The 120903-nt window shown below is 36.5% G+C and overlaps 5 protein-coding genes across 8 annotated transcripts; 3 read left to right on the forward strand and 2 right to left on the reverse strand.

Moving 5' to 3' along the window:
• Positions 1 to 14457: 14457 nt before the first annotated feature.
• LOC120414760 (growth hormone-regulated TBC protein 1-A) lies at positions 14458 to 25613 on the reverse strand. Of its 2 annotated transcripts, XM_039576083.2 has the most exons (6): positions 25039 to 25613; positions 24695 to 24978; positions 20216 to 20514; positions 20008 to 20154; positions 19749 to 19931; positions 14458 to 15671 (listed from the first exon to the last, which is right to left on the reverse strand). In XM_039576083.2, the coding sequence occupies exons 2-6, from the start codon at positions 24712 to 24714 to the stop codon at positions 15313 to 15315; spliced, it is 1008 nt and encodes a 335-aa protein (XP_039432017.1). In that variant the 5' UTR covers positions 24715 to 24978; positions 25039 to 25613; the 3' UTR covers positions 14458 to 15312. The 2 variants fall into 2 exon arrangements, with proteins under 2 accessions (XP_039432017.1, XP_039432010.1); XM_039576076.2 differs by having other exon boundaries at positions 24695 to 25613.
• LOC128093650 (uncharacterized) lies at positions 16015 to 16677 on the forward strand. Its single transcript, XM_052711228.1, has 3 exons — positions 16015 to 16031; positions 16226 to 16310; positions 16374 to 16677. The coding sequence occupies exons 2-3, from the start codon at positions 16264 to 16266 to the stop codon at positions 16657 to 16659; spliced, it is 333 nt and encodes a 110-aa protein (XP_052567188.1). The 5' UTR covers positions 16015 to 16031; positions 16226 to 16263; the 3' UTR covers positions 16660 to 16677.
• A 2788-nt stretch (positions 25614 to 28401) lies between the features above and the next one.
• LOC120414465 (microtubule-associated protein futsch) lies at positions 28402 to 48451 on the reverse strand. Of its 3 annotated transcripts, none has more exons than XM_052711227.1 (6): positions 48104 to 48451; positions 46864 to 48044; positions 36268 to 36400; positions 34058 to 36202; positions 29424 to 30105; positions 28402 to 29279 (listed from the first exon to the last, which is right to left on the reverse strand). In XM_052711227.1, exons 1-6 carry the CDS (start codon positions 48221 to 48223, stop codon positions 28825 to 28827), a joined length of 4716 nt encoding a protein of 1571 aa, XP_052567187.1. In that variant the 5' UTR covers positions 48224 to 48451; the 3' UTR covers positions 28402 to 28824. The 3 variants fall into 3 exon arrangements, with proteins under 3 accessions (XP_052567187.1, XP_052567186.1, XP_039431594.1); XM_052711226.1 differs by having other exon boundaries at positions 29361 to 30105; XM_039575660.2 differs by having other exon boundaries at positions 28402 to 30105; positions 48104 to 48443.
• A 6735-nt stretch (positions 48452 to 55186) lies between these two features.
• Positions 55187 to 117457, forward strand: LOC120413975 (R3H and coiled-coil domain-containing protein 1; the record flags this gene model as incomplete). Its single annotated transcript, XM_039574986.2, has 8 exons — positions 55187 to 55380; positions 66542 to 66733; positions 72828 to 73201; positions 103123 to 103435; positions 103500 to 104430; positions 116399 to 116588; positions 116654 to 116890; positions 116949 to 117457. Coding segments are annotated over 8 exons (2481 nt in total), but the record flags the coding sequence as incomplete, so codon positions are not given.
• LOC120413825 (uncharacterized) lies at positions 105629 to 107047 on the forward strand. Its single transcript, XM_039574783.2, has 2 exons — positions 105629 to 105879; positions 105946 to 107047. The coding sequence occupies exons 1-2, from the start codon at positions 105768 to 105770 to the stop codon at positions 106905 to 106907; spliced, it is 1074 nt and encodes a 357-aa protein (XP_039430717.1). The 5' UTR covers positions 105629 to 105767; the 3' UTR covers positions 106908 to 107047.
• Positions 117458 to 120903: the final 3446 nt, after the last annotated feature.

The raw sequence follows: 120903 nt of genomic DNA on the forward strand, positions 1-120903 counted from the left end.
TATTTTCAGTTCAGTTTCCGGTGACAGACAGCTCATTATTGTTTCAAGAAACATTTAAAAATTTGGGCACAGTATACCTATCGGCGGCCGGGAACCGTGGTGTAGGGGTAAGCGTGATTGCCTCTCACCCGGTCGGCCTGGGTTCGATCCCAGAAAGTCCCGGTGGCATTTTTCGAGACGAGATTTGTCTGATCACGCCTTCCGTCGGACGGGAAGTAAATGTTGGCCCCGGACTAATCTGAAGGTTAAACGTCAAAAAGTCAGTTTTGTTACATCCTACTGTATATGCATCTATTTTCATATGCTTCAAAATTAAATCTTGAATTTCTAGATTTGTTTGGCTTAAAAAAAAACAAGAAACAAATAAAAAAACACAGCAGTTTCCACTATAACTCTACATTTGAAAGAAAAAATAGCACACAAGTGAGCAATTTGTATCCGATGTTTAAACAACATATTATACTGTGATTTCCTTCTAAAACCACAATGAAATTAAAATTCCGTCCAAAATTAAAATTCCGGCAATCCACGACAGCACGATACCGGTTTCATTATCAAATGACCTTCCCAGGGGGGGTAAGTTTTCCCTTCTCGCGTGAGCCTCCTTAGAATTCCAACCTGCTGACGTTCACGATGACGGTTTACTATACTATACCTATACCTGACGGACTACGGTGTAAAGGTTAAACGGGGTTTGGTTACAGGCGGTGGAGGGCGCCCCCTTGTGTGTGGTCAATCGTCGTGCCACACGGCACCCAGCGGTCCGACCACGTTGCGTGCAGACTGAACCACGCCACGCCAGCCCAGATCCCCGGAGTTTTGAGCGGCAAATTGATACCTAGTTTCAAGACAAAACATCAGCGTGTTTTTGATAATTTTGCAGTTGTTGTTGAAAGGGAGGTTAATTAAGGGGGGTTAAGGTATGGTGCGTCTCCGCCGAATGTTGCGTCAAATGCTGTGAATTTTACTTTTTTCGTTTTTTTCTCTTCATCGAATTGATTCGAATATCCCACTCGATCCCACTGATTCATTCTTAGAAAAAGAAAAATCCCCTTTTAGAAAAGTACCATTCCATCGAGCGACCCCATCACTAGTGTTTAGATCACCGCTGATTATAGGGTAAAACACTCCGTTGCACAACAATACGCACGAAAAAGTAACACAATGTCCCACTGATTCCAAAGTAATACCTTTTAATGAAAACTGTTTGTACATTTGTTTGAAAATCTCATCCCCACAAAAGAAATCAAATCCATAATTAGTTTGCTGCTTTTGAGTGGATTCTTTATTGGAAATAAACTAATAAAAAAACATACAAAATTGGCCTTAGATAATTGAATAAAACCAAATTTAACAATTGGAAACCAAAACGTGTATATTATTAGTACTTTAGAACAACAATTAACAAGTAAAAAAACAACCATTTGGCCGCCAAATTGCGTAGGCACGTCGTTTATAGGGAGCATTGTTTTTCGTTCGTTTGGACATTTGTTGAATCTGATCGCGCATTTAGTTCGTCGAACGATGATAATAACGGTTAAAATATTAAATTCTAGTTCTTACCAAGCGAATACGGGGTGCAAAAGTGAGAATAATACGAGAGAACATGAAAAAACAATTTGTATACACAACAAAAAAAACACACAGTTTAGGGTTAGCGAGCATTGTTAGATGAAACTAAAGTAAAACACAAGCACAGCGAATTGAATTTGTATTAAACACATTTGGAAAGGATACAACAAAAAGAAAACTTCCCCCTCACCACACCCTGTTACACACACAGACACACATCCCCAATTCATGAACCTTTTTCTCAAAACAACCAAAAGCGAACGGGTTGCGTAGGAGGTGCAAACGAAATTTTCCAAAAAAGTAAGAAAAATAAGGGGAAACATCAAACGCAAATACTGCTGGCACAGACAAACAGACGTTAATGATTGAAATTTTTATCAAAAATCCATGAATCACGCCTCACGAAATGCTTGGTAGTGTGCGAGCATTTCAAGAAACTGTCAAACGCGTGTAAATAAAATGTGGTGAATTCAGTTTTACCGTGGTGAGTTTCCTATAGTTCAAATTGACAGTTAAATTTTACATCTGTTTGTCTGTGCAGCTGTGTTAGAACAAATTGACGCACAAAACTGGTCTGTGTTCATTCCGAAACACTCACAGAGAGAAACAGTCAGCCTAATTGATGAAATCCCAATTGTTACAACACAAAAAAAAATACACACACAATTGTAAACGATGGCATTTTGAATTGAACGTTAAAGTTTTGACGAGCAAAATTTGCGCGCGGTTCTAGATGAATTGTGGTCCAAAAAAGCGAGAAAGGGGCAGCGGCATTGTTGAAAGTAATAAATCAACAGTAGAAGAAAAAAAAACACAATTTTATGTGTAGTTAAACTGAAAACCGAACAAAAACACGCTTGAAGTGGTTGCAACTGCGTGTGTTAGTAATAATTTTGTTATCGAATGGTGATGGTTTGTTGACGAGAAAAAAAAACACTCAAAACGGTACTCATTAAAACTAGGAAATTCCAACCGAACAATTGTATAACACTAGTAGGAAGAAAGAAACAAAAAAAAAAAACGCGTCAAAAGAACAATACTCAGAAAACTGTTACGAATCTGTGTTACTCCTGCGAGAGTTAAAATCAAACACCGTTTGTAAATTTATCCACACAAACAAAAAAACAGTAAAATCCAACCACTAGCTAACGACAAACGGAATACACACAAAAAAAACTACCAACCGAAAATCGAGAAAACTACCATAATGAAGTTAATGGCAGTTATGAACTCCCTCCTCCCAAAAAAAAAAGCAAGTATGAATACCAAACGTTAATCCTCCCCACACGCAAACACACATACACACACACAACCAGAGAGGAAAACCATAATACCCCCCGCAAAAAAAAATATATAGAGAGAGAAATACCAGAAGAAGAAGAAACGTAGGGCATAAAAGTGGGGCAGAAGCAGTCGTTATTTTTCATAAGTTTATTTTTTGTAAAGGTAATAAAACAAAACAAAAAAGTATATATTAAATTGTAACTAATGCGAAAAAACAGAAAACAGAGAAACAAACAGTCAAACAGGCGAGAAAATGAAAAAATAGAAAATAAATTAATTATGAAAATTTACAGTTTTGCTGTGTTGATTGCGGTTTTATTTTGATGAAAGAAAGTTCCAAATTTTAACTGATTTCGAGATAGCAGGTAAGTATTTAGGGGAGAGTGGGGAGACTTGATCCCCTTTTTTTGTATCGCACATAACTCTGTCAATTTCTCACAAAACTATGAACTTTTTGCATGAATTGAAAGTGTTGTAATACAAACAAGTACGGGACACGACGTAATTATACATTTATTACAACAAACTACAAATAACAATTTAAAACGAAACTAATGATAACGACCAGACACTGACGGTGTGCCTCGGTCGGTGCACGACAATAGAATAAAACACAACACAAATGACGACCACAATTTCTCCTCTTCCTTGCGCGCGGCTGGCATCGATCTTGTGTTGACGATCATCACAATGAGCCACCGCGCGTGATGATGTTGTGTCGTCAGGGTGGTCCTCCCAACAGAAAGCTTAAACATTGAACTATGTTTGGCTGATAAGGGTATTTCATCAGATAAACTCTTCGAATCATGCCAAGCGTTTTAAAAAAAAAAATAAACCGGCATTTTCAAAATGTTGGGGGTAATTTGATCCCCCTTTCAACATTTTGAAGAAATCTTAAGGAAAATGTTTCTTATTCATCCAAACTTTCAATTTTCTATAAGTTACAGCAATTTCACATTAAACCTGTACGTTTGTGTTCAAAATATAACAAGTTTAGCATGCAAAATATTTAAAAACATAAAATTTTCTTTTTTAGACCAAAATTGAACATGTTTACAAAAGCTGGTAATTTTTATTTACAAAACATTTGAAAAATGGTTCAAACTGCAGTAAGTTATGTACAACTATACTAAAGGAAACTATGTACGAAACTCTAGCCCAATTATTTAATCTTGAGGCTGATTCCAGTGACTGTTAAAATGCAGGGATCAAGTCTCCCTAGACGCACTTTTTAAACAATTGATTGTAAAAATAGTATGACGATAAATTTAACGTCAAATGCGTAAGGGTTTTGGAGTTGATATGTTTATCAAACAATTCATATATAAAAAATATTTTTTTGAATAATTTTTGTGTGTTTTCTATACTTATTAAAACAAAGAGATTTTTTGGAAGTTTTTTGCAGCACTTTCTAAAAAAATGTGTGTAACTCAATCTAAACATTTTTTAATTTTTTTATTTGTTTTCTACAATGAGTTTTAGTCAATTTCGCACAACTTTCTAGAACAAAGCTAATTGTTTTACCCACATGCTGACGAGATATAGGCTTGGGATCAAGTGTCCCCGGGGATCAAGTCTCCCCACTCTCCCCTACTATTGTTGAAAAACACGTGAGCAATTCTCTACGAAATCGGCCGATTTCGACTATTTTTTGTGTTTTTGATTTGGTTCAAACTTTGTGGGGACCTTCCCTATTACCAAAAAAGCCATTTTATGTCATTGGTTCACCTATACAAATCTTCATACAATTTTGGCAGCTGTTCATACAAAAATGGTACGTAAATATTCGAAAATCTGTAACTTTGCAAGGAATTTTTTGATTGATTTGGTGTCTTCGGCAAAGTTGTAGGTATTGATGAGGACTATTCAGAAAAAAACAGGCACACGGAAAAAAATTTGGTGAGTTTTTAATTAACTTTTTTTCACAAAAAAAAACAATTTCCCAAAATCCGTATTTTTTTTCAACATTTCGCCGACGATGATTAAAAAAAAAGTGATTTTTGTAAAAAAAAATCTCGTACTTAAATTTTTTGACATAATTTTTTATGTAAAATCGAACTTAATCGAAAAGTACTTTGAAATTTTTTGATTAAGTGCACCGTTTTCATAATATAGCCATTTAAAATTCAATTTTCTCCGATAAATTCCGTTTTTATTCATATTAAAAAGTGTAAATGATTGTCCAGTTCATTCATAAAATTTCCTACAATTTCGTCTAAGAAACATTGGAGATTGGACCTCTGGTTGCTGAGATACAGCGGCCTAAAGAAAAAGAAACGGGAAAATTGAAGTGAAATGACCGTAAATTTGCCATAGTAACCCGATTTTTAGAATCAGGGTTGAAAAACATACCTCGTTGTGCCTCGAATAGCAACGTCCAGCAAACAAAAACAAAGAAATTTCAAACATCCTTAAAATCTTCGATTCGCAAATAAATCTGGAGTTTTCTTTTTTTTTTTTTTTTGAAAAGGTCCAATAAACCAAATTTTAAATTTTTGCTTTTTGGGTGTTTAATACCCCTGACTCAAGACGGTTTCAAAAACACCCAAAAAGCAAAAACTGGAAATTTGGTTAATTGGACATTTTCAAAAATACTCCAGAAATGTCTTGTAAGCAATGAAAAAGTGAAATTATTGACTACCGGAAGAGATTTTCAAAGCAAAAAGATTCCAAGGGACTGTCGAGGAAAAGATCCTTCAAGCCTTCAAGCTTCAAGTTTGAAGTGAAGTTGATCTCCCCTTTTGAATGGTACAGTCATCCCACATGTTCGGAACACCCACAAATTCGGAACACTTTTGTGATAATTTGTCAATAGCATGTCAAATGCAGCTTTTTGTCGACCCTACTATTTTTAGGACCATAATTTGGACATTCTCTTGCTATTTCACGAGTAAAAGTAGTACTTTTTGAACAAAACACTGCATTTCAAGACTATTTTATCCAGAGTAGCAAAGCACTGCCTCCAAATTGCCTGTTCCATAATTGTGGGATGTTATTGTGCCTCCCTCAATTGTGGAACACCTGCATTTAACTGATATTTTCACAAATAATGTTATCAGACCATTCATAAAACATAACTAAGCTTGAGTTTCGTTGGTTTCAGTGTGTGAAGTCATTATTTTGTAAAAAATATGTACTCTGGGAAAGAACCAAAGTTTGTTTACATCCGTAAGAAAAAAGTGTTCCGAATTTGAGGATTTCAAGGGTCAATGTTTTTCTTTAAAAAAATTATATATAACGCAAAAAATTACCGTCGGTCAATACATCAATCGAAAGATCACAAGGAAAGCTTTCACATGAAGCTAAAAGCAAATCATTATGTTCAATTATCGATTTTATATGATTTTTTGAACATCGGCCGATCTGTAAATCGTTCCTAATATGTGGGAAGGCTGTACCTGGCGCTTAAATTGGGCTTGCGTTATATTTCAGTTTTAAAATTGCATCTTTTTCTCTTGAACCCTAAATTGCCAAATAAAAACTGATTTTTGAGGTTTTGCTTTGATGCTATTGAAAAAATTTGTCATAGAAGGCGTAGATTATGAGATGAACTTTTGGTGTCCTTGCCTTAGTTAATTAGACTGGCGTGCTCAACGACTTACTAGAAAAGAAAAAAATCCCAAAAATATTTCTGAAAAGGCAGATTTTATGAAACACCTCAATCGTGAACCATTAGGGTGTAATATGGTTGTATGGAAAAAAAATAAAGTTGTCCAAATTTAGCGAGCACAGCAATTTTCAGTTTCTGTTGGGTTCCTAAACAACTTCTTAAAGTTTGGGAACGATTGGTTTAGTCTTCACTTTGCGCAAAGCGATTCAATTTTCTATGGGAATTAGTATGGGAAAACCCTATTTTTTGGATTTTGGTATTTATAAAATCCACATTTTACGCTATATTAAAACCGTATTCATATTTGGATGCTTTGGAAGGTGCTCTACAACTTTCCCGAAGAGAATATGGTGCCAACTTTCTCCTAAAAAAAAGATACAACGTGATGATAGTTAAGTTATTCGAAATCCGGAATGTCACTAAATGAATTGAATATTCACGCTGACTCCATACCTAAAACGGCACGCAAAGGGACTTTGTTCCATCGCATCAACTAATCAAACGAAAATTAAACTGCACTTTTCCAAGTTTCAACCCAGAATACCATCTGTCACCGTGAAGTAAACTATCGTGTCTGAAAGCACCGTGAATTAAACTATCGTGTCTGAAAGCACAAAACCCCCGAAAAAAAAAACTGCTTCATAATAACTCAACAACCAAAAAGCTCTCCCAGCAACTGCCGCCGCTTCTGGCTCCTCGGTTCTGGCCGTGACACTCCGCAGCCGCGGAGTGGCCGAAAAGTTACGTGCAACCGTTTACTTAATCCAAACACCCATTAAACCGAGTAACTTCCTACCTCTCACGCTACTACTGCTAGCACTATATAGGACTCCGCAGTTAATTAATGAGGCTAAAAGTTATTTGCCGTTCTTATGGCTCGTCGTGACGTTCGTCCCCATGAGGTCAAGTTCTGCCGGCCACGAAACCATCAACCATACGGAACGCCAAACCACCCGCCGCCGCTGGTCATTCTGGGTCGATGCAAGCCTTAGCGCTGACTCACGACACGGTTTGGCCACGTGTGGTGCCGAAAGTCCGCAAGTCACTGCATCGTGAAAGCTTCCTGGGCCGGCTTCAAAGCTCGGGCCGCGTGGGGACAGTCTGTGACGTGGAAAATTTCAACCCGCATGGGATTACCACTTTGGCGTGGTTTTTCCAAACCGTTCATTTTGACTGCGTACCAGGGTGACCACTCAAATCCCATTTTCAAATTCCCGACTTTTTCCAGACTTTTCCAGAAAGCTTAAATAATAGGCATTTCTTATCTAAATTTCAAACAAAAAACTCTCTATAAGAAAAGTCACTTTGTGGTCGTACAAAGGGAGGACCCCGTGGCGCGGTGGTTAGTGGCTTCGGCAGCCGATCCCTCAGGTGTGCTAAGGGGCCCGGGTTCGATTCCCGCCCATCTCCTCTGGGTGTTCTGTGTTTGTCCCGTTTAGTTAGTAAACTTGCCATCCAAAACAGCGTTCAAAAGTATCACATAGTTCGACAAAAGCACTTCTTCACAGGCCATTGATAAGACCCGGATCCAGATCTTTTCGATTCTTCTTGTTTCACAAAACTACGGCCGCTTTGCCGAATTTCACAATCGCAACTGTAGCATTAATCAAAACACCGGAAACGTTCACGAAACCGGGAAGACTCGGCCACGGTAACAGAATACAGCCCGGGAACCCGGCGCGACGCGACTGAGTGGCCAAACAGTTTGTTGTGATCTGTTAGCGAAAAAAAAAAAAGTCCCGAAACGTCATCACTGCTTAGCGTTGTGGTCGATATTTCTAACACACGAAACGGCGCCGACGCCGAAATGTAGGCAACAAAGTCGCAGATTTCGTCGACATTGTTAACATAATCGAGAAATTTGTTTTCAAAATCGACAACATTCAATGTTTTCGATTCTATCGACGAATGTTTTTAAACACACACAAAAAGGCCCGGAAGAAATTAAATTATTAGTTAATTAAACAAGAAAATGTAACTAATCGGAGATTTATACACAGGAAACCTCAAATTTAAAGGAAATTTACAAAAAATACTGGCAATCGAATGATGCAAACTAACTTGTCTAGGGAATAATCATATACGGAAAACTAACTTGAATCAACAACCTAAACTAAACTATCTGAAAGTAACTTGAATCTCAAATCCCCGAAATTTTAATTGCAAAGGCAAACATTCCTATACCTTGTTTTTAAATCTGCTTCCAAAACCAATAAACATAAATTAACAGTTCATACTTTACAAGTTGAACACTCTTCGTTAAGAAGACTATTTCGTGCCTTCCATTTCATTAGGGTACAGAAGCTCTGCAAACAAGAGTGAATCCCTATCATACTTTATGTAAACTGTCATTTGAGTGAAAGAGATACACTCCTGTTTACAAAACCCGTGTGTCCCTTTGAAATGTTAGGCTCTATTTTATTGTAAAAACTCCAGTAGATCCTCGATTCGCAACAATGGTCGATACAACCATAATCCGAATATCGTTAGTTCAACAGATTAACGAATTTTGTCCGATATCATTTCATTATTGATTGATCGAGACTCTATGGATTTTTTGACAATTCTGAATGGTTAGTATTAGACTACATAAATTGTAATCAGAGATTCTGATTGCATTACTTAACTCGCTTACACAAAGATGGAGTCTGGAACTATTAAACAACCTAAAGTTACAAAAAAAAAAAACTAACTACACCCAAAGGAAGCATATATCTCAAAATCTGCAACAGTGGATTTGCTGCAGAAAATGTCACATTTTATAACATTGTTGCAGCAAGGCCGTAGATCATTTTTGCCAGCGTGTAAACATTTCAGCGATCTGCAGTTCTCACCAACACATATAATGCTGGCGCAACACTTCAAAGAGAAGAATATGTTGGTGCTTCTTCCCTCTCGATTCATCAAGCATCCATAGGGACGTGGCGTTACATCGTGCTGCCATCTGGTTTTTTTAAGTGCAAGAGTGTAAAAGTGCTGAGTCATCGTCTAAAAATAGACGGCGTCCTATCTCGCCCAGCAAAATGAAGTCGATAAAGTAGTCGGTTTCGATGAGAAAAAGTGGAAAACGTGGTCTAAAAATAGCGACGCCATCCCCCTATGGCGCGGTGGTAGAGTGTCGGATCAATAACCAAGAAGTTGGTGGTCCAATCCCCGTTCTGTTAAGGGTTTTTTTTTTGCGAAATACAACCAAAAGCCGTCGGTAATGTCGATAATTGTCGGTAACGGGCAAAAATGTCATACCCCTATATCGCAAAAAATGCATGAGGACAGTTTTCATGCAGATTCTGATAGATCATGCGACCGCCGTTTGGGTGTATTCTGAGTGCCTCGCAAAAAAATCTCATTTTATCAAAATACCAAATCCTAACCTAACACCCACTTTAAAAAAAGAAAAAAATCTCAATACATAGAAGAAGGCCTCTTTTACTGTTGTGCGTGAGCGTTGCTTTGCTTTATGAATTTCTACCTAAGCTAACGATGTATCAAAAAGATTTAAACCTGTTCCTACCAGATTTTACAAACAAGAGTATTGAGATGCAAATAAAAAAAATCAATATCTTGCAATTTTACATAGTATAAAAGTTGTGATTTCTATCAACACAAGTATATAAATATAAAATAAATGTGTGATATATATCAACATCGGAAACCATCTTGGCAAATAGCCCTGAAACGACGGCAACGTGTGGCTCCATCTCCAGGGAGAATTTTCGGTTCTTTTTGAAAAGAAAACTTAAAATACCAAATTTTTCTAAAAGTCAAAAAAATCACTAGGGTAGAGTAGTCATCAATGAGACACGGGGAACAATGATAAAATGGCTCTCACAAGTCGTTGTTTCAACCAATCAAGCTCATATTTGGGGGAAAGGTGTGTCTACTTGATACACGTCTGCCATAATAGTGGCTTTGGTTATGGACGCTCCCTTGCAAAGTTATTCATAAATGTTTGATTCTGGATGTAAAAGTAAATTATGGACAAAAATTACATTTTCGCTCATAGGCTGCCATTAACACAAAAACTAATTTTTCTTCAGATTTCTTTCGACTATTCATAGGGAATGAGTTGGGCTACAATGTCCTTTCATCAGTTTTGACCAAAATTAAGAAGATACCCAGAATCCAGGGCTGTCTCATTGTTCCCCACTCTTTTCAGCCCATTGGTATTAATGAGACACTTTGATTTTTCTTCATTAAACTTTTCAAAATCTTTGGAAATCTTTCAAAACATGAATTTAAAGTGATTTTTGGCATATTTATTGAGTTTAAACTTCATTTAACCAAAAATATAAAGTTATTTGGTATGAATATATGGATTTTACGAAATTTAGATACTTTTTAGTAAAACTTTTGTTAATTAAAGTTTCAAGTTGGCAAAATTGCTTTAAAATGTTCAAGCCAAGTCACCTGTAATGATACAACACAAAAACATGATGTTTAGCTCAAAAAGTTTTGATTTTTATAGAGTGTCTCATTGTTCCCCACCTGTCTCATTGTTCCTGCCAAGTGCGTCTACAATGAGACAGTTGAATAACTCTGGCTGTAGACATCAGATCGATCTCATATTTTGGTCAATGCTAGAACACTTTAATAGAAAGAAAATATAACAAAAAGCTCATTAAAAAAAATTGAAAGTTGAAAATCAAAAGCGTCTCATTGATGACTACGCTACCCTATTACGCAATTTTATTATTTATTGCTTCATGTTCCAAATAAGATTGCTCATTTGCACCCAAACCAATATGCTCTGCATTAGAACAGAGTTGATTTTAAAACAATTCAGTTTTTATTGCTTTCCTGGGACCGAACTAGTGCGTCGTCGCCGTCATCGTCCTTTGGCCAGATGGCATTTGTTCTACATTCCGACAGACCGTATGTCGTCTTTGTTGTAGAATCCAAAAAGGGTGGGGGTGATGGGGGAATGGGGTGGAACTAATTGGAAACATATGATGCTTGTGGAACGTTTTTCACTCACGTGTGTCTTTCCTGACCCCAAGGTTCACCCCCACCATTCCTCTCGGAACACCAACTCTGAGTCGCTGTGTGTTTAGTAATGCATGCCAAATGGTCATTATCAGATTCTGATGTGTTTGTGTGTGCATATTTGTGTCCGATTCCGTTCGTAGACGACTCCCTGGAGCGATGGAGAACCGGCCAAGCTGGATCGACTAGCCGGACCGAAGCAAATTCACACTGGAAAGGTAAAGTGTCAGATTTGTGGTCAAAACACAAAAATCAAAATTATGCACAGTAATTTCGGTGGTAGCTCTAAACTGAATTGTCTATGTTATACTCAAACTAAACACTGTTAAAAAAAATTGAAAAAAATCTTGATTCCCACTGTTCAGTCACTTCCAATCGTCCACCAAACGAGAAAACGATGACTTTGTCCGCCGCATAACAAACGGGTCGAGAGATGTACACCATCATTAGAGAAGTGGCTTCGTTCTCCCAAGTGAGAGGTCCCGACATCGTGCTTGAACAGATGTAGAACATTTTAACATTCCAACGCCCAAGGCTCCAAAAAAGTTGGAACGGTAACTTCAACTCGCTGGTTCTCGGGCATAACTCACCCAATCAAGATGATTATTTTTTCCAGTGATTTGTTAGGATGTCTAGATGATCCTAGAACTTTGCAGAACTCAATTTGATCAAATCTGTAATTTTTGCGATCAAAAACATCGTTCCAACTTTTTTTTTCGCGTGTAAAAAAAAAATCGCCAAAAATTCCGCGGAGGCAGTTTTTTTGAAAAAGTTGGAACGATGTTTTTGGTCGCAAAAATTACAGATTTGATCAAATTGAGTTCTGCAAAGTTCTAGGATCATCTAGACATCCTAACAAATCACTGGAAAAAAGAATCATCTTGATTGGGTGAGTTATGCCCGAGAACCAGCGAGTTGAAGTTACCGTTCCAACTTTTTTGGGAGGCTTGGGCGTCCGTGTAAGTTGGACATGCGTTGGGCGTTCCAGTGTTAATTGTCGAAATTATGATGGCTTTATTGGAGCCCCTCGGAGGACCGCCGGTTAAGGGTCGACTTGATGCGGTGATGACCCTCCCAGCCCCGAATGACAATTGTGACAGTCAGTCAGTGTAGTGGACCTGATTCGCAATCCCCTCCCCGCCCGTTCCATTAATGACGGTCCCTTTGGGACTCAACTTTTGGCCTCGACCTGGAATTGTTTGGCAGCGTATAGTAGGAGACCTACCTGAAGGGCGAAAATGGACATGTGTTGCTCACTTCAATAATTGAGATGATCTCGTTATTGTCCGTTGAGAATGGGGTGTCCTTGGAACGAGTTTTTGTTAGTCAACTCCTAAAGTAGGGATTTGCACGAGCAATTGAGTCGTTGTTGTCACGATCGTTGTTAGTCATGATTGAGAAATTTTGACAATAATTGTCAAATTAGTCAAATTATTTGAATTGGGATAACCTGTACAAGTTTTACAATGATTAATTTTCTTTCCAAAAAAAAAAAATGTTTATTCAAAATTCTGCAAAATTATCAAATCTTGAAATCTTTAAATCTTGAAATCTTGAAATCTTTAAATCTTGAAATCTTTAAATCTTTAAATCTTTAAATCTTTAAATCTTTAAATCTTTAAATCTTTAAATCTTTAAATCTTTAAATCTTTAAATCTTTAAATCTTTAAATCTTTAAATCTTTAAATCTTTAAATCTTTAAATCTTTAAATCAAATCATTTTGTTGAGCAGTAATACCGTCCTGACTCGATTATCCGAAGCCTTGATTATCCGAAGTTCGATTATCCGAAGGTTTGTATGGGACTTCGGATAATCGAATCATGACAAAAAAAAATGTTAGGCGTATTTTTTATTATCTCACTTTTAACATCAAATGCGAGTTCTGCGACCCCATTTTAGTCAAATTTGAATATTTGATTGCCTTTTTAATAAGAGAATGCATTATTTCAATATGTAATCACAGCCATTTTGGATTTAAAAATTCTAAATCATTTTAGAGTAATGGGCATACTTAATCTCGAATATATAAAAAAGACAACAAAAAATCGTGATTTGATTATCCGAAGTGATTTTTTTCCGAGGTCTTCGAAAAACCGAGTCTGGACTGTGTTAATAATCTTTGAACTAATCTAATCTGAAAATCTTAATATCTAAAAATTAACAGCATTAAATCTAAAATAATTAAAATCTAAAAATATTAGAAGCTGAAAATATAAAACTCTGTAAAAAACAAAAATCAAAACAATCTCAAAAATTAATGTATCTAAAAAATTTGACACCTAAAGATTTATAAAATATAAAAAATTAAGGTCATTTTTCATTCCGAAAATTATAAAAATCAAAAACATATATACAACCTATATATACAATCCTAAAGTCTTGAAATCCATAACTCACCGGCAGTCGCACTTTGGTTAAACAGTAAAATCTTTTCAAAAATCAAAAAATTTAAAAATTTATATATTGAAATATTTATTTTTTTAAAGTGTAATATTAGTAATAATTTGATACTAAAAAATCTAAATATCCTAATACCGAAAATTAACAGCATTAAATCTAAAATGCCTAAAATCTTTAAATTTAAGAATCTAAAAATATAAAACAAAAAATCTTTAAATTTAAAAATCTAAAAAGTTGAAAATTTATGGATCTAAATATTAAATTCATTAAGTTTGACAATCCGAAAATTATAATAATTTTAAAAAATATAGAGATTTGAAATATTTGTACAAAAATGTTATCATTTAAAAATATTAAAACTTACAAATTTGATAATTAAGAAAAATCAATAGTTTAAAATCGTGAAAACTAATTATTTAAAATATCTTGAAAATTTTCAAAGCCTAAAACTAAAATAATCAAAAAAATAAATCTAAAACAAATCACAATCGATTATCCGAAGCCTCAATTATGTTCTTATTTTACACTGCAATATAATGAATTAATGTGTTGATTAGAGGCATTTCGAATAATATCCACAAAAAAAAAGACAGCACAGGCATTCGCATTATCACCCATCTGGTATTTATTTCTGAAGTTACCTATTCCTACATTAGTTTCCATAATCATAATTAGTCGAGTAGCAAAGCTCCGCGCCTCTATCAATGCTACGTACTATCAAACGCGTCATAACTTTCGAGTATTGTCCTAATTGTTCCAGCAAACGCTTCAAATATTATTGTTTAATTGGATTTTACTAAATGTATCACTTTGCTTTGGAGCGAAACTCCACTCGAAACGAACGAACCCCCGGCGCCAGTGCCCCACCTCGTACCTCTCGGAACAACCTGTGCAGCGTACGTAAAAGTTTGACATTTGCGTTACCAATTAAAATCGTCTCCCACCTCCGCCCCCCATCGTATGTTAACTGGGAAGGTGGTAGTGTCGGTGGCAACCACATGTTGTGTGCGACCCACCGAATCGACAAGATAACAAAACTCATTTCGGATGCTAATCTTTTCCAGCTCAAGTACTTATTTCGTTTGCTGCCAAAAATTTGTGTGTGGCGGCCGCGCGCGCGGAAACCGGAGGTGGTTGCACGAGTGCAGAGGGCGAGCGCGGAGGGGGCGTTCGCTACTAATTAATGCTATACTTCTTCATCCTGCTGCGTAAAGGATGCGTGACGACGACGATGCCGACGGAATACCTATTTGCATAACTCTACACGTTCGTCGGAGGCTAAATGGGCATTGTTGAAATTGAGAAGTCACTGATGAAGAGCTTAAAAGTTTGTGTGAAATTGAAAACAACTAGATTTCGGGAAACTGTCTTCCTGGAAGGTAAGAAGACCGTCCGAAAACTAGTCGCACCCAACTTACACGATGTTCAGCCTATATCTCTTCTGGATATAGTCCTCCAAACCCTAGGAGGAGCCTTTCCGCTTGTCGGCCTTGCGCTGCTCGTAAATCTGCCGCCTCAGAGCGTCAATCTGGGACCGCTTCAACGTGCCCGGCACCTTAAACACACTCTCCACGAACCGGTGGCAGTCCATCAGCGTGGGGTTCTTCTCCAGCGCCCGAAACAGGCCAATCAGCTCCGATATGTCGTCGGTGGCGAGGATTTCCTGCCGCAGCCCTACCACGATGCTTATGCCGACCCGCAGCAAAATTTTGTTTCCCTCGAGAAAAACGCAGTCCCATATCCGGAGTGCCGTCTCGATTGGGACCACTTCCGCGTACAAGCAGATGAGCCACTTGGTGGCTATCACAGGCCAGGGCAGTCCTGTGGAAGAAAAAATAAAATAAATAAATATTTAAAAAGGGCAAACAACACAAATCCACAAAAATAGAAAAAAGGGACTGTACCTTCTCCCCAGAATTACGACAATTTTGGATTATTTTAGGGGGTGCAAAGGTTTTCCCGGGCAGAACCCGAGCAGACGGAAATTGCTTGGGAACAACATTTTTTGATATTTTAAAATACTAGGCCAATAACATTTTATGTTATTTATAACAATATTTGTTATTCGGCGTTATGATTTTTTTTTTGTTATTGGATTGTTATTGTAATTTGTTCGGGTGGTCGGTAAATAAAACCCCAATTTTTTGTTCAGCAGCTCTTCGAGCAGCTACAAAACTGCAAGTAAGTATTTATTTTAGTTTTTAAGTTTACATTTTTGGTCCCTTTAACTTACTTAATTGGTCTCCTTTCCTACGTTAACTTTTCCTCTTTCCTTCACAACTCCTCCACTTCCTCTTCCTTTCCCTCCTTCTTGCTCTCTTCCTGTTTCAGAAGGTGTAATTTATTAATTAACTATTTTTCTTCTTTATTTTTAGGTTTACTCACGGATCACCAAAGTACAGTTTCGCCCCAAATGACGGTACAACGGCAGAGCAGCTCGCTGGACTTCTTCGCTGTTGGGTAAGTATCTGGTGTTTAATTCGTCTGTAACTGCACTAATTTCGTTTTCTTCTCTACTTACAGGTCTCCTACGCAGCACAGTTTCAATAAATTTAATAATCAAACTACTGCACTACTTTTTTCCTCAACAAATCCGCAAAATAATCTCCTCCAAACCTTGTTCCACGTCCGTTCTTCGCTAGGTGAAAATGGTGAACAAACCGCGCGCGTGTTTACGCTGGTGGCCACACACACACTTTTTCCGTCCTCTTTGCGCGCGTTGACAGCTGTGACGGTATCGGCTGATTACACCGCCGGCGCTGCACCGTCGGCCAGTGTGCCCATCCCAGCGGTGGCAACAACAGACTAATCACATTTCTAGTTTTCTTCGAACAAATCTTTGTTATTATTTTCTGTTATTTTAACAACTAATCCGATCATCCCAATAACAGTTGCATAACAAAAAATGTTATTCAAATTTTGTTTTGGATTTCAACCAGTATTCAACCAATTACAAATTTTGTTATGATAACATTAACTGTTATTAAATACTGTTATAATAACAGAAAGTGTTATGGGATATTCTTGAAAAATCAATTTTTGCATAGGGGTTTAATAACAGTTTATGTTATCATTACTAAATTTGTTATTGGGATGATCGGATTAGTTGTTAAAATAGCAAAAAATAATAACAGAGATTTGTTCAAAGAATAACTAAAAATTTTATTGGCCAAGTATTTTCAAATATAAAAAAAATCTTATTTCCCAGGTTCCCAGGATTCCTTCTAAGATTGGCTGTGCTAAAAAAAGACATCTTTTGCGCTAAAGTAGAGCGTCCAATTTCCAGGGGTTACAAAATTCCCGGTAAATTTTCAACCCGGGAATTCCCGGGAAAAATGTATTGGAAATTGTTCTGATCTTGGCACTGAAAAAAATTTGCAACAAAACTGTATAGGACAGCATTTTACATGGTGAAAATAAGTGTGGAAATCAATTAAATAGCTCGACTGTAAGTAAAAAATCATACAACTACAAGTAAATGTATATTTTTTTCTAATTTTATAAGCTCAAATCGTGCAATATATCAAAAAATGAAAATGTTGAGAAGTATTTTTACAGTTTGAGAGAGTGTGGTTTCACACATAAGTTGAAATGAAAATTATTCTTTAAAAAGCTTACCTAAATTGGAATAGTTTATTTTCATAAGGCTTAATCTATTTCCAGAAGCTTCAGAAATAAATTTTATCAGAAATAAAACTTGATATCAAATTTTCTGATCATCTAATTATTTTTATATGAATTTAACAATAAATGGAATCAAACAAAATTATGCTGGGTTTCTTCGTGTATTTTTTTCAGAGCATTTGCAAAAAATTGGTTCCGCTTCAATTTCGGAAATCCCGGGATTTTTTTTCCCGGGACGGGAAATTGGACGCTCTACGCTAATGTTTAGGATGGTACAAAACCGGTGATATTTATTTGACATAGTATGATTTTCGGAAACAAAAACTAAAACATTGTCAAACTAAATTTCAAAAAAAAAATAGATGCCAAATCAAATTTGCAATTGAAAATGAAAGTCATTTTCCATTTTTTTGATGAAGTGGACCCTTTTCAAGTTGTTTAAGACAAGATTTTTCAAAAAAACGTTCAGTATTTTTGCAATTTAAAAATATTTTTGATGGAAATAAAACCTTGCAAAAAGTATTTTCACTTTTAATGGACTACTGATTGTTGAGATACAGCCTCTTAACGTTAACATTTTTTGAAACAAAATTGTGTTTCTTAGTGTCATCCAATTAGCCCTCATATTTCAACTAGCGATATTTGGAAGCAATTGGTTCGATTTTCAACGCCAAAAATTTGATTTTTTTAAATTATCTGCACATCTATTTTGTTTTGAAATTTTACCATATGATGAGGGATGATTTTCCTTCGTAAAGTATTTTTATTTTTTATAGTAATTTTGTCTGAAAAAGACATTTTCCGATTTCTAACAACTGCAGATTTTTCGGCTCTTTCGTGGCAGCCATTTGAGGTTATGTTTAAAATCACCCTTTTGTAGTTCTCTAAAAAGTTAGTTTATCATAGCTTTTGAACAACTTAATGAAACTTAACTTTTTTCAAATGCATATTTGAAATACTCACAGACATCTGTTCAGAGTTTGATTCTGAGTTGATATGTATACGTGAAGGTGGGTATAGGAGGTCAAATTAAAAAGGTAATTTTTTGAGTGATTTTATAGCCTCTCCTCAGTGAGGAAAGCAGAAAATGTGTAAACTCATTTTCAATTGCAAATTTGAATTTCTAAACTTAATTTTTGTATTTTGTTCGACAAAATTTTAGATTTTTCCCAAAAATCTTTCTACCAAAAATGCATAGCTCCGGTACCATATTTTGCACCATCCTAAATTCTTGCTCAAAAGATGCCTTTTTAGTCCTATATCATATATAAACATATCCATTTTTTTTCCAAAAATTGTGGAATAAGTATTTTGGAAATTCAATTTTAAGATTTTTTTACGTGTTCTTATTTTTTCAACAAGATTCCAATCATAACCTTTAGCTAAGTCGAAGTCACTAAATCGATCAGAAAATCCCTTTTGAAGCGTTGTATGGAAAAACTAATGATGCAAAATGGCTTCTTTTGACATAGGGAATGCATGCAAAGTTTCATTCGTATTCTACGGTTTTTTTTTAATTATCTATATTGCCCTAAATTTGAAAAAAAAACGCAAGCTACGTTTTAAAATATATTTTTCTATAAATTTCAAGCCGGGAACCGTGGTGTAGAGGTAAGCGTGATTGCCTCTCACCCAGTCGGCCTGGGTTCGATCCCAGACGGTCCCGGTGGCATTTTTCGAGACGAGATTTGTCTGATCACGCCTTCCGTCGGACGGGAAGTAAATGTTGGCCCCGGACTAACCTAAAAAGTTTAGGTCGTTAGCTCAGTGCAGGTGTAGGAGTCGTCTCCCTGGGTCCTGCTTCGGTGGAGTCGCTGGTAGGCAGTTGGACTAACAATCCAAAGGTCGTCAGTTCGAATCCCGGGGTGGATGGAAGCTAAGGTGTAAAAAGAGGTTTGCAATTGCCTCAACAATCAAGCCTTCGGACACCTAGTTTCGAGTAGGAATCTCGCAATCGAGAACGCCAAGGCAATGCTGTAGAGAGAATAATTTGATTCGATAAATTTCAAATAGAATTTTCAAAATATGGACTACTCAGCAATCCCTAAAATATTTTGTTTTAAAAACGAAAACAGTTCTAGAATTTAAAAGAGCTTTTTATTGTTTTTTTTTGCGGGAAAGTTATTTTATCGTGACAAAAAATATGCCCCGAAACTTTCATAGAAATCAAACATCATAAGTTTCAAAGGTTCTAATCAAAAATTTAATGTTTATGTTAATCTTTGAATTTCCAAGTTCAGTGACCACCCTGTCCAAAAACCATTGCAAACTTACCTAAATCGGAAATGTGTTTATGCACATCAGGTATGCGTATTCTAATGAGCTCGCTGAGCACATCGATATCCGTAATCAAATTATCCATCTTCTTAGTGTGATACAGCGGAACGATGTCCTCCACGAGCACTTTGAGCAGCCAAAATGTCGACTCTTCATTCTTGGTCACCAACAGTATTAGGCCTGTACACGGGGGAAAGCAGAAGCCAAGAAATCAAACAATCAATATCATTATAAACTTTTTGAACCGAACCCTTACCGGCAATGTAATTCAATCCCTGGCAGTAACCGACCGCCGTATTGTGATGTGCATACGTTATGAGCACGTTATACAGCCCGAGCTGGTACTGCTCAAAGTGGATGTTGTCCGGGAATGTTCGCGGCAGGTCGATTTTTATTTGATCCGCTGAAAAATACGCAACATAAATTACTCAAATTTTCTTGCAAATTTCAACTCTCTGACTTACAAATCTCCTGATCGTACTCGTACCGCAGCAGCGTCTGGTACAGCGTGGGTTCCTTCTGTTGCATCGCGTAAGCTCCGGAAGATTTCATCCAGACTTCCTCGCGCAACGGGCCCGGAACGCCTTTCCGAATAAAACGCTTCAGCTTGCGTGGGTTGCCCAGAATGTCGGCGTTGTTTTTGGAGAACTTTTGCCACTTGATGCTGCGAGTCGTGAGGACTGTGTAGTAGCTGGACATGATGTTCTCGTACGACTGGTAGTCAAAGTCGGGCTCCCGTTTGAAGCCATACTCGTCGACGTCGCTGAAATGGGAAAGAAAGTATGTATATGAGGTTTGGATTATTCATCTAGCGAAGATCTTTGTAAAAAAAAATCTGTTGCAAAACGATATTTTGTTGTGAATTCCAAAATATTCTTTTCTACAGTAATTCGCAAAAGCAATATGAAAAAGTGGAACTTTCTTTATGACACATTTTAAAGTTAATCAAAAGACCATCAAAATGCAACAAAGAGATTTGAATTTTATTTGATAAGTTTTACAAAAATGCTATTTTTCTTTTGAAACAAATCACAACCACCAAATATCAATGAATTTACAAAAATATTTTTTGTCCTAAGCTTTTACGTTTTGTACCGATCTGTGGTCCCAAAATTCAAAATTTGAAAAAAAAAAAAAGATAAAATAAAGTCTGGTTTTGATAACAAAAAACTGCATACATGAGCGTTAAACACTGTTTTCTCAAGAATTTACAATCTATTTTACAAGTTTTTTCATCGAAAATTTAAATTTTTTGTCAATGTTTTTTTCCCTCCTGATTTTTGGAGCAAATTTTGAGGGGTGGTGACGTAATATTTGCAATGGCCTAATTTAAAAAAAGCGTAATATTATAATGCCATGCTTAAAAAGTGTTAATAGTTATACGAAAGGAAGGGATAGGATAGAAAAGTCCTATTAAACATATAAATGCTTTGATATCAATGATTTTATGAAAATTTTTTGTTTCCTAAAGTTTGACGTTTTTTCTTGTGGTCTCAAAACAAAAAAAAAGAGACTAAAAGTATTTTAAATAGCAATTTTTCCGCGCAATTTTTTCTCGAATTTTGTACTATGCATCCCCAATTGTCAAAAGTAGCCATTTTGCATTATTAGTTTTTTTGTGATCGATTTGGTGTCTTCGGCAAAGTTTTAGTGGTTTTAGGTTATGATTGGGACCTTTCGGAAAAATACACTAATAAATCGATTTGTTTGAAATTTAACTCCCAAAATTTGTTGAGTCCCATATGCATTTTCATCACTTTTAAGCAGTGTTGGGATTCTCGCGCTTTCGCGAGAAATATTTCTCCCTCCCTCGCGTTCTTGCCGCGAGACTCGAGCTGTCGAGAGCAACTGCCCACAAGCGAGAAGTAAAACGACAAAACGATTGAAATTGCAACTTTTTACCATCGCGTCGTTGGCATTCATAAGCCTGATAAACAAATTGCTATCTTGGAAGGAATAGGTAGCACGAGGCGCTGGCGAGCGCTCGCGAGCGAGAGCACGAATGAGAAGGCAAGCGAGAGCGAGGAGAGGAAAGGACTTCAAGTTCTCTCGCTCGCTCGCGAGTGAGAAAAGCTTTCCTTCTTCTCGCTCGAATTCCAACACTGCTTTTGAGTTAACGATGGAGTTTGGTTTAAAATCGTGTGCTCTTTCAGATAACCCCTTAATTTCCTGAACATCAAAGTTGGCCCGAAAAACCAGGGTGCAAATAAAATATTTGTTCAGAAAACTTCAAAATTTCAATTAAAATTTAAGTACAATCAGCTGAAATCAATTTAAAATGCATTCCCCTGCGTTTAAAATCATTTTTAGCATGTTTGGGTTGATTTGAAAATCTCTTGAATTTTTTGAAATTTTCGATGTTTATTATCACAAAAAGTTTTTTTTCGCTAAAATTTTTGTTTTCGTCAAATCTTATTTTTTTTGAAAATTAATGATTGCAAAAACAACTGAACTAGTGTAAAATGCATTTTAAAACACTTTTCCATGCAAATGTTGAAACTATGGCTTGTTGTTTCAATATTTATAATTTTTTTTCTGCTCACCACCCCCTCCCCTCGGCCACGACCAGAGCCGAGAGACATAAACTTTGAAAAATATTTGCATTGGCCTTAATAAAAATTATTTAAAATCGTTTTTTAAAGCAAACTGGAATTTACATTTTTTTGGATTATTATTTCAAAAAACCAAAAATATTTAAAATCCTTTTTTAAAGCAAGCTAGAATTTGCAATCGAAAAGTACTTTACTTTTTTTTATAAAATTTACCGATTTCAAGTTATAGCTTGTTTTAGGTATACATTTTCGATTTCTGTTCGTTTTTTTTTCACTTTAAAATTATTTCTTGAAAGAAAAGCAACCAAAAAAAAATTAAAATCTGAAACAATTTCCTACAATTTTCTCTTTGGAACACCTCTTTAGCATGTAATTATCAAATGACGACATCTCGGAAATTATTAGTCAAATTTTCCATGTTTAAAAATGAAACTTTTACGAAATTTTCAATATTTCAGAAAAAATGCTTTATTTTATTTTTTATTTGAAAAGGGATAATTAATAAATATCTAACTTCGTGTCTGAATTTTAAAGAAAAACAATGAAATAGCTCAAATCAGGAATTTTTCTTGTACTTTTGTACCCGACCCTCTCCGATTTCAATGAAACTTTTTAGACATGTTATCCTAGACCTATATAAGCAATTTTTGTGTATACGGAGCCAATTGTACTCAAAAGTGATATTTGAGAAGGGCGTTAGTCATTTAAGGGGTTACATACATGTAGAAAATCCCAAAATTTCATATTGCAGGAAATTAATTAAATCTACTAATAAGATGATTTTCAATCACTCTTGAAAGTTTCACGAAGATATTTCGTGACTAAACTTAGTAAGAGACGATTTAAGTTCAACATTTTGCCATACGCAAAGCGGACTGTCAAACTTTCTGAGCGTTTTTCTCTAAACACCGAGTTGATTTACGGGTGCCACGATATCTCGAGATGGGATGGACCAAATTGGCTGAAATTCGGGGTGAAGACTTCCAAGACGTATCCCGTGTGCATGACGAAGACCGATTTTGAAATTTTGCTTTTTAAAAAAATACAAAAATCAACGACGATTTTTTATATGAAAAACAAAAAAATATTTTTATCTTTTTTTAAAATAAACTTTTTGAAAATCGGCCTTCGTCATGCACACGGGACCGGTTTAACGAGTCTTCACCAAAATTTTGAGCCGATTTGGTCAAAGCAGTGTTGAGATATCGTGGCACCCGTTTTTTGAAACGGCTAACTTCAAATAGCTATATCTCGGCAATGATACAACCAAATGTCTTCAAATTTGTTTTGATAGTAGATGAAAATGTATATTTCAATGCCCTGAAAACAGATTCAAAAAAAAGTAATAATGTGTGCGCATACCAACCTTTGACATTTTTTACGATTTATATGTATGTAACCCCTTAAGTATTTTTGTATTTTATAATTTAAACATTAGTGTATCTCGAAGCCGTTGCATCGTATCAAAAAGTAGTCAAAGACAAACTTGTAGAAAATTGGACGAGCTTTTTGAAAAAATACACTGAAAAAAATTACACACCACTTCTACGAGATTTTTAAATTTTGAAGTTTAAAAGTTAAATTTTAAGATGACGTCACGATTTTTTTCGTTCAGATTTTTTGAGGAAACAGCCTAAAATGTTACAAAAAGACTCACGAAAAATACATAATGATATGTATCTCATTTACTAAAACTGTTTTTTTAAAGTGGTCTAAACGTCAAAATTTTTAAAAACCGATAGTGAGAATCGATTCCCTAGATAACTTTACATAAAAGTCTCCATATTGACCATTGCCTTATGTCCAATCATAGTGAAGATACAGCGATTTTAAAAATAAAAATGCTGAAAAAAAGGTTTTTTTTGTAGTTTTTGGCAATTTCTATATGACAGACTTGATTTTTCAGTCGTATAAATATTTTTACCGGAATGCCTTATGGTAAATTATCGATTTGAGCTGGAATTGCTCAATAATGTTTTAAAACCATTATTTTATTTGCCCTTAGATTTATTGAAAAATTTCTCAAAAACTAAAAAAAAAATAACTTTATTAACTTATACCCCAGCATACACCCCATGCAGTGTAGATAACACATTAATTTACCATTCAAACAAGTAAAATTGCACCTGGTGAAGTCACCAGCAAATCATCAAAACGACAAATAAAAGTTTAACCCTCTCCACCTTGATTTCCACCCTATCTCATAAAAAAAACATTCCTCTCCCGATGATGACTCTATGTCACACCATGCGCTCAGCCATGCGCAACGCGGAACCTTTATTCTAATCACTTAAACCGCGCACACACAAGGGTTCAAGCCACAATTTTGCAATCCCATAATCCACAACAACAACACACAGTGCGGTGCTTCAACAACGATGGATGACTCACCTGAATTTCGAAACTGCCATCTCTGGTCCAACTCTACTCCGCGGTGCCGGGCGCCTCAACCGCCTGGGCCACCAGCTCCACCACTTGTTTGTTGTTTCGCCAATGACGCCCTATAGATGTGATTCTGCGGCGTCGCGACGCGGCACGTTTTACCCACGGTAATTCACTCAAGTGGCGATGATTTTCACACTGATGCAACTCTCGGTGATCTCCGCGCTGTGTGAGTCACAGTTTGTTTGTTCTTATTACTTTGCCGTGACACACTTGGGTTTAATTTTAAATATCTGGAAAAAGGGCGATCGTTCGGGCGTGACACGATGCGAGGTAGACTAGACTAACTGTACCGTACTGTAGCTGCAGTGTGTGGTTCGTTGGTTCTGCCAACTTTTACTCTCACGTACAACACCTCTTCCACCAACCTCTTCGCACTTCTTTGCCGTGCAGTAGCTAATCGAACCACGTTCCATATGCCTATCTCTCCTCACACTCCTTCTCTCTATAGCTGCTGCTGCCTATCTGCACTTCATTATAATTGTTATTGTTGCCGAGAGATTAGAATAGCTGTATCACAGATGGTTTTGTGCCATTAGAGACGGCTTCGCCGTCCGTCCGCACCTCGCCGAGTTCTTCAGGTATACTGCTGACCGACGAAACGTTTAGCTTTCTGCGGAAATTGAACTTCCTTCTTCAGCAGCTATCCATAATAGGCAGACCACACTCACCGATTTCTTTTTGCAACTTTTGCAGAACTCCACGATCAGGTCGTCGGTGAAGCGTTGTGGGCGTTCTGTTCTTACGCTATACGCAAAACCCCTGTAGACGGACGGTCGTACAGCTCAGGTTGTAAACACATGATCGCTGAATAGTGGTTTGATGCAGAGAAAATGAGCAGGATAGCTGGTAAAGGGGACTTGTGCTTGTGCCAGAGAGGGACGCCGGTTTGTTTTGGTTGTAGTTGGCTGTCAGTTGTGGTTCGTCGATACGCGCTAGAAGTGGTCATGCGCGTGGAGTTGTTGAATGAGTTTCTGAAGGGTAACTGGCAACGTGATTTGAAGCTTTTGGTAGATAACGGAAATCTTATCTTTGTTTAGATTTCTGTCGTGTCATGTCTTGTAGAATCATTTAGTTTTGGACATCCTCTGGGATCTGATTTCCCTTCGATACACGATGAGCTCTTGTTTGAACTGCTTTCTTCATAATCTGGATAAACTTCCAATCAGAATTCTAATGTTGAATCTTAAAGACGCATCCATCTATACAATTAATTGACGGTTACCTGCATTTTCCTTCACTTGTCATAAGCTTTATGTTGCGTCTACAGCACTGATTTCTTGGTGGAGGCAGAACCTCTAGATTTGTCTCAACCACGTTGTTCTTGCAAGTTCCTGTCCTGAACTCATGTGTATGGGTCAAAGGGCTCAAGAAACAGCTTACGAACAGCAGAACAAAGAAGAGGGAGCGATTTCTTGGGGCTTTCTTCACCCTCTCTGGGAGAATTAGGGCGGTTCGCCGTTGACGCATACAAGAAAAAATTACATGCAATATGTGGGCGTAGCGAACAGCACTTATTCTCCACAAAGTTGATATAAAAAACAAGCAAAACCCGACAAAATTCGTTTTGTCTTCTTTTTTTCGTTTCTTTACGTTTTTAGCTTATTTGCTTATGCAGCTTCCTGTGATCTAAATTTGATTTCACGTAACTTTTCCCATACAATCTGCAGATTTTCCAGAATCGAACCCAACCCTCATACAAACCCAACGCAACAAAGAGCAACTCGATCCGACGCTCCGTATTGTACAAAACCGTCGAAATTTTTTATATATGAGCAATTCTCTCAGATTTCGGTCATTCGATTTTTTTTGTATTTTTTAATCTGGCTGAAACTGTTTTTGTGCCTTTAATAAAACAAAGAAGCCATTTTGCATCATTGGTTTGTCCATATAATTTCCCATACAAATTTGACTGCTGTCCATACAAAAATGATATATGAAAATTCAAACATCTGTATCTTTTGAAGGAATTTTTTGATCGATTTGGTGTCTTCGGCAAAGTTTTAGGTAAGAGGATAAGGACTACACTGGAAAAAAAATGATACACGGTAAAAAAATTTTTGGCGATTTTTAATTTCACTTTTTGTCACTAAAACTTGATTTGCAAAAAAAAAAATACTATTTTTATTTTTTCCATTTTTTGATATGTTTTAGGGGATATAAAATGCCAGCTTTTCAGAAATTTCCAGAACAAGCAAAAAATCTTTGACCGAGGGGAACAGCATCTAATTCCAGCGTGCCTCTAATGTTGCCATATCAGCACTTTGACATTCAATTACAGCTAATTAAAAACGTTTTCAACTGAAATCGAGTGATAAATAGCTCAATGAGAAGTGAGCAAGTAAGTTTCTACCAAAAGTTTTGCAAAATTAGTTGTTTAAATAGTGAAAATCAGCAAATTGGATGGAGTTAGGAGCGAGCGCTTAACCTGCCAAACTTACAAGAATTTCCCCGAGTTATGAATTTTTTAATCAATACTGATTTTTTTCAAAAAATTTAAATATTGGTCGCAATAATTTTTAAACTTAATTTTTCGATGTAAAATCTAGTACTTTAGTGAAATTTTTATAAAGTGCATAGTTTTCAAGTTGTAGCCGTTTTTAGGTAACTTTTTTGGAAAAAAGTCGCAGTTATCCATTTTTTTAAATTAGTGCCCATGTTTGCCCACACTAAAAAAATATTTTTGAAAAGCTGAGAAAATTCTCTATGTTTTGCTTTTTTGAGCATTTTTTGAGCTTAGTTGCTGAGATATTGCCATGCAAAGATTTAAAAACAGGAAAATTGATGTTTTCTAAGTCTCACCCAAACAACCCACCGATCCGATTTTCAATGTTAATATATGAAACATTCGTGAAATTTTTCGATCTTTTCGAAAAGAATATTTTCATTTTAACATTTTTTATTTAACATTTCAAAAGGGCCAAACATTCAACATTACACCTTTTTGAAGTATTAGTCTTGATTTAAAAAAAGTAGAAGTTGAAAAATTTTTGCGACCAATATTTTTTTTTAAATCAGTATTGATTCAAAAATTTATAACTCGGTCAAAGATTTTTTGCCCGTTCTGGGAATTTCTGAAAAGTTGACATTTTATGTACCCTAAAAAATATCAAAAAATAAAAATAGTATTTTTTTTGCAAATCAAGTTTTGGTGACAAAAAGTTAAATAAAAAATCAACACATTTTTTTAACCGTGTATGATTTTTTCAGTACAACTTTACCGAAGACACCAAATCGATCAAAAAATTCCTTCCTTCAGATTTTTGAATTTTCATACATCATTTTTGTATGGACTGCTGCCAAATTTGTATGGAATTTTTTTTGATCAAACTAATAATGCAAAATGGCTTTTTTGGGCATACCGAAGGCTCCAAAAAAGTTTCAGCCGGATTAAAAACTACAAAATTTAAAAACAAAGGCCGATTTCGTAGAGAATTGCTCAGCTGGGTTCGATTGTTCTTTTTGTGTATTTGTAGTTCCAACTCTCAATACCCGATAAATACGCAAACATACCAGTTGTTGACGTAATGGACGATTTCTTCTGTAGTAGAACTCTACGGCTGCTCTACGTAGTTTCTCAGACACATCCTTAGCATGAACTTTAATACGTGTTGGGATGTCATCCATGACCGCCGTGTGAAGAAGTCCTGCAAAACATTGAATAGAATTGATTTATTAGATTGATGATTCCATGCCTAAATTCAACAGTGCTTAATGCTACGTTGCTTGAACGGTGAACCTAAATGCATTTGTAAACAGTTGGTAAATTTAACGTAATTTTCGGTTGAAACTTAATACTATTGATAAAACAAGTTTAAAACCAAAACAAAACTGCTAAGCTAACGTTTAAAAAAAGTCGTTGTTACTTTGATTGCATGAGCGTCTCAGTAAATGCTAGATTTTCCCTACAGCTAGTTATGGTTTTAAAAAATAGTCCAATTTGAGCACATAAACTTTGTGAATTCTATAAGTGAACAGTTTATTCGTAAGGCACGCGCATGCAAGGCGCTAAACACTTTCAACGTCATTATTCTTTCGATAACGATAAAACTTGAGCTAAAAAATAAAATGCATTCCTACTACTCCTTCCGATACTTCTCCACATTCAGCCGCAACGTCGGCACCGAAAGCCTATTCTCCCCACCAGAGGACGAGCTCTGGTGCACCGACGAAATGCGCGATTCACCGGAAAACAGTCCCGCCGTCAGGTTTGCCAGACTGCCTTCGGCAGTCCCATTGTTAATTTCCCGCGGCGTCCCCGACGAGGACTTGCTCGCCGCGACGGGTGTCGACGTCCGCTGGACGTTCTTGTCGGTTGTCGTTTGCGTGAGCAGTTCCGGCGTCGAGGTGTTGATGTGGCTAATGTCCAGGAGGGATTTGAGCAGCAGACTGCACGGGCTGGACGAGTCCGAGAGCGAGTTGAGATCGGAGTGGGTGCGGATCATCAGTTCGCGCGCGATGAACTCTTTCAGGTTGAGGGGTTTTCCGGAGGCTGCTTCGTTTGAGGAGGGTTTCTTCCGGAGGAGGTCTTCCGCTAGGGATAACGAGGAACTGCTAGAGTGATCGTTGAGCACTTCCTGGTTCTTTCGAAGCATCGACGAAGCCCACTTCATACCGAGTTGGTTGAGATCACGCCCAAGCGATTCGGTGGCTTCGTCTTGCTTTTTGGAAAGCTTACGCTTCGACGGAGATTTCTCAACTTGCGGCACCGGTTGGACAATCTCAACGACTTCCGAATCTTCCGACGTCGATCGGTTCGAATCGTCCAGCGAGTTGTTGAACGACTTATCGATGATGTTGCGTAGCTTCAGCTCCGCGACCACGTCCGGAAGGGACGCACTCGAGCTCGAATTGCTTCCCCCAGGATCCGTCCCGGACTGCTTCTCACCGCTCTTCAGCGTGTCTTCGGTGACGTTCATCTCCGGCGCCGGCAGGGGATACTTTTGATAGCGCAGCTGGTCACTTTTCCCCGTAACCTCGAGCAGTTCGTTCAACCGCGACAAGCTGGTCTTCTCCGGATCGAATCGGGTTCCGTCCAAATTCTCCCGCCGCAGATACTCCTCATAATTCGGAAATCCTTCATAGCCCAGAGCGCGCGCATGTTCCAGCAGTTTGTCGCGAGCTTCCACGAGCAGCTGCTCGGCCGGATCCAGCCGGAGTTCGCTGGCCGGAATGGAAATGTTCGTTTTTGAGGCGAGTGGCGTCTCCACCTCCAGAATGGTGGACAGCTCGTGGGCGGCGTTGGCCTCCTCCAGCTGGGGGCTGAAACGGCGGATGGCCACCGGAGGTTTGGCGCGCTGGGTAGACTCGCTGGTTGTAGGCTGAGGTTCGTTGGTCTCGGAGAGGACACGTGCAGTGACCTGTTAAATAAGAGAAAGAAAAAAAATTAGCTTTCGTGATAATAAGCTAGCAAGACTCCAAATGTGAAACAATAGCAACTGACTCAAGTTTATACAGGACGAAGTAAAATGAAACTTTTCACGTTTTTGCTACAGTGGACTCTCTGGTTGTCGATATTGAAGGGACCGTCGAGAGCGGGAGTTATCAAATTATAGAATGGAAAATCAAAGCAATCTATTTGAAGGGACTGAAAAATTTATTGACAGCTGGAGCAATATTGATATCGAGAAGATCGACAGCCAGAGAGTCCACTGTATAACCGTTGCTCGTTTGGCATGTCGACGAATTAATCGTAATGACCAATTCTCAGCGAAGCTACACAAAAAAAAATAAAAATAATTGTTTAAAGGATCGGTCTTTTTTTTTAGAATACAGTCCAATCTGCATTATCCGAACTCCTCGCATAAATTTTATCTAGCAAAATCGCATCTTCTGATAATTGAAAAGAGAAAAAAAAAAATTTGATTTTGGATTTTTAGTCATCGAACTCCAATATAACCAAAAATGCCCCAATGTGAACTGAAAATATGTAATTCAAGATGGCGACCACTTTTGAAACCACTTTAAGGTAAAACGGGAAGGCACCGCCATTTTGAAAATCGTTTTTTAATACTCAAAGTTTCATAATATGGGGAAGGGGGGTTGAGGGGACTATTTGAATGAAAAAAAAATGAATGCGTGTTACACAAGTCTAGTTGTTTTGCAATCAGTAGTTTCTAAAATATCTAAGTAATAGAATATTTTTTTGTGAGAAAAAGTTTTTTTTACAAATTTTTTTTTTTGAGCTTAAATTTTTCGGATTTTTGCAATTGCCTTGTTAACCCTCTACAACCCAACCCCGCCTCTAGACGGGCTTCAATTGAAAAAATCGCCAAAAATCATTTTTTCAACCAATTTTTGATCTTCAAAAAGCATTCGAAAGAAGAACTTTTAAAATTTTGGAAAATTTTATGGTTGGAAGTTTGACTTGTTTTATGTAACTTTGCCAATGTTTTTAAAAATGTATTTTTTTAGGGGTCAACTTTGGCTGTGTTTTTTACTAACATTGCCTATATTTTAAGTAAAAAGAAGTATGCAGTAATTTTTCTAGTGCCCCAGACTATGCCTGTACGCATTTATTTACAATTTAAATGATAATGGTTCCATTTTACAGCAGAAAATGTGAAAAACATGCAAAAAATTGAAAAAGTTACTGTAAAAACATGAAAAAATTAGATAGGCAAAATGTAATGATAGGAGGTGGTAGAGTAGGCCAAATACTACCAAAAACAAACATAAACTAAACAAGATAAATGCAAATTAAAATACTAAAAATGAAACAAGAAAAACATAAAACAAGAGAAGTAAAGTTTTTCGTAGAACAAACGTTGCTCAAAATGACCTCCTTAACACGGGAAAAATAAAAATTTTCGAAAAAAAAATTTGGGCAGTAGAGGGTTAAATAGATAAATATTTATTTTTATTTATTCTATTAACTTAATTTTTATTATTTCTTAAAATTATATTTAAAAAAATCAAGCGAAAAGCAAAAATTTTTGGTTTTTTTTTGTTTAGCTCGAAGTTTTAAATCTTGACTTTTTTTTGATAAGGTCCTATAAACAAATGTAAACATTGAGTGTATCCCTTTCACACCTTATGTCAAAGTCCATCGGAGTAAGCGGGATACACTCAATGTTTGCATTTGTTTATAGGACCTTATCAAAAAAAAGTCAAGAAATCAAGTATTTTAATTATTATAATTTTTAATTATAATTTTCACAATATACCGTTTTTGAATACTGAAATAAATGTCATTATTCGCAAAATGGTTATTTAACGATCCAAGAAGATTTTACAAAGATTTTCAAAACAAAAGAGATTTAGTAATATAAATATTATTTTTGAAAATACTCGATTTTTTTTTGCAATATGGATGTCAATTTTTGAGTTTTAAATGTTACATTCTATTTTTTTCTGTAAAACTCCGTATTTTCAAAAAACTAAAATATTCACAAAATATCATATATTTTTTGAAAACTTCAAATTTTCATAATCGACAATCAAACGACGCTAGATTTTATGATTTTTCGAAACATAAGAAATTTTCGTAAAAAAGATAGATTTTTTTCAAAATACCGTGTTTTTTGAAAATACTCAAATTGTGATATTTTTCAAAACGGGCGTTAAACCAAGCAAAATTATGAATGAATTTACACAACACAAGAGTTTTAGCTCAATCCTCAATTTTTCGAATTTTCCGTTAATGTTTACATAATACCAAATTTAAAAATACTCTAAATTTTGATTTATTTTCAAAAAAAGATTGTGATTTAAAGCAATGATTTTTTTTAATGTTTAAGTAAAAATAAAATAAATTGCAGATTTTGCAATATGCATGTTCAACGATGCCAAAATTTGCAAAGATTAAAACATCCTTAAAGCTTTGTTGTTAAATCACAAATTTTCACAAAATATTGTATTTTTTGAAAATCCTCTTTTTTTATAATTTGCAGCATCAATATCAAACAGTGCAAAATTTAGAATGGATTTTAACATAACTTAGTATTAATTGAAAAACTCGCATTCTCAATTGTTTATAGTTTACAGTAAAGCAGGGGTGACCAAAGTATGGCCCGCGGGCCAAACGTGGCCCGCGAGATGATTTTTTGTGGCCCGCGGACCCATTTTGAATGATCATGTAAAATGGCCCGTTGGCCACTTCTAAAGTGATTTTAAACTTTTTCAAAATTAAGGTTTTTTAAAACTTTCTTTATGCTAACCTTTTTAATTTTTGTTAATAAAAAACTATTGATTTATTTTTAATTTGATCCCCATTTTAGGACTAGAAATGTTCAAAAATCTTGATAATTAAAACAACTTCACACGATTCAATATGCATAAAACTAGTCAATATCGCCAGTACTTTCATCAAACATTTTTGAAACCATTTATAAAACGTTCAAATTTGACTTAGGAAGGCATACAAAATGTCGAAATCGGAGAAATAAGGCTGCTGCAGTGCACTGAGTGTTGCACCATCCCTTCCCCCCCATTATTAAAAATTGGCTCAAAAAATCAGGGACCAAATATTTTTCAAAAAAACTTTAAAATTTCAATGGAATTTGAAGTGTTATCAGCTAAAATTAATTAAAAATGCATTCCTCTGCGTTGATTTTGAGCATGTTTGGGTTTATTAAAAAAAATATTAGAAATTTAGTTAATTTTATTTTGTTTTTTTTTTCGCTAGAATGTTTTTTCGTCCAATTTTATATTTTTAGAAAATAATGATTGCAATTCAACTTTACGGGTGCTTAAAACATTTGCTAACATTTTTTTTTATTAAATCGTCGCTTGTGTGCTATCTTGTGACACGTCCTATCTTGTTACAGCAGACATGTCACAAGATAGCACACAAGCGACAAAATGTTGAATTTCTGGTTATCAACTAATTTTCTTTAGTCCTACTTAATTTAATGATGAAATTACGCCGTTACATAAATTGTTCAGATTACTAAATAAAATCAACAATACTGATGGAAAACTGCCATTTTGTGTTTTCTATTATTTTTAACTAACGAAATAGTTCACAAAATTACGAAAATTTCAAATAACACCAGCTGATAGATGTATTTTCTTGTCCTTTAAATTAAAGTAACGTTATTTAATTTTTTTGAATAGCCTATTTGGTTAATTTGGCCCGCAAGCTCATTTGAGCTTAAAATTTGGCCCGGCCATCAAAAACTTTGAGCACCCCTGCAGTAAAGGTATTAAACGAGGATTTTTTTAATGGTTTTTTTTTAAATAAAAAAAAACTTTGGTAATTTGTACATTGAATATTAAAAAAAATCAGGGCTAGTATAACTTTCTCGTCATCAATCCTCGATTGTATATCGTTACCAAACCTGACAAACAAAAATTTGGTCTCAAACTCACCTTCGGAATGTCCTTCAACAGCGGCTCAAACTGCTCCTGTTGCTGCTGCTGCGGCACTGCCGCCTCCCGCGAGCTCAAATCCTCCGACGACTCAAACTGGGGCGCACCGGCATTCGGCGGCCGAACCACCTCCGGACTGTCCCGATAATCGGACGACGTCACCGGCCGTGACATCGCGATTCCGCTGTCCTTGCTGAGGCCAATGTGGCGCGTGGCGGCCGCTGCCGTCGCCGACAGGATTCGGTTGATTTCCTCGCTGACGGGGTCGTCCTTGGAGCGGGTTGAGCGGGGGCTGGTTTCGACGCTGCTTTTTGAGGGGGGTTTTGGTGGGAGTGGGGGGAGGTCCATGTACTTGGTGGACGATTCCTGGTGCTCGGTTGAGGATAAACTGTTTTCGATGAGTTTTTTCTTTTCTTCGCGGACCTTTTGGATCATCTCGGACAGTTCGGAGATGCGCTTGCTGCAGCTTTCCGTTAGCTGGGAGTACTTTTGCAGCACTTCCTGTTCGTCGCGATCGCTCAGGTTGATCACCTCGACGTGACCTTGTGGGGTGATGATTTTGGCGACTTTGGACGGCAACTTTTTTGGGGATTTGAGAATCGATTTCAGCGGGCTCTCCTTAACTGGAGGCGATTGTCCAATTGGTGGAGCGACCTGCTTTGGTGCGTCCGGGGTTGTCGGCTTTTCGCGGCGAATCTCCCGCTCTTTACGGTTCAATGTACGCATCCAGATGTCCTCGACGCGGCTAATGTTCTCATTGGCCGACCCCGTCAGGTCCTGCTCCTTCAGCGTTTCGTCAATTTCGCTCAAAAAGTTGTAATTGTCGTCGATAAAGTGCCGCAGACGGTTCATCCGGGAGGGGTCTTCCTCGAGGACGACCGACTGGTTACCGCTCACGTTCACCACCGATTCGTGCGGCGTGGACACGCTCGTGGAGGAACTGACGCCGAGCTGTTCGATCGACTGGCGGGACATTCCGAGCAGACGGACGATGTACTGCATGAGGTTTGGGTTGAGTTGGCTTTGGCCGTTGATAGCAGGCGGAGGATTCGGAACTGGGGCCGGGGGAGCTTTTTGAAGTTGATGTTTCGGCGGTGGAGACTTCTTGGACTTTTGAGGTTGAGGTTGAATCGGTTCTGTAGTCGGGTTTTGGACGAGCTGTTTGACCAGTTGACCTACGCGATTGTCGATCTTGGGCGGCAATTGGCGGTAGATAGTTGACGTTGTAGAACTTATTGGAGACTGCTCGTGTTCTATAATTGGTGGTTCAGGAGCAACTTCCTTCGCTGGTTTTGGTTTGGGAGTTTCCGGTTGGACAACTGCATCAACCTGCTCCGTCGCCTTCTTCCGCTTTCGAACTTCCGAAGCGACCTTCTTCGGAGTCTTTTTAATCTTCTTCTGACTTTTATCGTTCAACGTTATTACAATCTTAACTGGAATGTCCGAGCCGGATTTTACGCTATCATTCGAGGAAGTCTCCTGCTCAACCCTGGCATTACCAGGTGCCTCAATGGTAATCGGCACCTTCGGTGCCACCGGCCGCACTTTCTCCCTCTCAAACCGATTCATCTTCTCCTTCAGCTGCTTCTCCAACTCGCGAACCTCGCGCTCTTTCTCGTGCAACTTTCGCTGCTGCTCTTCCAGCTCTTCCTGCCTTCTCTCCAACTTTTGCACCCCATTCTCCGTTTGAACCTTTGTAGACTTCATCTTCACCGACACCTTCGGCTCTTCCACGTCCTCTTCCTTTTCCAACTCATCCGTCAGCAGCTTCCTCTGCTCGTTTATCTGCTCCAGCAGTTCCTTCAACTTGACAATCTTATCGCCCTCCCTGGGCAACGGAATCCCCGCACGACCTCCACTAGGATCCAACCCCAACAGTATCGTACTGCAACTGTCCGAACTGTCCATCACCAACTGCCCAGCATCTCCCAGGGGCATCTTCGCTCTGGACGCCGTCGCTGCCGCCACATTGATTTGCGCAGGACGTTGACGCGGGTCATCTTCCGGTGGAACTTCCCGTACCCTGGGGCACGTAATCAGCACGCGCTGCTGGATCAAATCCTCGACGGCGTCGTTGGCGCGCTTCTGGCGCGTTGCCGAACGCTGGCGCTGGCGGTGTTCCGAAGGGAGGATCGGTTTTGCGGGCTGAAATATGATTTTTAATTTTGAGATGCGGCTGAAGTTGACACATATGTTTAGTTTTAAATTACCGGATTCTGGCTTTTGACGACGTTCTCCGCCTTGACCAGTTTGTCCAGCTCGGCCTTCAGGTTCTCGTAATCTTTGCGCGTTTGCAGCTTCTCCAGCGCGAGCTTGGACCGGTCTTCCTGGTTTTGGGGTTGCCTGTTGGGGAAATTTCAATAAATATTAGTAACTGAATTTGTTTTTTTTTGTTCATGCAAATAAGTGTTAATTTTAGTTTAATTAAAACTTTGCTAAAACATTTTTTTTACATTTTATTAACCAAAAAACACTCTAGATATCTTGAAAAGTACTATCTATAAAATCGGTACCGCCATCTGGAGCGTATTCTTTTTGCCTTATATTTTGATATTTTTGATAAGTTTTGGATATAAAGCACAAACTGAGTAACTACTCCAGTTTAGATATTTTTTTCTAAGCACTGCTGTTTCTATTCAGTCTTTAGTCCCGATTTGTTCCACTTGACGGTTTGATTTTAAAATCACAACTACAGTCCAGACTCGATTATCCGAAGTTTAGATTTTTATCCGAAGTTCTATTATCCGAAGGTCTGCAGGCCAAGGGTGTAATGATACCTTTTCGGTTGACACCCGGTGAGGAACAACCTGGAAGGAGCGGAACTACATCCGGAGTGCTGTTAGTTGATCTTGGTCAAAACAGCTGCTCTGGTTCCTTGCAAGTTACCCATTTTCTTACCTCCACGTTGGCTTGGTTTCGTCATCATGATGACAGCACGTGACCTTGCTGGTGGCCTGTGGAAACGAACTCGTAAACCTTTGACCAGCGAGGGTCAGAGTCGAGACGGCCAAAAGAAAGGGATGCGCAATGTGGGAAGGGAAGATTGTAGACGGTATTGTTTTGATTCACAGCATGTTGAGTTAACTGTTGTGGATGTACCTGATACATCGCAATACGGGGTTTCTCTTCTTTCCACTTTCAGCTACTATCTATCTTCTATTTCTTTATTATGTATTACTGATTTTCTAATTCGGCTTCTGTTTACTATCCACCATTTTATTTTGATTGCATGATCCTTTGTTTCTCTTATTTTCATATACTAATGCATCTTTTTGTTTTTGTTTTGTTTTTGTTTGTTTTCATTTTCATGTCGTGTCTGGGCCTACGGTTTGGAAAACGATTGCACCACGACAACCACTTCGGAGTGATATTATCACACTGGAGACAACAGCAACAACATCAGAAACCCTGATGTCACTCAGGTTCCCGCAAGTAACTGTATCATTATTTTAAAGTGTTTATATTTTACTAACATCCCTTTCTTTGCAGAGCATGGACTACATTATAAAGCGGCAATGTGGGAAAGGGAAGTAATTTGTGATTGTAGAAGGTATTGTTTTGATTCACAGCATGTTGAACGAACTGTTGTGGATGTACCTAGAACATCGCAACTCGGAGTATCTCTTCTTATTATCTCCAACTTCTTTAGTTCTGTTTCACTTATCTTTCAAGTCTACTCTACTCTATTTGCCAGTTTTAACTGTTATGTGTTTTCCCTAACAAAAACTGATCTCCTTAATATGCGAACGAGGTTAATTCTCGGGTTAATTCCTGTTCATATTTGATGTATTCTTTATTCATTGGCTTATTTATTTATTTATTAAAATATTATTTTAATCGTCTCCTAAAGTTGTCATTAATGTTATCTAAGCTTATATGATATTATTTATCCTTTATCACAAAGCTTTTTTCATAAATTATTGCCTATATTTTTAATCTACTCCATACAGCTTTTACTCTTCTTTCCTTCAACATACCATTATTCTTTCAGTAGCGAACTTTATGTAGTATGCTTTTTCCTTTATTGTCTATTGTTTTAATCTACGCCCTTTTCTTCAAACAAGTAAGATTTGAGTCCTTACTCAATATATTGAATGATCAAAGTCACACACATAACATTATTGAGCAATTCCATGCCAAATAGGGAATCGGTTGTACCCGACCCTCTCCGATTTCAATGAAACTTTGTAGACATGTTATCCTACGCTTATATAAGCCATTTTTGTATATATGGAGCCAGTTTTTGTATATGGAGCCAATTTCCCATAAGTTTGTCTTTGACCACATTTCAATTGGATGTATTGGCTTACAGATATAAGCTAATAACATCGCTCATAACTGAAAACATAATATTTTTTCAGTGTAGTATATTAACCTGGATAGTAAATTAGCTTAAATCATCAAAAAAATGAGTTATTTTGAAATTTGAAAAGTGGTCAAAGACAAACTTATGAGAAATTGGACGAGCTTTCCGGTAAAAATATTTTCGAGACTGAAAAATCAAGTCTGTCATATAGAAATTGCAAAAAAACCGTCAAAAAACCTATTTTTTCAACATTTTTATTTTTAAAACCGCTGTAACTTCACAAGGATTGGACTTAGGACAGTAGTCAATATGGAGACTTTTATGTAAAATTGTCTGGAGAACCGATTCCCACTATCGGTTTTTGAAAATTTTGACGTTTAGGGCACTTTCCAAAAAAACAGTTTCAGTAAATGATTTTTGTATTTTTTTAGGTGAGTTGCTCCATCCTGCATTTTTCTTGAGTATTTTTGTAACATCTTAGGCTATCTTCACAAAAGTTTTGAACGAAAAAAAATCGTGGGCTCCCCCTCAAATTTGACTTTTAAACTTTAAAATTGAAAAATCTCGTAAAAGTAGAGTGTTTTTTTCTTTCAGTGTATTTTTTTCGGAAAGCCCGTCAAATTTCCTACAAGTTTGTCTTTGACCACTTTTTGATACGATGCAACGGCTTCGAGATACAGCAATATTTAAATTACGAAATACAAAAATATTTAAAACACTTACGCCCTTCTCAAATGTCATTATCGCGTGGAACTGGCTCCATATACACAAAAATGGCTTATATAAGCGTAGGATAACATGTCTACAAAGTTTCATTGAAATCGGAGAGGGTCGAGAAAAAAGTACCTGAAAAATTCCTGTTTTGGGCTGGAATTGCTCTATTGTACTTTTGATAATTTTTTGAATAACATGCTTAGGTTCAAAACATTGTAACAAAACACCGCGACAGAAGAAATAGCTTAGTAATTGCGAATTCAATGCTTATCTATTTATTCATGAGCTCAAACAAGTTAGATTTGTTCTGGAAAAAGATTTGCCAATAAATCCATATTTTCTTCGTGATTTTTTTTTTTTTTTTCTTTTCAACGTCGTCTCAACTTTATCATATTCTCTCAAACTGTTCGCAGAGCCATATGCATGGATTCATGTTACTCGCTGTCCAAACACTGTGATTAGAAATATAACACTGCACAAAAAATATTTACTAATGATGTTTTTATAGTGTGTACGAATTGCAAGACAGCCTATAAATTTAGAATATTTCTTGATTTTTTTTTCTGCAGCCGGTTAAGGCATTAATTGACCCTCGCACTTATTTATCAAAACCAAGATTAAAACAATTTTCGATAAATTTAAAATTTCCCGGGAATTCCCGGGATTTCCCGGGAAATCTGTTGAAAATTTCCCGTTTCCCGGGAATTTTGTAATCCCGGAAAATTGGACGCTCTAATTTTGGCATGGGAGTTCCTTGGCCAAAATAATTAGACCAGTATTTTTTTGTTTGCCGATTAGAGTGCTCCTATCCAAAACAAAGTTGTCCAAAAAATTACCCTTTTGAACGATTTTTTTCAAAAACCACATTTAAAAAAATCATATCTCCGGAATGGCTGAATCAACTTTAGTTCGCCAAGTGATTAGTTGGGTAGTTGAAAAATAAAACTAAGACATTTAATTTTATAACGTAGGTGAATACACATACAGAACAAATCAAAACTTTGTTTTTTCTGATCCCGCGCAAAACAAGAAACTGTCGAAAACGGAAAAAAAAATTTTTTTCGCTAAAACTGCGATATTTTTGAACATTTTGAGCGATGACTTATACTTTTTGGGCACTAATTTAAATACGCAACTCTTGATGTGCTTTTTTTTGTTCTGTGAAAACTAAAAAAAATTATTTTTATTTTTATTGTCAACAGAACCAATGAAATTACGGTTACAAATACAACTGCAAAGGTCAACAAAATGTATTACTTATCGATCTTTTTATTTTTAGTTGAGAAAAGAAGACGTTTTCGTCATGCGAGATTAACAGGAAAAGTAATTTATTTCACAAGTTTAATAGGTTTGTCAGGTAAATTGTGTGTTCAGAAATTTTAAACAGTGCAAAAAAAAAAGTCATACGCCATTTTTATCAAATAAATTTATAATAATTGATTGATGCATGTAAAGCTGCATGGTGTCGATCCAAATCGCAAAATAAAATTCCCTGACTTTTTCCTGACCTCTCCAGACGACCAAATTTATTTTTTTCTAACATATTGTTTGTAGATTTTTTTTATGGCTTCATGCAATTCCCCTTTTTGAATATTGGTAATTTAAGATACTTAAAAAAAATATTTTTATTTTATTTTAATATATTTGTTCGAAAAAAATGGAAACAAACGATGGATTCTGCAAAAACTTTCAAACTTTTTTTTATTCTGTCAATGAATTTTTCTTATAGAATATCCAAAATGGGCAACCATAAAAATGCTCTTTGTTTCAAATCACATTTAGTTAATTTCACAATATTTTCCATAAAAAATTAAAGTTAAAGATTTTCAAAGAAAATTTAAAGTTAAAAGCTTTCCTTTGAATTAAAATAAGGGGTCATATTTCATTTTAAAATTGTTTGCTTTGGCCGAAACGAATTGGGCCGTTGTCATTTTTGATTGTGTTTTAGGCCGATGCGAATATTTTTCAAAGTTTTTGTCCCTCGACTGGCCGGGGTCAAGGGGGGAGCAAAAAAATAAAAAAATATAAAAATTTAAATAACAAGCCATAGTTTCAACGTTTCAATGCAAAAAGTGTTTTAAAATGCATTTTACACTAGTTCAGTTGTTTTGCAATCATTAGTTTTCAAAAAAGTAAGATTTGACGAAAAAAAATCGCGAAAAAAAACTTTTTGCGATACTGAAATGTTGAAATCAACCCAAACATGCTAAAAATTATTATAAATTCTTAAATTCTTAAATTCTTAAATTCTTAAATTCTTAAATTCTTAAATTCTTAAATTCTTAAATTCTTAAATTCTTAAATTCTTAAATTCTTAAATTCTTAAATTCTTAAATTCTTAAATTCTTAAATTCTTAAATTCTTAAATTCTTAAATTCTTAAATTCTTAAATTCTTAAATTCTTAAATTCTTAAATTCTTAAATTCTTAAATTCTTAAATTCTTAAATTCTTAAATTCTTAAATTCTTAAATTCTTAAATTTTTAAATTCCTAAATTCTTAAATTTTTAAATTCTTAAATTCTTAAAAAATATTTAAGAATTTAAGAAAAAAAAATTGTTTTTCCCCTATTTAAGATTACACAGTTCAGATCACTTTTGATCGAGCTTTGGATCATTTCGAGTGAAAGTTAAGTTTATTTTTGAGAAAAATAAAAATTTAGTATTTCAATTAGAATTAGAAGTGTTCGCCTAAGTTTCACTTAAGATAATTGTAATTTGTAATTTGTGCGTTTATTTATTACAGGTTATCGTTATAAATAAACGCACAAATTACCAATTACAATTATCTTAAGTGAAACTTAGGCGAACACTTCTAATTTTCTAATCCTCAGATATTTTTGATTTTTGAATTAAAGGAAGAACTTTAGAAGCAGGTAATAAAAAAAATAGAATTAAAATTTAAGAAATTCATAACTGTAGGTTTTCAGAACTTTAGAATTTATGAATTTGAAAATATTCAATTTTAGAATATTACTATTTAAGAATTTCATAATATTTAAACATAAGTCTTTAAAAATTTCAAAATTTGAGGATCTTGAAATTTTTTAGATTGTGGTAGAGCTCGTAAAAAGTAAACTACTCAGCTCAGTGGTTTGAACAAGAATGATAATTTTATTTTCCGTCATCAATTACGTCTACTACGATTGGGTCCTCAATCAGGACGCCTACTTGCACCGACACTCCTCCTCGAACTGATCCGGTCGAATCCCAATCGCCGAACGCAGCTTCTCCAACTTGATCCTCGCAAGCGGCTTCGTCATCACATCAGCTAGCATGTTCTCCGTGGGGCAATACTGCAACCTTATCGTTCCCTTCTCCTGCAGATCTCGAACAAAAAAGTATCGCGTCTCGATGTGTTTGCTTCGGCGCTCGATCTTGTCGCTTTCCACCAACTTGATGCAGCTCTGGTTGTCCTCGTTCACCCTGGTTGGTCCAAGAGCTGCCTCTCCAACTTCTTCTAGCAATCTGCGGGTCCAGATGAGCTCCTGACATCCTTCAGCTAGGGCAACGAACTCTGCTTCGGTTGAGCTCAGCGCCACACAGGTTTGCTTCCTGGTGCACCATGCGACAAGTCCACCTCCGAACTGCAACAGTACGCCAGAGTTTGACTTCCGGTCCCGTGAATTTCCAGCCCAATCTGCGTCAACGAACATCTGCAATTCTTCGTTCGTGGCACCCAGCTGGAGCTTGTGATTGATCGTCGAATCCAGATAGCGCAGAACTCGCTTTGCTTCGTTCCAGTCCTGTTGATTCGGCTTGCTGGACTTCTGGGCCAAGATCGACGTGCTCACTGCAATATCTGGCCTGGTGTGCACCGCTACGTACAGCAGACCTCCAATCAAGCTGAGGTAGTCCTGGTTGTTGGGAAGTGGCTTGCACTCAAATTTCAAATGTTAGCAATGCTAGAATTTTTGAACATTTTTTGCTTTGATTTGATGAGATAACTAACAAGGCCACAAGGATGGCCTATGTATCGGTTGAATTACAAAGGGAGCATTTTCAAATTACTGCGATATGAAGAGCTCAAAGGGGTTGGTTGGACCCGAACAAGCAAAATCACTCACGGTGTCCTCAGGGGAAGAGAATCTTCTTCAAACAGTAACCTCCCATAACACCGAAAAAAAATCTGACAAAGCTGAAAAACAGGTGAATTTTAGATTTGTTTTTTTTTTTTTTTTAAATGGATGATTTTTTGCTCTTGCTTACTTTGTATTGAGCAAAAAAAAACACAAACCGGCCATTTAATTTTCGTCCTGAATGCAAAGAAGTGTTTTAAAATGCATTTTACACTAGTTCAACTGATTGCAAAACATTAGTTTTGAAAAAAATGTAAGATTTGACGAAAACAAACATTTTATTTTTTGAGTGATACTAAACGTCGACAATTTTCAACAATTCAAACATAAATTTCTATTGAAATTTTGAAGTTTAAAAAAAAATCTTGTCCTCAGATTTTTCGGGCCTGCTTTGAAATGGAGGGGGGGGAGGCTGACAAACACTTTAAATACAATTTGTACCGGCCTAAGCATCGCATAAAGAAACACCAAACGTTACTTTTCGTTTCTGTTCCTTTTCAGCTGCGTACTGCTTAAGAAAAATCTTTTCGTGACCCTTTCGTCGATCGTTTCTTTAGCGTTTTTTATATGGAGTTTTGCGTTACTTTCGAGCTACGCATTTATCAGAGAGTTCCTATTTTTAAAAAATTGTTTGTTTTAAAACCACACGACATAATATTATTATACATGAAAAAAAATAGGCTGAACCTTTTTCAGGGTTGTTACGGGAAAGTCGAAATAAAATCCGCGCCAAATCCGCGCCGACCGAAACCTCAATCCGCGCGAAATCCGCGTTATATAAAAAAAATCGCGACCACATTCAAGAAATGTTATTTCCAAACAAAAAAACTAATACAGAAAGTATTTGATAAAAAAAATAAACTCGTTTATGTTTGAAGGAATGAAAGCAAAAAGTCCCGTCAAAAAATACCTCAATAGACGTCAAGAAAAGTGTCACCAAAAAAATTCTTTTTGCAAATCAGAGGGATACTACAATAATTTTGACAAAATAGAAAATTATTAAACAATATAAACAAAATTTAAAAATCTAATAAATGAAATTTAACTTCAAAAATATAAGCTCATAAAAACCAAAATCTAAAATTTTAATATGATTGAATTTTAGATTTCGAAATTCTCAAAAATTCAAAATCTTTAAATTTTAATACAGATTGTCTAGAAGGTTTTTTTTTTAACTAGAAGGTTTTTTTTTTAACTAGAAGGTTTTTTTTTATCTAGAAGGTTTTTTTTTTAACTAGAAGGTTTTTTTTTTTAACTAGAAGGTTTTTTTTTTAATTTTTCCTTCTCTTGCCAAATCCATTGTTAGAATATCCAATTACATCAAAATGAATTATAGTTCAAATCATAGTTGAAAGGAACTCCAAAACTCTATTAGGTTATAAGAATTACGAAATTGTGAATTGATTATTTACTAATAAAAACTTATTGAATTGAATAATACAGATTGTATTCTAAATTCCTCACTAAAATTTCATTCCGAAACAAATTGCTTTTCCAATATTTTAAATATTTTCTTCTAAAAATTTAAGAATTTAAGAATTTAAGAATTTAAGAATTTAAGAATTTAAGAATTTAAGAATTTAAGAATTTAAGAATTTAAGAATTTAAGAATTTAAGAATTTAAGAATTTAAGAATTTAAGAATTTAAGAATTTAAGAATTTAAGAATTTAAGAATTTAAGAATTTAAGAATTTAAGAATTTAAGAATTTAAGAATTTAAGAATTTAAGAATTTAAGAATTTAAGAATTTAAGAATTTAAGAATTTAAGAATTTAAGAATTTAAGAATTTAAGAATTTAAGAATTTAACAATTTAAGAATTTAACAATTTAAGAATTTAAGAATTTAAGAATTTAAGAACTTAAGAATTTAAGAATTTAAGAATTCAAAAATTTAATATTTTTTTTTTAGATTTTTTAGATTTCCGTTTTTTGTTTGTTTGCAAAATTGTTTTAAATTTATTTTTTTTACTTTTCAAATTTTGATTTTTTTTATTTTGATTTTTTTTTTATTTTGAATTTTTCTTTAAATTTTGACTTTTGGATTTTTTTATTTTTTTGGGGTTTTGAATTTCAGATTTTTAAAACTCAGAATTTAGAAATTTCGGATTTTTTAATTACAATTTTTGAAATTCGAAAATTTTTTAAATCTGAATTTTAAAAATGTTGATTGAAAAAAAACTATTAAAATATAAAAAAAAAGTTTCGAATTTTTGAAATTTTAATTTTGAATGATGAAACATTAATTTTTGAATGTTCTGATCTTTTTATTTTTAGCCAAGAATGCTTAAATTTAAAAAAAATATTTCTACGGGTAAATTCCATCTAAAATTCAAAGGCAAATTGAATATATCCACTATAAAATTAAAAATAAATAAGGTTAAAAAAACATTCCTCAAATTCAAAAGAAATTACATATTCAGACCCGGATAAATTAAGAAATTAGTTAAGTGTAGTAGAAAATTTATTTAGGAATTTCTCAACCATAAATTTAAAAAATAATCTCTACATAATCTTACATCTTAATTTTTCGAAAATACAAACAAACATTTTCAGAAAAAAATCTATTAATAAGAAATTGAAATTGCACTCAATGGAAAAAACATATTCTCGCAATTCTTGATAATCCTTTTCTTAATAACTTGAAAGTAATTCTATCTATTTATTTATCAAAATTGCCATCCGCGCGAAATCCGCGCCTGAGCAAAATTAGTCAGCAAATCCGCGCCAAATCCGCGCTATCCGCGCGAAACGCGCCATCCGCGCGATCCGCGCCGTCCGTAACAACCCTGCTTTTTTATAGTTGAAATCTTATGAAGTTATACTTCTTATTGCACCCTGAGCAGAACTGGTAAAAAAATCAATGTCTTTGAGCCATTAAAAAAATGGAAATTATTCGCGCCTAAACGAAATTATCTAGTAAATTCACGCCAGATCTCGCAACACGCGCGATCCCCGCCGCGAAGGAATCACTAGCTCTACCCATCCATTGCAAAAAAAAAAAACTATATTACATCCAAGACATTAAAAAAATAAAAATTATCAAATTGTTGAAAAGTTTGGCCTGGAATACATTTACATACCTCATCAAGAGTAAATTTTCAAAAACAAATTAAAATTTTTAAGATCATCAAAATTTCCTGACCCAGCTTAAAATTCCCTGACTTTCCCTGACTTTTCCAGGTCAAAAAAAATTCCCTGACAATTCCAGGTTTTCCCTGACTTTTCCAGAAATCGACACCATGAGCTGGTTGTCATCATTTAATTTATTTTGAAAAGAAAAATGGAGGTTATTGGTGATAATTTTGCCACACACAAAACAGAATTTTCTTCTCAAGATAATTAATTTTGAATTTTCCAAGCCATTCACAAGGATGACATGGCAGCTCTCAAAATTAAGTCTCCGTGCAAAATGGCTCATTTAAGCATAAGTGATGGTAGGTTTATTCCAATATAATAAAGACCTAGAAAAATTCAAATTTCTCAGAATCACTCAGATTATAATTTTATTTATTTTCAGTTGATTTCCTAATATTAATATCAGGCTAGAAACTTATTTTTTGGATTTTTTCTAGAGTCTGTTGAAAAATGTAAAACCAAACAAACATTAATTAAGGGCCGAATGTTTAAAATATGTCCAGAAGTAAGCTTATGAATTTGTTTGCGATAAAAAAATATAATTAAACAAAATAAAATAAGTTTTATACTCACCTCCTCGCCTTCAGCATCTCCTCCTGCAATCGCTCGTGCCGCTTCGCTTCCTGCATCGCATTCATCTCACCCTCTTTTACTCCCTTCTCGTTCCGATGGACCATTCCCACCGGCTGCTCGTACTCCTTCCGATACTTGGTCAGATGATCGTAGTACTGCACCTTGGTTGAACTACCTTCCCCGATGGATTGTTTAGACGAACTTGTCGTCGTCGTCGGTGGTGCCCTCGGCCGTTCCAGTAGCTTCCGGGCGGGTTTCCGCGGCGACTCCAGAATTGAATGGTCCTGGTCTAGCGCTGTGCTCGTCGGAAAGGAGAGAGTGTTTTCGCTCAGGTCGGCGTCGAATTGAACCGCCTTTTGGGAGGAGTAGGTTGTGGTTTGGTACGGTGTTTGTTTGTGGGTGTCACGGCGTCGCTTGATAAAGTCTGACACTTGGGTGAACGGTTTCAGCGGGGGAATCGACGCGGCTGGACGAGAAGCGATTTTTTGGGGTGGTTGACTGTGGTTGTAGTGCAGAGTGTCCGGTGAGGTGAACGAGTTGGCGTTGTAGTACAGTGTGTCTGGGCGGGCGGAGTTGTGCGACGGAATGTTTTCCTTGTTTTTACCTGAGCTGGGCAGGAGCAGTTCTTCGTCGGAGGAGGAAACGAACCCGGGCGAGAGACTTCGCAAATCTGGGACCGACTTCGTCTTTGGGCCTTTGCGGAACTGCTCGAAGGCACTCGGGGTGTTCACGGAGGAGGAACTATCATCCTGGGCGCGTCGGATCGGGGCAGCCGGTTGATCGACCAACGGTTTCTGTGGCGGAGAGTTGACCTGAATTCCAACAGACTTGGAAGGTTTGTACTCTTTTCGCTTGCGTGGCCGTTGATTCTCCCTCTGCTGGATCTGTTCGGCCAGTTTGGTCTCGGCTTGCTTGCCCCGAACCAAGGCCGCAGCTTGCTGGGCCGCCTTCTTCTCTTGGAACCAAATTTCACACTGCTCCGCGGCTTCCGCCGCCTTGTGCGCCTCACCCACATCTTCCAGACAGAACTGATACTCCGACTGCAACTGGGAAATGTTCTTTTTCTTCCATCGCTTCAACTCCTCCTGCTTAATCTTTTCCACATTGGCCAGTTCCTTCTGTTTTGCCGTTTTAAAGTTCCGGCGAACCTTCGCGGCCAACTCCTTGGATTGCTGGCGAACCTACAAGCAAAAACAGCAATTAAACCAACTGACTCCTTTAATTACACGATCCTACGAACCTGCTCCAACCGAGCCCGTCGCCGTTTGTCACTGTCCGCCTTGCGGACGCTTTCCAAGCTGGCGAATGGATCCAGATGCGCCTCCGGCGCAGCGGCGTGCACCGTTATGTTAACGGACATTCTTCACTTTACTGCATCATCGAATAGTTTAACAAAATATAATTCACTCCAACCGCCACTAATTTAAACGCGTAAATTTCCGAAAACCCAAAAAAAAGCGCAGCTCAAAAATTCAACGCAATTTGAAGATCTTGACAGTTTCGTAACAACATCTCGCGGCTGCAAGCGTTTTTTTTTTTTTGGCTCTTCTCTTTTTGACCTTCGTTCGTCAGCAGCGGTGTGTTCCACTTTTTTGTGTTTGCAACGGCACCGTCGTCATGGCAAACTGTTGAATGAAAGACAAGAAGGGGGGACCGAAGATGAGGTCAGAAGAGGTCAGAAAGTGAAAGAGATCAGAAAAATAAGAAAATTAGCCACAAGGGTTGAAACTTTACAGACATTTCCGCCAGAGTTCGCTGTACACTCAAACCCCGATGGTTTGACACCAACTGTTGTCAAACGAACGGGGTCACTTTTTAGTTTGACAACCCTTTTACACGGAGTTCACACACACTACCAAACGTTTGTTTTGATAGTGTGCGTGAGCGCCGTGTAAAAAGTGACAGTTCGTCACTTTTTAGTTTGACTTTGACCAACCAACGGGGTACAAACTAAAAAGTGTCAAACGAAAAAGTGACCAACCACCGGGGGTTGAGTGTAAATATTTTACACGCTGATTTGAGTTTTATAATTTTGGAAAGCTATTCAAATTTAATAAACAGTGAAGGCAAAAATGGGTTATATTTATCCAGCAATCAAGTAAGCTAAAAAGTGATGCACTCAAATTCCCAGTCACGACGTTCTAACAGGATATTCTTACAGTAACCGAGGGGCGCGAAACTGGCCTTAATACATTTAATTTGCGCATTTAATGTATTAAGGAATTAAATTCCTCTTGTCAACTAACATTTGACAGCGCCCAACCTGCTTTGTCGAAAACATTGATTTGTTTTGCGTCTCCTTCGCGCACCCTCCTGTCAAGTTTGTGTTGATTATTTGATCTTGGTCAAAAATTTGGCAAAGCTGATCAGTTTTTTTTGTTTTCAATTTGTTTTTGCGAATGTTTCCGGAAGGATCCTCGAATCAGTATTCAGTATTCGATTCAGTAAATTTCTGTTGCTAGAAGCTGCAAAAGGTGATCCATCGTCCATTTCCGCATCTAGTTTTCATCGAAGATTTCGGATTCTCGGAAAACCGGCAGCTTATAACGATCATAGAGGCCTTGACCGTATTCATCTGAACTCTCTGCTGGGCCTGTTCGCCGCAGTTGCGCATGTCTCCTTGCCGTTCCGTCGAACCCCGACATCGAGAAGGTCCTGAGCTCGGTCGGTATCGAGGCCGACTCAAGAAATTCTAAAATATAAATATCTAAAAATCTAAATATCAAAAATTCGAAAAATCTAGTGGTCTTTAAATTTGAATATCTAAAATCTTAAAAACTGTAAACCTACAAAACTAAACTTTTTTAAAAGGTATTTACAATAAACATTTTTTTTATTTCGCTTTTTGTTTTTTAATACCCCTGACTCAAGGCGGTTTTATAAACACTCAAAAAGCAGAAAAAAATGTTTATTGGTCCTTTAAAAAAAAACACATTTGGATTTTCAAATCTAAAAATCCAAAAGTCCGTTCAGGCCTGATATCAATTTCAAAACTAGCCTATAATTTTTGTATGATCATAAAGATAATTTTCTCTTCATTAACTATTAAATATTTATAAAAAAAATCAGACCTGAAGGGGCAAAAAAAAAATCTAAAAATTTCAAAGAATATAAATTTTAAAATCATATAATCTCAATACAGTAGACTTTCTCTGTGTCGATGTTGAAGGAACCGTCGAGGGTGGGATGCAAAATAGGAGGTTTCAAATTATAGAACGAAAAATCAAAGCAAAAAACGTTTCTTAATCCACCTTCAGGTGGTTGGTGCCTTCCTCCCATTCATAAAGTGAATACACTACACAGCCTCAAAAAAGTGTATAAATAACACTTATTTTTATCAAAATATCTGAGATCCGGCCAAAAAAAACGGTATAAAAAACACTAAAGTACTTATAACTTTTGATTGGGTTGTCAGATCTTCAATCTTTAGGGCTCGTTGGGTCGCATGATAGATCCGGACAACTTTTTCATCAGAATATTTGAGATTGAGGCCGGAACGTGTCTAAATAACACTTAAGAGCGCATAACTTTTGATGGGGTTGTCAGATTTTCAATCTTTTGAACGCGTAGGAAAGGTCTTTCAAATACCTTTCTAACAATATATAGCATGACGGGTTTTCTTACCAAAACCACCCTTTTTACAATCTTCCGGACTTTATTCGAAATCGTTTTTTAAGCATAACTTATGAAGTACTTTTTCAAACTTCATAATATTAACTAGGGTCTTGTGGGACCCCAAGACTGATCGAATGAGACCAAAACGTTCCAAATCGGTTCAGCCAGTCCGGAGATAATCGTGTGCATATTTTTCGATGCACGGACTTACATACATACACACGCACAGACATTTGTTCAAAATTTGATTCTAAGTCGAGAGGTATACTTGAAGGTGGGTCTACGAGGTCAAATAAAAAAGTTCATTTTTCGAGTGATTTTATAGCCTTTCCTCATTGAGGTGAGGAAGGCAAAAATCAAACTGCATGGAGGGACTGAAATATTAATTGACAGATGGAGCAATATTGATATCGAGAAGATCGACAGCCAAAGAGTTGACTGTATCAAAAAAACTAAAAGTTAAGAAATCTTCCTATGCTCTGTAATTACTCGTAGCTTTAAGAAAAATGTAATTATAAAAGCAAACTCGGTCCTAACCTGGTCCCAGCACCGAAAAGGACTTAATTAAAATAATTGTATGAAAAATAAATCTTAAAATGTAAAAATCTATAGAAATTTAAAAGACAATAAAAATATAACAATAAAACATTGCAAAACAAGTTACGAAACCAATAACTTAAAAAAAAGATCTAAAATTCTAAATATTTAATAATCCTAAAACAAAAAAAAATTAAAAAATAATGACCTAAAATTAAAAAATCTGAAAATTTAAAAATCTTTAAAAAACAAAGATTACAAAAATCTTAAAATAATCAACCTAAAAATTGTAAACCTTAAACCAAATTAAAACTGTAAAATATTCTTAACAGGCAGGTTTATTTATTAAAACTTAAAAATCGAATTTCTAATTCTTAAAATTTTGAATTCTTAGTATTTTAAAAACTTAAAATCCGAACATTTTTAAAGCTTACACACAAAAAAATATTACGGTAATGACAAAAGTAACTTACTTTTGAATTAAAAAGTTGTTAAAATTTGCTACATTAAAAGTTTTTTTCTAGTTTTGAAAATGAAAACTTTTACTGCTACAGTTTTTGAAAATCTCATTGCTTTAAAAGTTTTTACTTTTAATTCGACTGTAAAATTTCTTTCATTTTGACGTTCTCGTGTAACCGTGTACGTCTAAGTCGCAAATGAAAACAAACACTTTGGTGGGTCCGGTGGTGCTGGTGAGTCTAGGACCTACGGCAAAGCCGACCGCGGCAGCAGCCAGGACTCGGATGCGAGACCTTCGTGAGCCAAACAGCAGCAGCGGAACGCCTTCGAAGGAGGGTGGTGCAGGAGCGGGACGAGCTCGAGTGCTCGAAAAGGACAAGGCCAGCTTCCTGCAGGAACTGCAGCTGTTCCACGGCCGGAATGCGTAAGAAGGAAGCTTGGGTGTTTTGTGGGGTTTGTGATTGATTTTGTTTGTTTTTGTAGGATGAGAGGTAGGAATGTGGATTCGCACCGGTTGTATTGGGTGGTGGTGGCCCGGGATTGGTAATTGAAGGTCAATTCGCGTGAGGACTGGGCAAGGGACTGGGGCGAGATCATCGAGGAGATGGCGCTGCCGAAGCGTTGCGTGAACAACGAGATTGCGTTGAAGAAGATTTCCTTCCGGTTTTTGGACAAGTACGCGAAAGTTTATTTTCACGAAGGGCCTCCGACGAAGAGGAGGACGACGAAAAGCTACATAATCGGAGGTGGTCAGCGCAGATGTTGCACTCGGTGCCGGCGGTTTACAGCACCGGTGAGTATTGAGAATGAGGGCAGTGGCTAGCCAACTTCACTTATTTTCCATCTCTTTTAGCAACTTCCCGCCCACGACGGCGCAGCTTCAGCCGAATGAATCTGGACAGTGAGCCAAAAAAAATCTGTGTCATTCTCAAAGTAGGATTACGTGCTCAAAATCGAACTCCGTTCCGAGGGCCTCATCAACTCCATGTTCCGGATGCGCTTCCAGGATCGGGAACTCCCCGTTCAGGCACTTTACTTTCCAGCCGGGAAACGTCGACTACCCTTCCCGAATCAATGGCCAACTCCTCCAAGACTGTCCTGATTGAGGCCGGAAACCTGACCATCGTGTTACACTGCTGTCGCGCATCGAAGCCTCCATCCGGAACCGTCCAGCCTGGGGTATTCGGAAGTGACCGGTGGCGTACCGTATGATGCAGAAGCTAGTGGAGAAGCGTTAAATACAAAAAAGTGTTTTTCTAACATACTGTTCAAATTTGTTTTAAATAAATGTAAAAAACCAAGCACATTTTTCTGAAATTATCCCTGTAGTGCTAAATGTTGTGTATTCTTGCCATAAAAGGTTTCTTTTCCAATTAAAAGTAAAATACTTTTACTAATACAACGATTTTGTTCCACAAATGCATGGTAGTATCAAAAACTTTCCAACTTTTAAATTGAAAAGTTTGAACTTTCTACGAATATTCACCAAAGCGAACTTTTAATCCAACGAACGATCTTTTTAAATTTAGAGTAATTTTTCTTTGTGTGTAAGGTCTTAGATCTTAAAATAATTAAAAAAAAAACACCTAATAAATTTTGAAACAAATTTGGTTAGGAAATCAGTTTTCAAAATACACAGTTTCGCTACATTTTTGTATGAATAGCTCACAAATTTATAAGGATCAGGATGTGAACAAACTAATAAAAGAGCTAAATTGGGTCCTAAAATGAAGCTTAGATTGCTGGTATTATTGTTTACAGCGATAAAGCTTATTTTTCTGAGTACAATGACCCTTTGTACGACCACAAAGAGTTTAAAATGGATTTTTAAATAAATTTTGAAAAATTAACCTCGCGATCCTTCTTGACAGAAAAGCTCCTACTTGACAGCTCGTCCCAAGGGGACCATAGTTGATCCATCGAAAAAATGTTGTCTTGTCAAAAAAAAATTGCATTAAAATGAAAAAAAATGATCAGAAATGGTTTTTAATCGTGTTTTTCACCGTTGTACATAAATGTTGACATAGGGCTTTAGTACCCAATTCAAAATGGCGTCAAGAAAGTTATTTAAATCTTGATTCAGATTGCCTCAATCAAAAAATGTTTTTCTTCGTGTTGTTTGAAGACGCATTTTACATATCGTGATTAATTTTTCATGACAATTTACTATTTCTGGACCCTGAATTCAAAATGATCATTGACACCATCTAAGACCTCAATAGGGAATTTTGAATTTGGCTCCAAGAAAATATATTTTCTAAATTAACCTCGAAATTTTTCAAAATGATCATTGACACCATCTAAGACCTCAATAGGGAATTTTGAATTTGGCTCCAAGAAAATATATTTTCTAAATTAACCTCGAAATTTTTCCAGAAAGATTTTTAAGTTACAGATTAAATTTTTTTACAAAAAAAATACTTTTAAATAATTAATTTTCTACTACATTTCTTGAGGTTTTTTTTAAAAGGTCCCATATGCTATTGTCTTTCATATGTTTATAGGACCAATTCAAAAAAAAAACAAAAACTCTGATTTTAATTGCTTAAAACGTGCAAGAAATTGGGTCCTAAAATAAAGCTTAGATTGCTGATGTTATTGTTTACAGCGATAAAGCTTATTTTTCTGAGTACAATGACCCTTTGTACAACCACAAAGAGTTTAAAATGGATTTTTAAATCAATTTTGAAAAATTAACCTCGTGGTCCTTCTTGACATAAAAGCTCCTACTTGACAGCTCGTTCCAAAGGGACCATAGTTGATCCATCGAAAAAATGTTGTCTTGTCAATTTTTTTTTTTTTTTTGCTTTTAAATGAAAAAAGTGATCAGAAATGGTTTTTAATCGTGTTTTTTACCGTTGTACATAAAAATTGACATAGGGCTTTAGTACCCAATTATCTGTATGCTTTCAGTAATCCCAAGCAAAAAAATCTCCTAATCCTTGCATCACCGTGTACTGCCCACTGACATTTCTCTCTCTTTTTGTTTACTCTCTCTCTCTTTCTCTCGCTCCTCGCGCTCTCTTGTTTTGCTTTTGCTAGTCTAGTTCCGCACGCAATCCGTCAGTCAGCAGATTAGCGCAAGAGGCAAATTTTAGTTCCTCAGTTCCGCGCTCCGGTGAGACGACCCGCGGCCAACAGCCTTGTGGACTGCAAGTAGGTTCCGGAAGAACCCGTGACGTCGCGTAGCAAGTGATCGATTTGTGCTGACTCTTGACCGCAACGCCTGGTGGAATCGAATCGTTCAGTGGCTCGGGGCACGGTTGTCCATTCATGACCTAACGGGAGTTTTTTCGGGTTGTTCTTCGTCTTGGTCGTCGTGGTGCTGTTATTCACGAATCCCGTTTGACGTTCCGTTCCGCGAGTTTGGGGGGGCTGGTGCTGCTCGTTCCTGGAAGGTTTCGTGTGTGCAGTGATACTTCCGGCCCCACGCTTGGTCTGGGGGCACCTTGTGCCACATTTGCCACTGCAAAAAAGGGTTGTGCAGTTTTCGCGTGCACCACGGCGCAGCAAAACGCGGAAGAGTTTTGCTTCCACCTTTACCTCTTTTTTTTTGTTCAGAGAAAATGTGTTGACTGAAACCGTAAGGCCTGCGAAGAATTCCAAGTGGCCACGCGGCCGTGTCTCGTTCGAACGCAACCCCCTTGTGCTACAGTGACATGACCCTGAAAAGGTGGTCCCGCTAAAAAAGTGTTTCTCGTGCGAAAATTGAGGTCAATCGACCGGAGCGAATCGTCCCAACGACGGCGGGCGGCGTGGAGAATCGGTCCGGAACCACCGGAACCCCGCCGGAGCCAAGCTGGATAACTCAATCGTGAACCGGTTCCTGAGCGCGGCCGATGACGAGTTCGTCTGGGCGGTAGACCAGGACATACGGGCGTTCCTCGAGAAGGCGAACCAAAAAAGGTATGCAAACGCTTGCGAGAAATTATGGTCAAGGTGAACTCGCGGGAGAAAGGTTGTTGTGGGTGGGGGAGGGGGAAAGGAAGTCGGCAGGTGGTTCCGCTATGTGCGATGAATAAACACGTATCTGTCGGGATTTATGGGGGGGAAGTGAACGATTGGGAGGGAGAGAAGGTTGTTAATTGCCGTTGCTGGATCTCGTCTTCGTCGCAACATGACTTGGATCGTGGTTTTCGACGATCTCAGCGGCGGCAGGTCTCGCGCAGTGGTCACGGGAGCATGGAGTGGAAAAAAAAGAGGCTTGTTGGGGCAGTAGGGCATGCTGGAGAGAAAACTATGTAATACTGGTCTCATTTATTGAGTTGTGAGAATAGGTGTCGATCACGTTTTTATTTTAAAATATTAATTGTTTTAGCCTTATTTGTAATTTTCTAAATGAAAATCAGAGCGTGAATAGTTTTTTTTTTTCATTTTTTACGATTCATGCAAACATGCACTAAGTAAATCAGAGGTTGTACAAAATGTTGACAAAAAAAAAAATCAAAAGTCTATTAAAAAAGCTGCCAAACTTTAGAAAACAATAACAAAACAAATTGATCAAGTGGTCAACAAAACCTGAATGCGAAAATTAAGTTCAATAAAATAATAATAGTAATACATTGATTCCGGGATCCCGGTAAATTTTTGAAACAGTCATAAAATCTATGTTTTCTTTATAGAATAACTCAATAATAATAATCTACTACACTTCAATCTAATCAAGGACGACAGTTTATAAATAGCTTAAAGAAATAAGAAATTTATCTTTTTTGTTCTTTGTTGTGCTTTGGATTTTAACCCACCGGAGGTCGCGTACGTGTACTTTGTACACAGTTTGTAAGGGCACTTGTAAGAAAGGCGAAAACACGCGACTTCCCGAAGGTTAAATGAACTACTTTTTTTTTTTTTATCTGATGTGAATAAAATTTAATCAGTCTTTTATGAATATATTTTGATATATTTTTTATATGAACTGACTAGAAAAACTTTTAAAAATTATTTGAAAACGTCTTAAAAAAAAACAAGAAATGGCAACAAATAAAATCATACCAGTCAATGTAAAATTTTAGATAATTTTTGAATTTCAAGTTCAACATATATTTTACAAATTATCTATAAGTTACTATCGCCAACTGGGGAAAATCCTGTCCTGTCCTGATTTACCCCAGAACCCGATGTTTGATGAAAAATCATGTTATTAATGTTATATGATATTTACTTGAAATCGTAAATAAACGTAAATATTATACCCAGTCTTTTAGAAACTAAATAAATAGAAAGTATTTAAAACGCTAAGCGTTTTGAGAATCTATAAAATAAAATTTTAACAATTTTTCCTAATAAGCCAAATTAATGCTCATAAACCACAACCAAATTTTAATTTTCAGAACAAAATTTTTTTTTTTTTTTCAATTTCGGGAATTCCCGGGACAAATTATAAAAAATCCCGGGATTGGGGAGTTCCCGGTTTTAGAAAAATCCCAGGATTTTTGTCCCGGGAATTGCCCGGGATGGACGCACTAATCTTATCGACGATAAAGAACGATAACTCATTTCAATATATTTCTAATAACTTGGCTTAAACCAACCAAATCATGAAAAAAAATAATGCTTTCACTAAGAATATATATTGTTTGACACCGCATTAATTAAGTTTTAAAGAATAAAACTCACAAAATACCGTTTTTTTTAATACTCCAATTTTCATAATTTGCAAGATTGTTGAGCAGGTATTTCGTAATATCGATTTTATGCATATTTTCATAATTTACTATGTGGGTTTCAAATGAAGCCAAATATTGTATCCATTTTCACCTGATAAAAAGTTTTTTTTTTGTAAAATAGTACTTTTTTTTACAAAATTCCATATTTTTCGCAAATACTCTAATTTTCATAATTTGCAATATCAGTAACAAATGTAGCAAAATTTTGTTTGCATTTTCACCTTATCAGATTTTTATTTGAAGATTTTTTCAATTTTTGCAAAATACCGTATTTTTTCGAAAATACTTGAATTTTCATAATTTGCAATATGGGTACCAACCGAATTGAAATTTGGTATGAATTTTCACTTTATTAGAGTTTTGTTTGTTAAATATTAAAATTTCCTCAAAATACCGGTATTTAAATACACAGAATTTCATGAAAAATAATGTGTTTTTATATATATGGTATTTTGTGAACATTTGGGTTATTGATTACTAAAAAAATATATGCAAAATTTTGCTTCGTTTCATAAATATATTGAAAATTATAAAAATTTCAGTGTTTTCGAAAAATACGGTAATTTGTGAAAATTTTAGTATTTCACAAAAACATTTGAGCAAATTTAAAATGCATTAAAAATTTCCCTTCGTTTGATATCCATATTGCAAATTTGAAGTTAGGTCGTTGCAAATATTTTTTGCAGTTTATGTCCCTCGACTCTGACCAAAGTCGAGGGGGAAGGGGGCAAAAAAATAAAAAAAAGTTTACAAATTGAATTTACGAGCCACGGTTTAACATTTGAATGAAAAACGTGTTTAAAAATGCATTATGCACCTGTCCAGTTCCAGTGCTGTACATTAGAATTTCATAAAAAATCAATATATTTTTAATCCTAAACATGCTCAATATAATTATCAATGCAGAAAAATGCGTTTTAGATTGTTTTCAGTTGATATGTCTTTTATTTTTCATTAAAATTTTAAAGTTTTTAGAAAAAATATTTTTTGCCCCGTGATTTTGCGGACCAATTTTGAACGGGGGGCGACATAAAGTTTGAAAAATATTTGCAACGGCCTTAGGAATATTAGAGTATTTTCACAAAAAACGGTATTTTATGAAAATTTTAGAGTTTAAGAGTTTAGCATACAAATTTTTGCTTCTTTTGATACCCTTATTGCAAATTATGAAAATTTTGGGTATTTTACATAAAAAATTGAAATAATTTTTAAAGTAATTTAAAAAGTAAACGGTATTTTATAAAATTGTTTGTGTATTTATGCTTTGAAACTTACTACATTATCAACAAACAAAAGATGCATAGTGAATGAATTAAAAATTTTACATGATGCGGTTGGATTAGGGGAAAGTGGGGCAAGTGTAACAAGCTAAGGAAATGCTCGTTATAACCTATTAAAAACGTTAAAAAAATCTGTCGGATTTTTTAGAATCATCTTATTCAAGGTCTTGACTGAGACTTTGATAGAACAAGTTTTTAAAAAAATCTGTTTTTTAATGTAAAAAATTGATTTTAAAATTTTTGATTTTTCGTACGTTCTACTCAACTAGTGGGGCAAGATGAACAACCCGTTGGGGCAAGAGGAACAATGCATGAAACAACATGCTAATTTACTAACAATTGAACTGTTATCACTTAGATACATCAGCTTAGGATGTATTTGAAACGTTTCTTCCATTTTTAGATTAAAAAAATATATTACTCTAAAAATTTGACCGTTTTTTTTGCGAAAAAAAATATTACTTCGATGATAAATAGTGAATTTTCATAATATCACTATATTTTGTACGGACAATTTTTTTAAACAATTGTTTATCAGTTTTTAAGTACTTTTATGTATTTATTTCTCAATAAAATATGTTGTTGCAGCAATTCGTATTTTTTTTTCATACTAAAAATCCATATGGTACACTTGCCCCACCTGAACAAGATTTTTTAAAAGCTCTCAACAAAAATAACCAAAAGTTAAATCATACTTTATGATAGGTGCAAGTTATTGGTAGGGACACTACTGATCTAGGAAAAATAGCATTTTGATAAAATGAGTCTTAAAACGAACCCTAAGCCTTATTTTGTACTTTCCAAATATTATAAGAAAACAAAGGTTTTAAAAAAACTTCATTAAATCCTATTCCTCGTGGCGTTTACGTCGTTTTGACGGTTATGTGGTAGTAGAATCAGCTAATTGCATTGCTAGCAACAATTCCTCATACTGGAAATAATAAAAATTGTAAAAATTACGGCCGTACGAGCGATTGTTCCTCTTGCCCCATATGGTCGTCTTGCCCCACCTTCCCCTATGTCAATTTTAGAAAGATTTTTAAATTGAGTCTCGACGATTTTGCGATAACCATTATCGTTATCGTTAGAAGCTAATATTATCGACGATAATATTAGCGATACACAACCCTGGAGGATACACTAAAAAAAATCGAGAGAAATTTGCATTCTTTGGGCTTTATAATATTTTACAAAGTATTTTCGATTGATTTTTGCCTGTCTTACTAAATAAAGGTATAGGATTTGCTTTTGGATCTGACAAATGCTCTGGGCAAATGATGTAACTCCAATATTTCTTTACTCTACTCTACTTTAATGTAATAGTTTTTTTTAAAATATATTTTAAATTTTTTAATTTGTTTTCCAAGTTAAGGGGTTACTTACATGTAAAATATCACAAAATTTTATATATAGAATATTTGTTAAATCCACTCAAGAGATGATTTTCAATCACTCCTGAAAGTTTCATAAAGATATTTCATGATTAAACTGAGTAACAAACGATTAAAGCTCAAAATTTTGCCAGGCGCAAAGCGTACTGTCAAACTTTGTTAGCGTTTTTCTCGAAACACCGAGTTGATTTACGGGTGCCACGATATCTCGAGATGGGATGGACCAAATTGGCTGAAATTTTAGGTGAAGACTCTCAAGACATTACCCGTGTGCATGACGAAGCCCGATATTTAAATTTTGCTTTTAAAAAAATTACAAAATTCAGAAACTGACTGGTTCTAATATGAAAAACACAAAAATATTTTTATCTTTTTTTTTAAATAAACTTTTCGAAAATCGGGCTTCGTCATGCACACGGAATCGGTTCAACGAGTCTTCACCTAAATTTTGAGCTGATTTGGTCAAGACAGTGTTGAGATATCGTGGCACCCGTTTTTTGAAACTACTAACTTCAAATAACTATATCTCAGCAATGATGCAACCAAATATCTTCAAATTTGTTTTTAGTAGGTGAGAATGTATATTTTAATGCCCTGAGAACAGAATTTAAAAAAAGTTGAAGTGTGTGCTTATACCAACCTCTGACTTTTTTGCCGATTTACTGAATTTATACACAAAAAGTGGCATCACAACGAAAAAGTGAAAAATTACACATTTGGAGCCTAACTGTTCAAAAGGGCGCAAAACTTTTGTAAACAATAGTGTATCCCTTTCACTCAAATGACAGTTTGCATAAAGTGTGAGAAAGATACACGCTTGTTTACAAAAGTTTTGTGCCCTAATGAAATAGAAAGCACGATTTTTTCTGACATGGAAAATGTACTCATTCCCAGATGTAATATTACCATGATTTTTTTTACAGTTTATATGCCATATTTTTGTCCTCCCTATTTGGCATGGAAATTGCTCATGCAATATTTACATTCTAAAATATCTCTGTATTGAAATAATTCTCATTAAATCAGGTTTTTTGAGTATTTTGTATCTTCCTTAGCTAAACTCAAATAAGCGATCGTTTTTAAAAGCGAATAAGTAAGTAATTGGATCAGCAATCCGAATAACTGCTGCAATTCTACGATCAATATTTATATTCAAGGTGAACTTTTGGAATCCACTTTGAATTGTTCCAACTTAGTGCTATTTTTCAAACTTGACTGAAACAATAATAAATCATCTTCTCACCAACATTTTATGCAACCCCTCTTGCCTATAAGCATCCTCCATCCTGTACTCCCCTCAAAGTGATTGACCAGTCACGAAACTCTTCGGGTTGACCCAAACAACCCAGCAGCTTTCGTTGCGAGTAATGAAAATGTTTGTTTTATTATACCATCAGCCAAATGTTGAACCCAAATGACGATTGCAGCATTTCATATGGCCTTTTAAAGTGGATATCTGCAAAATCGATTTAGTCTTCAACTGTGGAAGTTGAATGAATTTTCCGATGTGAGATGAATAAAACGCATTATTTTCGTATGATTAAGTCATATTTTTATTCAAAAAAGGAAAATGTTCAATTTTCAACACAATTTCACCCCCCCTCGTAAAAAGTCTCTGACCACCAGAGCAATTTCGACAGGTGTTGGGAAAGTTTTTCATTTTCAACGTCTTCACTTTCAAAATCCGAACTGAACTGAACTGGCGCGCGCGATGGCAGACGAGGGGCATAGGTATTTGGAGTTTAATTATAGCCCGATCTCGCACGCCGAACGGGGCGGCGGGTGCTGCTTAATGACGAATGTGCAAGGAATTTGGACGCGTGTCGAAAAAGTTGGTGCGTTTAATTTTGGCGATTGCGATTAGCAATTTCAGAGCAGAGTGGCTCTCGAAGTGCGGTGGCGATTTCGACCAGTCATTACGTGCAATTAGAGGATTGGTGAATTCCATTAGATGTTTTTCAACAAAAGCAAGACTAACTAGCTGACTGAAAATAAATAATCTCAGACCATTTATAGAGCTTATCAACTAATCAAGAGTGTTCCATAATCTTATAAGTGTAAACAGCTGCACCTGGGAAAGTCGTGTCGTGACGGAACTGTTTACTTGATGGACTTTGGAGCCAAGAATGTACAATAGGCCGTCCCAAAAAAATTAAAAGTTGTCAAATCTTCGGTGCTCACCCCTAGAATGATAGATTAGGATGTCAAACAATGTTTTCATACAACAAAAAATTCCCAAAAATGGTTTACAACTCGCGCGCGGAGCTTGAATGAAAAAAGTGCATTTTTCGAGTATTTTTCAAAAATGCGAGTAACAATCATACTAAAGTCATTCAAATTTGGTCACTTTGGGCTTCAAGTTATAGTTTAATGTCCCCTGAACAAATTTCTGTACAGACATAGTCCATAAAAGCTTTTGTTTGGGCATGGCAGGGCGTTTTAGGGAGAAAAAAATTGTATTTTTTAGTCAAAAGATTTAAAAAATCACATCCCAGAACGAGCCAAAAAAAATTGCAGAAAAAACTAATTCATTCAGCTTATCGGAAATTTTACGGAGATCATTTTGCTTTTTTCAACATTTAATTTATGTCTACGCAAAGCCGAGATATTTGCATTTTAGTGAACAAAAAGTGACGAATTTTCAAAATTCTTGGTATGTAAGCGTTTTTAGCATAAATCATTGGCTACTATGATTATAAACAGGAAGGCATGTATTCTGGATATTTTTATTTTGCTAGCTCAAAAACGATATTTGTTAATAACATTTCATGAAAAAACATGAGATTTTGACACAATGTGACGTAAATGACAAAAAGCATTTAATAAAGCATATTAAAAATATCGAAAATATTTAAAAAACATATATTTCAACTTTTAGTAATAAGAAGTCAAAATAAAAAACTCAGGATTTTTTCCGTGCAGAATCATCAGAAAACCTACACCTTAATTTTGTTATACCGAATTCGGTAAAGTTTACCAAATTTTCAACTGCACAGTTTGGTCAACGGTAAAAAATTACCGAAATGCAGTAATGAAGTTCATTATTGTTCAATGTACAATCAAAATTCGGTAAAACCGATCTACACTTTACCAATTTTTCAACTACCGGTAAAAAATCTAAGTGTGTAATTAAAGATTTTCAAATATTCATTTTTGTATGACCAGCCCGCATAATTGTATGGAGCATTGTGTGGAAAAAACTAATGATTGGGATTTCATTGACAAAGTTCCATCCAAATAAAAAAATACAAAACTAAAAGCCTTGAAAAAATTAGCGAAATTGTACGGAATTACTCCGCTGACCAATTCTCGGAAATTTCGGCAGCATTTTTTATCTGGCTAAAACTTTTTGGTTGCCTTTCGTATGCCCAAAACAGCAATTTTTCATTATCGGTTTGTCTTTATCACTGTCCAGTCCATACAAATTTGGCAGCTGTCTCTACAAAAATGGCATGTGATATTTAAAAAAGTCTTTCTTTTAGGACAGGACTACACCGAAATGTCACTTCAAAATTATTTCCAACAAAACACTATCCTTACTTTTTTATAGAGCAATTCCAGCTCAAATCGAGAATTTTTCTGGTACTTTTGTACCCGACCCTCTCCGATTTCAATGAAACTTTGTAGACATGTTATCCTAGGCCTATATAAGCCATTCTTGTGTATATGGAGCCAATAGTACTCGAAAATAACATTTGAGGAGGGCGTAAGGTATTTAAATATTTTTGTATTTTGTAATTTAAAAATTACTGTATCTCGAAGCCGTTGCGTCGTATCAAAAAGTGGTCCAAGACAAACTTGTAGAAAATTGGACGGGCTTTCTGAAAAAAATACACTGAAACAAAAATACACGCCACATCTATGAGATTTTTTGATTTTTAAGTCTAAAACTTAAATTTAATGGTGATGTCACGATTTTTTTTCGTTCAAAATTTTTGAGGAAATAGCCTTAAATGTTACCAAAAGATTTTTAAAAACCAGTAGTGGGAATCGATTCTCCAGACAATTTCACATAAAAGTCTCCATATTGACCATTGTCCTATGTCCAATCCTTGGGAAGATACAGCGGTTTTAAAAATAAAAATGAGCTGGAATTGCTCTATATGTTTCAGGAGACATAAAATGCCATCTTTTCTGAAAATTTCAGGAAGAATTTTTTACGGAGATATTTTTTTTAAATAATGAATTTTCAAAAAATTAACTAAAAAATGGTCAACGAATTTTTTTATTTAATTTTTATTGTAAAATCAAATTTGGAGAAAAACTAACAGGAAAAACTAGGTTTTCTCAGTGTTGCAAAATTAGCCCCTCGTTTTTTTAATCACCGATATCTCGGGAATTAACGGTCCAATCTTCAATGTAAAAAAATGTTACATTTTTCAGTTCTAGCTCAACATTTTAAAATTACAAAAAATATTGTTTTAAGCGTTTTCAAAAAACTGTTGACCTTTTTCTGCATTTTATTTGCTGTTTTTTCAACAAATTTTTACCTGGTCAAAGTTTTTTTTCCGTTTCTGAAATTCTCTGAAAAGAGCGCATTTTGTGCCTCTAAAACATGTCAAATAAAATAGCGTTTTTTTTTGTAAGTGACAAGTGTTTAAAAAAAATCAGCAAAAACATATTTTCGATTTATTATATTTTTTCGGTGCAGTCCTCAACTATACCTACAGCTTAGGCAAAGACACCAAAACGATTAAAAAAAAAAACCTTCAAAAGATACAAATTTTTGAATTATCACATACCATTTTTGTATGGACAGCTGTCAAATTCGTTTAACGTTTAACAAACTTTGAAAAATAAAAATACAAAAATTAAAATTAAAGAAAATGGCTCATTTTGTAGAGAATTGCTCAGCTATTATTCAAGGTGCTGAAAAGCTGAACATTGAAATGTGATTGAAATAGAACTTCTTCATCCTTCACAATCAGTCCTATTTAAAACCTCTACAACTCAACCCCGCCTTTAGACGGGCTTTGATTTAAAAAAATCAATTTTTCAACCAATTTTTGATATTTAAAAAGCATTGAAAAGAAGAACTCTTAAAATTTTAGAAAATGTATGGGTTGGAAGTTTTACTCGTGTTATGTAACTTTGCCAATATTTTTGAAAATGTCATTTTTTTGGGTCAACTTTGCCTGTGTTTTTTACTAACATTTTCTATACTTTAGGTAAAAAGAAGTATGCAGTTATTTTTCTAGTGCCCCAGCCTATGCCTCTACGCATTTTTTTTTTGCAATTTAAATGATAATGGTGCCATTTTATAGCAGAAAATGTGAAAAACATGCAAAAAATTGAAAAGGTTACTGTTAAAACATGAAAAAATTAGATAGGCAAAATGTAACGATAGGAGATGGTAACTAAACAAGATAAATGCAAATTAAAATACTAAAAATGAAACAAGAAAAACATAAAACTAGAGAAGTGAAGTTTTTCGCAGAACAAAAGTTGCTCAAAATGACCTCCTGAACACGGGAAAAATAAAAATACTCGAAAAAAAATTGTGCCGTAGAGGGTTAAGTAGACTCCATTTCAACACCAGATTTAGTCACGTTTTTGTATATTTAAGTCTCGCCTGAGGACTTGGTCTTTACACAGTTGAAAAGTTACAAATTAAAATAATTTCTCTTGAAAATTCTCATTAAAAACTCATAAAACTTTTAATAAATTTTTTGAACATTATTTAAATACCAAAATATTCTTATAAAACTCAAAAACTTCAACTGTGCAAATTAGTTTATATGTTAGTACAAGGCAATTGCAGTTTGCTTTCTGGTGGGTGGTCACATAAGACAAAAGCGCAGTTGCAGTTCGTCAGCTGGTTTGCCACACCTCCCCCAGATTATGTGCATGTAAATACGTTGTTGCTTATACTTCTTTTCAGCAGTCAGCAGCGTAGCTCACTTTTAATTACCATTTCAATAAAGCTCTGTGTGATTACTGCATCGTTAGATATGCTTCGCTGGATCTTCCTAGGTTTTGTGTCTTGAAAAGTGATGGTTTGTTCGTTCTAATGGAATTTTAAAACTTTGAGATGGCATCGGACTTGAGTTTTATTGTGAAATAAACATGAAAGTGTACATTTTACAACTGAACAAAAAGTTTATCATTTCACAAACAAAAACATTTCATTTAGATTGTACCAAAATTGCATAATTTCTGCAACATCAACATCTTTCTAATCTCTAACGGTGACATTCTGCAGCGATAAAAATCATGCAAAACAACTTTATTGCGCAGGCTCTCGGAGAGGAAACTCTCAATTTTACGAACAAATATCGCTTAATCACAGTGGCACAAAATTTTAAATATCTAAATATCACCTGCATACCAGCATAGTGATCGCGCGTGGCAAATGCACATTAAGGCTCTGGTGCGTTCCAAGCATTTCCTCAAAGTTACGTTACCACATACCTACCGGCCGGTTGGCAGGTCGCTTAAGTCGATTAAAGTAATGCAAAAAGTAAAACCTGTCCCATAGCATCGAACGTTTATGCGTTTCTGCCGAGGCATTGCTTTTTTAAATATAGACCACTCTGTGTACACAGTGTTAAGTCGATCGGATTTGTGTAAACAACACTAATCTGCCTCAAATTGGCTTAGCGCGGAAATCCGTCCCATTCCGACGCCGTACCTCCTCCGCTTACGCTAATGATCATTCACGATTTGTGATGCAAATTCCGTTTATATTATACCATTTCTCTCTGTTTTGTTTTGTTTTTCCCCCTTTCAGCGTCCTCATCTTTCCGCCGGTCAACAACTACCGCCGCTTTCTGATCCACAAGGTTTCGGAGAGCCTCGTCGGCGAGCTTGGCCACCGGCATGAGCTGGTGACGTTCTCGATCGGAACCGGGAGCGAGCGGCGTACCGTGGTCTGCCACCGTCACCAGCTGCTGCGAGACGTCAAGGCGACGTCCAGTAAGAGGTAAGAATCCAAAGCAGTTATGGCTCCTATTTTAGACACAATTTTTAGAAGAACAAAAAATCATCATTTTTAGAAAACATTGCAAATGGTATTTTTGAATGAAAATTTTAACCTGCAAATTTATGGTTGCTCATGTCCAAAAGCTAGAAATATTTTTTTCTGAAAAGATCAGAAAATTTCACAAATCGATGCCTCGGTGCTCTCTTATTCTAACTAAATAGGAAAGCTTAGCAAGCCGAGCTCCTGTGGTCTAATGGTTACAGGTTTCGCTTTATGAGTGGAAGGTCGTGGTTTCAAACCCACATGGCTTGGCAAGTCCTTTCCCCTGTACTCTTCACATGTAGAAGGACCATACTGTTCTCTGTATATTTGCGTCTGCAGAGTTCCACGGCCCGATCGCAAAAATGTTCTTTGAAAGGGACGAGTTTTCAGAAACCAGATTCTAAAGAGGGGGGCTGGGTATAAGTAAAACGTAAATGTGCACTTCGGTTCTAGCGATACATTTGGACAGTACAGAGTGGAAAAGGCTGAGCCAAAGAGGAAGGAAAAAACATTCATACCTCTTCGGCGGCAAAAGTTACGGCTTTGGATCGCTCGACACACTTGCTCAACAATAGCGTGTGTGCGTGTCCCATTTGCCTAATAACAGATGAAGCCTTTGTGATTCTATAAATAGAATCGCAAGTCCGCAATAGATCAAATTACTGGTCGCAGTGAATAGTGGCATCAAAAAAAAAAAAAAAAACAAAAAAAAAAAGCTTAGTAAAAGAAAGCACAGAGGCATCGAAATGTTTAATTTTAAAACATTGAAAGTAGGACCATATTTTCTGAGATATTGTTACTAAAAAGTAAAAGACTGCTACATGAGACTTAAAAAACTTAATTTTTCTTGTTTCTTTTTATTTTATTCCCGGTATTTCAGAATCCAGAAATCCAATCTTAAATGTCTATTAAACATTTTTATTGGAAATTTTCTCAACTCTCAAAAAATGGTATGGACACTTTTTTTACACGTCGAAAACTGAAATGTGTGAGTTAAAATTAAACTTTAAGTCGCTATATTTTGAAAACGGTACACTATCAAAAAAAAACTTTTGAGTACTTTTCGATTGCATGTATATTTTTTCCCAAAAAACACATTTTTTTCTAAAAATCGTAATTCGGCGGCAACATTTTTGTCCACTCTTTTATATGGCTCAATAATTGCGTTTTTTTGTCCTCTAAAACATATCAAAAAAATTCAAAGACTAAAAAATTATAAAATTGACATTTTTTTCAATATACCATTTTTTTTTTGAGTTGTCCTCATCAATACCTAAAACTTTGCCTAAGACACCAAACCGATCAGACAATTCCTTCAAAAGATACGGATTTTCGAATATTTACGTACCATTTTTGTATGGACAGAAGCTAATTGTATGGAGCTTTGTATGGGTGAACCAATGACACAAAATGGCTTCTTTGGGAGCGTTCTTTTATTTCGTAACGCAGTTAGGGAGGAAGAGGAGGGGGGTGGGTGTCGGAGGCCGTATTACGCTCCATACATTTTTTTTTAGAATTTGTATGGAAATTTTGCTAAGAGGGGGGCGGGGATTGGTTCTAAAAATCATTTTTTGTGCGTTACGTAATAAAAGAACTCTCCCTTTGGTCATGAGGGAAGAAGGCCCCCAAAAAGCCGAAATCGGACGATTTCGTAGGAAATTGCTCTGATATGAAATGTCAATTGAAGGATTAATTCAGCGGATTTCTTATATTCTAATTTAGGCCGTTGCAAATATTTTTTGAAGTTTATGTCCCTCAGCTCTGACCAAAGTCGGGGGGGGAGGGCAAAAAAATAAAAAATATAAAAATTGAAATTACAAGCCTAGGTTTCAACATTTGGATGAAAAAAGTGTTTTAAAATGCATTTTACAGGCGTACAGTTGCTTTCCAATCATTAGTTTTGAAAATATCGAGGTAGACGGAATTTTTTTTTCGCAAAAAAGAAACTTTTCATGGGACTGTACATTGGTATTTCAAGAAAATTTAAAATGTTTTCAAAGGATTTCAAACATGCTAAATATGATTATAAACGCGGGAAAATGCATTTTAACTGGTTTTCAGTTGATTAAACTTTAATTTTCATTAAAATTTTGAAGTTTTTAAAAATCGATTTTCTCCCATAGTACTAAATGGTCATTGTCACAAGATAGCACACAACAGACGAATTACGCCATTGAAATCAATAATAAAGTGCAAGCCACAACATAATTTTAAAATATAAGTACCAACTTTTACAATTTCTCTCTTTAATTTAAAATTCTAAATAAAATTTTAATTTTAGCTGCTTCAGAGGAACATTGTCGAACAAATCTTCAAGGGTAGTCGAATTTTCGAATCGTAATATTTTTTATTAGATTTGAATGACACATTGGGAGTGTGTGAATAATTATATTATTATTAAAAATTGTTGTAGAATAGTTCCTTTTGTGCTTTAAACACTTTGAATTTCATTTTTTTTATGGCCAGCTGTCAAATTTGTATGACTTGTATGGACGAAACAATAATGTAAAGTCACTATTAAGAGAAGAAGCTCCCACAAAGCTTGAGCCAGAAAATAATAATACAAATAATCCATTGGAAAAATTGAGGAGAATTGCCCAAAAATAAATTTCCAATTTTAAATATTCACTTAAAATTTAAACAAAGTTAATTTCATATTGTCAAACAAAAGATTGGTTATAATTCATTCACTTGGATTTTAAATTATTCATTTTAATGCACAATATATACAATTTCCTAAATTTACTTTTCAAAAAGTGGCATTGAAATCACCAAAGAATTTGTTTATTTTAACTCCTGCCATTTCCTACGCTTGTTCCATACTCAACGATATGTTATAGTCATTTAGGTGTTAAAATTATCGCACGCCACACCCAACCTAGTCGCAGGTTATCCTTTGTACCATTCAAGAATTTGATGTTAAAAATAAATCCCAACAATTTATTTTTAAAGGTGTAGCCAAACCACGAGATCGCGTCCGTCCATCGTCACCCGCTCTGAACACGTTTTCACTGCACGCTGATCCAAGAAGGATCACTTTTTTGCTGCTGTCTAAACTTTATCGGATTTCGCCAGAGCGTTTTTATGATCTTTTGGGTGTGCTATCAGCGGGTTTCATAACTTTGATCCACATCTGTGCGCTGCTCCGATTTGGACTCCTACGACGATGGCCTTTTTCCTTGGCTGCTGCTAAAACTTTGAGTTCGAACTGAACTCAAGTGGAAATTTCTGAACGCCACCGAACACACACAATGTAGGTCAGTTTAGATTTTTTGTTGTTGGTTTGGTTCATTTTGCGACTTGCTAGCCGGCTCTAGCCGCTCTGTCTAATTTTGATTCGCTTCGGTTTGACCAAAGTGTAGCTTAAGTTTTCTTCTTCAAGTTCGTGTTCTGTGTTCAATAGTTGTTTAACCCTGCAACAAATTGGTTTACCTTTTCTTACTTTTGATTTACCTGTCCACTTTTGGAACTTTTCAAGGTTTCAAAAATTACCTTTCGCTCGTGAGGGAATGCCTTGCCCGGTGGAGGTTACATGCCGTTCAAACCGGTCACGTCACGCGGTCACTGTACACATTCATCTTATTTTTTTTTGGCAAGCGGCAAAGAGCGAACGTCAGATCGTTGATTCGCGTAATTTACTTGCGTCCTTCAGAAGGCTGCCCTCACTCTGGTGGCATTTCACTAGCATTAACGAGAAGCACGGTGGGATTATTCCTATGACTTTTTAAATGTGATTTTTTTTTCGATAATTTCACAGCAAAAAAGTAGTAATCCAGCTGCGTGTAAAAGGCCTGGGTGTAAAATAAATTTGCATTGTTTTATGAAATTCTCTGTAATATTACACCCTGAAACATGTAGCTCATCAGTACGGGAAACCTATTTGACCGAAATGTCAAGCTCATAGATGTGTTTATACATTTCATTCTTCATCGGTCTGATGGCCGAGCAGGCTAAAGCGCCAGTCATTACACAGCAAAAAATCCGATGGTAAAATCGCATGCAAAAGCATGCACATCACCTGCGTCAAAATAAACACTTAATATTATACGCCGCATCTACAATTTTTGCAATCACAAAAAAAAGTTGCAACCGACGGGATTCAAACCCAGCACAATCAGTAAGGACTGGCGTTTTAGCCCACTCGGCCATCAGACCGATGAAATGCTGAAAGGATAAACGCATATATGAGCATGACATTTCGGTCAAGTAGGTTTCCCATACTGATGAGCTACATATTTCAGGGTGTAAAATCACATAAAATTGCATAAAATAATGCAATATTTATTTTACGCCCAGGCTTTTTACACGCAGCTGGATTACTACTTTTTTAGCTGTGTGGTACCATCTGTCATGTATTCTTAATTTTTAAGAAGTTAATAACGTCAGCAGCTTCAGACAGTCAGTAGAATCAGACACAAAACAAATTAAAATAAACTCTTTTTTTCTCATTTTAAAATTGCTTGAAATGCCAGTCTTGTTTGTTTTTGTCTTTCCAAGGCTTTCGGATAATAGAGTCTGGACTGTATTCTGTTTTTTTAGATGTGTACATGAGACGTTAATTTTTGGTCATGAATAATAAAAACATAATTAGATATTGAGCACAACCATGTTATTTTGTTAAATTTATTTTTATCAACTCTTACACATTGGGAAATGTTGAAAGAGTTTGTGTCAGAAAAATGTGTAATATTATCTCTCAAATTTGCAAATTTATTTTTTTATGTGCAATTTCTCATACTCTAAATAACATGAGGAAAATTACATCGGAAAAAGTACAACAACCATACATTTTTCAACCTTCAAAAATTTAACTTTCTTTTACTGTTTTCAAATATTTTACAACGCTTTACGGGTTAAAAAAAAACAAAAGCTCGATTTTTTTCCTTGACCAGAATTTTCATAAATATCTTTACGATAATGATGTACACAGTGAAAATTGTGTAAATTTAAAAGGTGTTAAATTTGAAGGTATAATATAATCTCTTTTTTTATGAAATACAAGCCTTACCCGACAAACTTCGTTCTGCCGTTATTTCGTTTGTTGACGTTTTCAACTTGTTTGCTTATTCAGCCTCCTGTGATCCAAATTTGATTTTACGTAACTTTTCCCATACAATCTGCAGATTTTCCGGAATCGGTTCCAGAGTGGCCAAAGTTGTAACTTTTTGGCGTAAGAACCTTCCTTGGGCTTATACGAATCCAACGCAACAAAGAGCACCTCGATCCGACGCTCCGTATTGAACTGATTCGTGTTCGAACAAAACCGTCGAAATTTTTTATATATATAGATATAGATTTCCGCAACATAGACTGATAAAGTGTCAAACATTGGAAAAGTTGTAAATTTACACATTTTCAGAAGTAATATGACACACGTGTAATATAACCGAGATTTTTTTGACTGTGTAGAGTCATTCTCTGCCAACTCACACAAAGTCGAAAAAAGTTGCCTCGACTCTTTTTCGATTCGCTTGAAACTTGGTCTTAGGGGATTATTTTGGTCCCTGATCACGAATCCGAGGTCCATTTTCGATATCTCGTCTCGGAGGGGCGAAGCGACACCTTCAATTTCTGAACATACGAAGAATACGTGTTTTCAATAATTTGCAGCCTGAAATTGTGATGTTTTGAAATTTGGTGTCAAAAAGTGTTTTTTTTTTGTTAAATTGAAAATTGATTTGATGGCGTACACGGAGAAAAAAGAGTTCCCAAAATCGTTTTTATTCGTTCCTATTTTTATGAACGCATGTTCACGATTTAGGGATTTTTTTTTCTCCGTGAAGTTAAAATTCCCAAAAAAATATTTTTCATCTTAAAAGTACATAAATAATATTAAAACCTCTGCCATTTTTCGTAACTTAACTGTATTTTTTTTTTTTGGTACATGTAATTTGATAGGAAATTTATTGTACTTTTCGAATCTGAAATAACCCAGAAAAGTAATTTTCTCATTTAGAACAAAAACAAAAAAAAAGCATTGATCCAACATGTTTAATACCTTCGCGTGATTACTAATCCAGTGCCATCTTTCCCCTCTCATTTTTAATTTCAGTTTCGAGGATTCGACCGACGGTGCTTCTTCCCAGCCTCAACCCCAACCCCAACTCAGCTGGCGCAGCTCGATCGCTGGTCCATCGAGCGGAGGGACGTCCGCGACAACAGTCACAACGACCTCTGCCAGTGCTGCCAGCCACACCAACTGTAGTGCTGCTGTAGCCTCAAACAACAACAACAACGGTGCTAGTGGTGGTGCTAGTGCTTCTTCTAGTGGCTCAAAGAGCAAGAAACGCACGAAACGTGATCCCACAGGGTTAGTGGCCAGTGGTGGCACCAGTGTTGCCAGTGATAACAGCAAAATGGGTGTTGAAACTCAACACCAGCACGAGCACTTCTTTTCGGCGAGCAGTGACTGCGGTTCGTTTAGAGGTGAGTGAGAGATGTTTTTGTTTTTTGATTGAATTAAAAACCTCATCCAAATTTGCAAGGCTCGTCCACAAATTATGTCATGATGAGATGCCACAAGCTATGGCTGTATCGTCGAATAAAAAGGGGCTGTATTGCAACTGCACACATGGTGCAACAACAACCGGCCAGTTGCAATGAGTAAACAACGCCACGCCACCTAAACATTCAACTGCGGGGGGAACGATTCGATTCGAGCCAGACTGGGTCTGGTCTGGTCTTCTGTCTTCAATATCCAAGGCACTGTGTCACGATGATCACGAGAGCCCGCAAGAAGGTACGGTGGGCATGACCAGGACCAGACCAGACCGGCTTCAACTATCGGGCCGTAGTTGTTGTAGTAGTAGTAGTACCACTTAAAGAACCGGCTCCTCCGGCGAGTTTCGCTCTTGCTGTGGCTGCGTTTTTAGGGTTTGGAAACCCGCTCGCGCTGGCTCTGGTCGATTGCCTCGAACTAGCCATGCAGCAGCAGCAGCAACTCGTGAAGTAAGTGTTATTGCAGTAATAAATGATGCAATTGCGAAAGATCTGCAGGCAAATATTTCGCTCGTTGGACAACGGGGACCTTTTAAATATGCAAAGGTAGAGTTCTGCTGTGATTTTTTTAATCTATAAAAATCTAATTTAAAAATGTATTAAAAAATGAGACGAATTTAAAAAGTAACTCAATGTTAATATTTAATATCTTTTAACTACTTGAAGAAATGTTCATGTTGAAAGAATGTTAAAACTCACAAAAATATTTAAGAATCAAGAATAAATTATGATGAAAGAATATAAAACTCCTTTCTATATGTTTGAGTTCAGACTTTTGCGCATAAAACCTTTCAAAGAACTACTAGAAAGAATGGAAAAACTCACTTAAAAACTGAAACAAGATTAATTTGATTTGAACAAATATAAAAATACGCTTGAATTTAAAAAAAATCATAAGACTACTTTAAGAACTTTTCACCTTTGAAACCAATGGATAATCAATCACAGAAAAAATACTGGAATAAGACTAAATTATTTTGAATGTATGGAAAACCTTTAAAAATATTGAGTTTAAGTTAAAAAAAAATGTGCGAATTTCAGAGTTTTTCTCGCAAAGCTTTTTAAAATTTTGCTAATTTTCGACATACTGGAAAACTCCACAGAAAAGAGACAAGAATATTTTGGTCTGAAAGAATGTTAAAATATGTTTGATTTTTTTATTCTTCTAAATCAATTAAAAAAACTGTTCTTGTTTGAAATAATGAAAAAACTCACAAAAATATTCTGAAAAAAACATTTTTATACCACAAAACAAATTCACTACTAAGAACTGCTCGCTTTTGAACTATGAAATTAATATAATTAATAATTAATAATAAAATTTATGGTAGAGTCTCGGAAACTATTTTTCCCAGTTTCAATGTAAAAAAATTGAAACCTTTGCCAAAATATCTGATCTTTTCGATATAATTTGTTTCAAATTTAAAAATTAGGCTTATTTTTCTAAAAGGTCTAGATAATTTGCCTTATTTCATATTTAAGACAAAAGTTTCAAATTTTTAACATTGAAATTGGACCAATAATTTCCGAGATATCTTCAGTTGAAAATGACAGGCTGATTAGGTGACACTTAGAGAAATTCATTTTCATTGATTCGAATTCATTGTGAGGCTGCATCTCGAAATTTAATCGCTCGGCTTTCAAAATTCCAGAAAGAAAATTATTGGAAATTTCCTCAGCTTTTCAAAAAAAAAGTTTTGATGTGCTTCAAGAATTATTTTTCAATCTCAAACAACCTATAAAATTGGAACATTTATACCTGAATGTAGCTTTAACTTGAAAACGGTACATTTTATCAACAAGGTTCTTTTTGATTTTGCTTTAGAAAATGTTTTTTAATAATTTTACCGTCTAGATTTTATTTTATATTCCCAAAAAAAAACTACCGAATAATTTATGTCTCCTAAAACATATATAAAAAAATTCGAAACAAAAAATTTTGGGAATTCAACTTTTTGTCATAAAAAGTTAAATAAAAAGATGATTTTTTCCCGTGTATCTATTTTTTTCTGAAAAGTCCTAATCATAACCTACAACTTTGCCGAAGACACCAAATCGGTCAGAAAATCCCTTCTCAAAGTAAAGTCGATTTGCAAAATCCTAGAGAACCACTGAATTATATTTTAATATAATTGAAATATAAACTTTTTCTCATTTGCTCACTTTCAATCTTTTGTCCACTTTCGACTTTATGTTATTCGACCTTTTGTCTTACATCCCTGTTTTAGATGATTTTTTTTGCTATGCCGCAAGACGAAAAAGTAAACGACGAAAATTTGTTTAGCCGAAAAAAAAGTTTTACTGCGCAGACAACGGAATTTCACAAAAAAATGAAAATATTTTTAAACAATCTTGAACATGTTAAAAATGTTAATTAACAGTGTTAATCACTCACAATTCCGTTAAAATTTTGAAGTTTTTATGAAAAAAAAAGTTTTTTTGCCTTCTGATTTTTTGGACCGATTTTGGGCGGCATAAACTTTGAAAAATATTTGCAACGGCCTTATTTCATTTACAAATAAGATATTTACCTCTTCAAGCCATGATCCAAATTGAGATTTGTTCAACATTTTTGTTTACCTTGACTAAATTGGATGAAAATTGAATTTATAATTATAATTAAATATATTTAAATTTTTCAAAAAGGGTTGTGCGTTTAATAGTATTCGAGAAATTACAGATTGAAGTTATAAATTTATTAAGCACGTTAGCTACTAAGGGCGAAAAAAAGTTAAATATTTAAAAAATATCGTTTAATATAAACCACTTTAACACCATGAAAATTACTTTAAATTTATTAGGCTGTAACTATGAAAAATCATTAAAAAACAACTTCGTATCATATGAAATTATCCAAAGAATGCAACCATATTCCTAAAACTCGCTTCAAATATTTCAAAAGTTTGAGTTGTGATTCCATGAAATAATGTTTCAAGTTAAAAAGCGCTAAAAATTAGATTTTTGAGGCAAATTCAATGATTATCACTAGGGTGGGGCAACCTGGGGCAACTACCCAACCATCCTCAGAAATTTGTTCTAATATTGGTCAAGGGGTGCCCACAAATGACGTATTTTTCAAAACGTCCATATTATTGCCCCACCTTCCTCAAAGAGCTGGGCAAGCTAGTGATGATTCTCTATTTATTCACACGTTGAAAATACTTGTTCTGGAATAAGTTATTTATCATGAAAAACATCATTCCTGCAACATTGTGGTCAGTGAGACAAATTTAAATGCAATTTTTTGGTTGTTGAACTTAGATTTTCACTGTCCAAACAATTTGATAAAAAAAATACTTCACAAGAAAAAATACCAATCATATTTTTTTTTGATTTGGTACGATTTGAAAGACAGCATACAAAATTTGAAAAATTATATATTTTCTCAAAATTGCATGATTTTTTACAAGCAGTTCAAGCCATTAATTGATCCTAACACTCATTTTGACCGTTAAAATTGCTGTTCTATACAAATTTGTCGCAAGATATTAATCAGAAACAGGATCAGAATAATTTCCGTTAAATTTCAAATTTCTCGGGAATTCCCGGGATTTACCGGGAAATTTTTTGACAATTTTTTAACCCCGAGAAATTGGACGCTCTAATCTTAACTGAAAAAAATGAAAATGATCCTGCACGGTTTTTTCATAACCGAAGTCAACCAAGGTTAAATCGAATACATTCATCTCCATTCACTGAGACTTGTTTCTTCTTCAAAAGCAAATTTCAAAGGTGGCAGGCGCTTATAAATCTTGATCTGACGCCAAGAACTGATGAAATATATGCTGGCCAATTTGCAGTTCTTCACCACGATGGAACGCTGCCGTGCAAAAGCGGTGGCATTTGATTGATCGACATGAATTGCATGTTGGCGGCGGTAAGATTTTTAAGAACTGGGTCATCTTGAAAGGTTTTTTTTGTAAGTAAATATTGAGACAGAGGTTAGTTAGAAGCAATTTAGTTTTATAAAATTTCGACGGACTGATCAGCCAAATATGAAGAAAACTGAAATTTGACAGTCATTGCGAAAAAATTAAAAACAGTACTTGAATTTTAAATGCATCTTCTCTCAAGAAAATCTTAGTTTCAATGTACTTTCCAGCATTTCTCGCTACCTTTAAACAAAGTTGCATAGCTAATCGCCTTCTAACTCAACTCGATGCATTGATTTGTTACGCCACTGTTGCGAAGCAGATCCACACACTGCTGCAGAGCTAAACCGGCGTGCTGATGAATTGATGCACATTAGGCAGTACCTACCTACGGTGTGGGAACCTGCCCGGGTGCCCATCTGGCTAAGTGAATTGGCCATTTAAGATATGGATCCAGGTGCGTGTTTTTGCGGGCGCCTACGAGCTGAAAGTGAGTGGATTTCTTTCCCATGATTAAGCTGTTAAGAGAGCATAATTTCGCCATATGCAATTACGTTGTCAAAGGGGGGCTAAACGGGTACAGAGTTACTCTATACTGGGTTTGTAGTGTTTACCCCCGAGGGGTGTTTGTATACGACACATGAGTCTTTGGTGACATCTAATACCTTTCAAAGTAGCATTCGAAAGGGGAAAAAACGGTTATTTTGCTATTGGCATAACTGAAATAATGTAATTTAGAGTTGTTTTTTTTGTTCTTTAAACTTTAGCATGGAATTTGAACAATTAATAATTCTTGTTCTCCACCCTCGAGATCTGCTTTCTGACATGGCGGGCACCGATAATAACCAGGATTATGGTTCTATTACGTAAATATCTGTATTACTCCTTTTAACTTATTTCAATAGAGCTTGATCATGTTTACGATTAGTTTAATAAAATTCAAAGCACTCATGCATAATAAACACTCATTGTAGACCATTATCTGTGCCCAAATATCTCCACAAAACCTATGATCACACCTTCACATATGTGTGGTGTAACTCAATCAGGGTTCCAAACCTATCGACGTCGTCATAGTGTGATCGTTTGGCCATTAATTTTTATTCGATTATTTCGCGTAAAAAATCGCCCATTTCGCTTTCCTTCAAGTTCTGGACCGTCCAATAAAACGTTGGTGGTGGTGGTGGCGGCTTCGGTCGCCTTTAACAAATATCTATTACTGATTCGGGCACCAATTGCCCAATTATGAGCCAATAACCGAACCTCGTTTGCCCACACATAATCCACATTGATGGTGGTGGTCGTGTGTTTCTAAGCTTTTTCGCCGAAAGAACAAACACAAACAATACCGAAGAAAAACCCAAAACACTAGAGCTTAACAGTCTGATGGGCAAAAAAAACGACTGCGTTTCTGCTAATAAATGATATAATGAATGCCGCAAAACGGCCTCTGGCGGCGGTGGCGGCAACGATTGGGCCGAGGCCACTGAACCGAACGCGACCGAAAGGCCTTGCCACACCAACTGACTGACGGAGAGCAAACGGTGTGAATCGGGGCCAGTAGTACCAAGACCCAGATGAATAAGATGTGATCGTCGTGTAGGAATGGTGCAAAACACTGCTGGGCGCGATTGGAGTTTGAGATACTGGGAGGCCTAAACCTGATGCGTTTTGTTTAAAGTCTTGATTAAGATAAAAGGGGGGTAGGTGGAAGACTGATTAACCCTCTACAACCCAACCCCTCCTTTAGATGGGCTTCGATCTGAAAAATCGCCAAAAATCAATTTTTCAACAAATTTTTGATCTTTAGAAAGCATTGGCAAGAAGAACTCTTAAAATTCAAGAATATTTTAGGGTTGGAAGTTTGACTTGTTTTATGTAACTTTGCCAATCTTTTTAAAAATGACATTTTTTCTGGGGTCTTTGACTAACTATGTTTCTTACTGAAGTATGCAGTAATTTTTGTAGTGACTATGCCTCAACGCATTTTTTTACAATTAAAATGATGATGGTGCCATCAGCAGAAAATGTGAAAAACAAGCAAAAATTTTAAAAAGTGGCTGTAGAAACACGACAAAATTAGAAAGGCAAACTGTAATGATATGAGGTGGTAGAATAGGCCAAATACTACCAAAAACAAAGATAAACTTAACAGGATAAATGCAAATTAAGATGCTAAAAATAAACTTTGAAAAATATTTGCAACGGCCTAAGTCTCAAAGTATAATATCTAGAGTTTTTTTTAAAAAAAAGGTCGAATAAACCAAATTTTTAGTTTTTGCTTTTTGTGTGTTTTTAAATACCCCTGACTCAAGGCGGTTTCGAAAACACCCAAAAGCAAAAACTGAAAATTTGGTTTAAATGACCTTTAAAAAAAAAACTCCAGATATTTACTAAAAATTAATCACAAAATACCGTATTTTTTCGAAAGTACTCAAATTTTCAAAATTTGCAATATGGGTATCAAACGAAGCGAAATTTGGTTTGCCTTTTCACATTAAAATAGTTTTTTTTTGTAAAATACTAAAATTTTCACAAAATACAGCCCAGACTCGATTATCCGAAGGCTTTGGCAAAATTTCATTGCGGATAATCGAATCACGGAAAAAAATATTACGTTGTCTTATTTTAGATGTTTATGCTTCAGAATGACCCCTAAACCACTCTAAAGTGATTTCGAATTTGTTTAATCCAAGGTGGCGGCCAAAATGGCCGTCTTGAAATATTGAAAAAAAAACTTTTTATTTAACAGGCAATCAACCATTCAAATATGGCTTCATCCATAAAGTACGTCACGCTAAAATCGGCCAAAATTTACCCCCCCCCCTCCCCCCTTTGTCACGCTTTTTCTATACATATAACATGCAATGTCACACTTGCTCAGAACCCCCCCCCCCCTCCCTAGAGCGTGACATACTTTATGGATGACGCCTATGACTAAAATGGGGTCGCAGAACTCGAATTTGATGTTAAAAGCAACAACAAAAAATACAAAAAAAAATTTTTTTGTTCGTGATTCGATTATCCGAAGTCCCATACAAACCTTCGGATAATCGAAACTTCGGATAATCGAGTCTGGACTGTACCGTATTTTTTAGAAAATACTCTAATTTTCAAAATTTGCAATATGGATATCAACCGAAGCGAAATATGGTTTGCTTTCTAACATTAAAAGAGATACTTTTTGGAAAATACGTAAATTTTCAAAAATAACGTTTTTTTTTCGAAAATACTCATTTTTTTTTATTTGCAATATGGGTATCAAACGACTCATAATGTTGTATGAAGCGATTAACAACCTTGCACAGTGGTCGGAAACGCAAATTTAGCAGGAATAATTTATTTCCGCTTCAGGGATGCAAGTTTCGGCGTCCAAGAAGCATTTGTTAAGAATGAAATTCTACATCTTTTGGTCAAAACGATATTAGGGTGGTCCAACAATTTATAATACTTTCAAAAACTATCTACGCTTCTAGATTAAATAGAGGTATACTTTCTTAGGCAGTATTGTAGTACTAGCCATTTCAAACAACTTTGTCCAAGACACCAAATCTCTATCTCTTAATCTGATCATTCTACAGCATTTTATATGAAAAGCAGTAGGGTGGCCCATCAAAAAGTGTTTTTATTGCGTATCTTTTTTGTATTATTTTTGGCAATTTTGGTGTCTTCAAGACATATTTAGAGCATAAAAATACGCGTCTTTTGAAATGTCAACGTCGCTAGGTCATTTTGGTAAAAAGTTACAGCGTTTTTAACGTTTTCAATAGGCCTTTTTCAGATGTTTCTGTCTTTTCGAGGGAGAAACAAAAAAATACGCTCCGCGGTGCATCTGAATGCTTAAAACTTCTTCTTTAATATGAATATAACATCTCAAATGGGTTCTTCTTAAACCCAAGTTAAAACGGTCGTTTTATGAGATTTTCTACCATGCTCTATGAGAAAATTTACATGAATGTCGCATAAATCAGTATCAAAACTGCTCTTAATGAGCTCAAATGCAGGTAAGTTTGGTTTGTGGACAAACGAGGTCGAACCTGGTTTTTATGGCAACTAGGGTGGTCTTGGATGATATAGGGTGGTTCATATTCGAACACTCTTATAAGATATGATTTTTTTTAATTCGCATAGAAAGAAAAATAAAAAAAAATATTTAAGCAAAATTCAAATACATAACCTGTTTTAATTAGTAAAGCAGCTGAGGATATGATATCTGATTAGGGTGGCTCAAATTAATTAGAAAATAAAAAGATTAAAGATTTTATTTTTTAGAAAATGTATTTTAACATATCTAGAGTTTTTTTATAAGGTCCTATAAACAAAATTTTAAATTTTTGCTTTTTGGGTGTTTTTAGAACCGCCTTGAGTCAGGGTTATTCAAAAACACGCAAAATGCAAACAATGAAAATTTGGTTTATCTGGTTTATATATGAAAATATGGTTATTTGGTCATCCACAAACCACGTGGACACTTTTTTGGAAATCTCAACCACCCATCGTAAACAATATCCATACAAATAAAATGTTTTTTGTATCAAATCCAAAAAGCCTCTTTTCCAATGCTTTTTGAAGATTCCAAATTACCTTCAAAGTGGATTTTTAGATAATCTTCTATTTCTCTTTAAAACTGTTTGCAACGACATATCTGGAGTTTTTTTTGAAAAGGTCTTATGAACAAAATTTTCATTTTTTGCTTTTTGGGTGTTTTTTAATACCCCTGACTCAAGACGGTTATAAAAACACCCAAAAAGCAAAAATTGAAAATTTTGTTTATAGGACCTTTTCAAAAAAAAACTCCATATGTAGTATTTCGACGTTGGCTCTAGGATCCTTAGTATAAAAGCAAACACAACGGAGTAAAATAGCAATGATGTTTGAAGAAAAATTTAAACCGTGCTGTTAATAGTCAGTGTTAAATTTTAATGATCAAAATTATTGATAATAACAGTGATTATCAAATAGATTTGAGATGGAATTGATTAATTAGAAACAATGAGATACTTTCAAAATTCAATCCTACTTTATCTGACGTTTTATTTTCTCAAAAATGCTTCAATCTTCTAAATATTTATGCTAAACAAATTAATGAAGTTTCAGTGATACCCTAACAGCGACCAAAATACATTTCAAATACTTATTAAATTAAGCAACTTACTAGCCTCTCTCGCACCAGCTAATCCAACTCATTAGTCCACATTCTACTATTCTGACTCCATCACACCACCACACACACACAAACCCGCCGGCGTCCACAGCAGTGATGCATTTGTTACAATATTCCACAACGCGAAATAAATGTTGAAATCGAAAGAAAAAAACAACACAACAACCTTTCATTAAATTAACCAGTTCGGTTGTATTGGTTGTGCCATGGCTCCTCCATTCATGTTCGTTCGGTCGCTTCGTGCTCAACCTTGGCGTCACCGTCGTCGTCGTCGTCGTCGAGATCAAAACATTCGTTTACTAGTTTTGTCAGTTGTCAATGTATTGGTATTTTTGATGATTCTTTTCCCTTTTTTTGTGGAATTTTTAAACATTTTTTAATAACATATTTTTTATTTTATTATATGTTTTTACAAAAACTCAATAATTTTTTGCAACAGTGCAAATCGCTCACACTCAAAAACCGATTATTCTGTGTGTTGGTGAGCAAATTCGTAAGAACGATGTTTACCTTGCCGAAGCACGACCGAACAGCTGCGGCTGCTGCTGCTGGTGCTGTTGCTGTCTGGGTGGGTGCTGCTGCTGCTGGGTTGCACAAACCACGTGAGGGGTGAAGTAAAGAGGAGAAGAAGGGGGAGGTCGGCGACGACTTTGCTGGGTTCGATTTGAGTGTGCTGCCTGTTTTTTGTGTGTGGCTCTTGTGTGGGGTCGTTAGTTAGCAAGTGTTTGTCGGTCGGTTCGGTTCCAACCCAACTTCGCGAGTCTCGTGTTCTTAGTGCTGTTTTAAGGCATACCGCTTGGTCGTGTCTTGTGGGTCGTGTTTTGCGTGAGGCCTAGAAGCGCTCAGGCTAGGCTGCCGTCTGGCATTTACGATTTGTCGTTCAAAGTGTTCTGAAGTCTGTTGCTGTTTAAAGTGTCGGTCTTTATTGTTCTAGATTTGGCACCAAGTCTGCCTTATAGTGTAACATAGTGCTAAATTTCCAGCGTTTTCGTCGCGGAGCGTAGTAGAAAAATGTGATTTATTTCTTTTTCAGATTAAACAAGTCTGCCAAAGTATTAGTGTTCTTTCTCTGGTGTGTGGCAAACATCCGCTCGTGTACACACAAAGGTTAGAATAAAAGTGTGTCCGGATGGGTGGAAAAATCCTGCATTGTATTGGTGCACAGAATGTTCGCTTTTGCGCGTTACTTTTGTGTACAACTCACTACGATGTGGCGTATTTTTAGCCTTTTCATGTCTGAGTTCGTTCAACCATTTTTGTTCTGTGTATTTTCCTAACTTGTATTATTTTAGTCTGGAGAAAAAAAAACAAAAAAAATATTTAAAAAATAGTGCACCACTTCAAAATTGCAGAAAAGCTGCGAAAAGTGCCGCGAAAAAGGGAGAAGGAAAAAGGAAAATAATAAAAACAACAAAACACCGGTAGCCATCATCATTGTTGTTGTTGTTGCATTTGTTATTGTTGTGGGTTGGTGGGTTGCCATCAGTGTGCCACTTAGTTACGCGCGTGGTGTGCCGTCGTTCCACGAAACCGGCAAAGAGGAAGAAGGCTGTGCGTTGCGTTTGGCACACACTTGTTTCTGCGGCAGCACCGGCGACGAACGGATTCACTTTCCGTGGTGTGGCGTGACCCAGCTTGGACAGCTGACCAAGGCAGCGAAATTTTGCAGAAGGAAGAACTAAAGTGGAGCTAATTTGCTGCAGGTATAATTTTGCTGTTATTTTTACTTAATGTATCGTTCAAAATATAAAGTGCTGAAAAGTACAACTTTTCAGCATTTATTTTGAAAAGTGTTACTATTTGATTCTGTTATTTTTGGTACAGAAAAGTAGGCTATTTCATTGTTCAAGAATGACAGGAAAAGAAAGTAGTTTCACGACGGAATTGCAAAAAGTTTATTATAGCACTTTTAGTATCGAAAAGTAATATTTTTTGACACCGTTTTGGTTTTTGCCTTCCTCACCTCACTGAGGCAAGGCTATAAAATCACTCAAAAATTGAACTTTTTAAATAAGCCTCCCAGATATACCTTTACGTATACATATCGACTCAGAATCAAATTCTGAGCAAATGTCTGTGCGTGTGGATGGACGTAGAATTTTTTTTCTCACTCACTTTTCTCGGAACTGGCTCGACCGATTTTGTCCGGATCTATGTTTTTGGATTTGCCTTCAGGTTCTTTAAGTCTTTTTTAAATTTCATCCGGCTTGGTGCAGTACTTTAAAAGATATGTTCGAAAAACTGTTTTGGTTGATACTAAAAAGGGTCATTATTTACATGATTTGAAAGCTCCGGCGGATAGCTGTCGGAACTTTACGCTCAGTGCCGCACACAAACACTGCAGTGCTTTCAAATGGTTCATTAAATTTATCATACCTAGATGGCAGCACTCAGATCTATAGTGTCTTTACTAAGTAAGCGTTAGCCAAAGCTTTCGTAGTGTGTGGTTGCAAGGCTTTTAGGAGGAAGGCAGCAACCACCTTCCGGTGGATTAAGTAACGTTTTGAGTTGACCAATCACACGGACGCCAAAATAATCCTGAAAACCAAACGTCTACCCGAGCAGGGGTAAATAACAGGGGAATTCCAAATTTTGGTATTACTTGGGCAAATAACAGGGACCAAAATATGCCCTTGGTTGCCCAGTAATAGATGGTAAAATACCAAAATTTGGTACAAGAAATACCAAAATTTGGTATTTTCATACCATTTTTAGTGCAACAGTTGCAGTTAGTGAAAAAACGGAAATGATCCATATGCAACAGCCAAATCTACTCACCTGATGATTCCATGTTGTTCTTAGTGATATTCTTCACCACATCGAATGCATTTGTCATTGACGGCCTGTGCTTGAAGTTCTTGAAGATTCTAAAAAATAACAAGATTGAAAAATAAGTGTTATTAAAATCAAACTGGATTGAAATTCACCAAAATTCAATAATCTGTCGATTTACTCGTTTTTTAAAGTATTTGGTTATCACAACTTAGAGAAATTTCAATGTTTTTTTTAATCTTAGTGGGTATATAAAAAAAAATGAAAATCAGCAAGTCATTTTAGCGCAAAATTTTTTATCTCATCAAAATTTATAAAAAAAATATCCCATAGTTTCAGAGGAATTTGATGAAACCTTTAAATACCAGAATAATACCAAAATGCGGCATCCTGACTTAGAAAATTTTCCACAATTTCAAGTCATTTCTTTAGAGGGTATATCAAAAATGTTTAAAATCAAGTTTGAAATTTCCGGTTTTCTGAAGGCATTTACTTTGAGACATCATTTTAGCGCAAAATTAATTATTTTGTCAAAATTGGTCAAAATTTTCCTATAGTTTCAGAGGAATTTGATAAAATACTGTAATACCAAAAGAATACCAAAATGTGGTGTTCGACCATTAACAAATTCTGCAATTTTGCAATATCAAAACAATACCTTAAATTGGTATTGATACCAGAGAAAAGTATTATTACGCATTTCCCTTGTTATTTACCCATGCTCGCGTAACAGAAAAAGTCTATTCAAATGAGTTTTTTCGGACCTGCAAAAAAAAAAAAATGTATGGAACTCGTGTTCAAATTCCCAGTTTTTTCCGAGAAGAAAATATTTTTTCGCATAAAGTTTTAAAGTTAAATTTAATGTTTTTTAAATGCAAACGTTTGGTATGGGTTTTCTGTTTCATATTTTCATTTCTCAGGATAGCAGGATTTCAAAAAGCCGCAAGCACTAGTTATAAAGGAAGCGGGTTTTCATCGGTTTTAAATCCAAAATTTGAATTTTTCATCTCCATTCATTTTTTCCAAAAAATCAATAAAACTTCGTTTTATTTTAAAGAAATATGTAAAATTGCGCGAAAAGTTACTTTTAGATGTTTTTAAATACTGAAAATGTCATCAAGAAATTATTTGTCAGCGCTGCGATTTTTTTTAAATGAAACGTAATTTTCCGAACATGTCCATTCCAAAAAATTATGAAGAATCAAATTTGAAACCATCATTTTTTTTCAAAAATCAACTGTTTGATCAAGCTCTGAACATATTTCTATTCGAAAATACCAGAAATAGCCCTAAAATTTAAATATCTATGTTTTTTTTTTGCTTTCTGGCGGTTTTTAAATACCCCTGACTCAAAGCGGTTTCAAAAATACTCAAAAAGCAAAAAATGAAAATGTTGTTTATTGGACCTTTTCAAAACAAAAACTACAGATATATTTTTTAAAGCACTTTCAACTCGAATCATAAGACAATTTTACTAATATTACGTTTTTTGACACTGAATTCATAATGCTCAAAAAATTTTGATAGGTTGAAATTTTCTATTGCAAAATATTTGTAAGAAATTTAAAAAATTGAAAATAGTACTCAAACTGATTAATTTGGAAATAATTATTAATAGTTCAAAAAATTACAAAAACTTCATTGTTCTTATTGATATAATTAAAAATAAATAATTTAATGAATCTGTTACAGTAAAATTGTATGTTAGTATAGTTCAGACTCGATTATCTAAAGTCTCAGCCTCGATTATCTGACTAAATATTTTTGAAAAATTCAAAATGCGCGTGTTTCTGGGGACCTTAAAGTTCATGCTTCCCCTCGAGTTGAGCCTGTGCAGAAATTTTGTTGGTCGGTGTAATCGAATCACGAACCAAAAAAAAATGTTTCTTTTTTTTAACATTAAATTCGAGTTGTCCGACCCCGTTTTAGTCAAATTTGAATAGTTGACTGCCTATAAAATAATAAAATGCATTTTTTCAATATTTCTTCACCGCCATCTTGGATTTAAAAAATTTAAATCACTATTTGTAGTTCAGGGGTTAAGCTCGACAATGAGAACTAGGCAAAGAAATTTTTTTTTTCGTGTTTCGAGTATCCAAAGTTAAATTTTTTCGAGGCCTTCGGATAATCGAGTCTGGACTGTATACAGTTATTAACAAATTTATGTTGTAAAACATTTCAAATAAAAATGATGAATTCAGTCGGTTGTTTATTTTGTTTATTGATTTTAAAAAAGTATATATTTCTAAAATTATATGAAACTGAAAAAATATGGTAAAACTGGCAACATTTATTTTTGCATTTTTAAATAAAAGTTCGCTGATGGAGGTCCCAAGCCAAGTAGCTCGAGTCTATTACACAATGTCAAACCTAGTTTTCCCGAACTGTTCATTTATAATATTCTTATGGAGACAAAAAACATACTAATGAATTTAATAGAAGTTTGTCGAATTTTGACTAAACTCATAACATTTTCCAGTCAAATTTCCGAGTTTTTGTTCCGGTTTTCTCCCGGTGAACTCAAATTCCCGAATTATTACAAAATTTCCCGAATTTTTTTTCCTAGGTGACCACCCTGAACTTGATCCATTTTTCTAGCACTCGTTGTATTCATCCAATTCGACAGTACATCGTTGGATGTACGACTCGTGCTAAAAAACTCATGGAAGCAACATAAAAACGTAGCAGATTTTCAAGCAAATTTTTTTTCCCTTGAAAAAGAAATTTCGAAGCAACACACAACGATTAGGTTGATTTTTTTCTGAGCACAATAAAATTATGTACATCAACAAAAAGATTAAAAACTATTTTTAAAATAATTTTGAAAAACATTGATCCCTGCCTTTCTTGACAGAAAGTATCTTGACTATAGTTGATACCTCGCAGATTGTAGACTTGTTGATATACATTTTTTGTCTGGTTTTATTTAAGTAATATTTCTTAAATTTACTTATTTCTTATTTCGACTAACTGATGAGAAATAGTCAGTCAAAAAAAATGATTGATTCAATCATAAGAGAAAAACAATGTTTTGTTGCGAAAGTGGTCATGGCTGTTTTCAGATGTTGAACTTCAAACACCATGTAAATATCAGTCCACACTGTCATTTATGATGTGGAACTTGCCAAATAGTCTAGATTAAATTTTTAGACAACCCATGAATCATGGGTTTCCTATGCAGATAGGACCTTTTGAAAATTTAATCTAGAAATGATGTGTAGATCCGCTTGAAAATGTGATTTTTTTTAGTTTTTCATCAAAAAACCTTTAGAGGGTCCACTATAGGAAAGGGGTCCACTAGCAGGTAGTATACCATACCATCAATTAAATTTTCGCATCCAAGCATCCAGAATACGTGATACGAACTAATAATAAAAAAGTGGATTAATTTGACCCTTATAAAACATTAGAAAGAGGGTTTAATGTAGTCAAAAAATACACAAAAAATGTATGTCATTGATGCAATCTTTTGATACTTCATTTCCTAAATATATTGTAATCGATCCTGCGATTATCTGTGAGGGCTAAATAATATGCAGTGTAAACGTCAGTGTAACGTGAGTTTTTTTTTGGCATTGAAAAATGCAAATTTTTACTCTTTCTTCTAGATCTTAACTGTAGATCTTATTTTGAGTTCTCGAAATTTCGGATAATCAAAATGGAAAGCAATCAATTTCAAGACTCGTGTTTACATAAAGAAATAACGTTTATTCCACGAATAATTTACCACCGCTTCGGATACAGCGTCGAGCGGAACAGATAGAAGCTCAGGAACCGGTTAATACTTTCCAGCGCCGCGTTCACCTTGTTAACCTTCTTGATGTCCTTTTCCTTGCCCGCCGGTTCCGACTCGCTGCCTGGCTTGTCCTGAATCTTGATCGCCGCCGCCGGTCCGGCATCGTTCCGCGAGATAACCTCCTGCAGTCGTTCCTCCAGCTCTTGGAAGATGTCGTACCCGACGATGCTGCCCCGACCGTCGTGTCCGCAGCCGATGCTCTTCTCGACGTCGGTGTAGGCACTGCTGGTGGAGGCCGTTACGTCCAGCGGAACTCCCAGGCCGAACAGATGGGACTCCTGGAGGGGCGGTTGTTGTTGGGGCTTCGGAGGTTGCTCTGGAATCGGTAGCGGTTCCAAGGAGATGGTTCTCACGTTCAGCCCAGGATCCTGTGCGGTCACGTTGGTTGCCGGAATGGATGTCTCATTTTGAGGGATTATTGGATTTTCTAATTTGAGGTTGATTGGAGTTTGTGCCGGAGAACTGGAGAATGGCCGGAACGATTTGGTCCAAAATATTTTCGTAATAATCGATTTTCCGACTGGGACTGCCATTTGACTGCTCTTCTTGTTCAAATGAAAATTGTTTGTTAAATGGGCTACTTTGATGTAGAACTATTTTGGCTACTACCGTGCTAAAATATTTTCTCTAAATGACCGATTCTTAGCGAAGCTACACCAAAATGTCACATTTTTCAATTTTCAGTGTGATTTTTAATATGAAAAAAATCATTTTTATTATGATTGAATAATTGCAATGTGCTTTAAATGCGTTTTCTTACCTTAAAAGTCAAGAATATTGACCAAATGTGGTCTGCAAGCCATTGAACGGGAGAGGAGTTTTTTCATAAATCTGCTCCTTTCGTTGTCCCGTCACGAAAAGAAATGGCTGGCAAAAACTCAAATTTCAACCAATTTTTTTCTGTTCAAGGAGCAAAAGATTCGTTTTTTAATTTGTGATAATGTGTAGAAGAGCAAAAGTTTTTAAAAATCAAACTGGCAAAACTGTAGTGATTTTTGTAGTGTGCCTTTTAAAAGTCCAGTTTTACGATGTTGTCCCGTCACGTTACATTTTTATTTCAGGGGAAGCACAGGTACTATATGGTGCATTCTGCATGATATTTCTTTGTAGGAAAATCAATTATCTATCCAAATATGTAATAACATTGGGGGGTTTCTTCTTTTCTTTTGCCACTACAGCCAAAACGCTGGAAAAAACTTGGAATTTTTTTGAAAAGGAGCCGAAGAATCGGTCAAATGAGCTCTTCAAAACAGTCATTACTTTCCAGTTCAAAACAATTCCCATCCCCAACACTTCCCTAACAACTTCCTGCCAAACTCGCGTGCATTTAATGCTAAACTTTTCCTTAGCACGTGGTTCCGTTGCATTATGTTTTTGTTGTGATTGCCGACTCCACCACGAATGACTCATTTCACGGGGTCTGACCGCGCAGGAAAACAGTGCACAATGTTGCTCATTATTTCAAAACAATCATCATTCGGACAGACTGGTCGTGGCCAGGGAAGGTGGTGCTGGTGGCGTGCAGATGATCGCCGCCGACCACCCACCCAGGTCAGAGCGCACGGTAATGACTCACGAAATGATGCAACCGCGGGGGGTTGAAACCGTGTACGTTGACCTTGAACTTGGGGGATTTTTGGATGAGAAAGCCTTGATCAGAAAAAATCGTATGAAAAATCGATTTAGTTTGATTTTATCGAGCATTTCGTTACGTTTTTGCAAATCAACTTTTCTTAATATTTTTTTAATTTGGATGAAACTTTGTCCATTTTTTTTTTCAAAAGTTATTTTGTAACATTGGTTTCTCCATACAAGACTCCATACATTTTTTGAAATATTCGCTTTGAAAATATTTGAAAATCCATATAATGAACCCGGAGTTTCTGATCGATTTGGTGTCTTCGGCAAAGTTATAGGTATTGCTTTCAGTAAAAAATGAGTTCATGGAAAAACAACTCGAATTTTTATTCCACTTTTCATGTTTTTTTTTTACTAAAACAGATTTTGGACTAGTTCGTAAAGTGAAACATTGAATTAGCAATCGAGAAGAAACCGAATAGAATTTTGTTAAAGTTTACTGTTTTCGAGTTATAACCATTTTTAGATCAAATTAAAAAAAAAACCTTTTTCCTAGATTTTGAAAATAATGTTCATCTTTGTCCATCTTTGAAAACACATTTTCAAATAGCTGAGAATTTTTTAAAATTGTTGGTCCTATATTTACTATGAGATATGGCTTTTTACCAAATTAGTCCTCATTTTTAATAAACGATATCTTGGAATATATTGTTCCGATTTCCAATGTCAAGAAATGAATCCAATAATCCATTGTGAAATTTGTTCCTTCTTTTTCGAAAAAAATGTTTTCAAAATTTAGAAAAAAAAGCCAAATCATAAGTTTAAAGTAAAATTGTTTCAATAAAAAATAAAAATCTTTTTTTTTTTTTTGAAAAAAATAACCTTTAAATGGTTACAACTCGAAAACAATGCACTTTATCGCCCTGGGCCTTGTAAAGTCAAAGGGCATGATTTGATCCTAGTGCATTAGTTAAAATTTGGGTAAACATTCTTTTTATAAGCACTATGGACACCACTTCATGCTACGAGAAGTCGCTTTGTCGCAGCCCCAGGGCTTAAGCGTTGACCGATAAGCTGTCTTCGTGAACTAGGTAGTTCTCCGATAGTGAAAATATCACAATTGCACAAGACACCGCTGCTTCTGTGACTTTTTCACTATCACAATGTGGGATTTAGGTGGGATTTCAGGATAGTACAATTGATTTGTTGCTTAGCATTAGCATTTAATATAAATCTGTATCCTTTCCAAATCTATTTGATGTTAAATTTAGTTGCAATTTTTAAGTTAGAGTAATGCTGTCAATAAACTTTGATTGATGTAGAATACTAGGCATTCATTTATGTCAAATTGTCCATAGAGTCTCGATCAATCAATAATGTAATGATATCGGACAAAATTCGTTGATCTGTTGAACTAACGGTTTTCGGATTATGGTTGTATGGACCATTGTTGCGAATCGAGGAACTACGGATCTTTTGACGTAAATGGTAATTTCTTTTCCAAATCGCGATTTCTATCCTATTTGTATATCAGTTCATAATTTTTTTTATTGTTTTTGATAGAAGATTAAAGTTTAGATTTTCAATCCAAAGTAGTTAGCAAATGAATATTTGGACTTAAATGAATTATTGAATAAGTTGGACTTATGAATAACACACAACTGTGCATTTATTCTAGAGTCAGATCCATACAGCGTCAGTGTTTATTTGGTCGAAGTGTACTAATTCATTGGCAGATCTGATTCTAGTTGTAATGTACGACAAGACTACTGACGGACGTGACAGGACGAGGGCCCAGTTTAGAGGTTTCGACATCAACGATGTGCGGCTGGATCACCCTCCCAAAAAAAAAAAAAAAAAAATAAAATAAAAAAAAAAAAAAAAAATAAAAAAAAAAAAAAAAAATTGAAAACAATGCACTTTATCGCAATTCAATTGAATACTTTTACATTGCAATTTAAATTTAACCGTTTTAGGATTTTTTTTGTCGTGTTTTAAGCTGGCCATAGCTCGTAAGGTCGGAATAAAACTTCATACACGAAAAAAAAATCTAATTTTTTAATTAACTTTTTTCACAAAAAACACAATTTTACAAAATCCATATTTTTTTTGTTTTATATATTTTAGTGGGCAGGTTTTGATACAAAAATGTGTCAAATATTCAATACGCCCTTTTGAAATGTTACGAACTTAATCCAAAATTCTGAAAATATTTTGTCCGGGAGATCAGACAATTTCACAATATATTTAACATTGAAAATATGACCATTAGGCAATTTTTTTGGAAATTTTCTCAACCTTTCGAAAAAAATATTTTCAGAAACAAACAATCATGGATACTATTTTAATAAATCGATAAACTGAAATTTTTCAGTTAAATTTAACTTTATGTGGCTTTTTCTTGAAAAAGATTCACTTTATTAAAAAATCTGTTGAGTTCTTTTCGATTGAAAATTTGATTTTACATTAAACTTGTTTTTTCAATAAAAAAAAATTAGAATTAAATTTATTTTTTTCCAAAAAACTTATTTAAAAAAACATAATTCGGCGCCAATTTTTTCTTCATTCTTTTCTATGGCTCAAAAGTTGCGGGTTTTGTCCCCGAAATACGTAAAAAAATCAAAAATAAAATAATGTTGAATTTGGGAAATTGTTTTTTTTTAAGTTAATCGGCAAAAAAGTCCTCATCAATACCAATAGCTTTGCCGAAGACTCCAAACCGTTCAGAACATTCCTTCGAAAGATTCAGATTCGCGAATAATTGCGTACCATTTTTGTATGGAAAGCTGCTAAAACTGTATGGAGCCTTCTATGGGTGAACCAATGACACGAAAAGGCTGCTTTGGTCATAGTGAAACCCCCAAATGTTTGAGCGAAATAAAAAAAATAAAAAGGCACGAAATCGCCGATTTCGTAGAAAATTGCTCTATTTTAAAAAGAAGATGAATTTTCCAGCGATTTTTTTTTTGGAAACTAGAGCCATTTTAAAAAAAAAATGCAAAAATGTAAAAAAAAAGTGCCTCTAACATAATTAGCTGTAAAACAATAAAACATAAAAATGAAAAAAAAACCATTGAAACTTTTTTTTCCAAAAAATATGATGCAAATCATGTTTATATTCTTAAAATAATCAAACTGAAACGTAATTACCTGGAAAGTTAAAAAAGTTATAAATTTATTCAAAGTTTTAAATGTTTTGGTTTTGTTTTTTACTAGATATTCAAATCTAAATTAGGAATTGCTAATATATTTCAAGGTTTATGTCGCTCCCCTTCAAGAACGTCCCGATAAAATCAGGAAGAAAAATATATTTTTGGACATCATACTTAGCATATTTCGAAAAATAATTATTACAAAACAAACGGACTGGCGCAAAATGCATTTTAAACCCCTTTTCATTCAAATGTTGAAATCATGGGTTTTAGTTATTTTTTTAAATTTTTACTTTTGGTATTCAAAAAATATTTGCAACGGCCTTATCTACAACAACAAAAATACTTGACAATGTGTTGCCATAACGTTGTAAGGTGTTTCCACACCATTTCGGGTTAAATCGAATTATCAACGTTTAACACGCTTCGTGAGCTATGACGCGCTTTTTCTGCAGCAAAAACAAACTAAATCAACACTCCCCGGCAGACGATCTGCCTAATTTACGATTAGTGTTGATGATTGTTTGCGGAGGGTGTTTTGACGTTTGTTGTTTTTTTTCTGTATGCCTTTGTTGCATGAGACTGAAGATATGAAGCAACAATAAAACACACAATGCCGTGTAACTTGCACCAAATGTATCTGAAAATAGTTTGCTTCTTTTCCGTGTGATGTAAAGTTATTTATTGTCATCTTGCGTGAAGAGTTTGAAGTTACGTCGGTTCGTAATAAAAATGGCATGTCTTGCTGTAGAGTTTGACTTTTGACTTTATATTTCAATTGGGATCAGTTGAAGATATAGTACGGTGTTAAATGTTCAGCCAGTTGCAATTACTCACCTTAATTATTCAATTAACAGCTACTTAGTGGGGAAAACCCCAACTTCCAAAAGTCAACACAGTCCAATGAACGCAATCTGGGTCAAGCTTACACCAATACCACTCGGATTGAAGTTGTTTTGTTGTGGTTGTTTGCTTCATCTACATCTTCTTCTTAACCAATTCATTAAGTATCTCATCACGTCGTTTTTGGCATCTCAGCTCACGTCGTCGCGAAGGCTCCTCCCAAGCGCGCACCTGTCCTTGACAGTTTCGTCGATTATCGCTGCTTCGGGTTTGATTGTGTGTGCTTTTTGCCGGTATTTTGATTCACACACTCACTGGTGGAACAATCACTTTTGCTTTCGATGGATTTGATACAGTTTTGACTAGTTTAAAAATTCGTTTTATTTGAGGAGTTTGACTTTCAATAACAATTTTTAATTTTGAAAATTGTTAAAATTTTCTTTAGACTTAAAAAATGATAAATTTGCACTTTTTTTTACTAAAATGCTTTGATGCTTTGATATGCTCAGTAGGAACTAGACCCACCTTCACGTATACCTATCGACTCAGAATCATGTTCTGAGCAAATGTCTGTGTGGATGTGTGTAGGTGGGTGGACAAAAAAATTGTCACTCGATTATCTCCGGACTGGATAAACGGATTTTGACCGTATTAGTCTCATTCGATCCGTCTTGGGGTCCCATAGGTCTCTATTTAAAACCAGCATGTTTAGTTAAGTACTTCAAAAGTTATGCTAAAAAAACTATTTTGGCGTATGTCCGCAAGATTGTAAAAAGGGTGGTTTTTGCAAGAAACCCTATCATGTTATACATTTTCAGAAAGGTATTAAAAAGACCTTTCCAATGAGCCCAAAACATTGAAGCTCTAACAACCCTATCAAAAGTTATTAGCACTTAAGTGTTATTTATACTTTTTTTGGAGGCCGGATCTCAGATATTTCGATGAAAATGATGTCCGGGTCCATCATGCGACCCATCTTTAGTTAGATAATCGAAAGACCTTTCAAATGAGCCTAAAACATCAAGGATCTGACAACCCTATCAAAAGTTATTAGCACTTAAGTGTTATTTATACACTTTTTGGAGGCCGGATCTCAGATATTTCAATGAAAATGATGTCCGGGTCCATCATGTGACCCATCTTTAGTTAGATAACCGAAAGACCTTTCAAATGAGCCTAAAACATCAAGGATCTGACAACCCTATCAAAAGTTATTGGCACTTAAGTGTTATTTATATACTTTTTGGAGGCCGGATCTCAGATATTGTGATAAAAATATTGTCTGAATCTTCCATGTGAACTATCGTTGGTTAGGTTTTTTTATCAGACCTTGCCGATGAGCCAGAAAAATTTAAGGTCTGCGAACCCTATCAAATGAAATGAGTAATAAAGTTGATTTGTTAAACATGTTAAGGGAATGTTGCTATTTTTACTGAATGTATTGACTTTATGAATGTGAGGAAGGCACCAACCACCTAAAGGTGGATTAAGTAACGTTTTTTTCTGTTCAGTTGGTTAGGATAAAATATTCTAAAACCGAAATCTCAGCAACCCGAGGTCCTATCTTCAATGTCTCTTAGACAATTTTATAGTAAATTTTCTGAACTTTTCAAAAAAAACATTTTTAGAAATGGTCGTTCATGGTCACTATTTTTAAAAATCGAAAAACTGCAAATATTTCGCTAAAATCAAACTTTCGGTGGCTATATCTTGAAAACAGAGCTCTTTATAAAAAAAATCTGTAAAGTAGTTTTCGATTGCAAATTCTATTTTGCATTAAAAAAATAACGTCAAAATTGTTTTTCAAAAATTCATAACTCGGCGGCAGATTTTTTGACCATGTTTCTCTATGGCTCAAAAGTTGCGAATTGTTGTCCCCTAAAACATATCAAAAAATTTCGAAAATAAAAAAATACGTATTTCGGGAAATTGAGTTTTTGTGAAAAAAATGTTGATTAAAAAATTTGCATATTTTTTTTTCGTGTACCTATATTTCTCTCAATAGTCCTCAACAATACCTACAACTTTGCCGAAGACACCAAATTGATCAGAAAATTCACTCAAAAGTTACAGCTGTCCGAATATTTACATACCATTTTTGTATGGACAGCAGCCAAAATTATATGGAGACTTGTATGGGTGAACCAATGACACAAAATAGCTTCTTTGGTCATAGGGAAGGCCCCCACAAAGTTTGAGCCAAATAAAAAAATACAAATAAAATCCAACTCCGGTTTTGGTAGAGAATTGCTCAAATGCTTATCAAGTTCTAAATAATGATGGATCAGCTGAACTTGATCTACATTTACATCGCGCACGTCTCGCGAACGTGTTTGGGCTCCAAAAATGCAAATCATAAAATTGAGCGATCCCCTAAATCGCTGATCCGAATGCAAATTAACATGCGTCGACACTCTCGGCTGAACTTGGCAGGTTCCAACAACAACGTGAATCGAAACCAAAACAACATTAAAAATAAAACTCCAAAACACGACTCGACATTTTCGATGGTGTTGGTTTCGGCAAAGATCGCGCGATTTTCTTCTTCTTGCTGCTGGTGTGTGCGTGTGCTCGCGGGGGTTATTTAAATGTTGACCTTAAAACACTTTTGCGTTTCTTCTTTGGCCTCTTCGGAGCCGACGAAAGTGCAACAATGCGACGACGATGTGGTCACATCGCCGGCCGTTGCAGTCACCGGCCATTCGCCTCTCACCGGTTTTGCGTTGGCCGGTTGGTTGGTATATTGTTTGGCCGGACGACCTTCTCAAGTGCTGAGGCAATTCGTCACAGTAGAATGAAGTGTTAAAGTTGCGGCACCCGATCTGCAGCAGCTTCTTGCAGCCAGTCGTGGGAGAGTTGGACGCGATCGTGTAATTTGACCAGTGGGACAAATTAGTACGGCCATAAATCAGTGTTTTTGTCATAGTCGTATTAAAAAAAACGGTTTGAATATTTGTCAATCTTGTATTTTTAGTTTTTTTGCTTACTTTGTTCACGTGTTATTTTTTTAAATAACAAATTCACCCATTTAGATTTTATTGTGGGATGTCAAAATAATCTTAGACACATTTTTTTTAAAGAAAATTATGTTGGGGTCGTTTGAAAATCTCCTCAATTGATTCTATTTTAAAAAGATGAAGTAACCTTCAAGGGATTACGTTATTAATAAATACTGTACGTTTTCGCATACCGTTTTTTCTTTGTATTCTTTGAGTTGGATTAAACTTTGTCCAAAATCAGACTTTTTTCATTTCACTTTTTTATTACTAAAAGCTAAATCCTCAAAATTGCTATGTTTTTATTTTCCATATTTTATGATGTGTAACGGGGACCAAAAAATGCAAAATATGTTTTGTTATTTCAAGACATCGAATGTATACCGTCATCAGTGGTGACATTGGGTCATACAAATTTCAGCATTTTTGTATGACCCATTGTCACCCCTGATGACGGTAGTAATTTTTCAGAAAATCTCTTCTCAAGATATAGAATTTCATACATTTACGTACCCATTTTGTATGACAAGACCCACAATTGTATGGGGACTTGTATGGAAAAAAACTAATGATGCAAAATATCTTCTTATAACATAAGGAATGCACGGACAAAGTTTCATCGAAAAAAAATAAATATAAACGTCGATTTGCGAAATCGGAGAGAACCAATCTGAATGACCATTAGGGTGACAATAAAAAAAAATCGATATGAGGATTACCCCCTGACTCGATTCCTTGGGCAAAAAAAAAGTAACTGTGCAAATTTTGAGCCAAATCAGTTAAGGTTTAAGGGTCGCTTTTGATCGTTGAAGTTAGTATGGCAAAATTCGCAAAAATGTTTGAGTAAAAACATCGCTTGAGTATGAGATTCTTGTAGGAAATTTAATTTCTTACAACTTTGTCGAAGGGTGCAAAACGATCTGAGTTGATAGTTAAATAAACAGCGATAATTTTTTTATTTTAAATATTATTTACATTGCAAATACTAGCTGCATTTTTTGCAACCTGATGATAATGGTCCCCGGCCCGGCTCGATGACTGACCATCTTGAATGACAGCAGCCACCTTTCGGTTTCAGCCAAATTGGGGACAACACGTTTTTTTTGCTTCCCAGCTATACCTTGTCCCACTTGTCCCTGTCCAAGGCAATGGCGCGTTCATCGAAGGCGCTAAACGTCGTTGCATAATTCCCCCGCGACATGGTGATAGTAGTCATACCGATTGGAGGTCTCCGGGGGAACTCGCGGTCAGCGTGTAGATTTATTTATTGTATTTCTTTTTGGACACCTTTTTCAAGGACGCGAAACGCCGCCGGTTTTGGCTGCGAAATGAGCGAGTTTTGTTGGCTGGTTCACTTTTGAAATTTGGGTTAATGAAGGCCACGGCGGTGGTGACTGGTGTGGTCAAGCGCGTTGACCCGTGGGTGATACAGATTTTTAGGTTAGGTATTTATTTCACTGTGTAATTTTGGTAAAAACTTGAGTTAAGTGAGAGCATGCGTTTGCTTTTTTTAAATTTCATACAAGTCTTGACATTTTAAAATCTATGTCTCAAGAACGGGTTTCCTTGTTATTTTCTGATTTTTTTTTGTTCTAATTATAATACAAATATAAATTAAAAGATAATACGCGTTTTAAGTTAACTACCCGAATATATGGCATCTAATGCTCCAGGGTTTTGCATTTTTCATAACACGGAGTAATGCTTTTGGTTCTGTTAACTCCCTATAGCTGTTGTGCCAACCCCCTTGATTTTCGTAAATCATAGTTTTTTTTATGTAATTTTGGTCCCTGATCTAAAAAGTGCAATTTTCACGGAACATATTGAAATAACCTAGAAAATCGTTAGAATGTAGCATTTTGAGAACTACGAAGTATTTTTTGAACTTTATTTTAGATTGTTATTACCAAATTAAAACGTAACACCAAAAAAATCTTGATTAAATTACTTTTTTGCAATTCCGTCGTGAAACTACTTACATTTCCTGTCATTCTTGAACGACGAAATAGCCTACTTTTCTTTACCAAAAATAACAGAATCGAATAGCAACACTTTTCAAAATAAATGCTGAAAAGTTCTACTTTTCAGCACTGAAATGGGTGCTGAAAAGTTGAACTTTTCAGCACTTGTTTCGAAAAGTAACACTTTTCAACATTTTTTTTGGTTTAAGGGGTTACATATATGTAGAAAATCACAATATTTTAAATTACAGATTATTTGATAAATCCACTCAAAAGATGATTATTAATCACTCCTGAAAGTTTCATGAAGATATTTCATGATTAAACTGAGTAAGAGACGATTTATGCTCAGAATTTTGCCATGCCGAGTTGATTTACGGGTGCCACGATATCTCGAGATGGGATGGACCAAATTGGCTGAAATTTGAGGTGAAGACTCATAAGATGTATCCCGTGTGCATGACGAAGCCCAATTTTTAAAATTTGCTTTATAAAAAAATACAAAAATCAAAAACTAACGGTTTTTTATAAGAAAAACACAAAAAGATTTTTATCTTTTTCTAAAATAAACTTTTTGAAAATCGGTCTCCGTCATGCACACGAAATCGGTTTAATGAGTCTTCACCAAAATTTTTAGCCGATTTGGTCAAGACAGTGTTGAAATATCGTGGCACCCGTTTTTTGAAACTGCTAACTTGAAATTGCTATATCTCGGCAACGATGCAACCAAATATCTTCAAATTTGTTTCGAAAGTAGGTGAAAATGTATATTTTAATGCCATGAAAAAAGAATTTGAAAAAAGTTGAAGTGTGTGCTCATACTAACATCTGATTTTTTTGCCATTATACATGTATGTAACCCTTTAAACGATTTATTGTCAAAATACATGAAAATTCGACTTAAAATTTCACTCAATGGGTGTTTTTCGAAATTGCAAAAAATGTTGTATGGAACCCGTTGCAAAATTTGATTTTTTCAGCACTCGTCGTATTTATCCAACTCGGTGAACCTCGTTGGATAAATGTACGACTCGTGCTGAAAAAATCCTCTTTTTGCAACTTGTTGCATAAACTACTATTTTGCAATTCCGTCGTGAAACTACTTACTTTTCCTGTCATTCTTGAACGACGAAATAGCCTACTTTTCTGTACCAAAAATAACAGAATCGAATAGCAACACTTTTCAAAATAAATGCTGAAAAGTTCTACTTTTCAGCACTGAAATGAGTGCTGAAAAGTTGAACTTTTCAGCACTTGTTTCGAAAAGTAACACTTTTCAACATTTTTTTGATTTAAACGATTTATTGACAAAATACATAAAAATTCGACTTAAAATTTCACTCAATGGGTGTTTTTCGAAATTGCAAAAAATGTTGTATGGAACTCGTTGCAAAACTTGATTTTTTCAGCACTCGTCGTATTTATCCAACTCGGTGAACCTCGTTGGATAAATGTACGACTCGTGCTGAAAAAATCCTCTTTTTGCAACTTGTTGCATAAACTACTATTTCATATGCATAATCCGATCTTTTTAATTCCGCATAAGATTGTAAAAATGTTTAATCAGAAGATTTTAACAAACGAAGTTTCATTGTAAAAATGACTAATGTTAATATTATCTATCGAAAAGAACAACAACATAATAGAACCAAAAGTAAGTTTGTAATTATTGTTTTGTAACTAAAAGGCCTACAAAATAGATAATTTTCCTCATTTCATATTTTAGACTTAATTTAAAAAAATGAAATTATTTTTATTGAAAATATCAGAAAATTTATCAAAGGTCATTAACATTAAATTTAATATTAAAATCAAACCAATAGCTTTCGAGATATCGTCAGTTGAAAATGACAGACTTGTTCCGAATTTTCCGAAAATTATAACCTAAAACTGACATTAAATCAAAAAAAATGTAAAATACTTTTCGATTGCATATTTAATTTAGCTTCTAAAACAATGTTAGGATTTTTTTCCGGAACCAGATTTTGCACTATTATGCCTCATGGCTAGGGTTAGTGATTTTTTACGGTTTCGCGGACAGCGTAAAATTCGTGAAATTTCGTGGAATTTAGCATTTTTTTTTAATCAATCCCAAAAACAACATAACATAGATTATCAGCTTTTCATAGATTTTTTTTAAATTCAATCATATCTAGAGTACCTTTACAAAACAACCAATGCACCATGGGTTTTCTATGTACATGGGACCTTTTGAAAAATTAAGCAAGATATTGTCATTCCCCTTAGTAATAATAAGACTACTTTTTTTATTTTAAAGGTATAATTTCATAAGAAATTTAAAGATTCAAACATTGTTTATTCAAGATTAAACGTTGTTTTTTTTCAAACTTATATAAAGTTGGTCTTTAAAATCAGGACTTTTTAGAACATTCAGATTTTTCTAGGGTCTTACTTAATTTTCACGATATTTGATGATTTGGTGAAGGCTCTCGTGGAAATGCAAAATTTTCAGCAAATGTGAGACGAGAACATTAAAAAATATATTTATTTGTTAAAATGCGCAGAAAATTCGATTAATTTAAATCGTGTTGGTTAGACAAAACTGCTAAAATTTGTTTTGATTTGGAATTATAATATAAAGTGTAAAATAGATTAAATTAAAGCAAATCAGAGAAAACTGTTTAGTTATTTTTTATTAGACGAATAAACAAAAAACAATTCAATAAATGAAAATGCGCATGTCCTATATTTCTTTTTGAAATATGTTAATGTTATTTTCATCATCATTAAACAAGATCAAACTTGTTTGGCAATGCCTTTTATTAATCAGTTTTACATATTTCACTCTAAATCCTTGAATTAGTTCTATTCGGTAGATAAAGTAATCAAACTATCTAACGAGACTTAAAGGAACAAGGAAATTAAGGAAAAAAACTCGTAGTGTTAAGTTCAAAATTGATGAAGAAGTTTTATAGTTTATTGAAAAGTAATATAAAACGAAGCATGAAAATTACTTTCTGCAATTTTAACATTTACGTTTCAAGGTTATTTTACCACTTTTCACGTTCCGTGAAATATCCGTGAAATTTTGTGATTTGAAATTAAGGTCCCCGTGAAATTCATTTTTGAGCGTGAAATATCATCAATCTTACTTATGGCTCAAAAATGATTTTTTTAGTTCCAAATAACACATATTTTTTTTTTTTGAAAATTTGTATTTAGAAATTCAACTTTTAGTAATAATGTGTTAAATCAAAATATCGGATTTGCCGATTTTTTTCCGTGTATCTATTTTGTCGAAGACGCCAAATCGAAATAAAAATGACAGGACCATTTTTAGTATTTTTTTAAATTTCAGCTCGTTAAATACTCAACTGAAAAAAATACGAGATATGCATTTTTTTAGGAACTGTTATGTGCTTTCCTTACCTACAATACCCAGATAGCTGTTTTTATTAAACTTTACACTTTATTTAAAACTGCACTTTAAAATTTTATGTTTTTTGTAATTTTGCAGGATGAACTATAGTATTATCATTACGAGTTTTGCATAAAAAAATTGTTAAAACATTCAGACCACAGATCAAAAAAATACGCGAAAGGAAAAAAAATAATATTTATTTCTTAAATTTATTGATATTTCGAAATTTGAAACTTAGTTTTCCAAGAAAAACGATAATTGAAACAACTTTATAATGTTCTAAGTCTAGTTGAACTCAATACCTAAACATTTTTCACCCTTACCTTTTTCCAGCCTCATCCGCCTCGGCCCTGCTCGCCTCATCTCCGCCAACTTCCGGCTGCAAGCTCCCCTCGCCCGGCATCTACCGACCGCCGGCCGCCCGAAAGGCTCTCAAATTTGTTTCCGCCGACAGCTGCCAGCTATCTCCTGCGGCAGCCGGTGAGGGTCATCCGTTTCTACCCCCGTCACCAGCACCTCCTGCCGCCCAGAATGTGACCACCCCTCCGGCCGAGGGAAGCAGTGCATTTAAGGTCCAACCCGACAGCAACAACAACAACACCAACGAGGACGGCGATCTTGGCGCTGAAGCTCAACATCAGGCCAAGTGAGTAGTTTTTGGGGGGGGATTTTGAAGGTTGTGGGAATTAATTGATTGTTCTTTTTTGTAGACCCGCCCGTGCCCACCGCGAACGACGACCGGACCGTGCCGTGTACATTCCGCGAGCTCGTCGCAGCCAAACGACACCTCCGGTGACCAGCGCGCCCACGACCACCACTTCGTCTACGACAGTTCCTCCAGTTGCTGCGGTTGTGCCCACCTCTGATCCTCCGGAACCGTCGGTACCCGTTCCACTGGTTAGCAGTTGTCCCCTCAGGGCCAGCAAAAAGGAACGCTCTTCGCGACGATCCAAGCCAAAGGACAAGTCAACGACGGTTTCAACGGCGACTGCCTCTGTGATAACTCCGTCGGAAGATTCCGCAACGAAACCAGCCAAAAGCGAAGCCCTTGCCAGCTTCAAAAACCGCAGTCACAGCGTTGAAGAGCCGTGCCCAGCGATCACCGCCACGAACAAGGAGATCGTCAAGCTTAAAAAGCAGAAATCCGAAGAAGTCCCACGCGAGAACAACGACCTCAACGCGGAACTCGTGACGAAGGAACGCCGTAGTAACGGCAGCATTTTAACCGAACTCAACGGAAGCTCGAAAGACACCATGAACAAGCCAAGCCGGCAGCGGGCCAGCTCCAAGCAGCAAATCATCACGAATGGCGGTCCGGCGACGGAAAAGATCGACAAGGACGAAAGGGAACTGCGCAAGGCGTCGCAGGAGATCAACCGAAGTAACAGGCGCATCATCAAGCAGACGTTCGCGTCCAATGTGCTGGAAATTGCCGAACAGCAGCAGGATGTCAGCAGCGGTGGTGGGAAGGAGAATGGACATGTGGCGCCGGCGACGGATTCCCGAGAGGTGAATCCCGAGGAGGATGACTGGGAGACGATGTACGACGACAACGGGGACTGTTTGAACCCGAAGCTGATGGAGGAGCTGACGTCGGCGGTTGGGAAGGTTTCGATCGAGGTGCCACAGTCGGATTATAAGGTAGGATTGGTCATTCAGAAACCACGTGGACACTTTAGGGGCTTTGCGAATATGGGATGTTGAAAAACAAAATCAAATTTCAAGCTTAATTTTCAAATTCTGTGATCCCAAAATTTGAAATTAAAAAGAAAATTATAAACCCCATATTTGATCAAAAATGCATACTCTGAATAGTTTACAATTGCTTTAGATTGTTTAGATTTAATGTTGGGAGTGGGAAACTTAAATTAGAATTTAACCGGCCTTATTTTTTTTTAATTGTGGTTTTTAAAAAGTTTTCATCAAACACTCAAAAACATTTTTGCAATTCCGTTTTTAAAGTCCAGACTCCAGATCAAGGAGCAACAATAATATTTTTTCAAAGAAGTTCAAATTTTCATCATTCGTCATACTTGATCTCAACAATCAAAAATAAGTCAAAAAAATAATCCTGATTCGATTATTCGAAGAATCAATTATCCAAAGTGAAATTTTTCTGCGATCTTCGGATAATTGAGTCTGGACTATATTTCCTTTAATTTTTAGCCGCCATCTTAAATTATAAATTCCCAGATCACTTTTAAGGAATTTTGCGGTCTTATTTGAACTCAAAATAAGATAAAAAAAAATGCTTGATTCGATTAAAGTAAAATAAAACGAAGTAAAATATCACCGTAGATTTCTGAAAATCTAGTCCGGACTGTTTTAATAATATATTATAATTGTCTTCCGTTTCCGTCGAGTGGACTGTATTTTCCGCGAGCTTTTCCCGATTTTTCTTCCGGAGCACGGATCGAGTAAAGAACGCGCGTCTTACTTTTTCGGTTACACACTAAACTCTTATTGCTTTATTTTGAAGTAACTTTAGATACACGGAAATAGAAAAAAGGCTAAACAAATAAATAATTACACAGAAGGTGTCAAACGTTTTCTCGCTCAGCGTACATCCTCCCCACGTTGAAATGCACGTCCGCGTTTCAATTCTCCTCGGTCGTCTCCTGGTCCAGAGGAAGCAGGCAAATCTCCGTCACGCCTCGCTTGCACTCCCCCTTCGCCGTTCGAAGTGTCACCACCCTGGTGATGTCGTCCTTGCCGGGATGTAGTGCGATTATTCGGCCGAGTTGCCACTGCATCGGCGGAGCGTTCGGGTCGTTGATCAGCACCAACGCGCCGGGTTGTATCTTGGTGATCTTGAACCACTTCTGGCGATTCTGCAGCTCCGGCAAGTACTCCGCAATCCACCTCTTCCAGAACTGCTGCTGCATTGCTTGCACGTGTTGCCAGCGGGACAGCGTCGATTGCTTCAGGTGGAGGTAGGACGGCTCGGGAACCGAGCGCATCTCTCGCCCGATCAAAAAATGTGCTGGGGTGACTGCGGTCAGATCGTTCGGATCGTCGGAGCACGGCGTCAAGGGCCGCGAATTCAGCACGGCTTCGATTTGCACCAGCACGGTAGTCAGCTCTTCGAAGGTGAGTTTCTGGTAGCCGACGACTCGCTTGAGATGATGCTTAACAGATTTCACTCCCGCTTCCCAGATCCCACCGAAGTGCGGGCTACGTGGCGGGATGAAGCTCCAGGTGATTCCGTGGCTGCTGCAGAACTCCTCCACCTTCTCGATGTGCTGCTCCTCGGCGAACAACTTGGCCAGTCGCTCGAGCTCGGTCTCCGACCCAACGAAGTTCGTCGCGTTGTCGGAGTGCATTTTGTTCACCAGGCCTCGACGTCCAGTAAACCGGCGCAAGGCAGCGAGGAAGGCATCCGTCGTCAGACTCGAGACCAGTTCCAGGTGTATGGCTCGCGTGCTCATACACACGAAGAGGGACACGTACCCCTTCGTCATCATCGGCCTTCGTGCTGCGGTCAGCGACTTGATCAGGAACGGCCCTGCGAAATCGACACCGGTGTGGAAGAACGCAGGGGCTGGTTGAACTCGGTAGGACGGGAGGTCTCCCATCAGCTGGGCCGTCTTCATCGGGTTGACTCGGAAGCACGTCACGCACCCTCGAATCACCTTCCGGATTGTCGTCTTCACGTTCATCGGCCAAAAACGCTGACGAATCAGCGCGAGCAGGCCCTTCTGGCCTACGTGGAGGTTCTGTTTGTGTTCGTGGCGAATGAACGATTCTGTGACCGGGTGCTTGGCAGGCATCAGGATCTGGTGCCGGCTGTCGTACGGCACGAAAGCTTGCTTGATTCGACCGCCAACTCTCAGAAGGCCGTCGTCGGGATCAATGAACGGGTTCAGTCCTCGCAGGCGGTGCGTGTGGTTTTCCTTCAACGCCAGCAGCTCGGCCTGGAACGTTTCCCGTTGCATCAGCCGCAGGGTCAACTTCAACGCCGCGTCGCGCTCTTCGCTCGACGGTTCTCCCTTTACCAGGACTTCTCTTCTCGTGATGATGTAGTTCGCAAACCGCACCACCAGGCTCATGCTGCGAAGCAGTCGGCGGAAATCTCCGAGCTTGTCGAAGATCCGCAATCGCTGAATCGGCGCCGCTAGCGCCAGACACTTCGTGGATCGCAATCCCGGGAGGTCCGCGCCGTCGAGAAGAGGGGGCTGCACTACCTCAATAGTGCGATTGTTCATCGACACCGGCCCGTCCTTCCAAATCACCCGTTGGAGCAGGTTCTGGGGCATCACCCCTCTCGAAATGAGGTCGGCAGGATTGTCATCCGTCGGAATGTATCCCCACCGGTACTTACTGGTCAGCTGCTGGATTTTCCTCACTCTGTTCGCCATAAACAGTTCCAGGTCCCCGGGCTTCTTCGCGATCCAGCTTAGCACCACTTGCGAGTCACACCACAAGTTCACCGAATCGAAGCAAACATCGACGACGTTTGTCAGCTTGTCAATCAGTTCAGCAAGAAGCAGCGCACCTTCGAGCTCGCCCTTTGGCGTGCTGATTTCTTTCGGGACGTTCTTGACCTTCTTCGGGAGGAGCTTGGACTTGCTGCAGATCAGCCGCATCGTGATCTCGCCGTCCGGGTAGATGTTGCGTGCGTACACGCTTGCGCCGTACGCATCGTCCGACGCGTCGGAATAACCGTGGAGTTCCACGCGTTCGGCTCTTTCGTCGTAGACCCACCGGGAGACCCGGAAGTCGTTCAGTGCTGGCAGCTGCTTCCGGAATCGACGCCACTCGTTGGCAACGTTCTCCGGAACGGGATCCAGCCAGCCGATGTTCTTCAAAGTGCCGACCTTCCGCAAGATCAGCTTCGCCGTTGTCACCACCGGACCAGCCAGGCCAAGTGGATCGAAGAACTTTGCAATTTCGCTGAGGATCTTCTGTCGCGTCAGCGGCTTCGTCTCCTCCTCGGGTGGCAGCACGCTGAAGGTGAACCAGTCCTGCGACACCCAGCGTCTTCACGACCGACTTTGCAGCCGCGTCTTTCAGGTCGAACGTCGTACCCCAGAGCTCCTCCGGGATATCTTCCAGAATGGCTGGATCGTTCGCGCACCATTTGTGCGCGTCGAAGCCGCCGGTGTTCAGCAGCTTGCGCAGTTCCCGACTCAGCAATCGGGCATCCTCCACACTCTGCGCTCCGCAGAGCCCGTCGTCCACGTAGAACGATTTCTTCAACGCTGCAGACGCCAACGGGAACTCCTTCACGCCGTCTTCTGCAATCTGGTTCAACGCCATCGTCGCGTGAAACGGTGATGAGGCCAGGCCGTAAGTCACCGTCTTCAGTTCAAACACCTTCAGCAGCTGCGACCGGTCGTCGCGCCACAGAATTCGCTGGTACGGCGTGTCTTCAGGGTGCAGCTCAATCTGGCGGAACATCTTCGGGATGTCGGTTGTGAAGACGTACCGGTAGCAGCGGAAGTTCAACAGGATCGACAGCAAGTCGTTCTGCACCGTTGGACCAACCTTCAGCGCGTCGTTAATGGACACTCCAGTCGTCGTTTTCGCTGAGCCGTCAAACACGACTCTCAACTTCGTTGTTGAACTGCTGGGCCGCAAGACGCAGTGGTGCGGTAAGTAGTACGCGGATCCAGGTGCGTCGGACGGACCGACCTCGACTTCGTTCATGTGGCCAAGCTGCTCGTACTCGTGGATGAACTTGGCGTACTCTCCTTTCAGATCGGGCTGTTGGTCCAGCCGCCGCTCAAGACTCAGGAAACGACGGATCGCCATGTCTCGTGAGTCGCCCAGGTCACTCTTCCGCTCGTTGAACGGCAGTCGAACGACAATTCTCCCGTCAGGCTTGCGGTTGTACGTGCGGCGGAAATGTTCGAGGCACTCGTCAGCTGTCGAAGTCACCGGTCGTCGCAGGTCTTCAACTCCTTCGATCTCCCAAAACCGGTTCAGCAGCTTGTTCAGCTCTTCGTCCTCGTTCACGGTGCAGAACGTACGTGCGATAACGGGTGTACTTTCGGACATCACGCCACCAACCACCCAGCCAAGTTCGGTCTCGCTGAGTGACGGGAGGTTCGCCGCGAGTTTGACCCTTCCAGACTTCATGAGGTCCCAGAACACGCCAGCGCCGAGCAGCAAGTCGACGCGACCTCTCTTGTTGAAGCTTGGATCGGCGAGTTCAACGTCACGGGGCAGATCCCATCCAGCAACGTCGATCGTTTTCGTAGGCACGTCGCCGGTGATCTTCGGTGCTACCAGCAGCTCAAGCTCGGCAGTGAAGTTGCCAACTCGAGACTTCATCGTCGTTCGGACCATGTGGTTGATTCGCGTAGTCCCTCCGTTCAGCCCACTTACTTGGTAGTCTGCCCGCTCCTTCTTGATCGCCAACAGGTTGGCGCATCGCTCCGTGATGAAGTGGTTTTGTGAGCACGAGTCGATCAACGCCCGGCACAGATACGGGACGCTGTTTCCGCCGTAGACCAACACCACGGCCGTCGAGAGGAGGGTCTGTTTCGTGGGAGCTTCGGTTGTAGCGCAGAGCGTCAAACTCTGCGTCTGCGACGTTCCGGCCACGACTGGTGGCACCACTTGAGGTCGGGAGTCGGCATTCGCTTTCGGCGCATCCGCCGCCGCCGTGTTCGGAGCGGCCTCCGGCTTCTTGTCGGTGTGCAACATCGTGTGATGCCGCTTGCTGCACTGCTGACACGTGCGCGTCGACGTGCACGCAGCCGTGCGGTGTCCCTTCTTGAGGCAGTTAAAGCACGAACCGCACTTCCTCAGGTGGTTGTACTTTTCGTTGACACTCTTCGCCTTGAACTGCTCGCACTTCTGAAGGTCGTGTTGCTGGTCGCACATCGTACACTTCTCGTCACTTGCAATCACCAGGGTCTTCGTCTGCTTAACCGAACGTTGCGGTTTCACTTTCTCAACGGGTTCACTGCACTGCTCCACCAACTCCAGCACTCGACACTTCTCCTTAAGGAACGCGATCGTGGCCGCGTAACTCGGCAGCTCACCGGCCCTTCGCAGCGACTCCCACGACTTCCGCGTATCCTTGTCCATCCGTGCCGCAATCAAGTTCAGCAGCATCTGCTCTCCCAAACCGCTCACTGGAAGCTGGAGGTTCTTCAAGGCTTCGGTGTTCTTGGCGCAGATCTCGATCAGTTTCCGGAACTCGAGGACGTTGTCGCGGGTGACCTTGGGCAGCGAGAACAAAGCATCGATATGCTTGTTGATAATCACTCGCTTATCCTCGTACGTCTCGACCAAGAGCGCCCACGCCGCCTCGTAATCGTTGTTGTTAATGATGTCCTGATCGATCACGCCTTCCGCCTTCCCAACCAACGAGTTCCGAAGGTGGTACAACTTCATCGACGGAGCCTCGCCTTGATACCGGTCCATCACGCTCTTAAACATACACTTAAACGAGAACCAGTTCTCGTAAGTGCCGTCGAACTTCGGTAAGGGCACGCTGAGGGGCGGCAGGTACTGCGGGGCAACCGCAGTCGCGGGCCCCGCCGGAACGAGCGCGACGCTCGGCTTCGAAAGCCTCTCGATCAACTCGTTGAGCTGGATCGTCAGATTGTTGTGCAGCGCCTCAAACTTCAGGTAGCATGCTCGATGCTGCTTTTCCTGCTCCGGTGTAAGAACCAGTCCGTAGATCTGGTTCTGGAACGCGTTGTATTCCCCGTAGCAGGCCTCCACCGTCTTCAACTGCAACTTCAGGAAGTGCAGATTCTTCAGGTGTTGGTTCGGTTGCTCCGGGGTCGTCCTGATCGCAGCTTTCACCCGCTCCAGCTTTTCCGCCACCGCGTCCCGCTGCCGCATCAGCATTTTCAGCTGCTCCTCCATCTTCCGCGCTTCCTCTTTTCGGCGCTGTTCTTGGAGCTGCTCGCTAATCGGCGTCACCGGAACCACTTTTTCTTCTTTTGCGTCTTTCGTCTCGCTCTTTTGAGCGTCACTTTTTTTCGCACTGTTCGCGGGAGTTTTCTTCTTCGGCGTCTTCTTCTTACCACCTTTGGGCGTTCTCAGCATTTTCCATGCTCGTCGCTAAGTGGTGCTACGCCTCGACGCCCCACAAACACTCTCACACGCGGACACGTCGACCACGCACGCGAACGATTCGGATTTCTCCGTCACTTCCGGACCACTTGTCCAGTCTTCGGAACCTTTTCCGATCTTCCGGAACCTTTTTCCGGTCTTCCGGAGCACTTCTCCGGTCTTCCACCAACACTGGCGCACTTTTTCACGGCGTGGGTGCTACGCCCCCGACGTCTCACACACGCGCACACACGGACACGTCGACCGTGTTCAGTCGGATTTCCCGTCGAAATCCGTCAACCTTCGCGCCCGGACCACTACTACAGCATCCGGCTCGTGTAGGACCACAATGTTTTCCGTTTCCGTCGAGTGGACTGTATTTTCCGCGAGCTTTTTCCCGATTTTTCTTCCGGAGCACGGATCGAGTAAAAAACGCGCGTCTTACTTTTTCGGTTACACGCTAAACTCTTATTGCTTTATTTTGAAGTAACTTTAGATACACGGAAATAGAAAAAAGGCTAAACAAATAAATAATTACACAGAAGGTGTCAAACGTTTTCTCGCTCAGCATTCGCATTTCGCATTCGCATTCGCATTCGCATGGAGATGGTGATCTTAGCGGGTTGCAGACTGGATTTCGTCATGTATATGTGATGATTGTCTAGCTCAGGTTGCTTAGAAATTGATTAAAGGGAATTAAAACCAATTCTACCCGAACAGGACAGGCAGCACCATGAAAGCCATCCATTGCCGGCCGCTCCCATCTCCACCATTCACCGGGGCAGGAAGAAGGATTAGGAGCACAGGGAGTGTTGATGCTAAACTTACTTAGAAGAAGGTAGCGAAACCGCAGGCTCTTTTTCCCAATCCTATTGTGGAACTCGATCAAATTGACCGTTTGACCAAATTTGATTGAATTTAGACAACAGGGCTGCGTAAGCATCGCGGGGAGTTGGTAGTTGTGATGGGTAAAGGTCTAGGATTCGCCCCAAGCAAGCGATACGACCAGTGGCAAAAGTGAATTAACGTTTGCGATATTATTCTCAAGGCAAGCAATCGGATGCTGCTGTCGAGACAATTCCCGTTTAATTAAGGTGGTAAACTTAGTATTTTAATCAGATTGGAAATTTATTCTCAAGGCAGTCAATAAGATGCTGCTGTTGAGACCGTGGTCAATTAGTTGGTGAATGTTTAACATTTTATCCCGACGCGGATATTTGTTTAGGATCCAGTATTAGACAGCCGGCTGTGGAAATACGGGATCCTATGAATACATTAAAATGTTTACCAAGATATACATAAATTTAGCGAACAAAAGAAATTGTTAGTTTTTTTCGAACTAATCGGTAAGCTATCAATCTGATTTAATTGAATACAACTTTTGAATTAAAATGCAATTTATGAAAACCAATACCGAACGAAAACGCATCGCAAATCAAACTAACTTTGCTCGAGGTCCCGCTACTCACAACCGAATTAAAAAGAAAAAAAAAAATATATATATATGTTGAAAAGTTGTAACGAGAGCCTGTTATCGTTGCAAATAAACAATCAAATTACAAATTACGAAGGGACGATAGAAGGGGTCAAAAATTCTAAATTTTGCATTACGTAATAAAAGAACACTCCCCATGTGCATTGCATTGCACTGTATGGCACCACTGCAACGTGGATCAGACGAAGGAGGCTAACACAACAAAATGCACTCACGTTTTCTCGCTCAGCGTACAATAATTAAAGTGGCCAGCCCTACTGTGTTGTGTTTATCAAAGAGAGGATTCTTTGAACGATTTACATTTCTAGAGTTTTATTTAATAATGTCCTATAAACAAAAAAAAACATATAGGATGTATAAAAAAACTACATTCCAATGAAAATTATTAAAAAAAGAAACAATTTAGAAAAGCAAGAAGAAGAAGTAAGAAGACTAAGTAGTACAGAAAGAAAAAATGATATTGGTTTCAGAGGGGCTGTCCATGAGGCTCTAACCTAATAATATATAATTACTAGACATTTGGAGTAGCCAAAATTAAGGTAAAAACATTTTCCTTTTCCAGTAGGTACTGACAAAAAATATCAAAACAGATCACTTCTCCTCTTCACTACCAACCAGCGATGTTTTTTTTTAAAAATATTGTTGAGCAATTCTCCTACTTTTCGACAATGTTTACGTGATTTTGTATCTTTGGTAAAGTTGTAGGTTATGATAACAACTTTTCAGAAAAAAGTCCCAATTTTATATTTTAACAAACTTATCATGGTTTCATAAAATTTTGCAGGGTAGGCATGTGAATTTAAAGAAAAAATCTAGATTTTCAGAGGAATTTGCTGTTTTCTGAAAAGTATCGACTTCTGTATCGACACGCAAAACATATTTCTCGATTTGAATTTGAATTTCCAAAAAACGTATTTTTTTGTTTTCGTTTTTTTTTAATATCTTTAATAGGACTCTGGCATAAACTGGTACCGGAGCTATATTTTTTTTTAAATTGTGATTTTTGAAAAAAAAATTGTCAGGCTAAATTTCCAAACTAATTTTTTATTATAAAATCAAATACGCAATAGTTTTCAAGTTACCGTCAGTGGGGGTGACTATGGGTCAAAAAACGATACACCTCTCGAAATTTCTTAATAACAAAAACAATTTAAATAACATCGAAATTCTTTCAAGGTAGATTTGTTCTTAGATAGTTTACTAACATTTTCCCAAAATATGGTGGATTTTGATGAACACTACCTTAAATGCCAATAGTTTGAAAATTGACCCAATCTCACCCCTTAGAGGGGGTGACATTGGGTCAAATGAAACTAAAATGATGCTCAAATACAACGATATGGTAAAAACAAGTCATCCAACAGCGTTTCTTGTTCGAGGGAATCGTATTGACACGCTACAATGCTTGAAGTGGAGATTTTCAAACATTTGGGTAGTTTTCGAGCAATTCTAACAAAAATACGTTAGAAAAATGATTTTTCGAGAGGTCATTTTTGGCCAAAAACGTACCCCAACTTTAGACATCTGCCAAAATAACAGGATTTGTTCTAGGAACGAGATTTTTTCAGCGAAGTCATCTTAAGATGTCCCCTACACAACCTTTTTAACAGAATTCAGTTTCATTGAGAATAACCTGAAAAATGGTAAAATCCGTAAAAATTCACTTTGACCCAATCTCACCCCCCAGACCCAATGTCACCCCCACTGACGGTATAGGGCATTTGGAGGTATTTTTTTTTTTGAAAATTGTGCAGTTTTTTCCATTTAAAAATATGTTTAGAAAACAAAAAAAAACAAAGCAATCCACTTTTACGACCCCCGGGTCTTTTGTGGTCTCTGTTGCAAGTTTCTGGGCGTCCGAAGGTTATGTGTGGTGAGTCACTCAAAACCTCTTTTACGCTAATGGACCGACGTTTTACTTCCCCATCCGATAGAAGGCGTGATCAGGCAAATCTCGTCTCTAAAAATGCCACCGGGTCCGTCTGGGATTGAACCCCGGCCGTACTGGGGTGAGAGGCTACCACGCTAACCACTGCGCCACCTGACCCGAAAACAAAAGCAATCCTTAAAGAAATATACTTTCAAATTCCTCAAACTTAAAAACGAAACTGTAAAGTAATTTTTGATTGAAAATTAGACTTTGCATTTAAAAATGATTTAAAAAATTTTGTTTGGCAATCTTTTTTCCGTAATTTTTTTTTTCAAAAAAAAAATCAGATTTTGTAATATTTTAAACTCAAGCGCGAACATGGATCTAAAAATACATGGAAACAACTCAATTTGTAAGAAGCGACCGCGTGGTCCCGTTTGGTTGGTTACACACACACACACATTTTAAACTCAAGTGCGAACATGCATTTTTAAGTCTCACGAAACAAATCAAAAAATTATAAAATCTATCTTTTCTGAAAAGTTCTAATAATAACCAACAACTTTGCCGAAGATGCCAAATGTATATGAAGTTCATTGAAATTTCGTATGCTTTTTCAATTTATTAGGGTTTTTAAAAGACTTCTCTTTTTTTTCAAATTTCCGTATTTTTTCGAAAAGTACATTTTTTTTTTTAAATTTGCAATATAAGTGTCAAACGACGAAAATTTTTGTATGATATGAATCATGCACAATTCGAATATATGTATGAAGCATGAAGCAAAATTTCGCTTCGTTTGATACTATATTACATATTTTCAAAATTTTAGTATTTTCGAAAAAATCCGGTAATTTGTGAAAATTTCAGTATTTAAAAAAACTGCAATAAATTAAACAAGCGTACGAAATATCAAATCGTTTGATATCCATATGGCAAATTTTTAAAATTTGAATATTTTCTCAACAAAATATGGTATTTTGTGAAAAAAAATCTATTTTACAAAAAAAAACTATATTAATTTGAAAAATCATAGAACATTTCGCATCGTTTGATACCCATATTGCAAACTATGAAAATTTGAGTACTTTCGAAAATATAAGGCATTTTGTGTTTTTTTTTTTACACTTTACCATAAACAAAATCTATTCATGTGAAAAAGCAAACCTAATTTCGCTTCGCTTCGCTTCATATTGTGAAAATTTGAGCATTTTAGAAAAAAAAACCCGTAATTTGTGAATATTTTAATATTACAAAAAACTCTAATAAATTGAAAAAAGCTTAGCAAATTTCGCTTCGTTTGATACCCATATTACAAATTATGAAAATTTTAGTATTTTCGAAAAAAAAACGATATTTTTTGAACAATTTTGAGTACAAGTTGAGTACTTTGAAACTTACTACATACGTTCTTAGTGAAAGCATTGGACATTTAACATGATATGGTTGAATTAATCGATTTTAGAAAGATTTAAAAAATGAGTTATCGCCCATTATCGGTGATAAGATTATCGCAGATAAAATTATCGAAATAACGATAACGATTATCGACGAAAATTTGATCGATCAACACCCTGATATGATGGTAAATTTTTTCAAAACCGTGTTTTTTGAAAAAAAATTAAAAAAAATTATGAGTGCATACTTTGATATGCACGACAGCTCCTAAATTTTAGATGAAGACATTAATGAAAAAAAAAACAATTTTGCTAAATGGATTCATTGGAAAAAAATCTAAATTGAAAAAAAAATAGAGTGAAAAGTCGATTTGGGTAAAGAAAGAATTGTGTTACAAGGCATTGCCGTTACTTGAAAAGAACGTCCCCTTATTGCTTCCAAATTTGATTTTGTTTCTAGAAAAAAAAAACTTATGTTTGAGCGCGAAAAATATGCGAAAATGCAAAGTAATATAATACATTTTATAAGCAGTTTATTCAAGGTTTTTTTAGATAGGATATGGCAACCCTGATCAAAGTTATGAGAACTTAAATAAAATTTAAATGATTTTTCAAGCGAAATTCTATACAATTAGTTAAATGTTAAATATTTTAAGATTGAGTGTGAGAAATTTCCATGAAAATTACTACCAATGTTTGTTTCTTATATATTTAAAGTTTTTTTTTTAGATTTGGGAACACTGCTTCGAAAATATGTTTGAATACAACCTCATAAGAGTTAGACACATCCTAAGAAATGTATTTTTGAAATACATGTTTGTGACTTTTTTTCAGGTCTACCAATCGAAACAGGCCGTCCTCAACGAGGAGGAGTTCCCGCACGTGCTGGAAGTGTCCAACTTCCCAGTGGAATTCAAAACCCAAGATCTCATGATGCTCTTTTCGCAGTACAAAGAGTCGGGCTTCGACATCAAGTGGGTGGACGACACGCATGCCCTGGCCGTGTTTAGCAGTTCCAAAATTGGTAGAAAATCATCTTTTAGCCTCAAAATTTGAAAATTGTAATAAATTTGACCTTCCTCCTTCCAGCGGCCGAAGTGCTCGCCAACGGACACACCTTCGTCAAGCTGAAACCGCTGGCCGAGGCGACCGTCGAGTCGCGCACCAAGGCCCGCAAGTGTTCCTCCTCGCTGCAGCCGTACCGACCGCGGCCGGAAACGTGTGCGGCCCTGGCGCGACGGCTCGTCACGACGGCGCTGGGCGTCCGGCTAAAGACGGCCCCCGAGGAGCGCGAAAACGAACGGCGCGTCCTGCGGGAAGCCAAGGGTTAGTTGGCCTTACAATGTTTCCCAAGTTAAAATTGAAATTAATATCTTTTTTGCAGAACGAAAACTTCTTGCGGCCAAACAGCGGGAGGAAATCTGGGAGAGCTAAAGAACTGCTGCACCTTCTGGGCCAACATTCTCTGTGTTCGCGCTGCCATAATCTTTTCTTCTTACCATTTATTGTACATTTTAAAAGCGAAATCGAATCCGCCTGTCGTTGTGATTGTTGGGCGCGCGAGTTGCTGTTTTGTATGAATGTAGCTCGTTTTTTCTGTTAGTTTCTAGAAGCAAAGATCGCGAAACGAACGAAAGAATTCAGGAAGATTTGGATTGAGAGCAGAAACAACGAGTAAGCTATATATTTAAGGAACCGATGAGAATGAGCCTAGCTGTAATAAAAAAAAAAAGAGCGAGAGAGAGAGAAAGGTATGGAAAGAATGCTTATTTACAGAATTTTATCGTAAGAGCGATTCGATTGGCGTGAAGCATAGAATTTTATTTGTAACGATATTTAAGAACAATAAACCAGAACATTTAGTGGAAAATAATGGGTTCCACACAGTTGAAACGATGGTGTTTATTAAATTTGTAGAACCTAAAAGAACTTCACATTTTCACAACACGAACAAAACAAAAAATAATACTAGAGACATATGTCTCTTGATATATCTAAAACACAAATTACATTTTTACCATCATACCACATATTCAGTACATTTCCAAATTTGGGGCACACTGTAAAAATTTGTAATAAAGTCCGTAGTTGATTATCCGAAGTCGTCGCCAAAATTCCCTTATTTGTGTTTTTTTGGAACTGCAAAATAAGATGAAATGAAAGTTAATATAAAATTAAAGCTGTTTTTAAGTACAAGATTTTCAAGAATCTTTCTGAAGCGTTAGATTTTTTTTAATGTTCAAACTTTTCAACAGTTTTAATATTAATAGAATAGAACTTGCCGGGACCGGGACCGTGGTGTAGGGGCATGCGTGGTTGCCTCTCACCCAGTCGGCCTGGGTTCGATCCCAGAAGGTCCCGGTGGCAAATTTTGAGACGAGATTTGTCTAATCACGCCTTCCGTCGGACAGGGAAGTAAATGTTGGTCCCGGTCTAACCTAGAGGTTAGGTCGTTAGCTCAGTCCAGGTGTAGGAGTCGTCTCCCTGGGTCCTGCCTCGGTGGAGTCGCTGGTAGGCAGTTGGACTAACAATTCAAAGGTCATCAGTTCGAATCCCGAGGTGGATGGAAGCTTAGGTGTAAAAAGAGGTTTGCAATTGCCTCAACAATCAAGCCTTCGAACACCTAGTTTCGAGTAGGAATCTCGCAATCGAGAACGCCAAGGCAATGCTGTAGAGCGAATAATTTGATTTTTTTTTTTTTTTTTAGAATAGAACTTAATATTTAAATATTTTGTAAAGAAATAAGGACTTTGAATATGTTGTCTGTTTGTTTTTATTTTTTATAATTTTGTAATTATGAAAACATGATATTAAATTGAAAAAAAATATGCAGTGCCCTTTATTGTTTACTTTAAGATTATATTTTTTTAGTAATTCAAATGTCTACTTTAACATTTTTTCTATTTTTTTAACATTCCAAAGGTCTCAAATCAAAAAAATTGTATTTTTTTATTTTCATATATTTTAATCCTTTAAATTTTGAAATCACAAATCTGAAAAAGACATTAAAACTTTAGGGAAATAATATTTTCATGAATGTATTGGTTGGAATGCTTAAACAGTTATTTTTGATATTATTTGTTCAAAAATTTGAAATCCGGCTTGAAATTTGAAATTTTCAAATGTTTTGGAATCTAGAAAGATGCGATGGTTTCATTTCTCGATTATTTTTTCAAGAGGTCCTATCTGCATAGTAAATCCATAACTCATAGGAAGGTTGTTTTGCAAATTTACTCTGGATTTCATATTACCGGCTCAAAACTAAAATCAATTTGTTCGCCCTTAAGCATGACCTTGGTGGCCTCTATTGCAAGATTCCTGTTCGAAAATTCTTAATTCTCAAAATTGTAAAGTTCTAAAAATTTAAAGCAAAGAAATTGAAAAATTTAAATATTTTTAAAAATTTGTAGATGTTATCATCTAAGATTGCAGAAAATCAGAAAATTCAAAGCATTTTTGGAGTTAAATTTTAGGTTAGAGACCCAAATTTTGAGAAAAATAAAAATTTCGTGGTTCGATTATCTGGAGAGGAAATTTTGGTGAGGATAATCGAGTACGATCTAATTTAATAGTTTCAAATCCCTAGATCTTTGAATTTCCCATTTTGAAATAATACATTTCAAAAATTTAAATCCTGAAAAAAAAATGTTTTTGAATTTTAAATTTTTAGAATTTTAATTTTAGAATTTTAACTTCTGAAATTATAATTTTTTTGAATTTTTTTTGATTATGAAGTACTGAATTTAAAAAAAAAATATTTTATGGAATTTTAAAATTGGCGGAGAATTTTCACCAAATTCGGAAATGGATTTTACTTATATTTTTTGAATTGGCTCAAACTTTGTGGGGGCCTTCCCTGTCACCAAAGAAGCCATTTAGTGTCATTGGTTCACCCATACAAATCTCCATACAATTTTGCCAGATGTTCATACAAAAATGGAACGTAAAAATTTGAAATTCTGCAACCTGTGCTGCAACTTGTCAAGGAATTTTTCGATTGATTTGATGTCTTCGGCAAAGTTGTAGGACTAATCAGAAAAAAAATGGTACACAAAAATTCACTTTTTTTCACAAAAAAAAACGATTTCCCAAAGTTCAAGTAAAAAAAAAGCGGAATTTATCGGACAAAATTTAACTTTGAATGGCTTTATTTTGAAAACGGTGCATTCAATCAAAAAAATGTAAAGTACTTATCGATTGCCAGTTCTATTTTACATTTAAAAAAAAATAGGGCAAAAAATTATAAGTACAAGATTTCAATATTTTACAAACATCACAATCTATAAAAAATATAACTCGTCGGCAAAATTTTGGTCCATACTTCTGAATGGTTTAAAAGATGCGGAGTGTTGTCCCCTAAAACATATTAAAAAAATGTCAATATTAAAAAAATACGGATTTTGGGAAATTGTTTTTTTTTGTGAAAAAAAAGTAAAATAAAAAATCACCCTTTTTTTTCTTTCGTGTATCTATTTTTTCTAAACACCTTCATCAATACCTACTTTGCGGATGACACCAAATCAATCAAAAAATTGCTTGAAAAGTTACAGATTTTCGAATATTTACGTACCATTTTTGTATGAACAGCTGCCAAAATTGTATGGAGACTTGTATGGGTGAACCTATGACACAAAATAGCTTATTTGGTCATAGGGAAGGCCCCCACAAAGTTTGAGCCAAATCAAAAAATAAACATGGTTGAAATTGGCAAAACACGATTAAAAACCATTTCAGATCACTTTTTTATAAATTGACAAGACAACATTTTTTCGATGGATCAACTATGGTCTCCTTGGAACGAGCTGTCAAGTAGGACCATTTCTGTCAAGAAGGGCAAGAAGCAAAGTTATTTTTTTAAATTGATTTAAAAATTCATTTTAAATCCTTTGCGGTCGTACAGAGTGTCAGTGTCAGAGTGTCTCAGAAAAATAAGCAACAACTTATCGTTGTGAATAATAATATCACAAATTTAAGCTTAATTTTAGGACCCAATTGCTCAATTATACAATTTTTGATTATATGTAGTTTTGAATTTCTAAATTGTTTAATTTTTGTTTTGCAAGAGAATTAAACGATTTTTATGATGGCTCCTCCCACTGTTAAGACTGTGGTTACTTACTAAAGCTGAGTACAATGACCTTTTGTACGACCGCAAAGTTTTTAATAAGGATTTTGAAATCAATAAAAAAAAAATAACTTCGCGGCCCTTCTTTACAGAGAAGGTCTTACTTGACAGCTCGTTCCAAGGGGATCATAGTTAATCCATTGAAAAAATGTTGCCCTGTAATTTTTTTTTTTTGCATCAAAATGAATAAAAGTGATCTGAAATGGTTTTTAAT

The sequence above is a fragment of the Culex pipiens genome, chromosome 3, assembly GCF_016801865.2.
Source record: "Culex pipiens pallens isolate TS chromosome 3, TS_CPP_V2, whole genome shotgun sequence".
Classification (NCBI taxonomy): domain Eukaryota; kingdom Metazoa; phylum Arthropoda; class Insecta; order Diptera; family Culicidae; genus Culex; species Culex pipiens.

Coding starts and splice junctions, on each gene's coding strand:
- LOC128093650 (XM_052711228.1), top strand. CDS start 16,264: ATGACGGTACAACGGCAGAGCAGCTCGCTGGACTTCTTCGCTGTTGG. Junction 16,311..16,373: donor CTGGACTTCTTCGCTGTTGG/GTAAGTATCTGG, acceptor CTCTACTTACAG/GTCTCCTACGCAGCACAGTT.
- LOC120414760 (XM_039576083.2), bottom strand. CDS start 24,714: ATGGCAGTTTCGAAATTCAG. Junction 20,155..20,215: donor CGAGTACGATCAGGAGATTT/GTAAGTCAGAGA, acceptor CGTATTTTTCAG/CGGATCAAATAAAAATCGAC. Junction 15,672..19,748: donor TAAACACATTTCCGATTTAG/GTAAGTTTGCAA, acceptor TTTCTTCCACAG/GACTGCCCTGGCCTGTGATA.
- LOC120414465 (XM_039575660.2), bottom strand. CDS start 48,223: ATGTCCGTTAACATAACGGTGCACGCCGCTGCGCCGGAGGCGCATCTG. Junction 36,401..46,863: donor GAGATGCTGAAGGCGAGGAG/GTGAGTATAAAA, acceptor TTTCCCCAACAG/GCAACCCCAAAACCAGGAAG. Junction 36,203..36,267: donor TCGTCAAAAGCCAGAATCCG/GTAATTTAAAAC, acceptor ATCATATTTCAG/CCCGCAAAACCGATCCTCCC.
- LOC120413825 (XM_039574783.2), top strand. CDS start 105,768: ATGTGCTGGGGTGACTGCGGTCAGATCGTTCGGATCGTCGGAGCACGG. Junction 105,880..105,945: donor CGGTAGTCAGCTCTTCGAAG/GTGAGTTTCTGG, acceptor CCCGCTTCCCAG/ATCCCACCGAAGTGCGGGCT.